Consider the following 143,604-nt stretch of genomic DNA (forward strand, 5'->3'; position numbering starts at 1 on the left):
TTTTACTTGGCCACTGGCTGGGAAGGTATCAGCACTCCAGGTGCTGGACACCCCCTTACTAGTTTTTCACAAACGCATCCAGTATAGTACTTTGAAGAAATGTGCAAACAAGGCCTCTGGCCTTGAGCTTGGCTTCACAGAGTTGTCTACATTTTTAAGATAAGTTACAATTGGGCTCCATGGTAACAGCTGGCAGGGGGAGGAAAGAGAGGGGAGAAGAAGCTCTCCCCCTTTCAGGTGTTGTCCTTGAAGGGTTAACTTGCCCAGAACAGTGAAAGAAAAAGCTGCTTTTATGTGGACTTCTGCAGACTGTAAACTTCTGAGCCCTTCCCCTTACATGCTGGGTATAAAACTCTGAAACTCCCTGAACTGGGGGTACAGGAGATTAATTGATTACAGCAAAAGCTGTGCCCTCTGAACCTGGCTGCAGCCAAATAAAACTGTTTCCTGCTATCTTTGGTGCCTTGCCTCATTTGTCCCTACAACAATATGACTTTTCAAATATGTGGGCCTTTGAGATTTTTACTGTAAGTAATGAAATGGTATTTTGATTTGACACCCTCCTCTTAGGACATGGCAGTAAGAGGTCCTCCAGAGAGCCTTCTCTTCCATATATGTGATTTCTAAGGACAGCGATGTGGTGCTGGCTAGGGAGGTATTATTTGAAAAAAGTTTTAGAGAAGTAAAGACTTGCTTATGGCTGGCTGCACATCAGGATACAGAACTCCGAATCCACTACTCTTCAAGGCAAAAGCTTTGTGGTCTATGAATCTAGAAGGTTGTTACCTCTTGTGTTCTAGGTCCATGTTGAAGGCAACTGGATGTTAATGACACCACACAGAGTAACATGTTTACATGTTTTATTTATGACAGAGTTCCAAAATTATTTGCTGGTGAAAGACACGCCATTCTCATCCTGTCAGTGACAAGAAGGCTGTGCCCTAATAGATCTAGGTCAGAGGCTGGAAGCCACCTCCCTGATGACCCACTGAGTTATCTTCTTTGGATCTGACACAGAGTAAGCCAGGGAGTTGTCTGGTCACATGTACGTTTCGGAGGGAACCAGGCGCGACTGGCAGAGAACTTCAAACCAATCAGTGACCACAGGGAGAGTATATGGTAATGGAGAAAGTAGAGCTCACAAACCATTACTAAGATGGAGGGCAAAACAATTATTTTCTAGAACTGGGGGTAGGGAAAAAGACAGAAGAGAAGAGCATGTTCTCTTCCATAGTCACCTGACCCAAGGAGCTGAGCGGGCCTTTATACGCCATTGAACCAGCGTCTTAGGATATGAGGTCACAGCCAGAATGACACAGTAGAGGTTCATTCTTCACTATTCCTTACCACATATTGGGGTTAGGAGGTTGGACTTTTAAGATTCTCTATGTGGCATAGAAGAGGGGCGCAAATCTAAGGCTCAACAAAGATGAGATGAGAGTACAAGAAGGGAAATAAAGGGCTGAGCTTTAGAAAGGACTCTATAGGTGCATGCGCATATGTGTGGTGTCTTTTCTAGCAAGAGTATTTTGGAAGGAATTTAACATAAGGAAAAAGACTTCAGGTTTGTGACTCTTTTATGATTCCATCCCCTGACCTTTTTATTTTAAGACAGGGTTTCACTAAGTTGCCCAGGTTGGCCTTGAACATGTCATTCTACTGCCTCAGCCTCCCAAGTAGCCGGAACACTACAGGCCTGTGCCGCGAAGCCTGGCTAAATTTATTTTATATTAATTAATAAAATACCAGTCTCTTTCATTTTTTGTAGTTTGGGGAATTGAACTCAGGACCTTGAGCATGCTAGGCAAGCACTCTACCCCCAGCCCTCTGAGCCTCTATTTTTAAGAAACTAAGTGGGTGTAGGTCCATGCCTGTGGCAAGAAAAGTGGGGATAAGATGCAGGGCTGCAGTGTCTTTTCCAATGAAGGCTGGTTCCTCCTTCAGCATCAGCCTGTGAAAAGTCCCAGGGGAGTTGGAGCTATTCTTCAGCTCACACTTTCCATAAAGGAACTTGGGGAGCAGACAAGATCCTTTATTATTTTTTAACCTGTGGTGTTTTAAAAGAGAACAGAACTTATTTGTGCACCTGGATGAGAGCTGCAAGAAGGAGTTATCTGAGATATGAAAACTCAGAAGGTAAATGACCTGCCAGGAAGCTGTTTGGACCTGAAAGTGGGGTCTGATATCAGTCGTGCTGAAGATTCAATGAATGGAACCATAAACAAAACAAAAACCTGTGGGAGAAGAGGTGGGTGGAGGAGAAACTCAGAGGGAAAAGCAGCCAATAAGGAAAATGCCCAAAAGCAGTTCATTAAGACAGAGGGGAAGAGAGGTTGCCAGCTCTGCCTCTTGCTCATCCCTTCTAGAGCTCCGGATTCCCTGCTCCCCATGTGTGGACTCTCACCACTTTTACTCAGTGGGTGGAACAGAGCTTGTGCTCCAAGGTCCTGAGACTGGCAACCAGGGCAGTGAGCCCTCTGGAGGGCAGCAGGCCAGAACAAGACGGGTCTGTGCTTGTTCTGATAGGGTGGTGGTGGCAGTACCCTTCTCAGCTTCACCAGTATCTAGTGGCATGACCCAAAAGTGGAGACACATTGAGGATGGCACAGTTACAAGTGGGCACGGGTTTTTATTCTCAGTGCATGGCAGTATTGGTTTCTGCTCATCAGCAAAAAAGCTTTATTGATTCCAAAAAATTATCCCTTTTAAAACTCCTCTTCTTCCCGTCTCAGTGGAACAACATATTTGAATTTCAGATTTGCCAGTTTATAGCATTTTTTTCCCTAAGAACCATATAAATACATGCAAAACATTGTACATAGAGCTTAAATAATATCAAAATGCAAATACAGGTTGGGTGCACTGTTAAGCTGAACTGTAAGTTATGGCCACACACACTAGGATACACATTACTTTGATATCAACATTCGTTTGTCATGCAGACCACAATAGTCAACCTTTAGTTGTTTTCTTTTTTTGTACAAAAACACCAGTGCTAGTTATACTAGTTACTGAAAAGAAGAAGAAGAAACTCAAAAGTCCTATCTGCGTGCTGATTTGAAAGGAACAACATAGATTTGTTGGCACATATATATGGCATATTTACATATGGCATATATACATCTGGGGAGAAAGCATGAGCCAAAGGCCGATTCAGCCATGGGAGCTCATCTCGCTCCATCTCTCCTAATCAAGAGGAAAGGGGACAGCAGGCCTGACTGCAGAAGTTCTGGCACTGAGCCGAATGTAAGGGAGTCTGGTCTATTCTGAGGAAGAGGCTAGAATGGCTTAAGAACAGCAGGCATTTATAAGCGCCCACCACCCCCAATGCAGTGTGATATGAAAGGTGAGCAGTGTGTACATTGGGGTGGTACCACGGGCGGCTTCAGTTGTAAGGCAAGGGATGTGGGGAAGAAAGGAAAGGGATGCAGGAAGAGGTTTTCTGGCACATTCGAGTTTGCCATGCCCCTCTGGGTTTTTGGCAGTGAGGTAATCACTCAGATTTGTCTGTGCAAACTCTCCCCTTGGAAGTTTGAAGGGAAGAAGAAACCCAACCCCAAAGAATCCACAAGTGCCCAGAGGGACTTCTAGGTGGTCTCTTTCTTAACACCTTTAGGGATAGAAGAGTCATTTCAGAGGACAGAGGACATCTGTGGGAAGGACCTAGACCTGAGACTGTCACCCAGGGTTGGAACCAGTCACTGTGTTTTCCATTTGGAGCTCTGTCTCCCTTCTAATATATTGCACAAAATCTTTATAGAGGAAGAAAGGAGTCACAAATCAGATCCGTGCATGAAAACTCACTAATGGAAAACTCCAGGGGGGAGACAAAGTGGAAGAACCATAAAAAAATGCAAACTCCAAATCAGAATGTTCCCGTAGACCAGGAGAGACCAATGTCTTTGGTGCCACTCTGCCAGCTTATTCTTGGACAAACACAAATCCAACAGAGGGGTCCTGATCCCAAACACTAGTTCCGAACAAGCCTGGTCATACGTCTGCACTGGGGCGGGCGGGCAGGGAGTGGAGTGCTCGCTCATTTCCTGACAGCTGCATCCCTTCTTCCTGGCTGCTTCCCTTACTATCCTCAGTTCACTACCAGTTTTTCTAGGTTTATCAAGAGAGGAATCTAGGATGATCATTTCTCCTTCTCCCCATCAGACCCTTTTCAAATCCAAAGCACCATTTTGGGGAAAAGCATTATTAACTTATGCCATATTTACTCACTGCCAGTTGGATCACTGAAACTGAATAGAAAAAACTTATATATAAAAAACATATGCACATAAACACTTAAACTTACTCAATTCCATATCAACAAAATTTATATTAAAAAAGTCTAGAACCCAACAAGTTTTATTCCCCCCTAAGTATAAAGATGGCTGTTTGGAGAAAGGAAGTACGATGTATTGGTTTTTAAACCAATAACAAATATACTAGTCACCTGTCATGTCGAACAGCTGGTTATGCACTTCCTTCCACAGGGTTACATGACGGCACTTTATTTAAATCCTTTAAACAAAATACATATGGCTGACTCAAAAATATCAGTTTCTGATCTAAAGAAAACTATATATTTTTTTGCATAATATTTCTATATTTCCTCTCTTACTATGGAAACTAGAACACACACCAAAAAAAAAACTGTTGACTTTAAAAAAGTAGACACAAGCCCTCAGGCACCGTGAGTCTTTTGGGAGCAGGAATGGTAACATGGCCTCCAAAGCTTGTAATTGGCTTGCTTTTCAAAATGATCTGAGGTAATAAAAGACTTGACAGAATTAAATCTTCCAATGTACTTAATAAATATATATGTGAACACCTAACACCTTGGGTGAGCTGTTTTCTCCCCATGAGCATTTAAGACAGAGAGAAGATAGCTGAAGCATGTAACCCTTATTTCCTACAAGGATGGATCGTGTAGTAATGGGGAGGTGTAGTGGGTATTGTTTCTCTACTCTTCCTACCTCGGACAGCTCAGGTGAAAGGGGTGAGGGAGGAGGGATCAAGAAGAAAACGCTGGAGTGGACAGGTGCAGATCACCTTCCTCTCCCAAATGGAAATTTGGCAGTTCCCAAGAGGCTAGGGAGCCCTATCCTTACTGCTCTCACTCTAAAGGGTGTGGGGGGGCTTCATTTATCTAAGGGGAGTGGGAATGGGGGATATGAATTAGCTCCACCTGCACAGAAGAGCTTAGGTCAACAGCAGGGATAAAAATGGAGCTCCTGCAAATTCGGCTCCACCTTGTCCCAGTAAGGAACACTTTGAAAAGTCTCCTAGCAAAGTCCCCAACTCCTGAGAGGCAGGTGGGCAGGGGATGCTTTGGGCAGTATTCAGGGCAAAAAGGCACAGGGCTTTCCTGGGCAGCAGCGGGAGTGTGTTGCTGGGGAGGGGCTTGAGGGGGGCATGTGGGAGAGGGGAGGAGAGGAGGCCGGGGTGGGTCTTTTGCTCCTTTAAGTCAGCACAATACATAGGGGCCTCTCCCTTTGGATATGTGTCTGCGAAACTGGAATATGTGCAAAAGGCTGAGGCTGAGCAAGTTGTGGGCACAGCAAGCGCAGAAAGAGGAGACTGAGAGAATGTGGAAGCTGGTCCCCAGGAACCTAAGCTCAAGGTCTTGGATGCCTACAGGGAAGTTTCCTCAGATCCTGCCAGAGTGGCTCTGCAGGCCTCTCAATACTCACTTCCCCAACAACTGGGTCCTGCCCCGGAAGAGTTTTGGCAGATGGCTTTGAAAGCAGTGGTCACCTCGAGGAAGACCCCATAACTGTTTGCTGGGATGGTCTACCTTCTCCTAGGCCTGTATGCTTCTGGTCTTCAAAATCCAAGTCCCTCCAGGAGGCAGGCCCATGCCCACTTCATTCTTTTGCTGCCACTTTAGGAACAGGAGGAAGCTCTGGCCTATGGTAAAACTGTATGTCATACATGCAAGCTTTATGGTCAAGGCTGACCTTCCTGGCACTTAAAAACCACAGCTACCTGACAAGAAGGCAGTTCAGAAGTAGAAGCTAACCTGGCAGAGAGAGGGAAACAGTCTTACCAGATCTTGACCCTTTTAGCAAAGAAATCTGTCTGCCTCTAGAACTTGAGTGTTCAATTGGGGCTTGAAGGGAGAATGGTCAAAGTGGACTCTACTCATCCACATCCTTTCCATTCTCTTAATTTTAACAAACTTGAGAGAGAGAGAGAGAGAGAGAGAGAGAGAGAGAGAGAGAGAGAGAGAGAGAGAAAAGGAAAGAAGATGAGGGTTACAAAAGACCAAAAGAACCTTGGGAGGGCAGAAAGAGCCGGAGGCCTTCAGGTCTAAGTACTCAAAATGGGCAAAATTATTTTAAAAATAATCACTCTCCGGCTGATTTTTTACATTCCATTCCTGCCTCAACACATTTGTGGATCATCACTCTCTCAACTTGACTTATAAATGGCAGACACTCAGGATAAAAAAATCCTGAAGTCAGGAAATGGTGACATGTGTGTGAACACAGGAGAATCTGGGCTGGGGTGATGTCAGGAGGACTGTTGTGACTTCTTTAGATACGGCCAACTGATACACCCAAAGAATAGATTCTACCATTACCTGCCTGGCACTTGACTAAATCCTGCTACCAACCCCAGCTCAAGGTTAAGTTGGAATCCTTGCAGGTCTGTGCTCTTGCTTCTTCATGGTTGGGTGGGGGTTCTCACACACTTGGGAGTGGCTGACATGACAGTGAACAGTCTCATCATCACCTTATAGATGAGATGGATGAAAAAGGAGATAGGGAAAGCAGGGATGGGAGTCAGAGAAAAGAAGTTCAAACTGATGTCTCCAGGCTTTGGAGAGGGCTGTCCGAATGGGAGGCGACAACTTGCACTTGGCTGCTCTCCACCGCGTTGTTGTTCTGGTTGGCGTATGGAGTGACCTCACCATCCAACAGAAGCACCCCAGTCCCAGTCGTAGGAACATGTTCAAGGCTTTTGTCCTCTTGCTCATCCAGGAATGGTGTTTGCGGCAAATCCTCATCTATGGCAAATTCAGGGTGGGTCATGAAGTTGTGGATGGATTCTTGGTTCCCGAGTTTCTGGATGCTTATAGAACTATGGAACGCTCTGACCACTTTGATCTATATCAGGGGAAGGAAAAGGAGGATGAGAAGATAGGTGGTGAGAACTGGCCCACAGAACAAGGAATGAGTGGTTTGAGGAAACAAAACCCAAACTATAAAACATGACTGCTCAACAATCAAAACCAAACATGGAAGAGATCATGGGGCACTAGAAGTGTCATGTGGCTCAAATTTCAAGCACTAGGGTGGGGTGAGTGACGGCAAACAACGATGATGTTTCAAAAGTTGCATTTAAAAAAGTCGAAAATCCAAAGCAAAGTTAGCATTCCCAAACAATCCATTCTTAAAATGAAACAGAAAACAAAAAGATTCATCATTAGTTCTTTTGGCTAGAGGGTAAGGATGTTGAAACTAGGCACAAATTAACAGCCAAACTTAAAAGATGATTCACACTGTGGATTTCTGTGTTGAGGCCAAACAGTTTGTGAACGTGGAATGGAAAAATTACACACTGAAGTTCAGTTATCCGTTTAAAACCCTCAAAGAGCCAACATATACCAATCTGCATATAATACACACTGGGTGACAAGTGATCATGGATATTGTGCAGCCAGGCAGACAAACCAATCTTCATTCAGCAGCATGCAGGAAATTAAAGCTCTCCAACTTAATAATCTGCCTGTCAGTCAGAAGACATGCACATATTTACATTCCACAACCTCCACTGTGTCCCCTCCCCTGAAATCCTTCATTCCCGCTCCTAGAAGATGTGGATAACATACGGGGGCAAAAGACGCCTTCCCTCTGCCTACTGAGAGAAGACCTGGCCCTCACAACTCAAATGCATTTCCAGTCTCTGATCCACAGCAATGGTGCCCGATCATGCTGCTTTCTCCAGCTATTTCCAGATTGCAAAGAGGAGCATGATGTTACATGGGGAAGGGAAAACACGGGTCTAGGAGAGAAACCTGATCCAGGAGGTGAGCCATGAACAAGTGGCCTTTCTGATGGGGGGGATGAAGAGGATGGCGGCAAGGAAATAATTTGCAGTTTTAGGGAAATGAAGGAGCCCACATCAGTCTTTGTTCTACAGCATGTAAAGGAAGGAATGCAGGCAATTCAGATTTAAGGGGGAAAATATTGATCATAACTGGTCCCTGTGAATAGCTTTTCCTTCTCCACAGGTACCCGCTCTTTTGGTGGGTGCTTTTCTGAACTATAGATTTCTCTGAGGTGTGGCTTAGAATCCAGGTTGGTAGAATTGGGATGGGGAAGTGGTCGGATTCCAGAGAGATGGCAGAGGGAGGCCAGGGGAAAGGTAAGAAATTGTAGGACAATTTAAGTTTTGGGGGAGGTGGTCAATCCTAGCCTCATCCAAAAGTTCTTCCCTCAGAAAAGATATGGGAGTAACACAGGAGAAGTCATTAAGATGGGGAGGACAAGAAAGAGTGGCGGATATTGGGGTAGGGCACCTCTTTCATTCCTCTGCTGTTTAAGCAAAAAAACATATTCCTCGAGAAGAGGCAAGAATGCCGGCCGCATAGCATACGATGCGTTAGCCAAATAAACTGGTTGTATTTCCTGTCCTCGTACTTCCTATCATTGAATCGAACCTTCAAAAATACTTCATAAGGAAGCCTCGCCATGGGTCTCTGCTGGTTTCCTCTGCAGCTTGTAGACCCGCTCAGGGCTGAGGGTGCTCAGAGCTTGGAAGGCAAAGGACTCCTTGCCACTCACTGTATCAGCTCAACACCTCAGCCACCAAGAAGAACCAAGGAACCTGGACACACACTCACCATGCGGAACAAGAGCAAGGAACCACTTTTCCATCCTTCTATGATACCTATTGGCCCTCTGATGGTAATCCACCTGTCACATTGCCTATACTCCAGATCTAGGGAGATCAGGTGGAATGGGGGCTCCATATAAGCTTCAGAAGGTCTCAAGTTTTCAGTGAGCTACACAGAGTGAGGCAACTTGGGCTAAGTGAGCCCAAATTCAGTGCTTCTCCTATGGCTCTAGTACAGATTCACTGGCCAATGGATCAGTCAGAAGCATTCCCGCCTCTGTAGGAGGGATAACTCGGTCCACATTTTTGGTCTACTTTTGAGATCTCAAAATTTCTAACAAGTCCTACAGTAGGGCAGGTACCTTTATGCCACAATTTCATTATCTTCTACATCAGGGATTTTTAAAAACTTTCTTCTTCTATTTTTAAAAAGCAATTGAATACTTCACTGAAGTAATTACAAATGAAATCCATTATAAAAGCAGATTTTGAAAGATCAAGTTTGGAGTGTGGGTCTAGAGCCCTGTTTGCTGGCTTTTCTTCCCACTTGTTGGGGTGACCATTAATAACACTGTTATAGGTAAACAAATGAGGGAGATAAAAGTGATTTGGGATGTGTAGGTATAAAAAATAAGGAAACCTCATTCTTTTGGGGGGGGGCAAGGAACAGTCATCCAGCAAGACTGCAGGACTTCTGGGGTCTAAAGGGGAACCATCTACCTGTAAGGGAAGCTCAAGTGAAGAGGAGTAGGGGGGCGCCACCTGGCCCAGTGGGTGAAGAGCTGGGTGGTAGGGCTGCAGCACACTGCTCCTCAGTGCCAACACTGGCTCAGAGAACACATGCTGATGAACCATCACACATATATCACCACCAATCCACCCCAAGGTTGGCATCTTCCCTTCCTGGAGCATGGTGCTTGGTATGGGAGCAGTGGTGGGACAAGGCAGGATGGTGAAATGAGTGTGGTGAAAGCCCTGCACATTCTTCACTCAGCCAATGGACCCTTCCCTCCCTGGACATCATTTCTGAAAAATCTCTCGGAAGCCTCTTTAGGGCTAATTGAAGGACAAGTCCCAGATGACTCAAGAGCTCCAACCAAGCTGGACTTTAGATTGGGTACAAGTGTAAAGATGACTCTGTAGAGCTCAGTGAGCGGTCAGGGGAAGACCCATTTCCTCAGCTGGAATTCTGTGGGTTTCTGCTTCCTCCCTTTTCAGAAACCAGGGGAAGAGAAGGATTGGGGCCTCCCAACAGAGAGAAATCCTATGAGATCTAGCTCACAAAGGTTGGATAAATGGTCAAATTCATTTGGAGATCTGGAATGGGGAAGAGGGTTTTAAAACGTATGACTATAACCTCTAGGACCTCACGTAAGAAGGCACAGCTGGAGAAAGGTGTGGCCTGTCTCTCTTCTGATCTCCTAGCCTTTGAGGGCTTGGTGCATACCTTCTACTAGCTCCTCTGCAAGAGCCTAATGGGCTCTGCCTTCTAATTAGTCTCCTTGCACCATCAAATCACAGGGACATCTGCCATTAACTGTTCCTACCAGTGAGGGATGATTAAAACAAGGACAGAAGATGGTTAGAAGAAAATGGCAAAACTAGAAGAAAAAAGGAATTAAGTAAGAAACATGGAACATGGAAGGAATAGAAGAGAGGTTCTTGGATATTGGTGAGAAAGTTTTTTTTAGTATTTTCTTGCCTACTGTTAGACCTAACAAAATATGGCCTCCCACCCCCATACCTCACCAAGAACATTTATACTTGGCTAAAAAGAAAATACACATATAAATCTCATTAGTCTGCTCAGCTCACAGTCATGTGAACCATGGGCAATACAACTGCTCTGTCTGTTCCTCATGTCCTAAAACTGGGGTTCAGAGTGAGGGAGGAAGGGACAGACCCAGCACTCAGGCAAATCCACAGTATATTTAATGGGGTGGAACTCCTTCCCCACCGGTTTCCTTACTTGCTGCCTCCTTTCTCCTCTCTGCCTTCCATTTGGGAAAGGCATAGCAAAAGTCCTATAATCTACCAACGAGAACCCAGGTCCGAGGCTGAGTGTTGACAGCATTTTAATTGAAAGGTTGATTGAAAAAGGGTTCTCAAAACATTATGTGCAAAATAACATACAGAGGGCTGACTATTGGCAGAACAATTAAACTAAAGAAGAAACAAAAAGGGATGCTGTTCAGAAACTTCTACAAATTTTTCTCTAAGTGAAGAAAAAAATGTCATTTTGAACTTTTCATATATTTCTCTTATTCAAAATCTGTGTGAATCAATTGATTCTTAAATCTGAGTTTGGTTTAAATCCCCTGGAAAATAAGATAACAAAGATGCTCAACTTTCTGCATTTGAATTGAACTACCTTCCTTTCTTCGTATCCTTATAGCTTTTATGCTAATTTTACCAGTTAACAATGCAATGTTAGCCATAAGGACTATTATTATCGATCAAGTTCAATACTGGCTTAATTAAGCATAGGTCCCTGGTAAACCCATGGGCACAGTAGCTATTTGCTTACCTTTCTTTAGGTTTAGTATGAAGCCTTCCTCTAACTAAAGAGAGTTCCTGGGTTTTCATTTAACCTAACCTCACATCTAAGCTTAGAGGGTAGAGTTTAGATCCAAAGGAGCAGGAGGAGAGGACAGGGACAATAACGACATATCCAATCAAAGCAACAAACACACACACACACACACACACACACGGAAAAAAAAAAAAAACCCTAAGAGAAAGCAAATCACAAAAACTCAAGGAAAAAAAGAATAAAGCAATATAGAGAAATGATCAGAAAACAGGAGTATTGTCTTTAAAATAGTTAAGGTTTAACAGTTTTCCAACACTAAAAAAATAATAAAATAAAAGGGCCCACAGCCTAGTTTTAGAGTAGGGTTTTTTTTTTTTTTTTTTTTTGCCTTTTCTTCCCTTTTCTTTAATTGAAAGGTTGATTGAAAAAGGGTTCTCAAAACATTATGTGCAAAATAACATACAGAGGGCTGATAACCATGGTTGGTTAAAGTGGATGCCACGTGCTCTTTTGTGGTCATTTTAGCAAATCATGCATCATAATAGACTATCACTCACTGCCCATAGTAGGAGATGATACAGCAGCAGCAACAGAAGTGGTGGGGGAAGTTTTGATTGGTGCAACTGCTACATAGGTTGAGCTAGGAAGTTTTACATCAAGCGCTTGACCCATGCTCTGCCGCTTTAGGACTCCCTTAAAAGAGGCTCCCGTCTGGAATGTGTTAATTACTTCGATCTGCAAAGAATCAAAGAGTGAGACAGCTTTGTTCCAGTTAGAGAGAGGGGAAGAAAGAGGAAGGTAGGGTCACGAAGGGCAGGGGACAGGGGGATGGAAACAGCTGGGAAAAGGGGATAGGAGATGGAAAGCAGGAGATTTCTTCACCCACAAAGCCATGGCGAGGAAAGGGGGGAAAACATTAATTCCATACCACACTTTGTTTAAGGAACTATTTGCCATTGAGTTCACACACCCAGTCACAATCCAGTTTTCTCTTCCTTTTTAGCCTATGGTGGACATTTTAGATGTACAGATGTCCAAGGTTCTTCTCCTAACCTACCACTCTTATCAGCTGTACAGAGTCTAATAGCTAATTCATGGTTTTGGCCTTTACTCTTAAAAATAAGACATGCAACTTGAGATACTGAAGGCAAAGTGCATACTACTGAATTTCAAGGCTTAGGAACCTCTAAACCTATTAACCAACTACCGATCTTTTTGCAAATTTTCCAGGAGCATTAATTTGTTGTTTAAAGGAAAACAGGGAGTATAGTAACTCATACATAGGTGGCCATGATGGAAAGGCCACTGGGCTGTGAGCTGCTTGGCTCATTCTCTTCTGGGTGCCTATCCTAAGTAAGATACTCCTTCTCGGGCTGATAGGGAGCTTAGGAATCAGTGGCCAGACCCATTAGAGAGAATGCCACTAAGCCAAATCAATGCACTGGAGATCCTGAAACATCTGGCAGAAATGCTGATGAGCTTAGCAGGAGGAGCTGCTGGGTGGGGTGGTGAGGGGCTGCAGCTCCAGGCCTACCCAGGCAGTCTCTGATTTTCACTGCGCTGCTCCTCAGAAACACAGGCAATTAGTGTCATTTATTCTCCAATAATTGCCTTGATCTGGGGCCTCCATCAAATCTACCATCCTTATCCCTGACCTCTAAGTAACAAGGAATGAATTAAAAGGATTCCTTTATCCTTCATAGATCTGATGGAATCTTCTTAGAGATACCCACATGCCTAATTCCAAGGATCAATCCCCCAGGAGAGTAGGAAAGGAGCTGATCTGGTCACTCTGACTTCTTTTCCCCAGAAAATGGGAAAGCAGGTATCTTGTGACTCACGGCTGTTCTTATCTGTTTTATTTTATTTTTGGGTGTGGGATGCCACTGAGCCACATCCCAAGCCCATTTTTCCTTTGAGACAGGTTCTCACTAAGTCCTGAGGGCCCCACTAAATTGCCCAGGTTGGCCTTGAATTTGCGATCCTCCTGTCTCTGCCTCCTGAGTTGCTGGAATTACAGGTGCATGCCACCATGCCCAGCTGGTTGTTCTTACCTGCAAAGCTTCCAAAGAAGCCATGCAATGTTTAGGGTTAGTTTCTAGATTCAGATAAAAGTTTGTGCTAAAACATCACCCCTTCCTCACATTATAGTTTCCAATTCCAGGGGCTTAAATCTATAGGAGGAAAGGGTTTACATTTGAGGGGTAAACTGTAAAGACACCTGCTTCCATGCCAACTTTGCCTTGAAATTGCATTCCAGCTTTATCTTTCCAAATTTCTAGCCCTCAAATCCCTCAAATTTATGCTTTCTACTGCTTTTAACAAACTAAAGGGTAAAGGAGAGGGAAAGAACAGCCTAGAATCGGGAAAAGAGAAAATTCCAATCAGGTCTGAGCAATAGCTCAGCTTTTCCCGCCATCCCAAGGGTCACTATGGGAATGACAATACGGTTCCACAAACGGACATGGCGGGGGGATTTTGTTAGAACTCTGGTGAGGCTGAAGAGTAGCCAGTAGAGGCTGCTACAGAACCAGGATGTACATTAGCTGAGAGCCAGGTGACTCTGGAATGGTACAGTTATCCTGGCATCTTCTATAAGCTGCCTTTGGGCTTAAGTTTAGGTTTTAATGCCATTTTGGTCAACTGCCTCATGATGCACCAGGAACAGGTAGTAAACCTAAAGCTATGTAGGCAGGGAGACCAAACAGAGAGGGGCGTGGCCAAGGGGATGGGAACAGGCAGTGGAGGAAGGAAGACCCATGACTTTCAGTCTCCAGGAGAAAGACTGGCGAGGAGCGAGAAGATACTGGAATGAGGGAATCCTGGCTAGGAAAAAAAAAAATCACATAGTGGAAGAGGAGGCAGGTGATCCTAAAGGGAAGAAAAGCAAAGAGGTTATTTTGAAAAGAGCAGACCCAAAGGAAAGCACTGGGCGTTTCAGAGACGGGAGCCAAGGTGCCAGGTTCTGTGGACACTAGATGGAGTCAGCAGCCCAGAGGGTGGCGTGGGGGCTGTGGGAACGCTGGACACCATGAGGTAGTTTGTGCAGATCCCACTGCAATTTCCCTTCCTGAGAGGAGGAACTCAAGAAAATGGAAAGGAGCCCCAGGATTCTGCTATCTAGTTCTCTTCTACCTTTCCAGCTGTCTTGCCCATGGTGCGGGCAGGCCACTAGCAACGTAGCTGAGTCTGGCTATGGAAAACGAGTTCTTACCAGGTATGTAGTTGAGAATATCCATTTTACCTATCTTGCCTATGTATTAAGGAGATGGGGTTGCTGGGGAGTTTTCTCAGTCATCTGCAAGGCCAACTTTTGAGTTAAACAGGTTGGGGATCTCCAGCCAATCAGAAGAGAAATAGGCCTGTACTCTGGTGAGTACCCTTAAAATTTTGGATTGATAATTTCCTGAGATGGGGAATCTTGGGAATAAAACAAAAAATGATGTGTGAGGTGGGGAGCAGGGCAAGAGAATTATCAATGCTTAAACCAGCCCACTCACCTGGGAGGTAATTATAATTGACTCATGGAGAGAGAAAAAAAGTTACTGTGGGGTATAGGCGGGGCACTATAAGAGCAGTGGGAGCAGCTACTATCCCATTTCAGAAATTACAAGAAGGGAAATGGTTTGAAGAAACAATAGCATCTTCCTTTTTGAGATGCAAGTCTGAATCTTGTAAAAGATACTTGGGCATGGAGAGTATTGTTGTTCATACCCATGCAACCATCAGATTCCCCACCATGGTCTTAAATTTCAAATGGGAAAGATATAAGAGGGTGAGCCTCTTACAAAGACCCCTCTGGAGAACATCTATTACCATGACAGCAACCCAAGGATGTCACATTAAGTGACTGCTGAGCACGGGCACAGGGATGCTCTCCCACTCCTTCCTGGGAGGGCAGGCACAGCTGATTTCCTATTCTGGGGCCAGGGCTAGTGTTTGAAGAGACCTTGTGCAGAAAGCCTGCCTGGGCAACAGAGCCTGCAGCGGGCTTTACAGCCAATCTACAGCTGAAGGACTGTTATTAGGGTCCTCTGGTCGGGGTCCATTGACTACTCTCCTCTCAGAGGAGCCCATGCAGGTACTTCTGCCCCTCTTGGTCCTAAAGCTAGGAAGGTAGGGCTACCCTTTGGTAGTGAGCCTTAGGAAGGGGAGAAATGCTGGCCACAAAGAATTGCTGCCCCCCTCAACGCCTCCCAAGATAGAGAGGTTTCTTCTCCCATGGTGAGGACAGGCCATTAGTAGAGTACCTGAGTCTGGATACGGTTCAAGCCTCGGAACCAGAGGATCTGGCCTCGGCGCAGCTCCATCTCTGCATGGTCAATCTCATCCAGTCCTTCGGCATCCTTGGTGATCTCCTCTTTGGTAGTCCCATGTCCAGCCTCCTTTAGGAACTTCAGAGATTTGGTAGGTATTGCAGAGATGATCTGAGGATGGGCACAGCACAAGGGAGACAGCAGAATCAGGGGGAGAAGAGCTGTCAGTCAACTTACCCAGGTCAGGCCCTTGGGTAGGTTACTCTGCTCTATCACCCTGCTCACCAGGAGAGCAGTGCGGGGAGCACCGATCTGTTCAGGCAAGCGTTCACCATGTGCCCACAGCTGTCAAGCTCTTAGGAAGGTTTTCTGTTTGTGGACATACAAAAGAAAACTTATATTCTGGTAACCAGGTAATATATTCTATAACTTGCTTCGTCATAGACTTTTTCCTGTCTCAGTTCTTCCTTTTTATTTCACCATCTGTCTTTTAAGAAAAATAGAACTATACGGCATGGAACATCATGGGAAGGGCAGAGACCTGGACCTGGGGGAAACAAATCAGGAGAGAAGATGGCATCACTGCATGTGTGTGCGGAGGAGTAGAGAAAGGAATTAGAAGGAAAGAGCCCCTCCCTAGTCACACATAAAAAGTAGCTCCATTGTTATGATAGTGAAAAGGTAGTTGGGATAAGGAAGTGGGTGGGATAGACCACGAAAGAAGGGACACATGGATTGGGCACAATGGGCCATGCCTATATTCCCAGATACCCAGGCTGTTGAGGCAAGAGTATCACAAGTTCAAGGCCAGCTTCAGAAACTTAGCAGCACCTTGTCTCAAAATAAAAAATAAAAAGGTCTGGGGATGTAGCTGAGTGGTAGAGTGCCCCTGGATTTAATCCCTGATACTTGGGGGGTGGAGGAAAGAAAGAAAGAGGAAAGACAGAGACACGTGAGTATTATCAGAAGGCATGAACTTCAGTAGGTTAGACTTGCAATAAAAGATAAATCGCTTAGTGAGCTCAATGCGTGTTAGTCAGTTCTTTACAGACCAGATGAGGGACAGACAGGGCTCAAATGGGACAGAGGGACTGGGCAGTCCAATGGGAGCCAAATGGCTTGAAATGGGAAGAAGGTTGAAGTTCTGCTTTTGGATGCTGGCAGAAGCTGCTATGATACTGAAGGAAGGCTGTTATCTGGCATCAAGGCCATATAGTCACATAAAGGCCAGACTTGAAGGAGTTCCAAATAGCTGGTAACACAACCAAGCTTCACTCAAGAGCAAAACTACTCTGGTAAACAGAGCAAGGTGGAGGGAGGTGGGTTAGGTATTAGGAATCTAGGAGGTGTGAAAGAAACAAGCACCTGGCTCTTTATGGCCAGGTAGGGCACGACCTCTATTATCCAGGTGGCTGAGCACAAAGGGATTATCAGCAGAGTCTTGGGGTCTGTAGAGAAGTACATTCCAGGCCAGAGCTGAAGATGGTATTAGGGATGGAATAAAATTCTTATCAGTCTTGATGATATTATTATAATTAATATTAACATTCACTTAGTACTTGTAAAGGTATCAGACATTGTTCTAAATCTTTTCTGTAATTTGCTTAAGGTGATTAAGCTTGTGAAAAGGGGAGCCTGGGATTCAAACCCTGTCATTCCTAGTGTCCATGCTCTGAACCAAATGCTACACTGCTTCTCTAGAGATCTTAGAAATTTGAACATATGTCAGGCGAGAGTCAGGCATTCAATGCAGATAAAGCCCTGGTGAGAAGAAGCTGGGGAGCCCTGGATTATGTCAGTACAGTGGCCATGAACAGACTGCTGCTTCATTACGATAGAGACATTTGTAAACTCTTCTGAGATCCTTCATTTTTTTTTAAGCAAAGTTCCACTCCTGTCCCAGAGAAGCTAGGGCTTTTTTGGCCTCGAGGCCTGGTTAAAGAAGAGACCTAGAAGCTCTCAGGTGATGGGCAGTGATCTTTCCACCTTAGGATCCTATGAGATGGAATAAACTTAAGTAGGGAGGAGAAAACGAAGGCAAGAACAGAGTCTCCACAGTTGTTTGTTCCACCTCGCGTAGAGGAGAGGAAGTCTGCAGACTGTGTGGATGCACAGGATTGTGTGCCTGTACTCACCTGGCCCCACAGAAGTTCTCCAATCCCGATGAAGAGACACCACAACCACTGGGACAGGCTAAGGCTTGTGCAACTGAAGGGCTTACCCCCAAATTCCACAATGAAAATCTAGAACAGAGAAAGAGGCAGCCCATTATCAGGGAGGTGACTAACAGGTGGACAGCCCTCTACCATGGTCACTGAAACCATGTCACCCCTCTGCCCAGGGTGAAAATCAGATTCTGATTTTCTTGCTGGAGAATAGGAAAGAAGAAATCTAAAAAGGGAGAAAGGGAAATAGATATCAAGTCTTTACAGAGAGGTCTTCTGGAGAGACACAAACATCTCCTATGACTGTGATGATGAGGATCAATATAAGATCTGGCAGAGTGGGGACAGCTGGAGACCTCTTGTGACTATGGCCAGTAGGTGATAAAGAAAAGGCCCAGCAATGGAGAGGAGGAATTGAAGGTGGGGATAATACAGGAGGTATTGGGGTCTACAGAGGGAAGTAGTGTCCAGGCTAGAGCTGAGGTGGTTAGGAAGGGACGAGGCAGGGGGTTCTGGAGCACGGCCTGCTTATAGTCCCTTGTGTTCTCAGATGTTTGAGTGTACCTCTGGCTAGGCAAGAAAGAAGGGGCCTGGTCTTTATTCCACCAGGACAGCCATGCCTTGACTCCTGTTCCTGCAGTGGAGCCCAAGTCAGGCTTTTGATGTCAACTACATACATGCCAGTCACTGCTTCTCTTCCTCTGTATATTGTGCAGCATTTTCACCATGAGCCCCTTCAGAACAAAGGGCAGGGACAGGGAGGGAGCCCGCGCTACACATGCATGCACCCGTGCTGGCAGGAGCATAGAAAGGGGCTAAAGGACAAACTCCATTGACTTGGTCACTTTGTGAAATTTCTGTATATTTAGAAAGGTCATGAAAGAATTCTACAAGTCTTGTTTTATCTCTAATCAACATGCTGCCCTAAATGGAGCACCCGACACACTGGGCTCTGATTCTAGAACTAGGTGCAAATGGAAGCCAGTTGGGAACCCCATGTGTTCACCCACAGCCTCAGTCCCTGCTACCTCTTTTCTTGGAGGCTTAGGGAATTCCGCCCTTCATCTTCCCAGACCTCCTACCCCAACTCCAGAGAGAATCTCACCTGGATGACAAATGTGCCCAAGACTACAGAGCAGAAGATGAGGTTGCGGTAGATGCCTGCAAAGACATTCCTCTCTCCGTGGATTTTTCGGGAATTGATTTCATTGAAGAGCTGCATCAGCACAAAGGTGTTGAAGATGATGGTATAGTGCTGGCTGGGTGGTGAATGTAGAGGTGCCTTCCTCCCACTGTCAATGTCAAAGAATTTCTCTCCTGGTGGGGAGAGAGCAAGAATGTGGGGAGAGCTGTGATCTCAGTGAGAGTTCACACTGAGTCAGAGCATGTTGGTGTGGCCACGCTGGTGGCCCATGGCTACCAGTTACGCCAAGTTACATTAGTTATCAATACTTTATTAATCAGATATCTTAGCCCTGGTCTCAGCATATCTGACCGTATCTCTTGGTTTGCTCCATTGATATTTGCTTTCTTGTACTACAGCATGGTAGAGAGACTCTGCACTGAAGTTATGTAGCAGAAGTACCCAAGAGATAGTAGACCAAGCTATTATGCCTAGACTATACTCCACCTGCTCCAACACTACCATCTCTCCTCAGGCCTGTCTTAGCCCCCATGTCCACCTAGCACCCCAACCACTGCTCCCCGCCACCTGTGGCTCACCAGCAAAGACCAGGATAAAGATGACAGTGAGCTGGTAGACTGCATGGCCCAAGATGTTCTTCATCATAGTACGTGAGATCAGAGGCTTATTTCGGCCATAGGGGCGTCGCCTTAATAGAGAATCCGTAGGAGGCTCTGTTGCCAGGGCCAGTGAAGCAAAAGTGTCCATGATTAGATTAACCCACAACATCTGTACAGCTTTCAGTGGAGAATCCTGGTGGGAAAAGAATCAGTCTTCTTAGATTTCCTTAGAAACCAAACCTCGCTCGCTCACTCTTTCCCTTGAGATGGCCTAGCTTCTGATATCCGTCTAGAATATGAATCTGGCCACCTATTAGTTGAGGGATCTTGAGAAAGTTATTTAACCTCTCTCTCTCTCTTTTTTTGCGGTGCTGGGGATTGAACCAAGGGCCTTGTGCATGAGAGGCAAGCACTCTACCATCTGAGCTACATCCCCAGCCCCAGTTATTTAACCTCTTTAAGCCTCCAGTTCTTCACCTGTAAAATGGGGTGAATACTATTACAAGCTTGCTTTTGAAGAATCGAGATAATATGCATATCACAGTGGCTGACTCAAGGTGCTAAATAATGGAAGGTAGGTCATTATCGTTCCACATACATAGATGGAGACAGTGGACCTAGCTGATTCCTGCCCCGATATCAATTGTCCTTATTTTCTGTAGATACACTGTACCCACTGCCCCATGTTCCTCAGCCCCTGCTTCTATCCCATGCCTATCCCATGCCCCCCACCTGGGTGATACAGGCTCCAGTGAAGGCGACGATCACAGCCACCACGTTGACGGTGAGCTGGAACTGCAGGAACTTGGAGATGCTGTCATAGACGTTTCGTCCCCACATCACTGCCTTCACGATGCTGGTGAAGTTGTCATCTGTCAGGATGATATCTGATGCCTCCTTTGCTACATCTGTGCCTGCAATACCCTGAGGCAAGATGGGAAAGCATCAGTGGAGAAGTGGGTAGAGCAGAGCTCACCTGCTCTTTGCACCCAGAATCTGCTTCCTGACCTTAAAGAAGCCTTGGAACTAGGAATGGACACCAGAGGGCACACTAGACACACACAAGAAAACAAAGCGACAAAGATTCCCTGTCAATATCCAGAAGAGGGCTGGTGTCTGATGCCACTACAGGACTCCTGTATGCAGGTTGGGGATGACAGTCATCTTTGATAAGCCTTCCTCCCCTCTGACTCTCCCTTCCTTGGAAGCTAATTAGAAGGAAAAGAACAAGTCCTATCTATCTGTTTTACCTCTAAGTTCTTAAACATCTCTTTTTTTGGTACTGAAGATTGAACCCAGGGGCACTCAACCACTGAGTCACATCCCATCCCCTTTAAAAAAATATATTTAGAAACAGGGTCTCGCTAAGTTGCTGAGGCTAGCTTTGAACTTGTGATTCTCCTGCCTTAGCCTCCCGAGCTGGGGGATTACAGGTGTGTGCCACCGCTCCTGGCTTAGACTTCTTTTATCACTGCTGGTATCTGATTTAAATCTGTGTTTCCCCCATACCATTACGAAACCTTACATTTTGTTCTAGGACGAGCAGCCTGACAGTACAGTTCAGATGTTCTGTTCTTGTTCAAAATCATCTTACTGGAGAACCATGAAAGGTTTCCCAATACACATGTCAGTGGTTGGAGGCCTGCTTCTCATGGAGCAGTGAACCTCAACAGGCCAGCCCCTAATAAGTGCACCGACCTCATTTAATAACCTGCTTTTATGTAATCTTTCAGCTCAAAACCTATTGATTCATTCACAATCCCCTGAGTCTCTTATTCACTTCTTGAATGTAGACTTCTACTCTCACCATTTCTCTAAGCCTGAAACATCCTCTTTTTCCATCTATTTAAATTCTGTCATCAAGGTGCCATTCATTAAACCTTAACTGCCTTGAGACACAACCCCTAACACCCCAAGACCACAGAGCTATCACACATCTCGCCAGTACCACAGCCTACAGAGGAGCTCATCCTTTACTTTGGTGTGTGAGCAGTACACTATTTGTTCTCATTACCTGGTATTATTATTTCCTATCTAGATGGCAACAAATGATAGACTAAATGACTCAGTTCTCCATCAGAGTTCCCTAGTATCCCCACACAGTAGAGTGCACTATAAGGATAAATCAGTACCAAGAGTAATCCTTAGAATTATGGGATAATCTCCAACTTACACTGTTAATTGCAAAAAGCAAGGTAGAACAGAATATATAGTATGGTCACTTATCTGAGGGGATGGGATGTAAATATAATGTATGTTTGATTATATTCTGAAGAAACAAACAAGAATAAACTAAAAATGTAAGAAAAAAGTTACCTGATGAATTAAGAGGCAATTGACAGGGTAAAGGCAATGGGACAGAAGCCAGATTTATATAAATATACCTTGCTTCACATATTTTACTTTAGAATAGTGAAACTACTTTATACAAATCAAAAACAAAATTAAATTTAAAAAGTAATCTCTAGGGGCTGGGGTTGTGGCTCAGTGGTAAAGCACCTGCCTGGCATGTGTGAGGCACTGAGTTTGATCCTCAGCACTACATAAAAATAAATAAATAAAATAAAGGTATTGTGCAACTAAAAAAAAAGGTAATATCTAAAATGGAAAGCAATGTGATATAAATGAACTGCTGCAGCCTATTGGCATCACAACTGCACAAAAGAAAAACGTTGCAAATGACTTTTAAATAATTTATTTTAAATTCCCAAATAAAAGCCATACTTTTTTATGAATTTGATAGTAGCCTCCTAGTAGGCTATACCTACAGATAAAAAGAACTACAAGAAACATATTTAACTTTTTAAAAAATTAATTGTATTATTGTTAATATCATTGTTTTAAAACTATTATATATATTAAAATAATTATGTTAATACCATTAAGAATAAAAATTTATAGTTTTAGAGCTATAAATATTAAATCAGAGAAGTTAGATAAAATGAGAAAGTTAGGATTCTATAGTTCTAAATTTGGATGAGAAATATCAGTAAAAATTCACAAAGTGTTTTATTTTTAAAACAAACACAAACAAAAATGAGAAATAAAAGCCTATCTCGTAGTTTTGTCTACTGAGAAGACCTAGAAACAATGTACTCAGTAGAAAGAAGCACTCTTGAGTTCTGATTGCGTTCTCTAACTACCATTTCCTACTAAAGTGAGTCAGAACTCCTTAGAGAAATAGGTGATTCCAGATCTAGGATAAGAAATATACACAATGGTGGGGTACGGTGGCCACGCCTGTAATCCCAGAGACTCTGGAGGTCAAGGCAGGAGGATCACAAATTTGAGGCCAGCCTGGGCAACTTAGTGAAATCTTGTCTCAAAATATCAAAACAAAACAAAACAAACAAACAAACAAACAAAACAATTAAAAGGCCTGGGGATGTAGCTCTGTGGTAGAATTCAGTATGATAAATTTTTAGATATGTTTTATTGATACTTATCATTTAGAGATATGTGCTAAAATTTTTATGGATGAAATGAGGCACATCTTGGATTTACTTCAAAATAATTCAGCTGGAGGTGGGGAAAGTTGCTGGTGGCAGTAGTATGGGAGGTGTCAGTGAAACACTGGCTAAATGTCAGTAATTGTTGAAGTTACGTGATAGGCACGTGGGGATTTACTATATGATTCTCCCTACTTTTGCATATTCTTAAAGTTTCCTTGAATTAAAAGTTTGTTTTTTAAAAGACAGACCCCTACAGATATTTCTTGAGTTTCCATCCACTGCTTGGAAAGCATCAACAGAGCTGGGTGCAGGGGCACACACCTGTAGTCCCAGCTACTTGGGAGGTTGAAAGCCTGAGCAATTTAAACTCTGTCTCAACAAACAAACAAAAAACCCCACCCGCCCATCCCACCAACCAACAAAAAAACCCTCTAAGGACTCAATTTATATGGGAGGTTCACAGCCATTAGCGACTTGAGTGTGAGCGTGTATTTTGCTGTCTGGGGAATTCAAAAACTCTCTGGATATCAGAATCAGCAGGTGTGCTTGCTAAAAAACAGACAAACAAAAACCTCCAAAACAAAATACCAAACATTTCTAGTACCCACCCAAGACCCTACTGAACCAAGATGTTCAACTTTGGAATATGTGTCCAACTTGTATAGAACCCACAGCCGCATGTAGTGATAAGACAAGTACTGTATCTCTGAGCTACACCCTCAGCCCTAATTCTGATGCCCCTGGGCTTCAGAGTACCAAAAGCAGAGTACCAAACAATGCTTGCCACATAGTACACATTCCTTACGGAATGTGAGTTTGCTGTAATTCACCTGGCTAGACAACATCATCGTGTTCATGGTCAAGTTTAAGTTGGTCTTGTTTTCCTTGATAAGGTACTTCATGATTTCCTTGCCTGTCATCTATTTTTTATACTTGATGGGTCCCCCATTACACATATTATTACTGGCCAGGTAGATAAGAGAGATGGAGTTAGAGGAAAGAGCACACAGTGGAATGTGAAGGCACAGGAAGCAGGAGGCAACCAGAAGCCTGTCCTGGCTTCCTGATGGCGGAGATGGCTTGCAAATGGGGAGACACTGCTGAACTTACCATGGCAAAACCAACATCTGCTTTCTTTAGAGCTGGTCCATCATTTGTGCCATCACCAGTGACAGCCACCACCTGCCGCTGATCCCCAACAGTGCTATCAATGATACCTGGGAAAAATACATATACTACAGTCAATACATGTGGGTCATCTGGGGTTATTTGACAAGCACTGTTCCCCATGAAAGGTGCTTTATGGGTCACCCTTCCCCTCCTATTCCCTTCTTTCCTTCCCTCTTCCCCATGCTAGAGGTCTGCAGCAACCCCTGAAGGGCATGATTGTTTCAAGGGGAGCACTCTGAGCTAGGAAAGTTAGTCCTCATCTAGTGCCCTAAGGTAGTGAAAAAAAGCACCGGATGAATCCGAATGCAGAGGCCTGGGTGTCACACAACTGGTACCTACCAGCAGGGCCATGGGGTAAGTTACTTGTCTTTTCAGCATCCAACTTCCTTATTGACAAAATAAGAATAGCTTGCTGGGCACAGTGGCGCATACCTGTAATCCCAGCAGCTCAGGAGGCTGAGGTAGGAGGATCGCAATTTCAAAGCCAGCCTCAGCAACTTAGTGAGGCACTAAGCAACTCAGTGAGACCCTGTCTCTAGTAAAATATAAAGAAGGGATGGGATGTGGCTCAGTGGTTAAGCACCCCTGAGTGAAATCTCTAGTACCAAACCCAAAAAACCAAGAATGGCTTTACCCTCCATGACTAGCTCAGTACTACTGGCACACAAGACATGTAATGTTTCAAAAACCCAATTTTATTACATGTCATACCAGGGCTCAGAGGTTTGCCAAACAGAATGTTCTCTCCATTAACCCAAGTGTTTTCCTGGGAGTCCCTATTCAGAACAGGTGGGTTGCTTTGGCTGATGGCTCTTACCTGTCCTGGCCCCAGCCTGTCTTCATCTATCATGGGCACCCACTTAGGAGCCAACCTCACCTTTCACCAGCGTGTGCTTGTCAGTGGGGGAAGACCGCGCCAGCACCCGAAGCTTAGGCCAGATCTTGTCTAGCTTTTCTTGTTCTACCTGCCAACACCAGACACACCCAGATCAGTCATGCGCAGATCAGCCATGCAGGAAAAGCCTACTTTTTCACATAATCTGAGCTTCCAGGGGAGTTGGGATTCCATAGCCCCATCATCCTTATCCTGCCCCATGTGAAGATGAAACCATCAACTCGGTCTCCAAGGGAGGATTCACTGGTGGTAACCACTCAGGCCCCGCTTGTCTTAGTTGCCTCCCATTTCCCACCTGGGAGCCAATCCTTATTTCTTAGACCCTTGACAGGAGGTGCAGGGTCAGCTGCTCAGTCAGGTGGCTCAAGTGGTACTTCCGAGGTCTTAGGTTTGATCTCTGGGTAGACCAGGAAGATTTTTTCTGCTCCACATTCAGACCACATTCTCTTACAAACCTATGTCACCAGTGACCACAGGGCAGTGATGTGGGAGGGGTGAGTAGGGGAAAATCAGTACAAAATCATCCCATGACTGAAAAAAATGGAAAGAAATGAAAAGTCGGTGACACTGACTCCAAAGATAACTTGTGAATGAAGATAATGAGAAGAAGCTCCACACATTACCATCTGAGCAGCTTTGGTGGAAAGAGCTGCTTGGCTGTAAATAGATTTCAGTCTAGAAACAGCCACTTCTCCCATGTGTCCCAGGTGCCTCATGACAACATCAGCCTTTTCCTTGACAAGGGAGGCCCTGGTTCCTGTCACCCAGGACTTACCTCGCCCTTCTCATTGCGAATGAGTCTGTTGAATTCTTTGCCTTCTAAACACAAGAAGTCCTCTCCAGGTGTCAGAATGCCACATTTGGTGGCGATGGCTCGGGCTGTGTTGATATTGTCACCTGTCACCATTCTGACAGTAATGCCAGCTCTTTTGCATTTGGCAATAGCTTGCGGTACCTGTGGAGAGCAAAGAACAAGGAAAGGTGGATGCGGGAATGGAACACCTAGTAAACTGCTTATTCAGCTGTCCCTTCAACAGAGAGGCTGTGTCATGGGGCATGGGCTACATTTGGTTGGCCATTTTTGAATCACTTGGTCCTGCCCCATTTCTGTCCAACTCACAATAGTCATAAGATATTTCATCAACTGTCCCATGAGTTCAAAGGGAAATTTTCCTCTGAAGCCAATGCTTGCTCTCCACCTACAATCCAGACTCCTTGACAGGATATGGACAGTATTTGGAGATGTGGCCACTGCTTTCCTCCCTAGCTGACCACTCTCCACTGGCCTGGCTTTGGCTCCATATCAGTTCTTTGTCATCTTCCAAATGCAGGACACCCTTGCCAGGCTTGGCCTTGACAATCACCAGTCCATCTGTCTGCACTTCTCTGAAGCAGAGATGTTTTCAATCCCCTTTTGTGTTAGAATAGCATTCAGCACCTAGGGACTGTTTGAAAAGAAGGTGCTGGTTGAAACAAGGCTGCTAAAGACAAATTTGGTGTCCCAGTTAATTCTGCCTCCTGACCATTCTCTTTCTCTCTCTTTATTTGGTACTAAGGATTGAACCCAGGGCGCTTAACCACTGAGTCACATCCTCAGCCCTTTTTATATTTTATTTTGAGACAGGGTCTCACTAAGTTGCTGAGGCTGGCTTTGAACTTTAGATCCTCCTACCTTAGCCTCCTGAGCCGCTGGGATTACAGGCATGCGCCACCACGCTAGGCCTGATTAAATAATAAGTACTAAATAATAAGGCCAACAAAACCTTAGCTTTTTTACCACTTGAACAGCACTGAACAGATTATCTTGCGCAAGTGAGCACCTTTCTGCCCTCTTCCCTTCAAGACCCTCCCCCAGGAAGGTCTGGGCAACATGCCAGACCACTTTCTGCTGATTTGCACACTATAGCAGTTGTGGGAAGTAGCAGGCACAGGAACATCTAGGTCTAAAAGTGAGAAGCAATTAGGCAACTTGCCTGAGGTCATAACTAGACAAAGAACTAGTATCTACTTTCTGTGTCTTCTCATTAGGACACACTGGGCCTGTACTTGGGCCCAGAAGCCATTAGGAGACTGTCAGTTATGTTTTCTTGCTCTTTCTCCAACACAAAGTCTTACCTCTGGGCGCACAGGGTCCTCGATGCCCAACACTGCGATACAGGTCAGCTCAGTGACAATTTCATTCTCATTGTCCCATGAGGGCTCTTCACCATCAAAATCCCGGTAAGCTATGCAGATAGTCCGGAGTCCCTCACAGGCCATAGGCTCAATGACATTGCGTATCATATCATCTCGGTCCTTATTCTTGAATGGCATTGCTTCCCCTTTCTTGTCCAGGATCCGATTACACCTAGGGAAGCACATGGTCAGAAAGCAGCCTCTCCCTTCCCACCGGGTCTGCTTCTATAATCTTTTGCAGACATTCTGGCAACTCTGCATTATTCTAAAAGACATCATTCCTCAGTCCAGTATCTCCTTTATCTCTAGCTGGGTAGCTGAGTCCCTCTTCCCAAGGTGGGGTGGCCTGTGGATTGAGTAAGGCATGGGTGAGTGGGAGTGTGATTTTTCCATGCCATTCATTCTTACCCAAGGCTTAGTGACTTGTGGATCACCTGCTCTTTTGAACTTCTTAAAAGCAGAGAAACTTTCTCAATCTAGAATAATGCATGGGGTTGGTGCTAAAGAAGAATGCATTGATTAAAAGAAGGTGGCTAAAGCCGAATTGAAGCACTAGTTATTTCAGCCCTGTTGGCCCTCGACCCAAACTGGGTCAACTTTTACCCATGGGGAGCCTAGCCACTTTTTAATTATGCAACCTCCCTGTAATTAGAATTAAGGATGGAAAAGAAAAGGAAACAGAACCAACATTGCTAGTATTTGCTTTATGTACACTGAATCATTCAACCACAGTAAGATGGGTGGCACTCTGAGGATGAACCGTTTTCAGATCAGGAAACGGAAGTTCAGGTGGTCCAGGTTGCTGGGAGCCATTAGCCAAGTAGGTATGACAATTTCCTTGCCAGCGTACCCCATGTTGCTTAGTGGAAGGACTCGTGGAAATAGGACATTTTGCAGTGACACTGCATCTAAGGTGACCTTGCTCAAGGACCAGGGCGGATCCGGGTTTAGGGTGTTCCAGGTTTAGGATAATCCGGGTTTAGGGCATTCCAGGTTTAAGGTTATTCCTGCTGGGAATAGGGCATATCCTGCTGTCTGAGTTCCCCTTGAGTTCTCACGGGATTCAGACAGTATTTTTTGGGAGACAGAAGCCCAGTGGGGGTGGATTTGGGCAGAGAATGTGGATTTCCCCAGAACGTGATTGTAGACGGCTGGTGTGAGTTTGGGAATAAAGAGTTGCTGTTTGGACCTTTTTATTTCCTCGTGTGGTCGCCGCCCCGCTCCCTTCAGCCTCCGGACCGCCGTTTTTCTTGAGACCAAACACCATGCTTTCAATTAAGTTGCAGAGTTCTGATGGGGAGATATTTGAAGTTGACGTAGAAATTGCCAAACAATCTGTGACAATCAAGACCATGTTGGAAGATTTGGGAATGGATGATGAAGGAGATGATGACCCAGTTCCTCTACCAAATGTTAATGCAGCAATATTAAAAAAGGTCATTCAGTGGTGCACACACCACAAGGATGACCCCCCTCCTCCTGAGGATGATGAGAACAAAGAAAAGCGAACAGACGATATCCCTGTTTGGGACCAAGAATTCCTGAAAGTTGACCAAGGAACACTTTTTGAACTTATTCTGGCTGCAAACTACTTAGACATCAAAGGTTTGCTTGATGTTACGTGCAAGACTGTTGCCAATATGATCAAGGGGAAAACTCCTGAGGAGATTCGGAAAACCTTCAATATCAAAAATGACTTTACTGAAGAGGAGGAAGCCCAGGTACGCAAAGAGAACCAGTGGTGTGAAGAGAAGTGAAATGTACCTGACACTGTAACACTATAAGGATTGTTCCAAATACTAGTTGCACTGCTCTGTTTATAATTGTTAATATTAGACAAACAGTAGACAAATGCAGCAGCAAATCAATTGTATTAGCAAAATATTGTCCTTATTGCATGTGTACTTTGAGTACAGACTCCAAACCTATGGCTGAATTTCTTTTAGTGTGAGAGAAAGTTTCTTTTTTTCTTTACTCTGAATAAAACTGAACTGTGGGTTCTCTGTAGAAAGTGGCATTTTGGGCTTTCCCTCCTTTTGTAAAGCGATTTCTGCCTAGTTTATTGTCCAGTTAACTTTAGTGAGCTTTTAAAAGTTGGCGTTGTAAATAAAACAACTTGCAAAAAATTTTCTGAAATTGAATTAAAAAATATTATCTTTATTCATGAGTTGGAAACTGGAAAAAGGCTACTTGAAGTAAATGTTCTGAGTTGGGGTTGTTAGGATTTCTTCCAGCCTCCTGGAGTCGAGCAGTACCACTGGGATAGATTTGCCTGTATGTAGCAGGGTTCCCTTAATTGGACCGAAGGAATCGGGTTTTTTGTTTGTTTTTTGTTTTTTTAATCAGCTTTGAATATGTTGCCTAGAGACTCGGTTATTACCCAGTTTGTGGATTTGGAGGGGAGATATGTAACTAGACAGTTTGATAGCTTTTCAATTAAAAAAGACACTTCATTCATGTGGTATGTCATCTTTTATAAATCATTGTTCCCATATGGGGAAAACTATTCATACTACTTGCATGTAAAAAGTAACTTTTAACATTGAAATATGTGGCAAAATCCAGAAAACATCGTAAGTGCAAGATACTTTCAATAAAGAGTAAGTTATGTAGTAGGTAGTAAATAGTTTGCTTTTTGTGGACTTATATGTGTCTTTTCACTTACTTTAAATGGGTTAAATTTGGTTATATTTGGTTTAGCTTGAAAAATGTTTTTAGGCAGTTCATGTGCTAGCTCACTGAAGGCTACTGACATAACCAGACAATACTAATGACTTCTGTCTCTTCTAATTGTCATTTACGTGATTAACTGGAGCCAGTGCTTCACTTCTTCACACAAAACCGCATGCCATTCCCTCCACAGTAGAATGAAAATTTTTTGATGGCTTGAGATATTTCGCAGATTTTTTTCCTTTCCTACTATGTTTCCTTTATCTTTACTAGTTATCATTATCTGTATTCATATGTAATTTTACTGTATTTTCTTCACACTTACTGTGAGTTGTTCTGGTGTAGGTTATCATGACAATAGCTTGTTTATTTCTCTTCCCACTTGTTCCAAATTCATCTTGCCTAATAAAATCCCATATGTAGTCTCAAAAAAAAAAAAGAGTTGCTGTTTGAATCTACAAGCTGTGTGGTGGCTCGTGATTTTGTGCCCAGCCAGACTGTGGCACCAGGTCTGAATCCTGGCTGTACCACTATCAGTGGTATCTCCTCGAGCAAGTTGTGTAACTTCCCTGAACTTCTGTGTCCTCATCTGTAAATTAGGGGTGATGTTTGTACCCGCCTCACTGAGTTGTGATTAAATAAAAGGAGTCACCTGAAGTATTTAAAAACAATGCTTGGCCTGAGGAAAAAGCTCAGAACTTCCCTGAACTTCTGTGAACTCATCTGTAAATTAGGGGTGATGTTTGTACCCGCCTCTTGACTGGGGGCTCGCTTACTCAGATGTGTTCAGTGTGGGGCATGTTGCCCAGACCTTCCTGGGGGGAGGGTCTTGAAGGGAAGAGGGCTGAAGGGTGCTCACTTGCGCAAGATGATCTCTGAAGCGCCCTTGCTGAACATGCGGAAGCCACCACCTGGCTTCCTGATGACCGTGCTCATGGACTTGCGCACCGAGTTGAAGGTGTACACCTTGTAGAGCTTCTCCTCGGGCAGCTCACTGCGTACTGCCTGGTAATCCTGCTTCAGATCAGTGACAAAGCCCAGCAGAGCACATTCGGTCTTGTTGCCCACCTGCCGTGCCAGGCCTCCCTCCTTCTCTGGAGGCTGAGGACAAAAGAAAAAAGACATGGGGCTGATGAATAAGATACTTTGACCAGAGAGGGAACTTAGAAAGGTATGAACTCCCTTACAAAAATTTCAGATATCTTCAGAGCCTGTGGCAGAGGCTGACTTTTTTTTTTTTTGCAAGGGTCAGCAGACAGTGGTCAGTAGTGACCTTGATCCCAGAACCATCAAGGTTTTTAGGAATATGACAGTTTGCTCCAGCGGCAGTGCAGGCATCACCCTATATGGGTCTTATTCTAATACCGTCTTTTGGTTTCTGGAAAGTGGGTAATTCACTCCTGATAAGCCCTAGTCTGCTGTGAGTAGGGGTTCCCTCCTTAGAGACACTGCTGTTACGTGGTAAGTGAAGAGCATTTAGTGGCCAGAGATCCCCACAGGTCCTTACACTCAACCCTCCATCTCCTTCTGTGGATTATTCTCTAGACTCACCCCAAACATGTCTAATCAGGAGTGAAAAATGGGATGAAGGATGGCAATACAGGTAAAATAAATAAGAGGGGATTTGTCCCTGGGAAAATTAATGTTCCCTCTAATCACCCATTCTAAATGACCAGGCAAATGGAGAGCTCACCAGAATCTTGGAGGTATAAGCACTGTTGATAGAAATGCCATTGACAATGAGGTCCAGGACCCTGGGCAGGAAGATGTCAGGGCTTGGGATCTGATGGTAATGAGTGCCTCCAATATAGGCTTGCACCACTGTCATGCGGTTCATGGTCAACGTGCCTGTCTTATCAGAGCAAATGGCTGTGGCATTGCCCATTGTCTCACAGGCATCCAAGTGCCGTACCAGGTTATTATCTTTCATCATTTTCTACAAAGAAAAAGAGAAAAGGCTTGTGAGGACCCACTGGGTCAAATTTCATGGCCTAGCTAACTTCTCTCTTCACATTTCACTTTCTAGTTCTACTCTCTTGAGATTCTACTGATTTATTTAAATGCTGATGTAACTCACTGATGTGGCTCTCCCACAGTGCTATGTACTGCGTTTGTGAGGCCACACAAAGTTTGTAGAGGATAGAATGCGCTTTCTAAGCTTTCATCAAAGGTACATGGTAACCTCCCTTCCCATGTCTGTCCCCAAAGAAGACACAGTATTGTTTCAGTCTCACCTTCACAGAGTAGGCCAGTGAGATGGTGACAGCTAGTGGCAGCCCCTCTGGCACAGCTACCACCAGTACAGTGATACCGATGATGAAGAATTTGACAAAGTACTGGATGTAGATAGGGGTACACTCAGGTAGCCATGGTCTTCGATGTATCACAAAGTTGTCAATCACAAAATACAGAATCAGGATGATGACCGTGAGAGCAGACATGAACAGGCCTGTCCGGGGAAACGAGTGCATGAACACAGGCTTGGAGACACTGTAATGGATTAGCATGAACTGTAGCCTTTCTACTAACTTTTAAAACCACGGTCTTCAGGAAGTCATATTAAAATCTTCTCCTCACTCTCTGTTGCTTGAACACTGTGGTGAGAGGGAAAGACAGTGGTTCCAAAGACACATGCTTTCTTCTCAGCATGTCACTAACTAGACTCATGGCTTTAGACTAGTCGTTGACCTCTTGGGCCTTATGTCTTGGCTCAAACTCCTCATTCATAAATAAGGGGGTTGGTCTGCTTTCCAAAACAGCATTCTATGACTCTATCCCACAATTCATAATGTAGTGACTGTGTTTGTCCATTCATTAGCAATTTATAGATTTTGACTTCTCCCCTACTAGCCATGAATATCAGAAAATTCACAACTCCATCAGAGATGCTAGCACATCACTTATGTGGCTAACCCTAGGAAGTGGTCCTCTCAACCCTTCTCCTATCACAGCATACACAGAAGATGATAATAATAGCCAGAATTTACATAGCCCCTACTGTTAGCCAGGCAAGCCCTTTACAACCACCTTACAATAACCCCATAAGACAGGTTACGATTATCACTCTTTTTTAAGATGGGAAAAGTAAGACACCAAGAGGTTTCTGGAATGGCACAATGGAAGGGTGACCCAATCATCCTGGTTTGCCTGAGACCAAACAATTTCCTGGGATATGGGACCTTCAGTGCTAAAATCAAGAAAGACCCAAGCCACCTAGGACATCTTACTTCATTCACCTTGAGGTAAATGGAAAAATCTATTCAAGAGTTAAAAAAATTCACCCCGCCCCCCCAAAAAGAACCCATTGGCTACCCTGAGGGCTGAAAGGATCAATATCTGGGCATGTATGTACCTGTTTGTTGCAGTGTTTAGCACTAAAGCTCTGTCTAAACCATGCTCTGGTTTTGGCCTTGGCTTTGCCTGAGGGACCTCAGTGTGAGCCTAGAGGATGAAGATAGCAACGGAAGCACATTCATTTGTACTTCACTTGATTAGGGCATGCGTAGGGAGAGGAAGCAAGGCGCTTGTAGTAGAAAATTCGAAAGATACTCACATATGGTATAAAATTAAGTTCCTCTCTTGCCCACCCCAGTCCTGGCCCGGCTCAATATGTGAAATACAAAAACAGAGGAAACTAGTGGCCAATTTTCAGGTAGTTCATATCCCAAAAGAAGAATAAGGCAGGGATGGGGAGAACAACAGGGTTAGGCAATGTCTGTTCAGTGTTTCAAACCCATGTATCAGGCTCAATAACTTGCTTCTGCATCTTCAATTCATCTCATCCATGTAGAGTTTATATGCAAGAGATTTCAAGGTAATTAAAATTAGCTGGGTACTAGACTGAATGAATAGGCTGGGCCAACTCACTCCCATAGAGTGCTTAAAAATATTTTAGCAGTGCTTAAAAATGTCCTCAATTTGTGCTGTCTGATAAGGTAAACACTGGCCACCTGGGGCTATTGATCATTTAAAATGTGGCTAATGTGATGGAGGAACTGAATTTCTCACTCTATTTTATTTTAATTAATTTAAATGGAAAGAGCCACACATGATTAGTGGCTGCGGTAGTGGGCGGCAGAGATCTTTGCTACCCAATGAATGCATGCTTCATGGATTAGCAGTGCTGTCCTGCTGGAGGACTTGTTAGAAATGCAAAATCTCAGGCTGCACTGCAGACCTGCTGAACCAAATCTACACTTCAACAAGAACCCCTGGTGAACCATATACACATAGATTAGGATGGGCAAACAGAAGGGTGGGCTCAGAGATTACACAGTGGGATAGATCACACTTGGGGGACATTCCATTTGGGAGCGATCTTCCTTTTGCTCCCTCTTCCCACCCATCCCCTACCTCTGAAAGAAGGTGGTAGAGTGTGCCCAGGTAGTGATGGAGAAGACACAGGCACGCAGGTGGCCCAGGAGCACACTTGGTGGTCCTGCTCTGGAGAAAGAGCCTCTCTAACCAGTGTCTTCTTTGCCCCTCCAGTCTTTACTTTTTATTCACTGCTCTGTGCTGGGCCACGTGCTATCAATATGCATTGGAACTGCCTCTAGCAAACGGCAGCCTCCTCTATCCTGAAGGAATTTATAAACCAAAACCAGAGACAGGCCAGTTATTGGAGCCTTCTTCCTGGCTAAAGTCAATGTCCCTGTTGTGGTAATGTGCTCTGCACTTCCCATTTGTTTGGATGAAAGAGACCTTAGGGCTGTTAACCCTGACACACAGGAAAACATTTCTCTCTGAAAAAGCCTAGGCAGTGGCCAAATTGTGGCAAAGATAGGGACACAGCCAGCTGGACTCCATTAGCCACTCTGAAGTTTCAGCTTCTTTCTGCCAGTCCTGGTTGGGATTCAGGCAGTGAGCGAGCAGAGCGGCCGGAGGGGCACTGGTTAGTTGCGAGAGGCAGGCTCCACCAGACTCACCGGCTTTCCCGATGTGAACAGCCAACCGCGTCAGCTTGCCCTGCAGCACTGACTTTTCCTTCTTGGGCACCTTGACTACCTTCTTCTCCTTCTCCTCATTGTCAGCCCCATCCTGGCTGTTGAGTGGTTGGATTTCCAAGGCCACTCCATCTTGGGTCTTTGCTAGGGTGCACACACAAAGAGTCAAGTGAGAGGGCAAGGTGACAGCACGGAGTGGCAGACAGGTAGAAACGAGAACCCTTCAGTTTTCTTCCAGGAATATACCTTGGGTCCCTGACGTCAATTCTGACCACTCTCACCCCATGCCAGACACGGAATTTGCCTTCAGTGCTCTATTAGGGCCTTTACAATGGTAGCTTAACAACTGGAAATGAAACAGGGGGTGCTTTTAGGGCCTGGATTTCCTCTTCAGTGGCAGCTTCCTGGCATCACCTCAGATCCTCAAGCCAGGTTTATTCTAGCAAGGAGATTAATCATGCCACTAAACGCTATTACCAATAACCATCCTTCCTGGAATGCAGTTCTTAAAATCACTGTTTACTGCAGAAAGGGGCTGAAGGGAAAGGCTAGAGCATGAAGTTCTAACTCGCTCTGTTAAAAGGTTCATTTCTCTCTTTCTCTGTGTGTGTGTGTGTGTGTGTGTATCCCCCCACCCCACCCCTCCCCCGGGAAGAAACACAGACTCAAGACCCAAGGTATTTCCCAGCTCCTTCTTAAATAAGTTGAAGGACAGGAAGAAAATCCCCCTTCTCCCATGCCTGAAAAGGTAGGGAGTGGGAGAAGCAGAGTAGAACCTGGGGTTAAGTCTTTTGGGGGAGAGGGAAGAAGCTGGTATAATGGGGACCCCCTGGAATAAGAGGAAGCAGGGATAAAGACAGACATATAAATCCATTGTGCTTTTAAAAGAAGAGCAGAGACCTAAAATTAAAGAATTAGTTTTGCTCAGCCTTGGTTCTCCAACATGTCGACTTACTTTATAAAGACTACTATGATAATGTTTACAAAGGAAAAAAAATTCTCTAGGAGCTGTCTCAAGAAAGCAGTTCTTGCTGGCTCCTAGCATCCGTCCAGCTTCAGCCCCACAGAGCTCAGTCTTTGGCTTAGGAGGCCTTTCCTGAGATAGTCTCTGCTGTCAGACTCACAAACAAGACAGAGACAAGAGATGTAAACACAGCCACCAAGAGAAACGCACACCAGACCAGGAGGAACAAAACAGACCGTGGAGAGAACAAGAAAGAGGTGGGGAAAGAGGCTGAGAGAAAGGGCTCTCTCCAAGGACCTCTGAGAAGACCAGCAGAGGAGGAATTCAGACCAGAAGAGGACAACGATGACAAAGCCAGAAGAGGAGGGTGCAGGGACTTCCCACCTCAACGCCCCCCACCATTTGAACCCCAGATCCGGGAACTGATGGCATTTAAATCTGGCTGGCCAGGGCAGTGAAGCAGAGTTCAACACCCTGGGAAGAGCAGCTCAATCCCACAACCAAGAGAAACCATGACATGAGGTTCCGCGAGCTAACAGCAGAGGGTGCTGCTGTCCCATCTCAGACTGGGACTGGGGCCTTGGGCCCACCCCATCTCTGCACCTTCCTCAACATCTGGGCCAGAGCAGCAGGTAACAGATGATGAAGAGGAGAGGGGAGAAGGCAGATGGCCTGGAAAAGTCTGATTTGAGCGAGGACAGGTAGAGATGGTATATGAATGGGTAGAGAGGTTACCTTTGTTGCGATTTTCAGGGACTCCTTGTTTTTTACCTGTTTAAACAAGAAAGAAAAAAGTGGGGTGGAGACCCAAAGTGACTATTAAGAGATCAGATATCCAATTTGTCTGTCCTGCTCTGAGCCCAGAAGGGCCACACGAAGGAGCGGGTTGCAGGGAAAGCAAATAAATGTAAAGGGAGCTCACGTCTCTGCTCTCATTCCTCCCAGAGGTCTACTGAATCCTTGGGATGTGAGCAGAGCACTCATGCAGGTGACACACGTTCACACCTGAGCTGCTGTCTCTTGGAGCATGGCTGCCACTGAGAGGGAGGGTGCTCTGGCTGGAGTCAGATCTCTTGGAAAAATGGGGTGGGGGTTAGGGAGTAAGAGGTGGGAACTGTTTCTGCCCAATGGCAAAGGCCCTGCAAGGTGTCTTCATGTCAGTTCAAGCTTCCTCCTTATTCACCCGCAGACGGCTGAGGAAATGAGTAGTCTAGTGCCCAGAGAATGTGTTGCTTCCTGCTCATAAACTGCCCTCTACTAAATAGCCCAAGATGATCCTCCTGTCAAGTAGCAGAAATCCTTCTCTTCCCAAAGGAATGAAGGAATGCTCAGGGAAAGGTCTAGATTTTGTTTTAGTATCTTTTCCTCTTTCTCCTATTATCCCTGATTAGGAGGAGCAAGTAAGGGAATGGCAAAGACTGGGCTGGCGTCACCTCTGTCCCACTCTTCTAGCTGTGTCTCTTCCACCAAGAGCCTGTAGTTTCAGCAGAAATCAATTTTATTCTTCAGGTCAGTTTCCTCTTAGCAGCTTCCCCTTCTTTGAGGAAGAAAGTAGGGGAGGAGGAGTACATGGAGTACAGGTTATCTCACCTGCTGGCTCATTTTGGGCAGGTTTAATTCAACCCTTTACAACCTTCCAAAGACACAGGAATTGAGGCCTCAAAGAAGCCCGATTCGGGAGCCTAGAGCAAGGTCTGGTTTTCATCAGAGCTCCCCAAGAGCCACGGTTCACATTTACATCTTGGCATGGAGTTTGGATATCTGCCCTCTTCATTCCGTCAGGTTCTCCCAACCAGGCTTTCCATCCAGATCTGAGCCCTTGCTTCTAGCTCACTCATGGGGATAAGAAGAAAGAGAATCTCACTGTAAATGCCCAAGTGTCCCTCACCTTTCTTCTTTTTCACCTCCTCTTCATCTTCATGTACCCCTAAGAGGGTAAAAATGATTCCTGTCTGGGAGTTGATCCCCACAGCAGTCACCACCATCCTGCCAGAACCTTCCATCACATGGGTCCCTATATGGGAAAGGAGAAGATGGGAAGGAGTGTTGCTTTTTATTCCTAGCCATGAATTGGTGTGAAACAGAAACTTTAAAAAACAAGTACTTCCCTACCCCCATGGATAAGGATACACTTAGCAGATAGTAAGAAAAAACGAAGAGCTAGGCACATTTAGAACTGACCAAGTGAAGTAAGGGTAAGAAGGAAGGTGTATCTTTTTTAGAGTTAGCCCTCTCTTCATCCCCCTCCCAATGACCAGTGCCCCTCCAAGATCACTCCAGCATCTGTTTCACAGAAAGTCTCTTTCAGCTTGCCTGACATCCTTGTATGCAACCCACCAATATGCTACTGCCCCAGCTGAACCCAAGGGAAGGAGATGGGACAGAGCTGGAAGAGAGAGCAGTCCTGGAACTCATCGCCTGGGCTCTCCTGGGGAGGCAGAATGGAAACTTGGGCAGCTGGAGACTATACCTGCCAGCAACATGGGGTCTTTTTCCAGGGACTTCCTGACATGGTCTGATTCCCCTGTCAGAGAGCTCTCATCAATCTTCAGATCATTTCCCTGGATCAGGATTCCGTCTGCAGGCAGCAGATCACCTGGTGCACAAAGGGGAAAGGGACAGTGAAGGAGAGCAGGTAAGATCCTGGAAGAGCGTGGGGACCTCTAACTCCGCCATGCCCCTCAGGGCTGCTCCCACAGGCCCCACTTATAGGGCAATGGCCCAGGTAGGACCTGGGGAGCCTCTAAAAGACAACTCGAGGGCTGGGGTGTGACTCAGAGGAAGAGCCTGTGCTGAGCACACACAAGGTCCTGGGTTCCATCCCCAGCACCACAAAAAATAAAAAGAAAGATAAGTTCAGCTCTGTAGAGCTTTGGACAAGATTCCTTTCCCTTCCAGGTATTATAATTCAAACAATATACTTTTGATCTTCAGGCACATAGGGTACAAATCTGACAGTCTTTTGGGAGAATATTTTCCATTGCTTTCTTTCAAATTCCTTTCCACGATTTCCTTAAATTCTAATTTAGACATTAATATAATATGGGAGCTTATCTTTTAGGGTTTTTACCATTCCCAGCCCCCTTTTTCCAAAGGACCTACACCTCAAACATTGGGGTGACCCAGGTCTAGAAAACATGGAGCTCTCACCGTATTTGATTTGGGCGATGTCACCCACCACAATCTCGGCCACAGGGAGCTGAATGAGCTGACCATTCCGGATAATGGAGAATTTTTGCTCCTGTTCAATGCGGCTCTGCAGTCCCCGGAACTGTTTCTCTTTGCTCCAATCATTAAAAGCTGTCACTAACACCACGATGATCACCGAGAACAGAATGGCTGCCCCCTCGATCCAGCCAGCTTCTGCCTCCCCTTCGTCATCTGGGCTACTTACGGATTCGCCACACACTAGCCAGGGAAGGGAGAGAAATAGTTACTGAGAGCTTTTGATGAAATGAGGGTAACACTACCAAGGCCTCCACAAAATGAACAGTGAGGAAAAGAGAAAAATAGAAAATAAACCCACTGGGGCTAGGGATGTGGCAGAGCACTTGCCAAGCATACCCAAGGCCCTGGGTTCAATCCCTAGCACCACCAATAAACAAACAAACAAATAAATAAAATAAAACCCAGGCAGAAAAGCTATCTTCCGAGGAAATCAGAAGTTAGCAGGATTGAGTGTTGTCTCACCACCACCATATCTATTTGTGTTAATGCAAAAGAAGCAAATGACCAACAAAATATGTCAAACCAAGTCACATGTCAAGAACTTAAGATTCCCAGTGGGGTCAGGCTCTTCCTGCTAGTTCCCCTGATGCCAGAAAAGAGGTGGGCACACTTGGAGAAGCAGGGCTTTGTTGGTTTGGGTAAGGGCATTGGAACCATGGCATTCTGAATAAGGATTTGAAGGGACGGGAGAAGGAGGGAAACCCTGGAGTCAGAATGGGTTCAAGGAGTAGCTTACTAGCTGCCAGCTGGTTTCCTGTGGAGAGCCCACTGGATGGTGGGGTGTGGGGGCTGATGCTGGACCTTGTCAGTCACTACTAAGCATGCTTTGGTGGTAGTGGAAAGAACCCAGATCCCAGTCATGCTGAGCTGTTTAGACACTCACGTTCATTTTGTTCACCAGGGGGGCGATAAAAGGACAGGACCAGGGAGATAATGGCTGCAATCTCCAGGATGATGAGTGTGACATCTTGAAGGGCTTCCCACACTAATTCTAAGAAGGTTTTGGGCTTTTTTGGGGGGATTAAATTCTGTCCAAACACGATTCTACGTTTCTCCAGATCTGCAGGGTTCCCGGAGAGACCTGAAAAGGAGACAGGGGTGGATCAAGAACGAGAACAAAAGAATGGAAACAAGGCTGTTAAAAGCCTTTTTCTTTCTTTCTTTTTTTTTTTTTGGACTAGGGATTGAACCCAGGGGCACTTAACCACTGAGTAACAGTCCTTTTTTGTATATTTAGAGACAGGGTCTCACTGAGTTACTTAAGGCCTTGCTAAGTTGCTGAGGCTGGCTTTGAACTCGTGATCCTCCTGCCTCAGCCTCCCAAGTGGCTGGGATGACAAGGTGTGCCGCCACACCTGGCTAAAAGCCCTCTTTTAAAAAAGGGCCCCTCGCTTCCCGATCCACCCAAACATAAGACCCAGCTAGGGTGACCAACCATCCCAATTTACCCAGGACTTGGCAGGTATGGAGCTTTTAGTTTAAAAATGGGCAAAGTATGACAAGTTGGCCACAGGACAGGGGCTGCTGGCTTCTCTTAGTAACCAGGGTAAGCTAACCTAGATGCAGAACTTCACCTCCTCTTCATGGAGCATGCTGCAGGCTCCAGCTCTTAGAACATGAACATTAACATGTTCCTTGTGATGCCCACAGAACTTTCTCTCATATTGACATGGGAATGCCGGTGACAACTTGCATAGCATCAGCTTCCACCCATTGGCTCACAATAAAGGCCAACGAGAACTAGTTACCTGCTTAAGGTCACCTCAAGACAGAGGCAGAGCCCACCCATGTGTCCTGATTCCAAGTTCCAGGGACTGCAGATCATCAGAGCAGAGGTTTTGACTGTAACTTACAGTCATACCCTTTAAGCACACATGCCCCTGCTTTTCTGTGTCTCTGTCTCTCTTACACATACCACTAAGAGGTACTACTATTTTACCAAGAGCTAAGTACTTGTAGGTACTAATAGAAGTACTACTGATATTCAGGTTGAATAGAAAGAAAACAAGAAAGGCAAGGCCACAAAGTTTTCAGATACTACAGCATTCCCAGCATCCTCCCTACCAACACACATGTATGCTGACACACCTGCATGCGCACACACCACATACAACAGATACAAACATACTGCAGACACACAATACACATAACCACGTGACAATGCACATACCACACACACACTCTAGGCACACATTCTAGGGAAAAGAGATAGGCAGTTATTTTAAGTGCCTTCTTGAGAATTTAGGCCCCTCTCCTGGACCCCAGAAAGGTTACTCTTTAAGGCAGGGGTGGAATCCCGATGTGGTGGTTAATGCCAGTTGGCATTCATAGAGTTGTTTACACACTGCAGCGGATTAGTCCTGGCTCTGGCACTGGAAGCTGTTGGCTGCAGGTTTGATGGGATCCCCACAGGCAGGGTGGGGCAACCTTTGTCTTGAAAAAATGGTTAACAGCTGTGGGGACCCAGGGGAAGGAGATACTTTGTTGGGAGGAGCTGCAAGAACAAAATGGAGCCAGCAATGCCAGATGATGTCTTTATACTCGGTCAACATGAAAGGCTCTTCTACTGGAAAAGATTGTAAAAATGGGAACTCAGGTACACAAGGGAGCATTGCTTGCAGGGTCTGAGATGCCTCCACTTCCCATCCAGAACAAAACCACCAGCAGTTGCTCTTAAGATACTCATGAGTCCGGGCTGGGGAGCAGGGGCCTGCTGGCGATGAAGTGGGGGTGGGGGACCGCTGTGGTCCATACTTGTGTAGTCAGCACTGAGGATGTGGAAGCCACTTGCCCTTGCTAGTATCAGGAGAGAGAATAGGTTTCTGGCTAGGAACCTGGTGTCCCAAGCTGTGATCCAGGGCTCCTGCTGCCCAGCGCCCAAGTACCTCACCTGGCCTCAAGCTGAGGGGCAAGTTAAGCTGCTTGCCAGATGCTCATGCCTCCTCCACCCTGAGAAATCAGGTTCCTGGTAGGAAAGGAAAGCAAGGGGCCGCAGAAGGTACGTTCTAGTAGACCATCTGGGTGACCAGGCAGGCAGGGCAGAGTGGCCAGTGGGCAGCGCCTCAGTGGTTCTTTCTCCCAGGAACTAGAGATAGCAGGGTTGTGACAACTTGGGACTACTGGGCTGGAGGGCCAAATAAGAGTTCTGATAATTTGGGATATTCCTCAAAGAAGTAGTATTCAAATGCAGAAGGAGAAGATGCCTTCCCTCCTTCAACAAGGGCTAGTAGACCATTATGAGGGTAAAGCAAGACAGCAGATGTTAAATATCATAAGGGGCATTCCAATAGCACTGGTCTGAGCGTGTAGGGGGCAGGGCTATTGCCCCCTCAGCTCTCACATTAATACCTTATGATCATCCTTGACTCCTGCCCTGTCTCTCTCTCATCTTCTATACCCATTTAATTAGGAAATCCTACCAGCTCTGCCTTCAAATTATATCCAAAGCCCAATCCCTTCCCATTTTCAACTGCCATCATGCTGGTCTCCCGCCAGCAACTCTTGCCTGAGGTACTGCAGGTGTCTTCTGTGTCTCCCGGCTCCACCCTGCTCTCCTGTTCTCTACACAGTGGCCAGAAGATCTTTTTCAAGACCCCAAGGCAGTACATGCCATTTATCTGCTCAGAATCCAATGGCTTTTGCTTGGAGTGAAACTGAGCACAAAAACCTTATTATGATGGCCTCTAATGTCCTTTATGAGCCACCACACTCTCTCCCTGCTCTTCCCCATGTTCACCAAATTCGAGCCCAGCCCAGCCAGCCTTCCTTCTGTTCTCTGAGTGTCTCAGACAGGCTTGGACTTCAGACTTCTGCTTTGCCCTCTTCCTGGGGTAGAGCTCACTTCTTCACCTCCTGCAAGTCCCTGAACTGCTATTGCCTCAGGAGACACTGACCTAGCTGACTGCATTTAGAATGGAAACTTCTCTGCCGCAGCACTCCCAACCCCCCTTACCCTGCTAAATTTTTCCCATCCCAGTCTTCTCACCTAATGTGGGTATGATTAATTCACTGAGTGTTTACCTGTCCCCCTGTACAAGGGTAGGATTTTTGCTTTTGATCTTCTGGCCCATAGCCTGCCTGGCACAATGTACACATACAAATTTGTCAGATGAACTGAATGAATGAGTAATGAATAAGATTGCTAACATTTAAATGACTACTATATGCTGGAAGCTTCATTAGGCACATCTGTGTCTTTCCATGAAAATATCACAATCCCAAGAAGCAGCTACTATGAACCCATTTTATATATAAATAAACCAAGGCCTGGAGAGGTTATGGGACTCCTTGAATTACTAAGTGGCACTCTATACCCCCATAGGAGGCAGCTGGATGTTAACCTGTATCCAGAGGGGTAAGATGTCACCAACTAGCCCCACTTTGTTGGGGCTTGCCAGGTTTTAGCACTGAAGTTTCTGCCTCCTGGGAATGCTCTTTGGTCCCAGCGAACAGGCCACCCTACTTCCTACACTGGGGGGAGCAGGCTGACGCGCTACTTTCTTCTCCACCTCTGAGCAAGCTGGCGTGGCTCCCATGGTCTACAGTTGGGATAGTTAGTCCTCCATTTCCTGTCATCAGGGTGATGATATCTGGCCCATCCGAGTCTAACCTATAAACTCTGTGCTCAAAGAAGGCTCCTTAGGGCCTTTTTTGGATCCAGGCAATGAAGAAGGACAATGGAAGCCATACAAGGTCAGGCCTGCTCTTCCCTGGACACCCTCAAAATCACATACTTGCTTCTTTTTTGCCATTTTCCACTCATTTCTCTTTTCCACTTGGAAGTCACCAAGATCTCGTATAACAGCTACTTTAAGAAGTCAAGTGGCTGTCCTAGTTCCCAGCATGCTCTGCAGCAGGGCAGGGCAGGGTAGCTTGGGGCTGTAAGCAGTCATAGCCTTGGGAATCCTCTCTGACATGTGGCGCTGCTCGGGGAAAGCCTTGTGGGGCCGGGAGCTCAGCCAATCCCCAATTTTGGGCTTTCCATTCCAATTCTTTCAGCCCCAGAGAGGCTTTCAGGCCCTGATCTCAGCAGTTTAATTTTGCACAAATACTTGTCCAGCCCAGAAAAAATGTTTTGGGCCCTGCTCTCTGCAGTGGCTTCTCAAATATTCACACAGCCTCCTGGAAAGGGGAAGGAAGACTTGGCAGGGAGTGGATGCTGGAAACACAGGAAAGGGTTTCCCCAAGAAATTCATCAGAAAAATGAGAGGAAACTTTGTTCTTAAGCACATAAGAGAGAAAGCCCCACCCAACTGGGGAGTGCCTTTGGCTCTGAGAACCAGACTGTGCACATGAATTGGGAGAGGCAAAGAGAATGTTAAGCTGTGAAGTCATCACCCCCACCCCAGGCTGGGAGTTGCTAGGCCCCTGCCCAAGCTGGTCAGGATGAGCCAGCAGCAGGGGAACATTTGCATCTGCTGTGAGTCTGTGCAGGGCCCAAGGTCAGGGAAGATACGGGGAGCCCAGCCCAGGGAAGGGTTCGGGTGAGCTTCCCTTAGACACCAAGGATGTTGGAGGTAGAGTACCCTTTATCAGAACCGGCTCAGCCCCAGAAAGGGTGGGGCTAGGTCAGACATCATAAGGGACTTCCCAGCTGTCTGAGTTATGATACCTTGCCAAGGAGGCAGCAGAAGCCTCTCCCACACAGATAGTACAAAGATGTGGTTTGTGTGCAGGCAGTGCTCTTTTAGTACAGATATCAGCATACCTTTTAAGGGCTGGGGAGGTAGCTCATTAGTAGGCAGCTTGCCTGGTATGTGTGAGGCTCTGGGTTTCATCCCCAGCATGAGTGAGAGGGGAACCTTTCAAGTCCTACCTTAAAACCCTGGACTAAGGGGAAGGGAGGCTTGGGATCAGAAGGCCTGCAGGATGGCGCCAGCTCCTGCTGCAAATCCAAACCACTCCTCCAAGGGTTGCGGGGCACTTTCCCTACTGAGCATCTCCAGCTCAACACACCCATGTCGCACATTGGCACATTCTCTATCTGCTGAACTCTCGGCCCTTCAGATAAAGCAGTCGACTCAAGGTCAGAGCAGAGGATGATGGACTAGAAAACAATGCTCTCTCCTTTCCTCATTCTGGTCCCAAAGCCTGGCCTGCCTGGCTGTATAGGAGCTCTTCTTCAGGGCAAGTCTCCCTTCACCCAACCGCTCTAGCCTTTTATGAACAAACAAACAAAACCCTCCAGCTCTGGCACAGGGAAGAGAGAGCTCCCTAAGTGCTGTCGCCAGCCCTCTGCTCTGTCACCTTCTCCTGTACCGCATGCATGTGCTTCCTGCCATCCAGTATCACATTCCCAGTACTCACACCTCGGAGCTAAATAAAAAGAGTGAAAGGCTCATTTTTAAGAGTAGACGTAATATCTGTCTCAGCCAAAGAGGGAATGCCATCTCTCTCCCATCCCAGGGATGGTTCAAGGCAACAAGAAAGTTAAAAAAAAAAAAAAAAAAAAATCAAACCAGGGCTGGGATATATAGCTCACTAGTAAGGTGCTTGCCTAGCAGGTGTAGGCCCTGGATTTGATCCTTGGTACTGCAAAATAGATAAATAAATAAAAATGAAATGAAATCAAGCCAAACTCAAAAAATTTGCAGGAGCTGCCGCTGAGCTGCTGAAGGATGTAGCATCAAGGTTTCCAGGCCTGGTCGGGGGAGAAGGCAGGGCAGAAGACTTGGCCACACTGTCCCAAGTGGATGCCCCTGCCTGGCAGCATTGTGCCAGCTAAGGTGGAGAATTCATGGAGCTCAGGGTTGGGCTGGGGAGAAAAGGCCCAGCAGCTGCCCCGACCTCATTCAGTCCTAGGCACTTAAATCAGACAGGGAATTCCCAGAGTGCACTAGGGAATTCCCTGTGGGGAGGAGGGACAGAAGGAGGGCACTTTGCCCTTTTGTCTTCCCCATTCATCTACCATCTGGCTGATGATGTCACTTCCCCAAGTCATACAAAAATCTTTTTGAGCCAGGTGACACATGTCTATAATCCTAGCACTTGGAAGACTAAGGCAGGAGGATGGCAAGTTCAAGGCCAGCCTAGGTAACTTAGCAAAACCCTGTCTCACATGAAATATAAAAATAAAACAAAAATCTGCACCATGTAGAGCCAGAGGAATGAGAAGTTGTGCTTCATTTTGTACACTGTATCAAAATGCATGCTACCATCACATAAAACTAATTAGAACAATTTTTTTTAGTTTTTTTAGAACAAATTTTAAAAATTAAAAAAAATTAGAATAAAAAATAAAAATCTTTCTGACTCCTTCATCAAGAATTAAGAATTTCTTGATGAAGCTATTGGCCTTGCCTCTACTATTTAACACGACAATGGAGATGGCCCCTTCCGAGCTGTTGGAGCTGGCTGCCCACCTCCACCTCTTACCCGCCCTCCAAGATATTCTCATGGTGAGACTTTCTCACATCTTAAAACTAGTGCTAACATATGTGCCCAAAGTGTAGTGGACAGAGTGGTCCACAGAATGCCATCTCTACAGTCACACCCAGGTGAGTTGCTATTAAGAGGTTTGGCACCTTTAGGACAAGCAGGGAAGAGTTCAAGGAGATGGCTACCATGCAGAGGGCATGAAGGTAGACGACTGCCACACTGCCAACTTCTTAGTGATAAGCTTTAAAGAAAGGGAAGAAAATCAAAGAAGACAGTTATGTTCCTCCTCCCCCATCTCTTCCATTCTACATTCACTTACTTGGCGCTCACTTCCCCCAGCACTAATGGTCCCTTAAAACAGTGGTCTCTGAATGGGGGCACACATGCATCTGTTGGAGTATGGGGGAAATATCAGAGCTTTTCAGAGTCAGAAGTACTACTAGTAATACAGACATATTGTAGGTGAATGTTTATTGGGGGGATGTGTCTGATTTTTTTCCCTGTTATGCTGACAACATTATTAGAAACTTCAGGAGTGGGATGGGATGTAGTTCAGTGGTAGAGCACTTGCCTAACACACAGGAGGTTCTACATTCCACTCCTAGTGCCAGCAAAAGAAGAAAAACAAAGGAAGAAAAAGAAATTTCAGTCTGCCATGCTGAAGAAGAACCCAGTTGAATATGTCCCAGGTAGTGGCAGCACAGACAGTTCTTAGTAAAACATGCCACAGCCCTCAAAAGGCATAGTAATAGGAACACAGTAAAGTCCCAGAGATCTTAAGGTGGAAGGAGATATTTTAGTTATTCTAAACCTGAAGTAAACGAACAAAAATCGTAATTTGGGCTGTCTTAAAACAGATTCTCTCCTCTTCTGCCATCTACTCCCCAAAGAATCTCAGGTCCCCAAAGTATACCAGCAGATACTCAGTAATTATGAAAGGCAACGATGCATCATGAGCCAGGAACATTCAGGAACTGGTACAATTACCATAGAGCATGGCTGGAGTTTCCCTAGGAAACTCCTAGATGATACAGGGGTTTTATCTCTAGCTTCTAAAGCCCTTTCCTCTCTGCAAAGTCCCTTTGGTGTAGGTTTTCATACTGTGTTCCCATAACACCCTATTCTTCCCCAACGTAGCACTATGCTGATATTTCTGGAATTGCTCTCATTTGTGTGCAATTTCTCTAAGCTCTGTGGAAGGAGGGACTATACTTGTCACATTCACCATTGTGCCCCAGCACCAAGTGGGCATTAAATACTTGTTGTACGGTATTGAAAGGGGATCAGAGGACTGTTATCACACTTTAGAGAACAGACGTTAGAAGGGTATGAAGGGAATGCAAAATAGAAAGTCCTACCAATATTCTTTTGTTTCGTCTTATATTTTTTTGGAACTGGGGATCGAACCCTGAGGATATGAGGCAAATGCTTTGCCCTTGAGCTACATCCCACCCCCCTACCAATATTCTACATCCAAATTCAACAGAAATTGAATCGTCTTTAGCCTTATGAAAGAAGCCCCACCATTAGTGATCTACTCTATTTACTACTTATTCAAGACTGCCCTTCTCTGCTCTTTCTGTTCTAGGCCCAGACCCTCCCCATAACTGCTGGTCTTGCTCCTCTTCAGAAAATATCATTCTTCCTCCTAAATCAGGTAGCAAAGCTGAGGACCAACATGGTAAAGTTCAAGGGGAAGAAAGAACATGTCCCTGGGGACCATGCAGAAGATAAGCGCCTATCTTCTGGCCTAAGTCAACTGAACTACTCAGATATTTGGGGCTTGGAGAGGCTGGGGTGGCAAAGGGGCGGGGAAGGATGAAGAGACAATAACAGGAAGGGGATGAACATTTGACTCTGTAAAGAAACGAGCAAACAGGTTTCTTAAAAAAAAAAAAAAAAATATATATATATATATATATATATATATATATATAGAGAGAGAGAGAGAGAGAGAGAGTTATATATGGACACAATATCTTTATTTTGTTTTATTTATTTTTATGTGGTGCTGAGGATTGAACCCAGTGCCTCACATGTAGGAGGCAAGCACTCTGCCACTGAACAGTATTCTATTGGTGCAAAATGCTCAGATATTTCCTTCTGATAAACCAAAGACAGCATAGGTTACTTAGGAGTTGAAGCCTAGGCCTACATCTTAGCTTTTATTTATACATATCCACAAAGACTGAAATCTCAGTTGGGATCAGTCGGGCACACTAGTAATCCCACTCAGGAGGATGAGATAGGAGGCTTGCAAGATCAAGGCCAGCCTTGGCAACTTAGCTATACCCTCCACAACTTAGTGAGACCCTGTCTCAAAATAAAAAATAAAAAAGGCCTGGGGATGTAGCTCAGTGGTAAAGCACCCCTGGGTTTAGGTCCCCAGTACCAACAACAACAACAATAAAAGACTGAAATCTTTAGTCACTTAGATTTAGGCTTATGTCTTCTGTCAAGTCTCCTCTACCTCTTCTTGCTTCCCTAAAATTTCTTCTTTCTGCTCACACTTTCAGCCTTGCTTCTGGTTACTGTTGAAGGCTGAGATGCCTGAGCACCTCCATGTCTTCCTGAGTCTACTCAACTCTAGGCCACTGGGGCAATGCCTACTCCAACTAGCCCATGCATAGTACTAACATGAGCATCTGGTCACCATTGCACACTTTACCAATCATTAAAATGCAAAACAAAATTTAAAATTTTGCATGCTTCTGAGAGTCTCTGTGTTGCTGCTTTAGCATGAGAGGGCAGAACATTAATAGACTATGAGCCAGAGAATGTAAACCGTTCCATCACCTGGCAGTAAGAACTTTAGCCAGGAGAGAGAATATTAAAATTAAGTCCCACGTGCCTTTAGAATTGTGTAAATATAGCCTAATAAAACTATGTTAGTGTCAGAAATGTTAGAAATTTCAAGTTTTATAGGGCCTCTTAGTAGCTATAGTAAAAAAAAAATTTACAAAAAAATAACTGTCAGTCTATATTAAATATGCAATCATTCCAAAAAAAAAAAATAAAAGGGCCATACTCTATGAACCAATCCGCCTCAGCCTCCGGAGCTGCTGGGATTGCAGGTATGTGCCTCGCACTCAGGCTCCCCCGCCTCTTTTTTTTTTTTTTTTTTTGAGATGGGGGTCTCACTATATGTTGCCTAGACTGGATTTGAACTTGTGAATTTGAAATTATCTTCCTGCCCCTGCATTCTGAGTAGCTAGAACCACATGTATTCATCCTAGCCCCCAGCTCCAATCATTCCAGATTTACTTTACATTGGTTTCCAACCAGAATTCAAGCACAGGTAATCTCTTTTTTCCTATTACTAGTCTATAGGATCTCCCACAGGTAACAAAATTATGCTAGGCTGTCAGGCACCTGAGTGTGGTCTTCTGTGAATAAGCTGGCTTTTAATAGCATCAGATGAAGGGGGACGCATACCCAGATACTGATATTCTTTTCTCTGCCTGCTCAACTAAATAGCTCAATATCACTCTTGCCTGGGTAGAGTTTCCTGTGCCTTAGCTGTTCTGTGTCCTTTGTTCCTAATCCTTTGTCTCCCATCCCAGGGGGTCACTGTTGAAATTAGGGGCTAAAAAATTACTAATGGAAAGGTTGTTCCCAATACCCTGCCTTCTTAGCTGTAGAATAAACCCTATGGTAAATCTTACATGAAAACAAATCAGGACACATATTTGTGATCTAAGGAAGCAGGAGCAAGGAAGTGGACAACTGTGTCAGTGGTAGGAGACCTGAGAAGTTGGCACCACTAGAGTCTATAGCAAGAGAGGCACCAGCCACCAGAAGGGGTGGCTTTTAGCTATAGGACTGAAATGGGAACTGGTGAGGACTCCAAAAGCATTAACTATGTTTATAACATTTGATATCCAATGCTGTGAGAAAAGTACAACATATGTTGGCCTTTGGGATGGAAGCTTTCTGAGAACCGCATAGTAAATAGTTGCAGCTCTAGGAAAGTATTTGGAAAAGTGGAAAATTGGAGAAAAGTCTGGTTATTTGCTTATTTGGACCCTAAGTTCCATTTTGTAAGAGAAACAACTGACCAGAACAGCCTACGAAAAGGAAAAAGAAAGATCCTGCTTAAATTCTGATGGGTGTTTGTAAAAACACTGCCTAATCTCAGTGAGAACATAATTAGGTACAGACTTTCATTAAGGTCAATACTGTAGCAAAAGTTACCAAATAAAGAAATTCTGCTGATAAGAGCCTGGCAGTGCCCAAAGGGCAGTCATTAGATACCAGCAAAAAGGCGGAGACTGAGCCACATGAAAGCCAGGTGTCTTTCTGTGATCCTAAAGTGAGTGGAGGAAATAGAAAGAAGTTGCAGTTACACATGTAGTAACCTCATCAGCTATGATAATTGCACTTCAGAGGTACTCATATTCTAGCAAATACCTCCAGACACATGGCTCTGTTTTAATCTGAGACAACTAATTTATTGAACACCTATTATAAATTTGGACTTATACATACATTATATTATTTAATCCCCAAAACTCGGTGGGCTAGGTATTATCTGTTTGATTAAGGGAGGCTAAGTAAACTGTTCTGTGCTATTCAAATGGTAGAACTAATACTTGAACTCAAAGCTTATGAGATAGGAAACGGAATTCTAAAAGTAAGAGAACACGCAGGGAAGCACTCTTAGTTTACAAAGAAAACAAGAGATGGGCAATATGCACATATCTATGTAAAAATCTCTGCCTCTTTTTTATCACAAAGTCTAGAGTCACAATGGGGGTGTAGCTCAGTGGTACAGCACTTGCTTAGTATGCACAAGGAGACTCTGGAGTCCATTCCCAGACTGAGCTTGCATGCGCGCATGCGTGCACCCACCCACCCACCCACTCCCCCACACACAGAGTCTAGAGTCCAAGTGACTAACTTACAATACAATGATGGCTAGGAGTCAAAACCTCTTCTTCGAATTCACCAGAAATACGATGTGACCTCTGAGGAGAGCTCAGAAATAGGAGACCACAAGAGGCTGAAGGCCTCTAAAGGGTAGGATCTTTGCTCAGCTCATGTTCCTCAATCATGGACTGCCTGACACACAGGGCCCACAAAGAATTTGCTACAAAGATGCTGCAACCCAGCCAAAGTGAGAAAGCAAGTTCCCTTTTGTTCTTTACATTTTGATGAGGCAAAATTTCATAACACCATGGTGCACTAGGCACTTGGGCAGAGCTAGGCATGCATGAAGCTACATTTTTTTCATTCTCTTTTAAGAATAAAGAAGAATTATATTATTAGTGTATCAAGCAGGGTTGGAAAAAATCATTTATAATTCCCTGACAGAAAAGAGTGGGTGATTCAAAAATATGGATACCTTTAATATGCCATCCCATTTCTATGTACAACAAAGTGCCCAATGTGTAGATGGACTATTCGCTTTTTTGTGCCCTTTCCCCTTTACACTTGAAGATCAGTGGAGGAAGGATTATCTTGGAACTCTTTCAAAATCAGACTGATATAGAATAAAGGACTAGATAATTATTAGCTGATAAAAGCATTTATACCATAAACATTTATAAGATAAATATCCTCCTTTCTGTATACTGATATAGAAAAATGAGGAAAAAATGTTTTCAGAGAATGCCACAGTCCCTAAATATCATTTTTTGGGAAAAAAATAATGGCTCTTCATGGCTTCACCTCCTTTTAGAGCTTCAGATGCCACACTTTTCCCACAGACAAAAATATACCAATGGGGTCTCCAGAAATGTACCTTCTCTAGAAGCTGGAAAACAATTTTGTGAGACATTAGCTACTTTCTCCAATTCCACCACCCCTGAAATGGCCTTTACCTTCCACAGGGGAGGTTTTCAGTCTATTGCAGATATTCTGTACACCTCCATAGTGGACATTGATCTCGTTCAGTCCATCAGTCGAACGCAGCTCCATGAGCTTCCTCAATTCCATTAATGTGCAGCCAAAGTCCCCTTCATGACTTTCGGCTATTGAGTTGGACGGCAAGTTATGTTCTAATGGGTTCGTCATTTTGCTTGCAGTTACCAGCCCTTCAACCAGAGAAGATGAGGAGTTTCCCTTCTACCAATCAGTGCCTCCTGCCTTCTTGTCCCCACTTCTTCCTGCTTCTTGCTTCTCTGGGGGCCCAGTGAGAATAGAGATTGACTATATCTTGTGCAGTAAGCTTCAGGGTAGCAACCCCAAACCAAGATCCTTTCTTTTGTATGAAGCCTGGCAGTGAAAGGAGGAAGAGGATGGGGGAACTGAGTAGAAGGCGGACCTTGTGTCACGATGATTGGTGTCCCCTGGGTGGTGATGGAAGTGGTTGTCCAGAGTAGGTAGGTTCCTAGTTTAGACTGACTTGCCCAGATGAAGGTGTAAACAGGATATACATGTTACCATGGAGGCAACCTTAGCAACAACCAGCAACTGCGATGGTAGAGTGTCAGCAGGAGGAGGAAGAGGAGGGCTCCCTGGATACCGATGACAGCTGGATCTCTGGAATAGAGGCAAGATAGACAAAAAAGAAACAATTAGAACAGCCAAGAGGATCCAGTATCTGCGAGGGCAGACTGTACCCACTCTAGCACAGGGTTTAGGTGACAGTGAAGGTCTGAGCTGAACTGATAGCTGAGGCCTGAACAGATGGAACTGCTTCAGGGGAGGCCCTGTTTCTTGGAAGGGCCCAGCAGCTTGTAAGCTTGTAGAGAAGTTATGTCAGATACACCCCAGCCTGTAGGTCTCAGTCCCCTAAGCCAAGCCATACAAACCCTACAAGTTTAAAGACTTGGAAATAAAAGGTTATGACCTCTGACTCTAATGCTTTCCCTATTCGAGGGACCCACTACAGTATTCTTTAGAAACTTAAGAGGTGAGAAGAGGTCAGAAAAAGGAGATCAGGCCCAAGTGGTCTGGAGGGTGGCTTGCCTGTCTGCTACCCTCTGCCACACCCCATGCCCTTCCCCACTCCCAAGGCAGACATTTGCCAACCAGGAAGACAACTTGATAGAAGATACCCAAATCCTTTAAGAAATCTTTCAATACTCAGTCTTCAGCTTTATGGAAATTAGGCAGCCAATGGCAGTTATTAATAAGTCAGGCAGCAAATTTGGTTCTTGGGGCTAAGCCTCATCTCTCCTCCAAGAGGCTTTTGTGGGGAAGGAGAGAGTAACACTGGCAGTTTTCAATACAGGGTGGATTTTTTTTTTTTTTTTAATAAAGGGGACAGAAGAACCTCTGAGAAGGAAAGATAGTAAGTTTGAAGGCTGTGAATGTAGGGTTTTTCCAGTGTGGGAGGGATAAGACAGCTATCAGCTCTGCTAGAGCATGGGGCCCCAGCAAGGTCACTGGGAGGGACAAGCTCACCTGCATGTGACAGAGCACCAGAGGGCCTCAAGTCAGCACAGTAAATATATCTGAGGAAGGCGGCATTTCCCCACCAAGAAGACAAGTGTTACCCCTCACCCAACTGATTAAGGTGTGGGGAGAAAGTATGTGCAAGTGAGGGTACTGAAGGCTGAAGGTAGGAAGAAGTTTGACCTGAGCCCTGTGCTCAGCTTCAGGCAGGGGCTGGCTACGTGCCATGCTGAAGCCATTGCCTCACATCAGCCATTCAAACATGGAGGCTCTCAGGGTCTCTTCCTGAATGCAGCACCGGAATATGTGAAGCCTGGTCCTGATTTAAAAGTCTCCACCGACTCGAATTTAGTTGCCAAGAGGTAGTGAGGATTTCTGTTCAGCCTATCTTATAAACAGATGACATCCTCACTACTACAAGTTGAAAGAAGAAGCATAAGAACCATCTGATAAGCATTTGATTCTTTTATAAATTACTTTCTTCAAAATCACATGTGGCAGGGCTGCAGTTGTGGCTCAGTGGTAGAGCATTTGCCTGGCATGTGTGAGGGCCTGGGTTCCCTCCTTAGCATTGCATATAAATAAATAAATGAAATAAAAGATCCATTTACAACTAAAAAATATTTTTTTAAAAAAAATCACATGTGGCCAAAATCCCTGTTGCTTCCAACCAATGCTGTTCCCCACAGGTTCCTCTGGGATGGAGGTTATTGCCCTCACCCCTGCAAGATGCCCCTGTAACCCCTCCTAGCATAGATTTTAAGACTGCTCTGCCTTACAAAGAGTTAAGCAAGCAGTTGTCTGTTTGTTTTAATATCACACTCTCTTTTCTTTTTAAATGTCATCAGGGCATCCTGGGGAACAAGGTCTGAAAAAATCTGAGGCAGCAGGTCATCTACCCTTTATTCAGGCTGAATCAGGCAGACAGTACTCCCTCCTCATCCAAAGCCTAATGGAAAGAAGGGTGAATACAGTATAGTAAGTCACTTTGAGAGAGACTGGGTGGGGAGAGGCCACATTCACATACCTTTAATGCACTATGCTGTTATAATTGTTCTATTTTATTATTGTTGTTAATTTTTTATTGTGTCTAATTTATAAAGATATGTATGTTTATGAAAAAAAAAACATGTTATATATAGGGTCCTGTACTCTCTGAAGTTTCAGGCCTCCATTGAGTATCTGAGAATATAGTCCCTGCCAATAAGTGAGGACGGTTGTACTACAGGGTTTTCTCTTCCTATTTAGCTTCTCCTCCAAGGCTGGAAGGAGTGGGAGGGGCTTGTGCAGCCAGAAACCCATCTTGATCCTTAACCAGAACTCCTTAACCTTTCCAGAGGAAGTCGGGTACAATGCTGATAGAAAAACTGGGAAACAGAAGATTTTTACCTCCACGTGCTACTGCGTTTGCTTCATGAAGACAGACACTTCTACCTGTCTTATTCACTGCATTGTCCCTAGTTCCTGGGAGAGAACCCGCACAGAGTGGGCATTCAGTTCACATTTTGTTGCTGTTGCTGGATGACCAGTAGCAGATTCAGAACTAGATTTACCATCTTCTCCTCAGTCATCCTCTGGGCAAATCACTTAGCCTTCTTAAGACTAGTTCCTCCTATTTTTAATTGAAAGGAGAATCAGTCCTACCTCTTCACATCATCTTAAAAAAGTAATAAATGGGATTACTGATCAAAAATTAGTGCTTCAAAATCTTGGAAAGACGCCCAGTGTCCAGTATAGGGCACTCAAGCGATGGGAGAAAGTTTAATTTGACGCGAATGAACTTCTGTTATATTAGAAAGCAGAAGGGCAATAAGATCCATGTGGCTTGTCATCTGTTCTTGCCAGGAACCCCCCTCCCACACTCAAAAGAATGGAAAATTCCAAGGCAGACTCTTTAACAATAGCCATTAGCTGGGTTATAACCATTAGCACATGTGTCCTGAGTCTCTGGAAAACAAGAAGGGTGAATTCCTTACTTTGAACCTCTCCTCAGGATACCAAAGGGGAGAGATTTTTCTACTCACACAGGCCACCAATGGAAAAGGGCACATAAGTTTAGAATACACCAGGCTAAAGAACACATGTGAGGTAGGTACAGTGGTGCCTGCCTGTAATCCCACGGACTCTGAAGGCTTAGGCAGGAGGACCGTAAGTTGGAGGCCAGCCCAGGCAAGTTAGCAAGACCCTGTCTCAAAATAAAAAATAAAAAGCTCACTGGTAGAGTGCCCCTGAGTTCAAGTCCCAGTATCAAAAACCAAACCAAAACAAAACAAAACTGTGGAAAATAACGAGGTTTGTATGCTCCAGATTGATCTAGAGACACAAACAGTAGATCAAATATCCAGATGTGGGCACAAAGTGTGTGGTTGGGCCCCCAGGTTTGAGGTGGGAGCTCTATAGAAGTTCTGTTGTAATTAGGCAACACGTCAGGGTGGCCATGCTTCTCTGTGAGCTCTCTAGAAAATGAGCTCTTTGCAACTGCTGAGCTTGCCTGGCCCCTAACCTTATTAGGCAACTGCCAAAGAATAATCTGGCAGTGCTCACGCCACTTTAGCCTGGGAGTCACTACCTCTGGTCAGGTCAGGATTAGTCATTTGCCTTGGGGGCATTTTGGGTAAGGTATGTCCTCATTCCCCAATTCTGGCATTTTGCAAACCTAGGGGATGACAGGATACTCTCTCCTATGCGAACTCTCTCAGGCCCTTTAAAATGCAGGCATCTCTAGGGACAGGGAATACTAGTTCCATCTTCAGGAAAGATTCACCTTTTCTTTAACTCTGTCCCTTTCAGAGTTCACTATATCATATCCCAAGGAACAGGGCAAAAAAGGCCCCCTCTGGCCTCCATACCCACAGAGCTTCACAGGACCTCACACTTCCTGACAAGCCAACCTGCAGAGGCTCACTAGCAAGTTCTGGAAACAAGGAGCTGCCAGAGACAACAATCTGCTTCCCTAAAGCCCCCAACCATCCACAACAGTCAGATACTCTAATTTCCTCCAATTTGGTCCAGAGAATCCTTCAGTCTTAGAAGCTTTCCCAGGGTGCTAAAGAAGAGATACATTCCCCGCCTATGAGGGGAAGGAGGTAGCCCTGTGTGGGTTAGAGAGTACACTGTGTGGGAAGATAGAAGGAGCCCACCCCTGAGCCTCCCTCCCAGAAGGGAGGTGAATCTGGTGAGGTGCAGGAAGCTAAGCATGGTGGGAGAGAGAAGCGGTGGGCCAGGCCTTCAGGCTGGTGCAGTGCAGACAGAACTGGCCTCCAATTGACTCTGGCCTCCGGCTGTGAGGGAGGGGCCTGCGCTGCTCAGTGGGGCAGACTGGTGTGCCCGGCCCTGCCCTGCCCGTCCTCTTCTCTGGACCCAGAGCCTCTGCTCAGGGAGAGTTGGTAGCATTTGGAGCACACCTGGCAGAGTGTCAGCATCTGCCAGGCAGGACATGAGGAGTGAAGGAGGGAGGCCCTGAGGGGAGGAAGCAGGCTGGTCCCACCTGAGGACCTCATCCACGGAAGCTGCTCTGGGGCAGCGTCTGCAGTCTTCCTGTCCCAGGGTCTCCCTCATCCCAGGGGAGGTGGGAACAGGGTGGTGGTGGGGAGAGGTGGGAAGGGAGGGGACAAATATTTCTTGAGCACTTACAATGTGCCAGGTGCCACAGGATACATTGTATGTGAAAATCAGTGAGAAGTTAAATGTGTATTAATATAAGCATTTTTAAAAAATTTTTTTTTATTGTAGATGGACATAATATCTTTATTTTTATTTGTGTATTTTTATGTGGTGCTGAGGATTGAACCCAGGGCCTCACGATGCGAGGCAAACGCTCTACCATTAAGCTACAACCCCAGCCCCAATATAAGCATTTTATAGTAATTTTTTATAAGTAACTTATTTTAATTTTTTTTCCTCTTTTAAAAATTGGTACATTACAATTACACATAATGTTGGGAAAAGTGCCTGATATGTAGGGGTTGGTCCATACACAGTAGCTATTATCATTTTACATATACTATGTCACTGAATCCTCACTGATAATCCTATAAAAAGGATGGGCTTTCCTTCATTGCAGGGATATATAGATTCAGAGAGCCAGACTCACCCTGGTCTGAATCCAAAGTGAGCCTGCCTCAAGTATAAGACACATGCTCTAAGAAAATGTTGGAGAAAAAAAAGCTATGCATTTACTTCCTAAACCTTGATGAGACGACCCATATAACCCATCAGTCCCTTGTTCAGGACCACTAAAAGGCTCTGAAATAGATTAGGAAACACCTACCTCTTATGGGCAGGTATACAGATAGACCCGCAGCTTATCAGGGACAGACACACTCCCAGATACTCCTCCCTCATCCTTTGCTCACCAGGACCCTGAACCAGAATGCACTGGGATCTAGACTGGCACAGCTCCAAGGATACATGATTCCGACCTGGGAAGAGCCCAGGGGTGGGGCTGGGGACTTCCTCCATATTATCATGTTACGTTCTTTTTTTTTTTTAATATTTATTTTTTAGTTTTGTTGGACACAATTCCTTTATTTCACTTATTATTTTTATGTGGTTATGAGGATCGAACCAGGGTCCCTCACGTTCTAGGTGAGTGCTCTACCACTGAGCCACAACCCAGCCCTCATGTCACGCTCCTGATCCTGTGATTCCTTATGATCTGGGAGAGGCACAGAGAGATCCAGCTCAGGGATAATTCCTGAGCATCACCTGGAGATTTTTAAACTTTTATCCTTCTCTCAGGCTCTCCTCTGCTTCCAAAAGGGAGGTTCCCTGCCAGGAAAACTGGTGAGATGGCAGCAGCCTAAACACCCCAGGCCAGCCCTTTCCTCTGAAGCTAGGAAGCCCACCCAGAGGCTGTTCCGTGCCCCTCCTCATTACAGGCCCTTTATTTCCATGACTCAGATTCCAGCCCACCCTGGTCAGTGCCTGTCACACAGGTCTGGCTGCCACCCTCACTATGGCCCTCACCTCTTTCTTCCCTGCCTGTGCCCGCCCTGCCCTAATTTCTGCTCTAATGCCTGTTGCTTTGCAGAACTGACCAGACAGAACACATGCCCTCCTTTGGAGGCATGGGAAGAAAGTCAGAAGCAGAGTGTGCTGGCTCATGATCAGGTGGTGGGTGGCACGACTTATCATCAGCATCCAAAAGCCACACCCATGCCAGGAAGCCAAGTGAGGGCTGAGGCCCCAGGACCAGGCCTCTGCACTGACCACAGGATGGCACTCTGTGGCCTGGCCCAGGAACTTGATGTCAACACCCAGCTAGCCCCTAGAACCAAGCCTTCTGGTGGATGCTCCCTTCCCTAGATCACTGCTTCCCGGTTAGGAGGCGTGTGCACTAGGCTGCCCTACACCGTCTTCCTCTCCCCAAGTCTACTCTGAAAGCATCTTCTTCAATTGCTGTAGACATGCAGCCCTAGAATCAAAGTAACTGTTGGGAGAAAATGAGTCAATCTTTGGCCCCCAAGATCTCAGGAATCCAGAATCCATCCCGCCTTCCCAGAGAACCCACATATTTCTTAGTTAAACTCAGTTTATTCATCCGTGGATCCGGTCATCTACTGCTAGGTGCATCTCCCAAAGGAATTCTCCTCTAGGCCGTGAAGGCAGCCTGTGTAAGGATGTTCACTGATTCATTATCTGTGAAGGCAGACTTGGAAGCAACTTGAGATCCATTCTCCCAGTGATGGACAGGTAAGACATACTAGGTAATATGGAGCATTATCCAACAAGTAGGAACACAGATTAGATGTACACATGAAAATACTGCTGATCTTAAAAACACAGTGATTAGTGGAAGGAAAAAGATTTCACAGTTTTACAAAAATTTAAAATACCTGCATCTAAAGCAGTACTATACATTTTAAGGGTCAAATTTAAACAAAAAGAAAGTTTAGCACATTAGAATGCTGCTCTTCATGGGCAGAGAAGAAATAGAAATAGGATATGGGAAAAGAGTGAGCAAGAGAGGGGTCACACCTAGATGGACCTCTGAAAATAGTGGGCCACAACTGACTCAGGCCTTTGCACTTGAGGTCCAAAATTATAAAAATAAAACACACCACGATGCTAAGGCCTCTCAATCTTGGAGTGGCTGCATTGTCTAGGATATGACAACATTGTCTGTGACAATGTTGGCGAAACTTATTAATTCTGGCCAGATGCAAGGAGAAGATAGTTCATAGACATGACAAGGTTTTCCTAAACACTGATACTGAGAGCTGACCCATAGTTGGTGGTCTGATTCTGATCACATGGCCATCTCATCCCCAGCCCTGGTCAGAGACCCCAGGATGCACCCAGATGAAGACAGGAAGCTCCAGAGTGTAGGCAGGGAAACAGTGTATGGGAGGAAGCAGGAATGTGCCTGAGAGGTCAGTGTCACCCCTAGCTCCATTCTAAAACAGCATCAATATTATCAAGATGAGAAAGGGAGCCTTAGGTTGTAGTTCAGTGATAGAGCACTTGCCTAGCACATGTGAGGCCTTGGGTTTGATCCCCAGTACTGAGGAAGAAAGAAAAAGAAAAGAAAGAAAAGAAAAAGAAATGGCAGTCGCTTGGGTCCAGAGCCATGGTGAAGATACTGTCTTTCAAATAATCTGGGTCACATTGGCCCAGGTCACTTCTGTGTCCTCCTGTGGCTTAGTGTGTGTGGGTGTGATCACAGCAAGCTCAAGCTCAAAAAAACGTAGAAGATGAAAGCAATGCTGACCACATCCTTCTGCTGGTTTAAAGAGGACCAAAGTGGGTTTCAAGTGGGGGTGACATTGCCATCCAGAATGTTTAATACAGGGGAGCGGGCAACTGCCCCCACCCCTCCCACTGGATGGTGGGAAATTCCCAGGATCGGCAATTGCCAGAGTATCTGCTTCTCCCCTCTAAGAACGGGGACAGGAAGCCACTAGGCCACAGACAGACACCAGACCCTGGGCAGGGATGCGAGTATTCAGCATGTCTTCTCTCTCGGACAACATCGATTGCCTTTCTTGGGGCTGCTGTGGCTTTTCCACTTTTTGGTTCCAAGGGAACAAAGGGGCTTTTTAGCAGCTGGATTGGATCCGGGGTTATTTTTAGAAACAAATTTCAGCAGAATCATGTCATGCTCATGGAGAGGGAGAGGAGGGTCAATCTCCCTTGGCTCCAGGGAACAGGACCTGGCTGCTCCCAGACCTCAGGCTCTGGGGGAGTCCCCAAGGGCAAAGGGAAAGCTGCTACGCCTCAGACTGAGGAGGACACATCTCTCCTACCCAAAGGGCAAGCTGTGGACAGTTCTTCTGTTCCCAGGGGCTTAACTGAAGAGGAAGCAACACAACTTTCCCACTTTCCCGAGCTCGACCCAGCACTCCTCAGGGTATCACACAGTGGCCCTCATGCCTGGCCAACACTCCCTTTAACCCTCACCACTCCAGGACAGTCTCAACTCACAGGGCCCAGAGAGCTCCCCCCACTCCTTTGATGATTTCAGTGTTTTCTCAGTCCAGCTATTTCCTGAAAGTCACAGGCAAATGAGCAAGTAAAACGACAGCATTTGTTAAGAAAGAGAGCTTGGGCACTCCCTAATAACCTGTTGTCTCTCTGCCCCACTTCACTCTTCCTTGTCACATGTGACGTAGACTGGATCCTCTAAGCCTGGGCTCAGGGCTTTAGAGGGTGGGCTGATCTGATCACCTTGGAGCATGGACTGGGCCCTGTGCTGGCTTGTGCAGGCTTTGGAGAAGGAGTGGTCTGGTAAAAACCTATTGCTGGCCCCTCTGGTTTCTGGTTGAGGAGGGTTGGGCCAGGGCCTGGGGATGCACATTTCTACCTAGTTCCTTACCATGGAGAGCCGATGCCACTGGTCTGGGGCCCACACTTTGAGAACAGAATACTGCAGAGATTCTGAATCATTTCCACCATCTATGAATTTCCAACCTCATAGAATCTCCAAGACCGCCAGGTCACATTGCTCTGAGAATCCAAATTAGGGGTCAGAGCGCTACCCTCACTCCAGCTGACAGGAGAAGGTGTAGGAAGGCCTTGTCACTTCTGTCCTCTTCTCTTCTCCTGCAGTCCTGGGATGGGACTGACCTCTGTTTCCTAAACCCCAGGGCAGCTTAGACTCAGGAGAACCTTGAGCTTCTCAAGGAAAGCCCACCTCCTTTTAGACCTTGAGAAAACCAACTCTAGAGGATGTCACACAACACGCATGAAAGCAGCGAAACCCAGGTTTATTCAGAAACTTAAAACAAGGTCCCCTGTGAGGCGCAGAGGGCTGCCAGTTCCCTCTAGGTTCAGGTGGGAGCTCAGTCCATCCTCCTCCTGTTTCCCGTCTCCACAGGATGGGTGGAAACAACACCCAGGTGCAGGCCCAACAAAGAGCCCTGCTCACTTCCCTCCCCAGTGTCCCTGCCCCTGCCACATCTGGACTCCAGGCTGCCACTTCTCTGCCAACCCCAGGGGCCCAGCAGAAAGGCCAGGCCCACCGCCTCCACAACACCTCCCAGGGAGCCTGCCCACTGCTCCCAGGCCAAGCGGCCGCCCGGGCGGCGGGCAGAGCGCAGCAGCTGCTGTTTTCCAGGCCGGCTGACAGGCTGCTATAAACACTCGTCTTGGGTTGCTATGGCAAAGTGAGTGTGCAGCCTGGCTACGGTGCAGCTATTTATGTGCCTGTGATGGCAGAGAGGTCTGTTTTTATTATTTCACTTTTAAAGTTTTCCTTTCCCAGCCCCCTAAAACAGCTTTTAAAAAGGAGGGAGGGGGAGCCACCAGGACTTTCTCAGGACTGAAAAGAGTAGCCAGGAAACAGAGCTTATGTCTTGAGCCAGGAAGGGGAAGAAGAGGGGCGCAGGGCGAGCTCCTTCAGAGAAGAGAACGGGTGGCCTCAAACATGGCTGGTGGCGTGGGAACTGAAGCCCTGCCTATGCCCCTGGCTTGTCAAGGAGAAAGGCCCCAACCCAGGTTCTTGTCACCTTTCTCCTACTTCTAGGGACCACAGGGATAATGTCCCCTTTGTCTTCTTCCTCCAGCCAGCAGCATACCTGGGGTCCCTCTGTCCCAGCCAGGGCCCCACCTCAGCATGCAGATACTAAAGACCCCTCCAGGGCTGTGAGAAGAAGCTCAGGCTCCACGCCCTCCACTCCCCACTCCCCTGGGCAGCAGCGTTACCAGCAGAGCCAGGTGCACCTCTGGAGGTTTGCAAGGAACAACCTCTAGGTGCCCCTGAAGGGACACATCCCTCCACTTGCACAGAGAATTTCCACCTCATTCTCATTCCTCAGGGAGCTTTGTGGTGAAGGGATATCCCTGATAACACATTTAAGATGGCAGCCAGGATGGTAAGGATCCCTAGCCAGCACCAAGGAGCGCATTTCAAGGTTCAGATGCTGAAAGATGATTCAAAGCAAGGCTGAATCCTCCTTAGACATGCATGTCTCCATGGCACCAGACATGTGGGAATGGCTTTTGGCAGAGGAGTTAGGGAGTGGTCAGAGATCAGTTGATCTCCATCTCTGGATGGGACACTATGGCCCTCGGCCTTGTCCACTCTCCCAACCAAAAACAAAACAACCAGTAAGAAAAACAGTCATAGGCAGCTCAAGAGGGGCAAGGGAATGGAAGTCACTAACATAGGTGTAACATACTCATAACCAAGCTGAAAGTGTATCCTGACTTCGACAAATATGCTGTAGGTTGCTAAGGGCTTCATGGGGTATAAGAGTCACCTTTCCAGAAATAGCTGTTTAAAATTCAAAAGATGCTGCAGAATTTAATCATCCCTCTTTCCCTGCATTATTCTAGCTCCTTCCTGATTGGTATATATATTTTTTAGGAGAAAGAAACATCCCACTTCTGATGGGCATATTAACCAGATCAAAATAAAGTTAGGGTAGTGTTCAAAAAGAGCAGATCCCACAGAGTGTTCCAATTCCTCCATCTCATAACTGAAGTCCTCCAAGATGCCACCATGGCTTAGAAAGGATACAGAGAACAACCCCGGGGAGGAGAGAGGGCAGAAGAAGGGGAAGGATGCCAATGATTCCAGATGATTCCATGGGGGAAACACCCTTGTGCTGCCCCAGGAGAGGTCAGAGCCCTAACTGACAGCCCCAGTTAGCTGATAAAGTCTTGTTGGAAAAATCAGAACGTGAGGACAGATATCAGTCTTGGCAGCATCTTGAGGTCAAAAGAGCAGAGCAGGCATCATTTCGAAGCCTGTCAAACCAACTGTCATCAGCACCCCAGTTCCTGTAGGGCAGGGGAGGAGAAGGGAGGAGGCAAGTAAAGGATGCAGAGGGGACAGAGGGGAGATTGTCTTGGGCACTCGGGAGAAGGCTGGTAGAAAGACACCAACTACAAACTAATGTTCCAGATAATCAGTGCGTCTCTCCTAGGTCTAAGGGCTTCAACTCCAGCTGAGTTGAGGCTAATACTTGGAAATACATAAAAAAGCCAACAGAGATACAGACACATCTCAGAATCCCAAGGCAGACCAAGCTTCCCAAAATCATGAGCGATGAAGAACATCTATTCAAAAAGAACTCAGATCCATGGTGACGGACACCAAGTCCATTGTTGCAGGAGACAAAAGGCAGGCCCAGGAGGTGACTCAGCCCCAGCTGGTCACTGTTGATGGAAGTCTCTCAGGGGAGAGAGAGTGGAGGGTACTGTGTATTTTTCTTCTGAATGAGCAGACAGGCTGTATCTCCTATGAAACCCAACCTCTGCCCAGGGCCTGGCTTACCATGTGGAATTAATGAATGAACCATCCTCCTCGCTCCAAGGAAAGGAGAAGCATGGAAGTCCCAGAGAGGGACCCAGTCACCAGAGACAATCAGTTATAGTAAGTCCCAGGCACTGCGCCTTCAGCATTTCTCCTCCAAGCCCACCCTGAGCGAAAGAACTGGATGCCCCTCTGTCTTGTTCTCCAGCACAGAGTCCCAAGGTTTTGGTGTGGGTATGTGGGGGCAGTGGGTGGGGGTGTGAACCGTCACTGCTGGGATCCTTCACTCTCCCAGAGTGAAAGGGAGGGGAAAACAGAACCCATTCCATTCCAAACTCCCCCACAACGATTTTTTTTTCTTTGTACCAGGGTTTGAACATGGGGGCACTTAACCACTGAGCCACATCCCCAGCCCTTTTTATGTTTTATTTAGAGACAGGGTCTTGCTGAGTTGCTTAGGGTCTTGCTAAATTGCTGAGGCTGGCTTTGAACTTGCAATTCTCCTGCCTCAGCCTCCTGAGCTGCTGGGATTACAGGTATGCACTACCACACTGGGCCCCAAACAGCATTTTAAACAGCATCCTGAAACCTCCAAGGAAAACCTAGAGAACGGTGGGGTAGTGGTGGTGGGGAGGTCTGTAGGAAGTGGCAAAAAAAGGAGGTTTTCCAGATTACTTTATTTCTGAAGCACGAAGTTGTTGGGAATCATGGGAAAAATACCACCCGTTCTACCTCCTCATTTTTCTCTCTCTATACCTCATTCTCAAGCCTCTCTTTATTCTTTCATACCTAGGTACACCCACAATCTATTATAACATTTAATTCATTCTCATTCTCTCTTTCCACATGTCCGGGGACAGTCTAATTGGGTGGAGCCCCCCCCCCTTACCTGGATAAGTTATAATTTCAATCATCCCTGTCTGAGTCCACCTTGGCTCAAATGGTGGAAGAAGCAGGATGTGCTTAGAAGCAAGTCAGGGACTTGTGAGATCACCAGAGCCAGCACCAACACAGGGCCAACTGTGTCACTAGAGGCATGGATGATGGTCCAGAGACACATAGGGCAGGACCCTGTGACCACACTGCATTCTCTGAAATCTCTCTGGAGCCTGATGGGCTAAGTCAAATATTTATGCAGCACCTAACTATGCTTGAAGCTGAATTAAAAAACAAACAAACAAACAAAAAAAGAAACCAACGAACCAAGGATTTAGAAGAACTTTTAAGAGAGGGAAAGGGGGGGGGATATAAAAATATTCCTATGAATTAAAAACAAAAGTCAGGTTTCAGAATGCTCATCCAAGCTCCCAGTCTAGCAAAATCAGAGGAGCAGTCTGATGGAGGAAGGGGCTGGGAGACTGACAGGTGGAAAAGGCACTCCTTTTTGAATCTCCCAAGGAAGCTGAAAGTTCAAGCTTTGGAGAGGATAAACTGATCGGATCCAACTACAAACTTCAAATGGCTCCACTGTCCCATCTGTGTTCCACCCAAGCCTCCAGAACTCGGGTAGGGAGCTGGGCGTGGTGCACACCTGTAATCCTAGTAATTTGGGAGGCTGAGGCAGGAGGATCGCAAGCTCAAGGGCAGCCTCAGCAACTTAGCGAGACTCTGTCTCAAAATTTTAAAAATTTTAAAAGGCAGCAGAGCTGGGGTTGTGGCTCAGTGGTTAAGCACCCCTGGGTTCAATCCCTGGGACCAAAAAAAAAAAGAAGTTGGGTAGGGAATAGACACATGGATCAAATCCAACTCTCTGGTGACAAGGTGTCTCTTCTAGTTCTCCCCACCCTACAGAGGGATTCTCAGAGGGGCAAGAAGAGGAGTATCAACAGACATCCTAAGCGAGCAATTTCCGAAGGCATCTCACACTATTCAAGTTAGCTTGAGGGAGCTTTCTGTTTTCCCAGCCTCGCACACCCTGGCCAGCTGTTCTAAATTAGCAAGATCTCCATCACCAGAGAACAACCCTTTACCGCGTAGGGAGGGGACCCTGCCTGCCCTTAGGGATTCAGTTGCTGAATGTCTCTCTCTCTGAGCTGCTGGGTCCAAAGAGAAGCTGAGGACAGCAGCCTGCTCTCCCCTCCTTCCTCCAGGCCCTGGCAGGCAGGCAGAAACTTTGCCGTCTAAGGCTGTGGAATTCTTCCACTGGGCTCCTGCAGTTAATCATCTCAGCGCCCTGCATTCCCCAAGTTGGGCCTTTAAAAGGTAGCACCAGAGCAAGAAGGACAAACACGTTGGGAGAAGAAAGAAAAAAAGAGTTGACGGTAGCCACTCCCAGCCCAGGTCCTCTGCATAACGGTGAGAAGGGGAAGAGGAAAGGAGCCCCCAAATCAGCAGAGACTACACTCCAGAGCCTCTTCCAAGTTCCCAGCAAACGCTGCGTGCGCCGCGCCCTGACCCTTCAAAGAAGTTGCTCCCATTGCCAACCTATTCATAAAAGGACTAGCAGATCTGAAAAATCAGAGGCTCCTGTGCCCCTTGCCTGGGGGTGTGTGGGGGGGGAGTGCTGGAGAGTCACAAGATTGAATCCAAGGCTCTGGAACACTAACTTCTAAGATGGTACAAGTGGCTTCTTAGGCCAGGTTGCCATGGTTTCCAAGAGGACAAACAGAGGTTTTGCCCTAAAGGAGGTAGATGGGAACCGTGTTTTCCTTCCTATGGGAATAGTTTCCAGAGCCAGGAAAGGAGGGGGGATATGGCAAAATGAGGAGAAGGTTGCAGAGCAGGGGAAAGAACGTGGACAGCTTTGACAGTCGCCATTCTTCCTGGGAGCACTGGGTGAGGAGGCCCCTTGGTGAGAGAATAAGGCCCCATTCATGGACGAGATTCCTCCAGGAAGTTCACAGGAAGAGGAGCACACTCTTCTGCATCGACTGTCCACCAACAACCCAGAGGCAAGGAAAGAGGCCAAAACTGAGCTGCTTTGCTCAAATCTCAGAGTTCTATCTGCAAGAAGTCAGGTGAATCAATGTGCCCAGCGATGATGGGTAGAGGTACTGTTCCCAGAACGGGGGTCTGCCCCACTGCCCACCCCTACATCGGCATCAGTACTGTCTTCCCAGGTCCCCTGGTTGGTCAGGACATTTAACAACTCTTGTTCCCAAGGATCCAGGTAGGCAGAATGGGGTACCAACATGCTACCATGTCCTCCCAGCAACTGTCACTTGAATGTGGCCCCCTGGCCAAGGAATTCCCTTTTAGACTCATGGGCTCTCTCCACAGTTTATGAGAAACCCCTTGGACACTTCCTCCTCAGCAGGAGCCAGTTTGGGTCCCCCTAGAGAAGTGGCAAGGAGACAGTCACTCAAGATGCTGCTACCCCCCAAAGCAACAATTAGGGCACCACTGTGGGCTGCACATTTCAAGGCACAGAAAACCTGGGTCTGCTGACCACAAGCCAGGAGGTAGGTCAGACTTCACCACAATTCACCACTAAGTGTACTAATAAGTTCCTGGCCTTTTCAGAGAGCAAATCCCTGCTTTCCTCACCAACTATATCAAACAACTCACAGAATCCACGATCCAGACTCTCAGGTGTCAAATGAAGGATAGAAACAGCTCCCTTACCCATTCATGTGTATGTATATCCAATGCCTCTGGTGTCTACACTGCAGGTCAGCTTGTGGCCATCAAGTTACTGCAGCAGAGTTCACTCACAGAATGTACCTCCACAAAGTGGGCTCAGCCCTATAGCTTGAGCAAAGGAGACTTTCTAGGTCTTTCCAGAGCCGCTATATATAGTTGTGTAGGCTATGCCCTGAACATGGGTACCAGGTAAGGAAATGGTTGGGAGGTGAAATTTATCCTGAGTTTTACTGCTGGGACATGCCTGTACTCCCAGTGACTCAGGAGAAAGAGGCAGAAAGATCACAAGTTTGAAGCCAGCCTCAGCAACTTAGCAAGACCCATCTCAAAATAACGTAAAAAAGACAGAAAATATAGCTCAGTGGTAGAGCATCCCTGGGTTCAATCCCCAGTACCAAAAAAAAAAAAAAAATTATAAATAGAATCTTTATAAACATGCCTTATGGGATAGAAGCTGCATCTATCAACCCAGTACATTTCCTGGGATCACCAGACCTAAGAAACATAAGGAATAAAATCAGAAGTGGATCAGTTTGACCAGAGATAAAACAGAAGTGGGGCTAAAAATGTCAAAGAAGCCAGCCACCCGTGCTTGGTGGAGCTCTGGGCCCTCATAGCTCACAGGCTCTCCCATGACAGTCCTTCCCCATCTATTCTTCTTAAGCCTTAGTTTCTTCATCTGAAAAATGGCAATCAACAGGTAATCTACTGCACCCAGAGGCTGAGAATTAAGACTTCCTTCCTGTGCAAAGGAAGTTATTGGATGAAGATGAGCTGCAATTGGAAGTTTTTGGGTGATGGAAGGAAATTGCTTTGGCCCCTCCCAGTGCCTTTGGCCACCTGGCTTCTATGCTTCCCAGTCCGGGGTCTGGTCCTGGGCTCTGGAATTAGGAAGGCATTGGCACTCCCCAATCACAGACCACTCTAGATCTCAAGCTTGCAGCTGTAGCTGCACAATCTGTCTGCCTGAGGTTCCTTGTTAAGTGGCGTAAACAAGACTGCGCAGATAGGTGGACAACAATCTGGAAGAGTAAAGAAGGTTGTGGCAAGAACTCATATTGGGATACTGCTTCCCAGTTTTCAAAGGATTAGGACATTTTGACTTTGTGATAATCCCTTTAGATAGTTGAGACTGATGATATTATTCCTTTTACAAGTTTTATAACACATACTCTTAAAGGTGAAGTGACTCACCCAGTTTGTGCCATGAAACCACAGGAAAACACAGGTCTCCTACAAGCTCCAGGTCCAATAAGAAAATGGAGCAGGGCAGGTGGTGCATACCTGTAATCTCAGAGGCTTGGGAGGCTGAGGAAAGAGGATTGTAAGTTCAAGGCCAGCCTCAGCAATTTAGTGAGACCCTGTCTCAGACAAACAAAAAAGGAGACAAACTGTACTAAGAGAAAAAACAGGCAGACTTCTTGGACATTCAGGCCCAAACCAGGACACCGCAGCTGGGGATTCCTGTCCTGATGACCTCAGAGGATTAATATAGGTTTCTTCTATTTCCTCCCAGAGGTGACTGTGAGACACGCTGAATGTGTGTGTGATGTCTGTGTGTGTCATCCTTATTGGCCCTGGACACCTTGAGGGTACAGACTGTGGTCTAGGTAGAGGTTGTATAGTTCCTGGGGCACTGAGGGGGTGTAAAAGGGAGAGACCAGAGAAAGGAGGATCATAAAAGGTGGAGGAAGAGTCAGAGAAAGGAACGGGAATTCCCAGCCCAGGAGAGTCTAAATAAAGAACAGAAGACACACCCATATTAAGAAATGGTGCTGAAGCCCAGCAGGAGACCTGAAATGGCAAAGACTGATAAGGAGAAGAAATGTAAATAAATAAAAACAAACAAAATTCCAAAAACATTAAAAGGAGGAAAAAATAAAAAGCTGCTCTAGAGCCTCTAGACTCCTTTAGAAAACAGGATCCTGGGGTGTCACAATAGGTTCTTTCCCAGGGAAGACGGGAAAAGTCAAGGATGTGTCCCCACATAATCCCTTCTCTCCAAGTAGTGCTTCTGGGTTAAGGTCGGAGTCTTGCACAGTAAGTACCTGCTGAGAAGAAACTTCCTGAAGGTGACACCTGGAAGAGGTGTGGGAGCAGGGTTTACAAACAGCACCCCCATGTCTGCCCCCCACCATCTGGGTGTGTGGTCCCATCTGTGTCCACTTCAAGGAAAGAATAGGCTGTTCTCCCCATGTGACAGTCAAGATATGCTCCAAAAAAGCCCGATTCAAGAGAGAAGAACCTCCATCAGCAGAGCAATGGGTAAAGGAAGTGCCCTGTACCTCCATACAGTGGAAAAACCACTCAGGGAAGGAAACTTTGACACATGCTACACACAGATGAACCTTTAAGACATAATGCTGAGTGAAATAAGGCAGACCGAAGGACATGTGCTGCAGACTCCATGTACATGCAGTACCTAGAATAGACAAATGCACAGAAACAGGGCGTAGACAGGAGGTTACCAGGGTCTAGACAGCTGTACCTATCAACCTGGATTATTCCCTTGAGCCACAAGACCCTAAGAAATATGAGGAAGAAAACCAGAATTGAATCCAGTTTGACAAGGGGTACCACCAAAAGCAGGACTGGAAATGTGGAAGCAGCCAGCTCTGGGAGCCCCCGACTCAAGCCCAACTGGACAGAGGAGAATGGGGGGAGGGGATATTGGCAATGGGTACAGAGTTTTTGTTTGGGTTGCACACAGTGTAAATGTACATTAATGTCACTGAACAGTACATTTTACAATAGTAACAAGTTACTCAGGAGGTAGAGTGAGATAAAAAGTAAAAAAAGGGCTGGGGATGTAGCTCAGTGGTAAAGCATCCCTGGGTTCAATCACCAGTAACACATTAAGAAAGGGGGGGTGGGATTAAAAGAATAAACTTTATATTTTATATATTTTATCACAATAAAACATTTTGAGGACAGCAAATGCAAGAGAAATGTTGGCACATACAGGTGAGAAGGGTGGAGAGGGAAGAGCAGAACTAAGCTCAGGGCTGTCCCCTCAGTCCCCTAGAGCTCAGGACTGTTGTGGTAATGGAGGCAGAGGCCAGGGGAACAGAGGTCAGTTACAACAGGCAGTGGCCTCTGACATGCCCAGGGGTGGGAGCCCAGCAGGGCCCTGGTACAGCATTAAACAACTCAACAGGATGACCTGGGAGATGAGTGGTGTGGCCATAGGGAGGGGAAACAGACCCAGCTTTGTGAACAGCATGCAAGATGTGTGTGTGTGTGTGTGTGTGTGTGAGCCCGTGTGTGCAGGAGTACGTACAGTGGAGGATACAAAGGTGTTGAGGGTGACTGGCAGAGGGTGACAAATCACCTCTCTAGGGAGCTTGAGAAAAAAAGTTAGCTTTCACATACTCCCCTCCAAAAGTCACCCCAACTTCACTGAGAGGTCAGACACCTGATGAGAACAGGTACAGCTAAGGCCTTCCTGACCCAAGATGGAGAGGCAAAGTTTCCAGGTTTTCTGAATACCTTCAACCTTATCTCGCTGGACACCACCCAACACACACACCAACAACCTGCAGGAAGGGGTACTACTGTACCCATTTTACAAAGGAGAAGAAAACTGGTTACATACTTTGTCTAGGGTCACAGAGAAAGAAGCAGAGCCAGAACCTAAGTCTGGCAAAGGCTGTACTTTCCATAATTATTGCTTTTAAGGTGTTTTCCAGGCAGGAGTCCTCTCTTCCTTGAGATTGGTCACCCCCATACAGTATATAGCACAGTGGTCAAGAGCACAGACCCTGTGGATGGCTTGGCCCCCACCCGAGATCCTTGGGAAAGTGAATGTCTCTGCTCCTCAATTTTGGTACTGATGAAATGGGGGTAATAATAGTACATAGCTCACAAGGATTTTGAGATAATTAAATAACCCATGTAAAAGCATACCATGCTGGCACATGATGAGCAACCAAATATAACTACTGTGGTTGTCACGGGATTCAATCAATTAGCCGATTACACCTAGAGCCACTGAGGGCCTGCTAAGGGACAGAGCGTCATACTGTACTCTGCTCACAACCACAGAGTTCCTGGCCAGAAGAGGAGAGTTTTACATTTATCCTGCCGCTCTTCTTTCTACCATGCCCTTGCTCAGAGACCCAGTTTGCAAAGTTTAGATTGGAATCAGTATTCATGCCCATTTCATTCATTCCTAAATAAATATAAGTGCTCATTTAAGTCTGAGACTTTGTTTTAGGTAGATTTCCAGTAATAATAGAAGCTATCCTTTTTAATGCCTGTGTGGCACCGGGCACTCTTAAATAGATTATGTGAAATTACAGAGATTAATGATTCAGAGTGACTAACACAGCAGCTATTCAAGAAATGGAAGTAGGTTTTTTGGTTTTTTTTTTTACTGCCACATATTATATTGTCTTCATTTTCTTTCTTTCCTCTTCTTCCTCTCTACTAGCTTGGAAGTTACATTACAACTATTTTTTTTTTAATCTAGAAATCTTAACATGTATATTTACTTAAACTTCTGATAATACTTTCAACTTCCTCCCCAAACCATGCAAGAACCTCAGATACTTAAACTCTAAAATTCACCTTACCAAGGAATTTGATTATAGCTTCATTTTTATTCCTATATATCAGATATTGTTATGTTAATTTTCTTAACAATATTTAGATTTAGTTCTGTTTGCCACTTTATTTGCTCATCACTCCTTGAATTTTAGACCTTTTTCTTCAGCACTGAACTATTGAGCTATTTCCTTTAGGACTTTCTTTAATTGAGGCAGGGGGTCTATTTTGCTCTAAAGGGTTTTATTTTGCCCACATTCACTGATGCTAGAATTCTGTATTAGCAGTTATTTTATCAGCACTTTAAAGACATTTTTCACTATCTTCTGGCTTTTTATTGTTGATATTAAGAAAATGACTTATCAATCTAATTGTCCTCTCTTGAAGGCAACCTACCTTTTGGATTTACTTATTTATCTTTGGTGTTTTGCAGTTTCATTATGGGTGAATTTTATTTATTACTTGGGATAAATTAGATCTTGCAGATAGAATGATTGTATTTCATCAATTCTTGAATATTGCTTCTTCAGATATTGTCATATTCCTATTCTATTATCTCCTTCCAGAGCATTAGTCAAATGTCTGTTTGGATTTTTTCACTCAATTCCAGAATCCAGGAATTGGCAAATTATAACACATGGGCCAATCCCAGTCTGCTGCCTGTCTTTGTAAATGAAGTTTTATTGACATAGCCTCACTCATCATTTACATGTCTTTTATGGCTGCTTTCACACTACAATAGCACAGCTGAGCAGTTATGACAGAGATCATATGGCCACAAACCCTAGAATATTTATTCTTGGCCCTTGACAGAAAAAGTTTGCTGCTAGTGCGTGGTGGTGCATGCCTGTTATCCACACTACTCAGAAGGCTTGGGCAGGAGGATCACAAGTTAGCCAGCCTCAGCAACTTAGTAAGACCCAGTCTCAAAAAATAAAAAGAATTGCAGGTGTGGGTCAGTGGTAAAGCACCCCTGGGTTCAATCCTTATGATAAAAATATATATAATAAAGTAAAACATGTAAAACATAACTAAACAATATTTCTTTAAGCATACATATGGGAATGGTGCATTAAAAATTTAGGATAGTGGTTGGGATGCGTGATGGGGAGATCAGGGATAAGAAGGGTGCATGGTGAAGGAAAGTTAAAGGTAATGATCTCACTTTTATCTTGGGTGGTGGGTTCAAGCATATCCATCAGGTTACTGAAAAACAGTAAAAACCTATACAAATAATTTGCAAAAGAGGAACATAAGCCAATAAGGAAAATGCATTATGAACCACAAATTTTGATTCACCCAGTTTTGTGCACCTGAGGGATAGGTATAAAGCTAGAAAAACAGAGAAAAGATAAAAATAGAAGAATTAGAATGGAAAAGTAGATTCCACTATTTCCACCTGCAAAAAAAGTTTAACTTACATGACCCAAACCACCAAAAGCTAGCAAGACTCTTAAAAAATATGAACCTCTGTTGTCAATTCCACCATCTGAAATTGCTGTTGAGCAAATCGTCAGTACACTGCATTTGAACATTAGCCAAATAAGAAAATACCAATGAACTTAGAAATTCTGACTTGGGCGTGGCGTGGGAGAGAGGAGCGAGTAAAGGCAGGCAGGGCTGAGGGCTGATCTGCTGCAGTCCTCTAGGGACCCGAGCCACGCGGGAGCACAGAAGAGGGCGGGGAGGTTGGGGTTGGCCTGATCTCGCGCTCTGGGTGGGGCTGGACAGCGGACACTCATTGCATTTCACAACGGATGGAGGCTACAAGTTAGCAACAGGGGTTACAAGCCTAACCGCTCATCTCCTGGGATCCTAAATAAAACAGCCTGGGGCAAAAACCAGATTCCTTCCTTCCGAGACTTTCTGGGTGCTAAAAGGAGACCACCCCACCCAGGCAGGCCCGGCGGCTTCGGGCTCGGGAGGCCAGGGACAGCGGCAGGAGACTGGGAGTTGCCCTGCGCGGGGATGTTGCCTGCCGGCCCCGGGGCAGCTGCGTTGTGCTGCAGCCTCGCCTTCCGCTAGCCTGGCCGCCCTCGCCCGGGGCGGGCTGGGTCCAGACCTGCTGCTCCCTGCCCTCGCCCTGGGCCGACTCATGCCCCGCGCTCACTGCAGCCGGCTCCCGGCCCCAGCCTGGGAGCTGCAGGGGAACAAATACCTAAGCCCCTGAGGCCTGGCTCAGCCCTGATGCCCAAAATAAGGCGGCTGGCTCCACCCTAGCAGCAACGATCGCTCACCAAGAGGACCAGTGACTCACTGGGGCCCTGCCAGCTTAGCCGTCCCCTCTCCCCGCGACCCTCGTTCTCCCGCATCCCACTGCACCACGCCCTGAGGAGGGCACCCGGGAACCCTTCCACTTCCTGCCCCGCCCTTCACCTGGCCCCCGGGATTGCAGTGGCTCAGCGACTTCTCAGCAGTTTCCTCGGGAGAGTCCCTGGCTGCCAGGACCCCTGGGACAGGGCCTGGCGCCATACTTCGCGCAGCATGCATGCTTACTAAGCGTTGATTAATCAAGGGGTGCATGATGTCAGAGGACAGGGGCAAATAACTGGAGTAACGCCGGGCACGGTGGCACGCGCGCCTGTAATCCCAGCTACTCCGGAGACTGAGGCAAGAGGACTGCGAGTTCAAGGCCAGCCTGAACAGTATACAAAGACCCTGTGTCGAAATAAGTAAAAGTATAAATGGAGTGATTCTGGGATATGAGCCTCGAAGACTGCATCCGGTGGAAGGGCGATGAAGGTGACACCTTCAAAACAGGACCTCACAGTGTGTGCGAGGGAGTGGGCTCTGGAGTCCTCACTCAGGAGGAGGGGAGGCAAACTGGAGAGCATCCCCCTGAGTATATGGGGAACCTGAGCCCCAGGGCAGAGTGTGATCTACCTGGTGAAGGGACCACCAATTTCCTTGGCCTGTTTTTCTAATCTATACACAAAATTTTCTGGTCTGTAAAATACAGCCCTTTCAATTTAACAGAGAATTTCTGTTTGGATTCCGAGTGGTCCCCTGGAATACCATTAACAATTCTTTGTGATTAGAAGCAGATGACAAATGAGGCTCAAAAGTTAAGTGACTTGCTCAAGGTCACATTGCTAGCTAGTAGCATTGTTAAGAGTGTAACTCAATTAAGGTACTCTTTTTAGTGCTCTGAGATTCCCAGATTTCTCACCCAAGGTGAGACTTGCTAGGACTTACCCATCTCCAGTGTAGAGAGAACCCCCTCTATTCAAGAAAGAGGGGAGAAACTGTATAAGACCTGGAGAAACAGCATTTTAAACCTCAGGGGAACAGGCAAGGCCAGGAGAGGCTTCTCCACTCAACAAGCTTCATAAATGGTATTTGCAGGCACTCTATGGTGTACAAAGCATTTTCACACACATTATCTCATGTGATTCTTGTGATAATTCTGTAAGGTATTCAGAATTATTTGTATTTTAAGGCTAGTGAAAAGGCTGAAACTTAGCAGTTAAGAGATTTAGCAGTTAAATCCAATAACACCCCATTCCTGTTGCAGGACATTCTGGGTTAACCATGTAATAATGAAAAATTCTCTATGTTCATGATGGAAACAGAAAGCATCTCCCTCCATTTTCAACTATCTCCCTAAAATGCTCAGGAAAGTTGGGCAGGATGGCACATATCTATAATCTCATTGGCTTGAGAGGCTGAGACAGGAGGATGGTGAGTTGAAAGTCAGCCTCAGCAACTTAGCAAAGCCCTAAGCAACTCAGTGAGACCCTGTCTCCAAACAAACAAACAAACAGGGCTGGGGATGTGGCTCAGTGGTTAAGCACCCCTGGGTTCAATCCCTGGTACTCCTTCCTCTGCAACCCCTCCCCCCAATGCTCTGGAAGGAGGGAAGTGGAGGAGTAAACCTCTTTATGGGCCAGGGAGCAGATAGCAAGGTGGTGCCAGTTTATGGATGGACCCAAGAATTCATGTCCCAACCCTTGCTCCTGTATTGAACATGTACCAACATCGCTAGAACAAGCCTGTATCACTCTTAGAGGACACCAGGACTCTTTGCCACTCTTGAATTTATAGCAGCCAGTTGGCACAATCTCCCTCCAAGAGTTGGCACCCCAGTTTGTTATTCTGAAGCATGCTAACTGCTGGGGTATAAAGTAGGTACTGCAAGCACAGGTCTCTCTGTCTGACTGTCCACCCTCAGGCCTACATTTGCTAGTCATTAAGGCTGCTGTCAGCCTCCCAATCTCCCTAACTCTTTTCTCTCTGTTCCTCCCTGCTGTATTGTTGAATATTTTTTTAAGTTTCTTTTCTTTAAACTTTGCTGCAGATGAACTACACTTAGCCTGTCTTTATACATTTACATGTAAAGGTTAAAGAGGAAAGCCTCACTGTTCTCTCCAAGGCCAGTGTGAGACTCCAAACCCATCAGGAGGAGCTGACCTCTCTATCAGTAATGAACAATGCCACTTGCAGGTTTATGGGGAGCTTTATTTAGGGTTTGCCACATCTTCTTCCAAAAAGCCTGGCCTTGAGCTGGGCCTATGGAAAAGCCACTTTGGGCTTTTAATTTGCACTTCAAACACAAGCTGGCCTACTCACGTTCTCACACCTTCATGTGGGATCCTGAAATAAGGAGGGTGGAAAAAACTTCCCCAAGGCAACCCAAGAGTTCTAAGCCTTCCTGCCTCTCTGATCTGCCATCCCAGGCCCACACCTCTGTACCCGCCCAGGCTGGCTCCAGACGCCAGCTTTCAAGCATAAGCTGCAGGCATTCGCATCATTATTTCCCTTCTTAAGCCACACTGACCTTTTTGCCTCTAGTTTCTTCTATTGTTGGATCCACTGGATCATGCTCGTGACCGATTCCTTATAATATTGGCAAATGCTCATAACAAAGCATTGGGTAGGGAAAAGATGAAATCAATAGCTGCATATTCAATGTGTTCCCACTTTTGTTCCAAAAACGCACATACTGCAGGGGACAGTGATGTACTCTTATAAGCTCAGTTACTTGGGAGGCTGAGGCAGGAGGATCACAGGTTTGAGGCCAGCCCAGGCAACTTTGCCAGACTGGGCAATTTGGCCAGACTCTACCTCAAAACAAAAAATTAAAAGTGCTGTGATGTAGCTCAGTGGTAGAGTGTTGGCATGACGTAGGATGTGCAAAGTCATGGGTTTGAGCTCTAGTACCAAACACACACACACACACTAAGCAGGCATGGTGGCATGTGCCTGTAGTCCCAGTTTGTTGGGAGACTGAGGCAGGAGGACTGGTTGAGCCCAGGAGTTCATGGCCAGCCTGTGCAACACAGCTAGACCCTGTTTCTTAACACACACACACACACACACACACACACACATACCCCACACATATTTTCTCACACATCTAAAAGAATAAATGAAAATACACTCAAATAGTAACAGTTTTATCTCTGGGCTGATAGAATTTTATTTTTCTCTACGCATTTCTGAATTTCTCAGACTCTCTAGGATGATCTCGGGTCGGAGCAGTACAAAGCTCAGACTCCAGAGTCTGAAAGGCATGGTTTGAATTCCACATTCCCTCTTACTAGCCGTGGGAACTTGGGTGAAGTATTTTATCTCTCTGAGTCTCGGTTTCTTTTTTTGAAAGGGAGGACGGGAATGACACCTTCCATATAGGGTTGTCGGGAGGAGGAAATGAGGTCGTGTGATTTTAGCATCTGGCGGCTGATATATAGTAAGTGCTCAGTAAATGTTGGATATTTTTATGTATTACTTTTATACTCAGGGGAAAAGTAATATCCTTAAAAAAACAAAGAACCACTTTGCTAAAAATTCACCATTTGCATTAAAGGATACTTAGAAAATAACAAAAACCCTCCTGGAAATGTAGTGTCTCTGAAAGTAACTGGAACAAATATAACTATCAAGGGAAGTGGGGTTTAGATGTGTCCGTGTTCAGATGAAAAGGGAGAACTACTAGAGGGGCAGGATGTCAAATAAGGTGCAATGATCACAAGAAATGAGAAATGCACAGTTGATGAAAGAAAACACAGATGGTGGTTTTTTGGTTTGATTTTGTTTCATTCTTTCAGTGCTGGGGACTGAACCTGCGGCCCTGTGCATGCTAAATGCTCACTCTACCATTGAGCTAGATCCCCAGCTCTGGATGATCTGTTAAGAAACAAACCAACCCCACAAAACTCGTTGGATCAGACCACAGAACAAGTGATCACACTCCACAGCAACAAGTGCAAGAAAAGCTCACAGTCCAGAAAATAGGAAGAGAAGACTCTTTGGGTGGGGTCGGCAGGGGATATTCTGGCTGCTTAGGGTATCAGGAGCCTTGGTGCAGAGGGTGCAGATGGGTGCAGACGGGATGATAAGGAGCTCAGTGAGAAACAGCCCTGGTTTAAACCGGGCCAGCGCAGGAAGCTCTGAAAAGCAACTGTTTACAGAAACAGGTGCAGAGGAGAAGCCAAGCAAATTAACAGGGGAATGTGCGCTTCACTGATCCCAGGGTAGCTGAGATCCTGGATCTCATCACGTTGATTGGAAGCAGTTTGACCTTTCAGCAGCCTGGCCTGTTTTGTGCCAAAGACCTATGAGGAGGTTAGATACCAGAAAGAAAGAGATTACTGCCACAGCCAGGGTTCTCCAATGGAGCCCAAGCCCTCCTCTCCATTCTGGAGAACCAACCACAAAAAGTTACACAGAGAAGCCACAGGGGACCTCCCAAGTGCCTATCATGGGTCTGAGGAAGGGGAGAGCTGAAGGCAGAGTTTCCTCAGACAAGAGTTCAATAATTCTGGGAGGCCAAGTCCCAAAGCAAAGTCTCCCAGGTCACTCACTGACTGCCATTTCTTGCCCTAGCCCACCAGCTTCCCAGGAAGACTCTCCCTGTTAAGCAAGAGAACTGGCTCCTGGGCTGTGAACTGCTCCCAGGTACTCTAAACTCTGCCCTTCAAAATTTTATTTTCCCCATTCTAGATCTGCACAATCAAATGCCACAGTGACCAGGCAAACACCAAAAATAAATGAAGTGGACTGCGCACTAAGCCACAGTAGAGGGGACTGTGGCACAGGAGAAATTCCATGCCTATTTGAATGGGACAGCAGTTACTTAGCTCCTGCTGACCGTTGCCATGGAAAAAAGGTAGGCTGATATCGTCAGGGCTTCTGATTTTGGGAAAGAAGCAAGAAATCTGGATTTCAATGTGAAACCTTCTTACTTTTAAATTTTGGTAACCAACTATAATTAACCTGCACGGTTGTTTGGGTAGGAGGAAGCAGAGAATTTTAGAGTTGAAATGTCCTTGAAGTGCATTTAACCCAAACTATTCATTTTATACATGAATAAACTGAAATGCAAAGAAGTTCAGTGAGTTCCCAAAGATGATAGAGCAATTTAAATAGCTCATATTCCAGGTCTTCCAACTCTCAGTCTAGAACTTGTTTCTATAGACCACCCTGCCTGTCATTTGCAAATATTCAGGCTCATGAGTTGATGAGGTATTGAATAGGGATGGGGACCCTGGGAAGAAAGTGGCTAAACTTTACTCAATTTAAAAGAAAATATTCTACTTTTTAATCATCCATCCATCTATCCATCCATCCATCTACCCATCCATCCATCCTTAGCTGATCATCATGCTATAAGCTGAAGATAGTGTTAAACACGGGGTACACAGATATGACTAAGGCACTGCTCCTACTTTCAAGTAACTCACAGGCTGCTGAGTGGGCTTGGGGGAAATGCTGCATCTCAGCAACCATGCTGCTATAGCCTGTTCACATGAACTCTCAACTAATATTCACATCTTTGTACGTCACTTCCTGTGAAAGCATCTCCCAATGCTGGATGCTGTGCCTGAAAAACTGGGCAAGGACTGTAGAATGTCCCCCACTCCAAGAAGTCTGGAGTGTGTGATCCACAGGAAATAAGAGCAAGATAGAGCCCAACACCAAAGCCCCTTCCAGCACAGCAAAGGCAAAAAGAGATTCCTGTATTGTCTTGGCCAAGCTGCAACTTCATGGAGCTAGTGTCTGTGGATGTACCAGAGGAAGCAAGGGAGGTTCCAGTGTGGTACTTTCCTTCCCATTTATCCAGTAGTAAGCTCAACTCCAGCGGTAGCTGGAAGCACACAGTGATGGCTCCCTTGGGCCATCATGGCTTCTTCGAAAGTAAAGAGTGTATTGTCACCTTGTTCGACTCCCTCCATCAACAAGAAATTTCCCAGCAACAGCTCTTACAGCACCCACTCCTGGGAGAGAAACGAAGGGCAGGAGCAAACAATGTGAGATGGTGGTATTTCTCCACTGCACCTGATTTTGCCAGGTCTCTACTTGCTTGAATATCAAGCAAAACCCTAAAGGTGGCACCAAGTGGGTAACCTGTCACATGGGAATAATGGAGTCTCCAGTGCGAATTGCAGGAGGCTGGGGCCCCTCAGCCTTTCAGTTACTGGGGAACAATGGGTTATGGCCATTTTATAAATGCACTGAGCCGAGACATGAAGCAGGAAGCAGGTGGGCAGGCTGATGCCAAGATTGATGGAGAAGGGAGACACTGTGGGACAGGCGAGGAAAAACCAGAATTTGATGAGGCTATGATACTCTCAGGACAGGTATCACTCTTTAATTTGCCCATGGTCACATAGCTTGAACCCTTGCCCCTGACTCCCTGTACTTGTGCTCTTATGTAACTCTAGCTGCTGCGATTGAGAAGGCCAGCTGGGCGATTTGGGACACAGGGAATTGCTGTAGAGAAAGGCACTGAAGAGGATTCAGGATCTGGTAAACTCTGACCCTTGGGTCTGAAAAGCCAGTGGAAATTAGCATTCTTTTTTCTATCAATATAGGACCTCCCTAAGCTATTTCCTAGCCCCAGTAAATTTTCCAGTGTTAGGGAAATCTCCCTTCACCTGCTTCCCTTACAAGGCCAAGTGTTCTGGGTCGATGTACAAAACAGGAAACAGGGATGGAGGGTCATACTTTCCTTTAGACTTTTCCACTTTGAGGGATGGTTCCTACCATTCTCCATTTAAGTAGCCTTTGGGGTTTAGAGACCAGAAGCACAGCCAGAGGGTTACCCCACTGATTTCAATGGGCCATTTTCCAAGGCCTAGTGAACAATCCTTTTCTCTTTGACTTTGGGGAGCTCTAAGTGCAGAAGTCACTAAAGCAAAATCCACTCAACAATTTTTTTTTTTGTGTGTGTGTGTGTGTGTGTGGTATTGGGGATTGAACCCATGGTCTCACATATGTATGCAAGCACTCTACCACTGAGCTACCTCTGTACCTCTTTTTCATTTAATTTTAAGACAGGGTCTTATTAATTGCCCAGATCATAATTGAATTTGTGATCTTATTACTTTAGCCTCTCAAGTAGCAGGATTAAAGGCTCACACCATAGTGCCTGGTTTAACTCGATAGGTTTTTGTTGTTGTTTCATTTTTTGCAATATTAGTGATGAAACCCAGGTATACTCTGCCACTGAGAAGCATCCCCAGCCCTTTTTATTTTTTGAGACAGTGCCTTGCTAAATTGTTGAGACTGGCCTCAAACTTGTGATCCTCCTACCTCAGCCTCCAGAGATGCTGGAATTACAGGTGGGTACCATGATGGCCAGTGAGTACTAGTTTTTGTGTCTGTAAAATGGGGACCATTACATAGTATCGTGTTAACAGCAGTATATCAGGATTAAAGACAAAATGAACATAAAATGCCTAGCACAGAGCAGGGTTTGAAAATTTCTGATATTAGTTTCTAAACCTACTAGAACCCACAGATTCTGGAACAACTCATGTGTCCTCTTATTTAGCAGCTTCAACTAGGGTAACCTTTGTCCTAGAGAGAGATTGGTGTGCTGATGAGCAAAGATGAATTTGAATCCATCTAAGGTCAAGGCATTTACCATCTAGAAATACCTGCCCACCATGGCCCCTGGGGAACAGAGAGGTCTGGGTGGCCATGTCTGACTGGGCTCTACCCAGATAACAGGAGCTGGGTGGATGGCAATTCTAAGCTGGAATCAGCATCTCTTGATATTCGGACTGAGAGACGGAGTTTATTTACTTTGGAGAATTAGGCAGAAAGGCCACACAGATGGCAGAAGCTTGTGGCTTGGGTTCTGTGAATGTAGGCACAAGGGCCCCGTCTTTGAAAGGGGTGTGCTGAGCCCCTGGGAGAAGGCATAGCTCACGGAGGGCTATATTCCTCATTGCCTAAGTGCTACAAAATTTCCTTGCAGCCTTTTGTTTGTTTGTTTGTTTTTGGTGCTAGGGATTGAACCCAGAAGAGCTTTCTGACTGAGCTACACCCTCTGTCCTTTCAAATTTTTTGAGACAGCTTCTCAGTAAATTGCTGAGGCTGGCCGGATTTGCGATCCTTCTGCCTCAGCCTCCCCAGTTGCTGGGATTATAGGTGTGTACCTCGGCACCCAGTGTCCCTATAGCCTTCTTATAAAGCCCTCTCATACTTGTGACTCCTGCTATTTTGAGTAAGCTTCTATTCTTACCAGCTGGTTCCTAAGACAAATCCTGTACCTGTCTCAGAAGGAGGTTGTTGTGACATAATTTGAAAGCAGTTGGCATTAAGTCGACATTCAATAAAAGCTGTCGAATCTCTTCATATTCTTGTCACTAGTCACCGAGCAATGGAAAGAGGAAATCCACAAATAGGCTCGACCAGGGTTGCTTCTTGGCCTCTTGTTTCTATGAAAATCTTGATTATTCTATAAAATGAAGACTACTAGTACTGGCCCCTTTGCTGGCTAGAAATATTAAATAAGATCATCCAAATTTAACACCAAGCATATAACTAACGAACACTGGCCTCGGATTATCACCTCTACTGTTATGATCACCAAGTGAGATGCAACAAATGTTTTAGGTCTTGATCTAGGCAGGGAAGGAGGACAGGGCCAGAGCAGGATCTAGAGTGAACAGTCAACAGAGAAGGGTGCTCTGTAGAGTGGTCGAGGGGTTGGGCAGAGGAGACAGGGGATAGAAACAGTGGGGACAAGCTGCACACATATCTAGCACTTCAGTGTTGATGCTTTCACCTACAGCGTCTCATCTGTCTGTCACAACACGACAGGGCACATAAGGAAAGATGGCGTTATACACAATTTACGGAAGGAAAAACAGACCCAGTATCACACTGCCTCTGGGAGGGGCTGAAGTGGGAAGCAAGGGTTGGAAGAGAAACTGAGGGTTTCCCTGCAAGTTCATGTTTTTTTTTCCTGGGTACCATCTGGATCCCAGCGATGTGATGTCTCTGCCCCATTAGAGTCAGAGGCTCCAGATGTGCATGTGCGGGGCTTGTAGAGTCAGGTAGCGCTGGGTGCCAACCAGAGGACTGCATCTACCAGGCAGATAAACATCCGCCTCAACACCACGCCCTGGCCCACTCATCGGCAACTCAGGGCTGCATAGCAATGGGGTCGGACGCCCCTTCCCAGCTCAGACGTGCCTTACCTTCCTGAAGTCAGGGGTCAAAAGTGCTCTCCAGGGAAACAGGGAAATTTCTTGCAACACTGCCATAGTCAGGTGTGGGTCCCCAGCTCAGGAAAAGCTTCTCCGAGGTGAAGGTCAGGGATTCTTAACTCCTCCCTGTCTCCTGGATACGGCTTCTCCTCACCCCCTAACATAGTGGCTGCCATATGGTCTGTACTCACTTCATGTTGGTTGAATGAATAAATGAATAGATGAACAAGCAAATGAATGACAGATTGTCGTTGGCAATAAAATCGACCTGTGTTGTCACCATAGAGCGGCTCTGCCTTGTTGACTCAGACCCCAAATCAGAGCACAGCGGCCAACCTGGTGTAATCCATGCCAAGGAATAAACGGAGATTGGAGTGCTTCCCTCCCCCACGGCACTTCCTCTGACCTTCCCTTCAGAGGAGCCACACCCTGAGGAAGGGGCAGGGCCAGGGAGTCCCAGGCAAGGGGAAGGCTCTGCCTACCCATTCCCAGGACTTCAGCTTCCCCTTGCAATTACCCTGCATTTCCCAGCTCCAGGCCCATGTGTGTGTGCGTGTGGGTGCGTATGGTGCGCATAGGTCCGGAGGAGCTGTGGAAAGGAGAAACCCAGCTCCATTAGGAGCTACCCTGGGACAAGGGCGGTGCCAAGAGTGCTTCTCCTTTGCATTTTCTTTAGTGCTAATGACCTTGATTGTAACATCAGCAACCACAGCACAGTAGCTCCATGGGCTCTAGCATCCTTCTTCCCAAGCCCTCCTAGCCACCCAACCTCACTGCGTCTGGAACATCATCTCTAGGGTCAGGAATGGTTCTCCCTGTTGCATGGGGAAGGATGATGCTCTGATGGGGCGGAACACCCTGTCAGATATGGAGTGAGGGAACTGGGCTGTAGCCTCAGCTTTGCCTCAAACTAGGGCAAGTGTCCTGGGCAAGTCTCTAGGTTTCTGTTTTCTCACTCGTGAAAGAAGGAAATTGGAACAGTTCATCAACTCTGTCCACCTCACATGCTGTGTGGCTCAATCAGACAAAGCCTGGTGACCCGCCTCCCCATACAAGGTCAGCAAGCTCCCAGAAGTTGGGATGCCAGCTGAGCCTGTCCTCGCATCCCAACAGATGTCCTACCCGTGCTCCCCACGAGGAAGGCTGTCGTGCAGACGGCAGGGAGGAAACATCAAAAATCATCCTAATGGTCCATGGGCGCCAGGAAAGCAGGCAGGCAGCAAACCACTGCTGCGGCCAGATGCCATCCCGCCCGCGACACCAGCGCTGGCTCAGACAAGGCTGGAGGCGGTCCAGCGGGTGGGAGCAGACAGCCTCCTCACCTGCCAGGGCAGCTGATTCCCTACCCTGTCTTCAGGCAGTCAGGCTGCAGCAGCACACCCCTTCCTCCCCGTCTCCCCCCACTCCACTATCTCAGCCATCCTTTCTCCTTCAAATCCTGTTTTGTATTTGATCACCTCCTCCAAGAATCATTTCCAGTTAAAACCTGCCAAATTCTGATACCCCCCCTCCCCCGCCCCGCTCCAGGAACACCTCTTCCACTCCCAGCCATTCATTCCTTCAGGAGCTCCCCACCATCACTTGGTCATGTGTCCCTGTGCCAAGCATGCGTTCCTATTCTTGTCTAACACTAGACAGGAGGAAGAATGGGTTGGGTGTTTCCTGTTTCCTTAAAATTTCCTCCATCCTCAGCTGCCGAGATGTGAAACTAGGCATTCAGGACAGGAACAGTTCCGAATAGATGGATGGTGCATTCAGGACAGGAACAGTCCTCTCTACCCAGGGGCAGCCACCCTGGCCAGCTTCAGGAAGGCTTACATGAGAATGTCAATGGGAGTCTGGACAGGGCTTCCCAATATCCAACCCACCGTTCAGATAAAAACCTAGCCTCCCCAGCTCACAGAGTTGACTGCAGTCCCTGATTCTCAATGTCTAATACCATTAACATCAGGTTGAACCATATGAAATTGCCTTTTGTAGGTCAAAAGTGGTTGCACTCTGGCAATTTCATATGGCTCAATCTAATAACTCCTTGAAGGGTCATGTTCCCTAGAAGACAGTAAACTCCCTAAAAGTTCTGGACTTCAACCTCTAGCCATTTTTTTTTTTTAAGTTTCTGGCTTAGGATATAGCAGAACCATAGCCCTGGAAGGTACTGAGTAAGTACTTCTTAAGGGAAGTTCCACGCAGGGGAAGGTAAGGGAACCTAAAACCTCTGTCCAAAGACAGATCCATTTTGGTCTCTTTTGGTCATATCGGATAGAAGACTGAACTTTGCTGGGTTGTTACATGGTACTAGACTCTATGATGAAAGATTTGGGCATCTTACACTTTTGTTTTCAATAGAAAGAGGGTCTTGATCAGAGAGAAATGGTTATATGCCAAAAACTTGGTTTCATGGTACAGTGAGAGAGATGAAGGCCCAGAGATATCACCTGCCTCAATCAGGGTCATTTGTCAGGCAAAAGCCACAAAATCTCCTCCTAGACCTTCACTCTCCCTGTCCACTCTTTTTCCAACTTCATGGATCCTGATCTATTAGGTTCCCTGACAACTGACTGAAGGATCAATAGCCCTCTCCTGTGTGAAGAGTCCTGAGTCATGCCAGGCCCAGCCCAAGGTTTCCAGAGAGAGAGGAGAAGGGTCGGGGGGTGAGGGGGGATGAGAGGAGAGAAAGAGGTAGAGCAGCCCTGGGAAACCTGAGCTCTCTCCAGAGCCAGGACCTCTGGGTCACTGACAGTGCAGCTAGGTATGCCAAAGGGGGACCTCAGAGGCCTTGCTTAACCCAGGCAGGAAGGGTCCAGGCAGGCACCACCAGGTTTCTTTAGACTCAAAGAATTCCAGAGGGACACAAAAGACTGGTCATTAACTACTTCTGGGCTGCTGGTGCATTTCTCTTGTTACTCCTCAAAAGGTAGGTGGATGATTCTGGAAGGCCTCAGTCCCTAGGCTTCCTCATCCATAGCACAGTGGGTAAATGCCCGTCATGCACTGTCCCAGCCCAGCTGGCCCACTCTTCCTGCATGGGGCAGGAAGAAGGAAGGGAAGACACCCTATGGGCCACCACCATCTCAGAAAGATTCCTCTGTGTGCTCTGAGAGGACTCTTAGCAGCTCAGAGCTTATGACAGATGTTCCTGCTGGTTGAGGGTCTGGAGATAGGTGAGAGGAGCCAGAAATCTAGGCCTTCTCTCCCTATCTTAGTATGTGACAAATGTCAAACCCGAAATGTTGGGAAAAAAAAGGTAAAATAAACAACTACAGACTCTTCACTTAGATTCACCATTGGCTACCACTGCCCTCTCTCTTGGTAAACATGTATTTATACATATACCTTTTTTATTTATTTGTTTTTTTTACAGTACCAGGGATTGAATCCAGGGGTGCTCTACCACCGAGCTACAAACCAAAACCTTTTTATTTTTATTTTGAGACAGGGTCTTGCTGAGTTTCCCAGGCTGTCCTAGAACTTGGAATTAGTTACTGGGATTAAGGGCATGCACCATTACGCCCAGCTACTAACATTTTTTCTGGACCATTTTTAAAATAACTTGCAGATACTTTGTTCCTAAATGATCTCTAGAAATAAGGATATTCCCCTACAAAACCATGTTCCTGTTGTCATACCTAAAAAACTAAATAATTACATACCATTTAGTTACTATATTAAAAATTTTCTGGGCTGGGGATATAGCTAAGTCATACAGCACTTGCCTGGCATGCATGAAGCCCTGAGTTCCATCTCCCAGTAACACACACACACACACACACACACACACAGGCTATGGTGGTGCATACATACTCACTCAGAAAATCCTGACTGTCCCAGGATGCCTTTTGCAATATCCCCCCCCCCCCAACCCCAGGATCTAATTAAAGTTTATGCATTACTTTTGGCTAGAATGTCTCTTTGGGTTTTGTTTTGTTTGGAACTGGGGATTGAACCCAGGGGCTTTCAATCACTGAGCTACATCCCCAACCCTTTTTATTTTTAGTCAGGTCCTTGCTAAATTTCTGAGTCTGGCCTTAAACTTGGCGATCCTCCCGCCTCAATCTCCTGAGTCACTGGGATTATAGTCCTGCACCACTATGCCCAGTTCTTTAGTTTCTTTTAATCTAGATTAGTTTCCACCTCTCACCCTGCCCCTGTAGCACACAATTTTTATGTTTTTTTATGACATTCCTTTTTTTTTTTTTTGAAGAATTGCTGATATTTAGAATGGCTCATATTCTAGATTTCTCTTTTGTCTCTTCATAATTAACTTCAGGATAAACATTTCAGACAAGAACATAGACAGTATGGTTGAGCTTCTTACTATAAGATTTAAGGAGGCTCTACTGTCAGGTGGTTCCACCTGGTTAAGGTAGAAAATACTGGGTCTCTTTGTTGTAATATAGAATTTTCCCCTTTTGTAAAAAGCAACCCCCCCAAAAAAAAAACCAAAAAAATCTAGGATGCTGGCTGTGGTGATGCATACCTGTAATCCCAGTGATTCGGGAGGCTGAGGCAAGAGGATTACAAATTTAAGGCCAGCCTCAGCAACTTAGGTCCTCAACAATTTAGAGAAACCCTGTCTCTGAATAAAAACAAAAAAGGGCTAGGGATGTAGCTCAGTGGTAAAGTGCCCTGGGTTCAATCTTCAGTACCTGCCTCCAAAAATGACCAACCTCTACCCAGTACTTTTATCATGCATTAGTGAGCCTACGCTGAATCAGTTATTATACCGGAGGCTGAAAACTAGTCAATTTAGCCGGGTGCAGTGGCGCACTCCTGTAATCTCAGCAGCTCAGGAGACTGAGACAGGAGAATCATGAGTTCAAAGCCAGCCTCAGCAACAGTGAGGCGCTAAGCAACTCAGTGAGACCCTGCCTCTAAATAAAATGAAAATAGGGCTGAGGATGTGGCTCGGTGGTGAGGGCCCCAGTACCAAAAAAAAAAGAGAGAGAGAGAGAGAAAGAAAACTGGTCAATTTTAAAGTTCTGACAGGGGCAGGAGAAATAGGGAGAAGATGGCCATAAAGTTTCAGTTAGAAGGAATAGTTCTTGAGATCTATTACACAGCATGGTAACAAGAGCTAATAATAACGTAAGACATATTTCAAAATGGCAACAGCAGATTTTAAATGTTCCTGCACCACATACAAATGACAAATATGTGAGGTGATGGACATGTTAATTATCTTGATTTAATCATTCTATAATGTATACATATATCAAAATATCACATCGCATACTCCATAAATATGTGCAATTGTTTGCCAATTAAAAATCAATTTTTTTAGAAATATTTTTAGCTGTAGTTGGACACAATGTCTTTATTTTATTAATTTTTATGTGCGGCGAGAATCAAACCTAGTGTCTCACGTGTGCTAGGCAAGCAAGCGCTCAACCACTGAGCCACAACTCCAGCCCAAAAAATTAGATTAAACTTTTAAAAGCTCTGTCATTACTTCTACATTTGATTAGCTGGCATTTCTGTTAAGTTTTCCCTCCCTGCTCCCCCTGCCCCGTGAAGCTCTGGTGTGTGTGTGTGTGTGTGTGTGTGTGTGGTGTGGTGTGGTACTGGGGTTTGAACCCAGGGGCCCTCTACCACTGAGCCACATCTCCAGCCCTTTTTATTTTATTTTGAGACAGGGTCTCAGTAAGTTGCCCAAGTTGGCCTTGAACTGGTGATACTCCTACCTCAGCCTCCTGAGTCCCTGGGATTACAGGCGTGTGGGCCACCATGCCCGTGTCCTCCCTGCCCTGTGTTAATTCTCAGACCAAACTCATGTTATCTTTTTTATTCAATGTGTTACAAGCTACATCCTTATCTTTTCTGATGCTCAGTGAGTCCCACATTTGCCTGGAGGGAGCCCCATTAAGCTGTCTCCTGTGTCCTCGGACACGGGTAGGCTCTAGCTTTCTAGCACAACATGGTTCCCTGTGCTATTGCAATCTTGGACTTGGAATCAGGCATTTTTCCAAGAAGCAGTGGTAGGAAGGCGCTCTACCACTGAGCTACATCCCCAGCCCAGCACTGGTTTCTTTTAGGGGGAAGGGGTACTTAGAAATAAAAACCCAGGTACTAGGTATACCATTGCTTCTAGATCATTTTGGTAGATGGACACATGAAGGCAAAGAACCTTGGAGTTTTTCCTCTCCTTTCCCCATTCCACACACACACCTCTCTTCTTCCACAGTAAGACCCTGATTTCCAGAAGCCTAACTTTCAACGTAGTTACTTATTTGATCTATTCTACAATAAACAAAAAAGTTTCCACCTGGGCATGTTGGCTCACGCCTACAGGATGTCAGCGCTTGGGAGGCTGAGGCAGGAGGATCACTTGAGCTCAGGAGTTCAAGGTCAGCCTGGGCAAGAGAGTGAGACCCTGCCTTAACAAACAAATAAAAACCGACAACAAGGGCTGCAACAGTAGCTCAATGGTAGAGCGCTTGCCTAGCATATGAGAGGCACTGGGTTCAATCCTTAGCACCACAATAAAATAAAGACATCTACAACTAAAAAAGTTTTTTTTTTAAATAAAAATAAAGAAAAAACACCGATACCAACAAAACCCTCATAAGTTTCCAATTTATGACACCAATACCATGACCAATAACATACCTACAAAGTAAAGTTCTTTGCAGTTTTTCTAATCCTTAGAATAATATATATTCCACTAAGAACATAACCAGAACATTAAGATTAAAAATTACTTAAATTCATTCTGTCCTTCAAAATTTGTTTTTTGGATAGTCATTCTTTATGATTTATTTTTTTTCTTTTGGATCTAATTTATTTTTTGAACCATGTAAATATTTTAATCGAAACTGTTTGACCAAGTATAATAGAAGGATGTGAGGGCCATCTGGCTGCGACATCTGTCACCCCATTGATCGCCAGGGTTGATTCGGCTGATCTGGCTGGCTAGGCGGGTGTCCCCTTCCTCCCTCACCGCTCCATGTGCGTCCCTCCCGAAGCTGCGCGCTCGGTCGAAGAGGACGACCTTCCCCGATAGAGGAGGACCGTTCTTCGGTCAAGGGTATACGAGTAGCTGCGCTCCCCTGCTAGAACCTCCAAACAAGCTCTCAAGTATAATAGAAAACTCCCACTCCATCCCTGTCTCCTCTACTCCGTTCCCATTCACCCCCATCGGAAACCATTTTAATTGATTTCCAGTTTATCTTTCTTCTGTGTGTCTCATTGCTCTAGCTTTCACACCCCAAAAGAGGCTTACTATATACACTCTTCTGCACTTTGCTCTTTTTGTTTAATTACATATCCTAGAAATTATGTCACATCAGTTCACAGGGATCCTCCTCACTTTGTTGGCTGCACCACTGTTCATTCAACCAATTCCTCAAAAATGGGCATTTGGATAGCGTCCCATGATTTCTTATTGCAAATACGTCTTAAACCTGGGTATGGAAGTGCATGCCTGTAATCCCAGTGGCTCAGGAGGCTGAGGCAGTGAGTTCAAAGCCAGCCTCAGCAAATAAGTGAGGCCCTAAGCAACTCAGTGAGACCCTGTCTCTAAATATTTAAAAAGTGCTGGGGATGTGGCTCAGTGGTTAAGCGCCCTTGGGTTCGATCACTGGTGGGGAGGGGGGATGTCACCACATGCATTCATCTTTTTCTATCTGTGACTGTGTATCTTTGGGGTAAATTCCTAGAAGTAGGACTGTTGGGTAAATGTGTATATCGTTTTGTTAGATACTGCTATCTTTTTGTCTACAGAGCTTACACTGGTTTGCACTCCTAGCACTTGATTTTGCATTAGACTGCGGTATGAGGTGTCCTGGGTTGAGTTTCCTTGAACCTAGTGAAAGTCCTTAATCTACCAATAAAAACAACACAGCAAACCCCCTTTGCCCACCTTATATGATGGCAAGAAGGCAAGAAGAAGGTGTTCTCACTGATCTCATATCCATTCATCTTCCCCAAAGCATCTCAGAGATATGTGCATAAAACTTGGGAAACTAGTATGCAGAAGTAATGAGGCTGAAAACTTGAGCCAGGGAGGAACTAGAGCAGGAAGAGGAGGAGACACAACAGAGGAGGGGACCCCATCCCTCAATGCGAGAGGTACTCAGACTCTTTTCCCAGCACCATCACACACACACCCACTGCCTACCAACAGCCCCTTCCCTGGCCCCCTCAGCCCTTGGCTCCCGCTCTAGCCAGGTCCTGGTGGCTTCCCTCCTCCAAGTTCATGTGGATTGAACCAGGACTGGCTTAAGGTGGAGGCAGAAGTAGAGCCTGTCCTTTCTGTTTTAACATATGCAGAGGAAATAAGTCAGTGGAACAAGAATGGCTTGCACAAGGGAAAGAGGAAAGAGGAGACAAAGAGAGAGAGGTGTTGGGAGAGGAAGCAAAATACAGAACATTCCACAGGGCCTGCTCCATTCCTGTGACCTATAGAAAAGGGGAAATGATAAAACCATTATGGAAAAATGATACGGAGGTTCCTCAAAAACTTAAAAATAGGGCTGGGCTGTAGTTCAGCGGTAGAAAGCTTGCCTGGTATGAGTAAGATCTCAGGTTCAATGCCAAGTACCCATGCACAAACTTAAAAATAGAGCATATACCAGTGGGTATACATCCAAAGGAAATGAAGTCAGTATGTCAAAGAAACATCTGCACTCACATGTCTATTGTAGCACTATTCACAATAGCCAAGATGTGGCAACAATCGCAGAGTTCATCAGCTGATGAGTGGATAATACTGGTATGCATACACAGTGGAATACTATCCAGCCTTTAAAAAGAATGAAATTCTGTCATTTGCAACAATCAGGAAGGAACTGGAAGTCATTTTGTCAAGTGAAATAAGCCAACACAGTAAAATAAGTACCATATGATCTCACTCATATCTGGAACCTGAAAAAGTTCGTCTTATAGTTACCAAAGGGTGGAAAGAGTAGGGCGTGAGATGAGGATAAATGGACCAACAGGTGTGAATTTACAGTGAAAGAGGAGAAATGAGATTCAATGTTTTCACTACAAAGAAATGAAAATAAATGAGTTATGTTCATCCTGGTTTGAACATTATGATGTGTACATGTATTAAATTTCACATGGTACCTATAAATATAATTTTTATATGTCAATCATATATATGTATATATTTTCATTTAAAAAAAAAAAGGTAAATGAGTGGAGAAAGCCCACTTAGACTGGACCCAGAGATTTTACCTTTCTTGAACTGCCTCCTCCCCCACAATAGCAACTGGGGATGATAGGAATTAAAGCCCTTCAAGGACCAGGGCACTGGGGTGGATGGGGAGGCTGGTCTGAGGGAACCCTAGGGGGAAAAGAATGCAGATGGCCAGAAGAATTCCTCTGGGGAAAGTCCAGGCCAGGATGAGGAATTTTGCTGCATGATTCTTAAGTCCTAAGGACTAAGGATGAACATATTCCTCATTTCCCTCCAGAGCTTAATGGATCTGGAATGTTCTACTCTAGATAGGTAGTACTAACCCTTAATATGGGTTCTGGATCCAAAGCCAAGAGCATTGGAGAAAGAGAAAAGGGAGATTGTGGCAGCAGGAGGATGGCAAGTTCAAGGCCATCCTGGGCAGCTTATCGAGTTGCTAGGCAATTTATCAAGTTCTTGTCTCAAAAGAAGAAAAAAATAATAAAGAAAAAGAAAAGGAAATGTAAAAAGGCCAGAGACAGAGCTCAGAGGTAAAGCCCTTGCCTTAGCATTGTGGGAGGCCCTGGGTTTGATCCCTACACTACAAAAAAATAAAAATTAAAAAAAATGGAAGCCTGTGGGAGTGTGTTGGGGAAGGTTTGAATTGCTGACAGGTGGCAGAGCTGGGGAGCTGGGGCAGTGCTGGGTTGAGCAGTCCCAGTTCCCCTTACTCTCAGGACCAGAAAAATGAGAATAGGGAAGAATATTAGGCGACCTTCACTCCCCACACACCATTTCCAGTACTCACACCTTGGGAAAATCCTAAGTGCTCTACTTCTGCCCCTTAACTTGCACCTCCCATTTTAGTTCTCTTCTGACATCAAAGACCACAGCAATCTGACGAATTTCACTGTGCCACTCACTCCCACCGTAACTGTGGGGAGCGGGCTTCCCTGGTGCAGAGGGGTAATTGAAAGCCAGAGGGCATCCCACCCTCTCCTGCCTCGCCCCCAGCGACTGATTCCCAGGCTCCTCCAAACTGCCCCTTCAAGCTTTAACCAAGTGCCTTAGGCACTGTGCTAGGTACTGGGAGTCCGATGGGCAAGCAAGTTGTGTTCCTTCAACTTGACCTTGAATCCAGGGGCAGAGAGGTGGTAAATAAAGGGGGAAGGGACTGAGGCTCCGCAGCACCCTGGAGGCAGGAAGCTTCTGCTCCTCAGCTCTAAATGCAAATTCTGCACCCAGTACACAGACTAGGGCAGAGCCGGGAGGGTGGAGCCGAGCTGCGGGAGAGGCGGACAATCGGGCGGGGCCGCGGAAGCAGCTGAGAAGGGAGGGAGCCTCGGATTTGCTGCAGTACCCATCCTGCCCCGTAGCCCCCTGGAGGGAGGCCGGAGCTGCGGGAGCACATTTCCACGCTGCCGGTGACCGAGGGCTCAGGACCCCGGGAGCCGGAGCCCCTGGTGCGCGCTAAATGGGGACGTGCTTCTCATGGCGAAGCCCTCCCCAAATCTACCAGAATCTACCCACTAGGCAGGGAACTGAAAATAGGAAGAGCCCTGCAGGAATGGTGGGATTATGGGCTCCCAGGATGGGAAGGGCGCGATTTCAGAGTCGCACCTCAGCAAGATGGTGGCAGGCAGGATTGGGGCTCCCCAGGAGAAGCAAAAAAAAGGTTTCCTCCCTACACCCTTCCTACAAAACAAGGGCCCTGGTTCTGTCTTGGGGCCCCTGCCCACTGGGGAAGGCCACATTCTCTCTGGATCAGAATATAGGTAGAGTAGAACTGTCTTGTCTTGGGGTGCAGTCAGATCAATCACCAAACACCTCAAAACGAAAACTGATTCCTGTTGCTTCCCTGGACCCTTTGTAGGTTTCCCTCCAAATCTTCTGCTTGCTTCTTCCCCAGTTCTCCCTGGGGCAGCTGCAGATCTAGGACGCACTTCCCAGGGCACTCTTTCCCAGCTGCCACCATACCTCTCATTCCAGAGCCTGCTCCTCAGCCACCCTCTCATCCCACCCCCCACCCCCGCCAAGGAGGGTAACCCAGTTCACCAACAGCCTGGCCAAGAAACAGCTGCATCCTGCAGTCCTCCTCCTTAGCCCTCCCCACCCAATCCCTCCTTACCCCTAGGCCCTGCTGCATCTCCCTTCCCAGCCTAGAATGACCCTGGTCTCCTCCCTTCTTTCCAAGTAATGAAGACCCAGAGCTGAGGGGGCTGCAAGAGGCCTCCAAATGGGAAAAGTCAGAAACAGGGGCAGCTGGGGGGCAGGAGGGTGTTCTCAAGGATGGATAGGGAGGATCTGAAGACTCTTGGTCAGACATATCACCCCAAAGAGGCAGCAGCTGCACTGCAAAATGGGATTTCATTTTCCCTCCCTCTCCACTGTCCTTTCCCCTGCCCACAGCGACAGTTGAGTGCCCGCCTATTTCTTCATCTGACATTCCCCCTACCAGGCCAGCAGGCGCCAGCATCGTGTCTGCAAGTTATTGTAAGTCGGGCAGGAATGCCCAAGAGGGAGGTGCCTCTGGCCCTGGAGTGCCCACTCCTCTCCCAGGATGTGCTGGCCCTCTCCCGTGCCCTCCGCACCCAGCTGGAAGAGAGCAATGGGCACACTCATACAGATAGAAGAGTGTGAGGCTGGTCTTGCCCTGGGGAAGGATGCCAGCCGGCCTCCTCCACCAACAGTGAAGCCAAGTATGTGAGTGTGTGTGAGAGGAGAGGGAGCAAAAGGACAATCCCAGCCTTAATTTCTAGCTCTTCAGCAAGCTGCTCAGGGACCCTCTTGTGCATACTGATTGCCCACTGTCAACCAGCTCCCCAGTCTCCAGCCTTGAAACTGAAAACTTTTCAACTCGCCCCCTTTCTCCTTCCTCCCCTTTGAGAACAGAGATGTGTGGGGCGGTGCCCTCAGAGACACTCATACAGTTGGTTCTGGACGCTTACACACACTCAAACAACAGCGGTGCGAGGGAACTCCCAGCTTTTTCCACAGCTAATTATAGACGTGAAAGTCTGAGGATGTTTTGCAAGCGGCAGAGAGAAACTGCTGAGGTTTCTCTGCAAAGCCAAGAAAACTGAATGTGTGCACTCCCAGGTCTCCCCCTCCCCAAAACCTCTCCAAGCCTACCTCCACCCATCCCCCCAGTGTGCCCCCTCCCAGGTCCCCTAGCAGCCCCTCCTTCCGGTTGAAGATATCTTACTCGGCTCTCTCTCTCTCTCTCTCTCTCTCTCTCTCTCTCTCTCTCTCTCTCTTTGGGGCTTTCGAGAAAGGGAACAGACGCGGAAAATATTTTTGCAATAGTTTTCCATTCTGCGTCTCATTCCCAAGCCAAGGGGGAGGGGGAGGACAGGAACGGATGGGGAGGAACAAATGCTTTATCCAAGAGCTCAATTTGGGTGTGAAAAAGACAGTATCTCATTTTTCTGTAGCTCTCCCCACCACACACACCGCCCCAGGAAAGATAAGAACTAGGAAAAGAAAAAGAAATCACTTGTTTGCTTATATGGTTCTTAAGAACTGAGAATAAGAAAGGAATACAGTATTTGACAAATCTGTGCACACGCGCGCGCACACACACACAAACACACACATAAAAACCTCCAAACCCAGCCGCGTGAAATATACTAGGAAGAAGAAGAAATCCAGGGAGTTTTAGAAGCCATCGGGAGGAAAGAAACAAAGTTTGCAAATCGCGAGTCGATTCATTCTCCGCAAGCCTACCTCTCTTTCTAGCAAAGACCCAGGTTTCTCCAAGCGGGACTCTCTCTCCGGGTTTCCATGGACGGGTTGGGCGGGGTGACCACCCACCGGCCTTCCCAAAGTGGCAACCAAGCTCCAGATGCTGGCCTCGCGCTCTTGCCTTTCCAGCTACGGCCGAGGAGTGGGCTGGGTCTCCTCCCCAAGCCCTTCCAATGAGAGGGACCTTCTTGGAAGAAAATGGGTGCAGGGAGCTGGGCGGGCGTCTCTGATCTTGCCGTCTTCGGAGGGATGGTTCCCCAGGAAGTTCCTGCCCCCTCCCCACCCCCAGCTTTGGATGGTCTCAACAGCGGAGCTTTCTTAAGAAAATGCTTGTCATGGCAACAGCTCCAGCCACCTCGGGCCAGTCTCGGGCTCCCGGGCTCTCTCGGAGCAGTGCAGGAGGAGAAAGGGGAGGAGCGGGAGCGGAGCGGAGGTGGGGCTTGGCGCCCGGCCAGACCATTACTCGCCTGTTAAGGTGGCCTGGTGGTTCCGCGCTGCGGCTGCTTCCTGGGTTGTGTTAAGGGGGAATGGGAAGGGGACGGGGAGGAATCCTCTTCTCTCTTGGGGTTTCCTCCTGCGCTTGCTCTCACTTGTTGAAAGGAGCGCAGAGTAGGGTGGGGTGGGGTGAAGAGGTGGGGAGTGGATGTGGGTGGCGGTATTCAACCGTTGCTACGTGGAGGGGAAATAAAGGAAGCGTTTGCAGGCCCTTGGCTTCCTGCAGCTCTTACCGGCCTCTCAACCTCTTACTCATTTATACCCAGGACCAAGAAACCCAAGGTATCTGTGATCGCTTATACCATCCCCGCCCAGCCTTCCACCCCTGCCAGACTAGGGAGCTCTTTGACGTAGGCGAAGGAATTGCTTTGGATGCTCACACACTTACCCGCCTCCTCGCCCACATTTCGCACACAGGTCACATTTTGCTCGCTCTTGCCCCTGTTGCCACCAAGGCACCCTAGTGCATAGAATGGCTGGCCTGCTTTTGAGTTCTCCTGTATGGGGGCTATGCACCCAAACCTTTGTAGCTACAGTATCATTTCCAATCCTCACGGCAATCTTGAAAGGTACTTATTATTATCCTAATTTCATAGGAAATTGAGGATTGAGTGACTCGCCCAAGGTTACACCTGTGGTTAAGGACAAGAACCAGATTCAAGGTCGAGTTAGACAGATTCCAAAGCCCATATATTTTGCTGTCCTCATATCACATGGTGTGGCACACATTTCTAATTTAATTTGCACACACGCAGACATCCATGCACACTTATACATGGCCTATAAACTGTTAATCACACCCCCCCACACCTACGCAGCCACCAGCATTGTGCAACAGTGCCACCCATAGATTTTGCATAGAATCTTATGGCTTTCAAGTACAAACATGTACCATCAGCTGGCTCGCACAACATTTCTTCATTGACTGATACATTCCCACACCTACTTCAGCAAGCACACTCACTCATATTTATATGCTTATGGAAGGTGGGTTAACATCATCTCAGAGGTTGTAGTTATAAACTGTGCTATGAAGAAGGTGACCTGCCACAACTTCCCAACCTTTTTAACAGGGCTTTGAAAAAGGCCTCTTTGATCTTACCATCCTAACTCAACATCTCACACCACACCTGTCCTCCCAGCCTGCTTCCTTCCCTGTCCCAGGATGCAGAGCCAAGTGGCCACATGGAGAAGCAACTGTGAATAGGACACAGCATCCTTCCCAGTTTCCTATGGTTTAGGTCTTTTCTTTCCTCTTTATTTTCTTACCTACTGTGTCTCAACAACTCACCCACATCCTATTTCTGAGTGAGGGAAAGTTAAACAGACAACAGTGAAGAAACTATTTTGGGGGGCTGGGGATGTGGCTCAAGCGGTAGTGTGCTCGCCTGGCATGCGCGGGGCACTGGGTTCGATCCTCAGCACCACATAAAAATAAAATAAAGATGTTGTGTCCACCGAAAACTAAAAAATAAATATTAAAAAAAGAAACTATTTTAGTTGTGCTGGATTCAGAACTCAGAGTTCTTCAATGTGGTGTGGAGATTGCCTGTCACATCTATCTTGGGAATCAAATCCAAAATAAGCCCCTGCCTGTGCCTGTGCCTCTGGTCCCCAACACAGTCCAGTTGAAGGCACTTTTCATGGGTGAGGGGAGATTTCAGGGTCACCCTCTATGGAAAACATCTGTGGATTGTTCTCAAGCAGTCCCTTCTTTCTGGAATTGAAGATCTTGCCCTCAAGGCACTTAGAGGATATCAGAGGTGACATTTGTTCTGTTTTGCTTTCTACCCCCAACACTCCTCTGGTCCCTTTCACCTCCCCAGGGCATTTTTTTTTTTTTTTTGGAAGATGGAGAAGGTACCTTGTTAGATTTTGGAAGGTCCTACCAAAATGTCAACTTTTGCAGCCCAAAGCAATTGTTGGGGAAGATGTGGATCAGAAAGGAGAGGAACAGCTGAACAGAGCTTCAGATTTAATGGCTTGTCAGGCTCCCTGCTGGATGGCAACAGCTTGACATTTTAGCACCCAATGAGTGTCAGTTGCATCTTTATCATGAGAAAGCCAGTCTCTGAGATGGCTTTTTAAATATATTAAAGTATATTTTAAGCTTGTCTGCAGTGGCGGTGTGTGGAGGCACTGCCTAACCGATCAGTAAACTTGTCCTGAGGGAATAACAATTTAGGCCAGATGTGTGGTCCCATTAAAGGAAAAAAGTCTACTTTGGCTGTCTAGCCTGTGGGGGCTGGGAAATGATGCCCGTCCATAGCTGATTATTATTTGAAAAACAAAATCCTCTCCTCAAACTCCCCAGGTTCAAGGGAAACAGGAGCTCCCCAAGAGGTGCTGTGGAAAGAGGCTCTGTGGCTGTCCCACCCTTGACTGGCTGGGATTCATGAGAAAGCCAGGGCTGAGTCCTCCCTTCTTTCAGAGCAGTGCTCCCCGTTGCCTGGTTGGATGCTTGATGGCTGGGACCCACAACCCTAGCTCCCTGTAGAAAGGAGGGAGGTGCCGCAGTCTGGCTGGGCACACAATCATGAGCCACCACACAGCTTGTAGATTCAAACAGCAACTCTTTATTCCCGAATTCACACCGGCCGTCTACAATCACGTTCTGGGGAAATCCACGTTCTCTGCCCAAATCCACGTTCTCTGGGCTTCTATCTCCAAAATATACTGTCTGAATCCCGTGAGAACTCAAGGGGAACTCAGGCAGCAGGATACGCCCTATTCCCAGCAGGAATAATCTTAAACCTTAAACCTGGAACCTAAACCGGGAACGCCCTAATCTGACTTGGTCCTTGAGCAAGGTCACCTGCATTCAATGTCACTGCAACATGGGGTACGCTGGCAAGGAAATTGTCATACCTACTTGGCTAATGGCTCCCAGCAGGGAGGGTTGCAAGAAGTGGGCCATCATGACCCCATAGGGGACAACAGCCTCATCTCTGTAGGTGAATGAGACACTGCAACCTGTGTTTTCTGGAAACCTAGAAGCCCTCAGTGCCTTGTTTTCTTCCAGCAGCATGTTTGAGGTCTAGAATGGGTAAAAATAAATCTATCCATAAAAATAACCACTAGATCTGGGAAAGTTGACTTGCCCCTCTGGGGCAAGAGGGAGGGCACTGCCCCTGGAAGTTCATGGTGAGGATGTGCTCAGCTCTCCGTTGAAGAGAATGCAGTGTGCACTGCTCTCTTCAGGTGTTTTTTGTTTGTTTGTTTTTTGGTATGGGGAAGTGAACCCAGGGGCACTCAACCACTGAGCCACATCCCCAGCCCCTTTTTTGTGTTTTTATTTAGAGACAGCAACTCACTAAGTGGCTGAGGCTGGCTTTGAACTTCCAATCTTCCTGCATCAGCCTCCGGAGCCTCCGGAATTACAGGTGTGCGCCACCATGCCTGGCCCTCAGGTGTTCCTTTGCTTCCTGAGAGCTCCACCTTGGGTGCTCCTCACCCCCTCACCATATTTCTCCATCTCCTTTGAATGGGGACTGCACACTCCCTATTTGGATAGCCACTGTTTCGCCTTGTCCAGGACAGCAAACGTCTTTCTCACGCCCCGAGTCTCACAGCTAATATAAAATGTTCTCCCTCCCCAAGGTAAAGAAGGGGATGGCCATTTTTATTAAAGGTCCCACCCCCAACTGACCCGAGCTGAGCCAATGGCACCCTTTCCTGGGATTTTTTGAAACCAAGATCAAGGAAAGAGGCTCAGTTCCAGCAGGGAAGGCAGCTAAGTTGTGAGGTTCTGGAAGTGTCAGGGCTGTTTCCTACCACGTGGAAGAAGCTGCCAGTAGAAAAGTGAAGGTCACATGAAGAGAGAGGCAGAGAAGAAAGCTGAAGAGTGAGCGTTGGCAGCCTTTGAGTCAACCGTACCTCATATCCTCGCCTTTCCTGCAGATGAGTTACGTGACTCAACGCGCATGTGTACGCTAGATGAAACTGGGTCTTTTGGTCATTTGTACCAAGTAAGGTAGAATTCTTTTTTTTTTTTTTTTTTTAGTAAGGTAGAATTCTAATGTGGAAAGTAATATAGAAACCCTTTGAACGGGTACCTCCAGTTAGATATACTCATTTCTGTGCATTTATTCATTTAGTAAGTATTACTGAATACCTGCTACTCAATTCAGTATTCATTGAATGTTCACTGTTCCAACATCCACCAGGCCCAGATGAGGTGTAGAGATAATAAACGCATAGTTTAATGGAGGTAAGGAAGTTCATATCATGAACTCACACAGAATATAGAGTTAGAATATAGCATAGAATATAGTTACTCTTTCTGGGCCTGGTGGTACACGCCTGTAATCCCAGCAGTTTGGGAAGCTGAGGCAGGAGGATTGCAAGTTCAAAGCCAGCCTCAGCAACAGCGAGGCGCTAAGCCACTCAGTGAGACCCTGTCTCTAAGTAAAATACAAAATAGGGCTGGGGAGGTGGCTCAGTTGTTGAGTGCCCCTGAGTTCAATCTCTGGTACCTCCACACACCCCCAAAATAATAATAATATACTTTTTTTTTCTTCTTAGGGCTGGGGATTGAACCTAGGGGCACTTTACCACTGAGCTACATCTGCAATTCCTCCTTCTTTTTTCTCCCCAGTACTGGAGATTAAACCCAGAAATGCTCTACCACTGAGCTACATCCCTGGCCATCTTAAATTTTTATTTTATTTTTTAAAAATTTTATATTAAGTTGATGAGGCTGGCCTTGAGCTTGCAGTTCTCCTGCCTCAGCCTCCCCAGTGTCTGGGTTTACAGGTGTGAGCCACTGCACCTAGCGGTGGCAGCGGCAGCGGCTGCTTCTTCTTCTTCTTCTTCTTCTTTTTCTTTTTAAATTTTGAGACAAAGTCTCTCTAAATCACCCCGCTGGGCTCAAACTTTCAATCCTCTTGCTTTAACATCCGACATTGCTGGGATTATAGGTGTGTGCCTCCTATCTGAATTCCTGATTTACAAGGAAAGTAGCTTCGGAATGACCAAGTGCTTTTTTTTTTTTTTCCTTCAATTCAGTTTTTTCAGCCTTTCTCTGCATATAAAATCAAACTCCTAGCTGGGTAAGGTGGCACATGCCTATAATCCCAGTGACTGGGGAGGCCGAGGCAGGAGGATTGTAAATTCAAGTCTAGCCTCAATAATTTAGTGAACTCTGTCTCAAAATAAAAAAAAAATACAAAGGGCTGGGTATGTAGCTTTGCGAAATAGCACCCTTGACATTAATCCCTAGTACCACAAAAAACAAACAAAAAACCTACAAACTCTTTCACATGGTTTATTGAAATGCTTATTCTATTTTATAGATTGAAATGATGTTGCCTGATTCTAGAATTGTAAGATAAAGCCAAGCAAGATCTTTAAATTAAATTTGTTTTTATTTTTGACATATATAACATAGTTCCTGCCTTCCAGAAGCCTCTGATCTAGTGGTGGAGACACATGGAAAACAGATAACAGGGATGGGGGTGCAGCTCATGGTACAGCACTTGCCTAACATGCTCAACTTTGATCCCCAATATCACAAAAACAAAAACTAGGTAACAAAAGACCAAAGCGTGATAAAGTCTAAAACTTGGATCCAGATAAAAAACTCAGAGAAAGTTTGAAGAAGGCTTCTGAGAGTTGGTGGGACTCCAGCTAAACTTTAAAAATTCTTCCCAGTGTTTTTCTTTCTATCTTCCTGCAGAACATGGGGTGATAGCTGAAGGCAGAATAGACAGAGGCATTTAATCAAGTAATCTCTACTCCCATGCTCTGTGTCCTTATCATACACAGCCAGGGCAAGGGTTCTGATGGGAAAGAAACAGGTCTGAAGAAGACAGAGTTTAGGAAGTTTAAATGAAGCTTTAGGTTTAGGAAGCCCTGCCTAAGCGACAACAGTGAGCTCTAACTCAAGGACCATGGACAAGAATGTTAGGCAGTGGTACCAGGCCTGGGCTCTGATACCAGGAGATAAGGAAAGCCTGTAATGGGAACACAGCCAGAAAACCCCTCCAAGACATCCTCCAAGACAATCAAAACAACAAATTCTGGGCTCAGTGGCGCATGCCTATAATCCCAGTGACTCAAGAGACTTAGGCAGGAGAATTACGAGTTTGAGGCCAGTCTCATCAATTTAGTGAGGCCCTCAGCAACTTAGTGAGAACTTTAAAAATAAAGGGCTGGGATGTAGCTCTGTGCTAAAGTGTATTTGTGTTCAATCTACAGTTCAAAAAAAAGCTAATTGTGAAGTCCCTTGAGGAAGACTGATTGATTTAGGAGGAACCAGGGGCCAGGGAGGGAGCACTCTTCTCATGGAAGACCCTTCAGCAGCAAGGGTCCAAGAAGGATGAGGATGGATAGTTCTAGCTGTCCTCATGAGAGGAGCAAATCCAGCAGCTGCATCAGCGGCCATGGCCGCAGCAAGCTGGGCCACTTCTCCCATGCAGGAACCTTGCTGGGCCCTCCACAGGAGGCCTGGCTTCCAGCTCACCCCTTGTGGAGTGTGGGTGGTCATCTACACTACAGGCAATGATTTCATTTTTTCCACTTCCTGGGGTTCCTGTGGAGAGGAATGGAGGGGACAAGCTTTATGGAGATCATTAGAAAGTATGTCCGAATGTGCGAGAGCGGGCTGAGGAATTAATCAAAGGATACTTTCTCTGCTGGCTTGAGGAGCTGCTCTCAGAGGACCACCTAGTCACTGTCACCACAGAGATCTTTGTGGCTCAATTTTGTTGGATTTTTTTCTTTGTTCCATGGTTGGTTTCATGCTCTGATTCTAGCAATAACGAGGTTTACTGGGGGTGCCAAGAGTTCCATTTGCTCTTGGATCTCAGGCCCACGTCCTGATGGAGGAGGGTTGGAAGAGTCTCAAGCTGGGGAGTGGGAGAAGGTTTTCACAGAAGAAACCTGCGCATGGAGCTGTGCACTCCTGGAGGGAAGGGACGGTCTCTTCCCTGTCTTCGCATCTGTGACATGCACGTCCAAGACAGCTGGTGCATCCTGTCAAAGGAGGAGTGCAGAATTTCATATGGGAAAATCAGAAGTATCTTTTGGTTCAGGGCTTTTGATGATACGCAGAAGCAGGTCGATTTCCTTGGGAGCATATTTTACTGTTGAAATTTCATTCTGCTTCAGTTGTTTTGGAAGCTGCGGTGGTTTGGTTTTAATTTCACTTTGAACTCATTAACTAGGTTATTGTTTTGTTTTTTTAACTCAAGTTTGGTTCATGATTTGTTTTTCTAACAAAATATTTGTCTCTCATTTGTTTCAGGGTACAGCAAATTAGTGCCGTTTAAAAATAGTTTTTTGGTTAATGGTTGTGCTCAGTAGAGCTGAGGAAGGGAGTGTGGAGGGAAGGGAATAAGTGATGATTTTCAAATTTAATTTTTTAATCCTAATTGGAGTGTCAGCAATGCCCTAAGTGCTCATTAAGTTTCAAATGAAGATCAAAGGAAACCTAGTGGAAGAATCTTCACGGCTCCCATGCCTGTCCCATCTCACTTGCCCCTGTTCCGGAGAGTTTGAAAACCCTCGTGTGTTGCAGGGCACGATGAGGTAAGCCTGGAATCCCAGCCACTCAGCAGGCTGAAAAGGGAAGATCTCAAGTTCAAGGCCAGCCTGGGGCAATTTAGCATGACCCTGTCTTTAAAAAAAAAAAAAAGGTGCCGAAGACGTAGTTCAGAGGCAGAATGTTCCTGGATGTAATCCCCACTACTGAAATGAAAAGAAAAAAAGAAAGAGAGAGAGAGAGAGGCAGAAATATAATCAAAGTCCTCTGGCTGCTGGTCCAGCACTCTTCCTGCCCGGCCCGCTACACTTCTTAGGCTGACAAGCTTTCTTGCCCTCCACACGCATGTCAAGTCTTCAGGCATCAGGATCCATGGACCTAAGTGGTATCAGGGAAACCAAAGGATTTCTGGGAAGAGTAGCCCTGGTTGGGAGGGGTAGCAGGTGGGCGTGGGGGTCAGGGTTAATAGTGTCTTCATTCCAGAAACAGAGCTCCTGCCCCTCTGGTTCTGTTCTGTTTGGTTCTGTTCTCTTTCTCTGTAGTACCAGGGAGTGAATGCAGGGCTTCAGATTTGCTGGGCAAGCACTCTGCTACTGAGCTGCATCTCCAACCCATTTTATTGTTTTACTTTGAGACAGGGCCTTGCTCCATTGCCCCTGCTGGCCTGGAACTTGATATCTTCCTGCCTTTGCTGGGATTGATTACAGGCATGCGCCAGGGCAACCAGCTCCCTCTGTGTTATTTGAATGAAAGAACGGGCATGGGAAAACGGGCATCCTAAACCAGAGGGGAAGGAGAGAGGCCGAAAGGTGAACATTAAGATGTCTGTCTAAGCTGTCCACTCATCTCAGTGACACAGTTCCCAGAAGGCAGAAACTGAGGAGAGAGGGAAATGTATGTGCCTACTGCAAAGGCTCCCAGCCAATAGAGAAGGAGGAGGGAAGAAGATAACCATGCTCCACATTTAACCTGGAAAGTGGGAGGGATGGGAGCGGGAGGGCTGGCTAATGGAGCTCCGCCTAAAAAGTGAATGGGGCCAGATGTGATGGTGCATGTCCATAATACCAGCTACTGGGGAGGCTGAGGCAGGAAGATGGCAAGTTCAAAGTCAGCATCAGAAACTTAGTGAAGCCCCTAAGCACTGTAGCAAAATCCTTTCTCAAAAGGTTGTGACTGTTAAGCACCCCTGGATTCAATCCCCAATGCCAAAAAAAAAAAAGTGAATGGAAGAGTGATGTCTTCATCCACTTGAGTTGCTATAACAAAACCGAGCTTGGGTAATTTACACACAGAAATTTCTTTCTTACAATTCTGGAGCCTGGGAAGTCTACAATCAAGGTGCAGCTGATTTGGTGTCTGAGGAAAGCTGTGCCTATCACAGGGAATTCCAGGGTCTTGCACATGCTAGACAAGCACTCTACCACTGAGTACACCCTCCGCTGGAGTTCCTTTTTGTATCAGGACACTAAAATCCCCACCTCTTGATATTATTACATTAGGGATTGGGTTTCAACATATGAGTTTTGAGAAGAGCCACAGCAAGCCGTTATATATATATATATATATATATATATATATATATATATATATATATATATATATATATATATAATCTCACTACCCAACAACTATCTGCCCCACCCTGCTCCCTCCTTCTCTAGGTCTCCCTTAACCGCTGCGGAAGGAAGCACCCTGTGCTCTTGGGAAGTCACCCAATCCATACCCTTGCCTCCAAGCACAACTGCAAGTTGCTCATTGAATGGGGATCCCTCTGAGAGGGAGACACCTGGGCTCCTATTAGAAGAGGCAAATTCTTCTGAGGGTCTGCTCTCTGTCCTTTACTGCGAATTCCCCACCAGAAACAAACCAAAAAGGACAAGAACTGAGGTATGTGACATTACGAGAGTTTTACTGGATCTCCCCTGGCATCCATTCCACACTGACATCTGTGGCCTAGATTTCTACCTCAGAAGCACCTTCACCTACTGGAACTAAAGGTGGAGGTGAGAGAGAGCCAGAGTGTAGAGGTGAGCAGGGTTGCTCTGAGAGGTCCCTCCAGCATCACTTCATCCGCCTTCTTGGTTTCTTCTGAAGTCTGGTGGTTGAGAATGAGGAGAGAGTTTGTTGTAGGCAAGAAAAGCCAACCCTACATGTGTCCTGTGGAGAAAGGCGGCTTATCGGAGGAACCGTAAATGGCCACAGGCAATGTTCTATTTCTGGTTTGCTGAGTGACTTTTTGCAAACTACTCAGCTTCTCTAGGTCTCTGTGGGTCTGGAGCATGGGGCAGGGGTGGGATGCGGGGGGCCACCCCTCCTATGGTGTGTGAAACCTGGCTAATTCATTTGAGGGAAAGGCCAAGGACGGCACCTTGAGCCAAGAGTGTTAGGGTAAGTTAGAAACACAGAGCAAGATTCTGCAACTTTGGGCTCCTCTGACAAGAGGGGACCTCCAAGTCATCTGTTTTTTCCCCTCCCAGGCAGGAATGTCCTTGCCATTACTTGAGAGGTACCTGATTCTGGAACAAGAAAGATTTCTGGAAAAGGTGACTCGATCGGCTTGTGTGGACACACTCTTTTCCAGTGGGTCCTCCAGGCTTCTACTCCTGCACTTTGTGTCGAACACAGAGGTTGCAACAACCCCTATAGTCCATCCTGACTGGACCACCTGCTTCAGGAACCATTCACCACAAGAGGTCATAGTAGCAAGCTATAATCCCAGGCACTAGAGCTGAATTTTTTTTTTTTTTTTGCACTGGGGATTGAACCCAGAAGCACACCACCACTGAGCTACATCTCCCGTTTTTGTTGTTGTTGTTGTTGTTGTTTGTTTGTTTTGAGACAGGGTCTCGACAAAGAGACAGGCTGGCTTTGAACTTGTGATCCTCTCGCCTCAGCCCCCTGAGTTGCTGCGATTATAAGTGTGCACCATCAAAATTTTTAAATTTTGAGACAGAATATCTCTGAGCAGCCTTGAATTTTTGATCCTCCTGCCTCAGCCTCCCAAATTGCTGGGCTTACAAGTGTCCCCCACTGTAACTGAATATGTAACTTCTGCTTGGTAATTACTCCAGGGCAGTTAATGTGATAACCCTCTCCCTGGGATAATCAAACCAACCAAAAGCTTCTTGCACAATAAAGGATAAGGAGTAGTAGACACAAAATAACTGTGGCTCAGATCTTCTTGTTCAGCAATCCCATAAGACCCAACTCAAGTGCTACCTCCCCTGAGAAGACGTCCCTGTCCCAAACCCAGATTAGGTGTTCCTCGGGGTTTCCTGAGAGTTCAGAACCCCCTCTGTCAAGGCGCTCACTGTGTACTATGATGAGCCTCTGTTGATCTGCTTCACTCCCACAATACTCCAGGCTCCTTGAGGGCAAAGACATTTTACTCATTTCGGTAACTTCAGTAGCTGGAATTTTACCTGGCATAACAGGTGCCCAATAATTATTTCAGCAACTATGAAAGAATAAACAATGATGCATGAATGAATATAAATTGCTATAGATGTCAGAAGGTTAGGGTTTAGTTATAAGAAAAAACATCTTGACTGGGGGACCTGTAATCCCAGCTACTCAGAAGGCTGATGCAAGAGGATCAGAAGTTCAAGGCCAGCCCCAGGAACTTAGCCAGACCCTGTTGTAAATTCTCCTGTAAATTCACCCCTGGGTTCAATTCTCAATAGGGGGGGGGGAAAGAAAGGAAAAAAAGAAAGAGAAAAGAAAAGGCATTCTAATTATGTTAAGGAATTCTAGAGGCAAGCAGGCCAAGAGATCTGTTTCCTAGAGGTCTTTAAGAAGGAGCAACATGTTGATGGGAGCAGTGGCGCATGCCTATAATCCTAACAACTTGGGAGGCTGAGACAGGAGGACTGCAAGTTTAAAGCCAGCCTCAGCAAAAGTGAGGTGCTAAGCAACTCAGTGAGACCCTTTCTCTAAATAAAATGTTAGAAAAAGGGGGATGTGGCTCAATGGTTAAGTGCCCCTGGGTTCAATCCCTAGAACCCCCCCAAAAAGAAAGAGCAACATGGGCAACCCCTGTCGGGTCCCCACTTATCTCCCAGGAGTTCTGCCTCTTCTCACTTTAATATATCCTATTATTTTATGCTCAATAAACAAATAAATAAATAAATGGCTGAGGATGTAACTTAGTGGCAGACAACTTATCTAGCATGCACCAAGCCCTGGCTTCCATCCAGAGTATTGCAAAAGAAAGGAAGGAAGGAAGGAAGGAAGGAAGGAAGGAAGGAAGGAAGGAAGGGAGGGAGGGATTGATTTAAAAAATGAAGAACATGCCATCTGCCAAAGTTTAGGCTGACTTTGGGTTCTGCCAGGTCTGGGGACAGGGCTGTGGATTCCTGACTCTATTGGAAGCCACAGACACCAAGCAAAGAAGTGGTTCAAATAGGTTCAACAACTCTATCTAGGAACTGACCCTCTTTCTCCTTCACTTCACTCAAAAGTCTGCCCGTGGCAAAGCAAACATTAAAATGCTCATAAACCTTTGAGATGGGAAGTCTTGCGTGTATTCCACCATTGATCATATACTTCCAAAATGCTGGGTGTGATGCTAAAGGTTTTAGTTGTGCTATTGTATTTGAATCCCATGTCAAGGGTACCACTATCTTCATTTTACAGATGAGGAGATTGAAGGTCATGGAGGCGAGATAACTTATTCAAGGTCATTCAGCAGGTATGTAATACTACTCGGTTTCAAACCTAGTTTCCTTGCTTTAAAACCCATGTGTCCTCTTCTAAATACTCTGTTCCCAGGCTCCATAGATGTCTGACCCCTGACTTTCCTCCATTCCTACCTTCCATTCTTTTTTTTTTTAATTTATTTTTTTTATTGGTTGTTCAAAACATTATAAAGCTCTTGACATATCATATTTCATACATTAGATTCAAGTTGGTTATGAACTCCCAATTTTACCCCAAATACAGATTGCAGAATCACATCGGTTACACATCCACATTTTTACATAATGCCCTATTAGTAACTGTTGTATTCTGCTACCTTTCCTATCCTCTACCATCCCCCCTCCCTCCCCTCCCATCTTCTCTCACTACCCCATCCACTGTAATTCATTTCTCTCCTTGTTTATTTTCCCATTCCCCTCACAACCTCTTATATGTAATTTTGTATAACAATGAGGGTCTCCCTCCATTACCATGCAATTTCCCTTTCTCTCCCTTTCCATCCCACCTCATGTATCTGTTTAATGTTAATCTTTTCTTCCTGCTCTTCCTCCCTGCTCTGTTCTTAGTTGCTCTCATTATATCAAAGAAGACATTTGGTATTTGTTTTTTAGGGATTGGCTAGCTTCACTAAGCATAATCTGCTCTAGTGCCATCCATTTCCCTGCAAATTCTATGATTTTGTCATTTTCTAGTGCTGCGTAATACTCCATGGTGTATAAATGCCGCATTTTTTTTATCCATTCATCTATTGAAGGGCATCTGTGTTGGTTCCACAGTCTAGCAATTGTGAATTGTGCTGCTATGAACATCGATGTAGCAGTATCCCTGTAGTACGCTCTTTTAAGGTCTTCAGGGAATAGTCCAAGAAGGGCAATAGCTGGGTCAAATGGTGGTTCCATTCCCAGCTTTCCCAGGAATCTCCATACTGCTTTCCAGATTGGCCATACCTACCTTCCATTCTTGCCTCCACTTGTCCTGTCTTGTACTTAATGTCTTGTCTGCTGTTTAAGGTTTATTTTTTGTTGGGGTTTTGTTTTGTACTGGTGATGTGCCGCAGTCTGGCTGGGCACAAATGCACACAATCACGAGCCACCACACAGCTTGTAGATTCAAACAGCAACTCTTTATTCCCGAACTCACACCAGCCTTCTACAAACACGTTCTGGGGAAATCCACGTTCTCTGCCCAAATCCACCTCCACTGGGCTTCTCTCTCCAAAATATACTGTCTAAATCCCGTGAGAACTCAAGGGGAACTCAGGCAGCAGGATACGCCCTATTCCCAGCAGGAATAATCTTAAACCTTAAACCTGGAACCTAAACTGGGAACGCCCTAAACACGATTATCTTAAACTGGGAACACCCTAATCCGCCTTGGTCCTTGAGCAAGGTCACCTACATTCAATGTCACTGCAACATGTCAGCAACATGGGGTACGCTGGCAAGGAAATTGTCATACCTACTTGGCTAATGGCTCCCAGCAGTGATGGATCCCAGAGGCACTTTACCACTGAGTTACATCTCCAGTCGTTTTTATTTTATATTTTAAGACAGGGTCTCTCAAAGTTGTTTAGGGTCTTGCTAAGTTGCTGAGGCTGGCTTTGAACTTGCCATCCTCCTGCCTCAGCCTCCTGAGTCACTGGGATCACAGCTGTGTACCAATGTTAGTGACAGCTGTTTAAACTTCACAAAATAATTTATTGCTAGATCTGGCCTCTTGATGTGTACTCAGTCCCCACGAACTGAGAGGTCTGGCATCTCTGGCATCTGTGATGGGTAGGCAGGGGCTTCTGTACACACCAGCTTCTGCAGCCACCTCTCCAATCCCCTTTTCTGATTTCCCATTCCTTCCATCCCAGTCTGGGTGACTTCATCTTCTTTTGTCACACTGGAAGCAAAATGTCCTCCATCTGAGCACCAAAATTATTTCTACTTTCATTACAAGTATCTTAATCCCAAGTCATCAGATCTCCTGAATTATGAAAACTAGGATTTTATGAGTAGTATTCTTTTGGACACCCAGGAGAGAGGAAGTTTGTTTTTCTAAACACTCTTCATTTTTCTTGAACTCACACATTTCCTAAATGTCTTGGGAAAGTCTAGTGTACTGACCGTGTGCCTTCTTTTAAGGTCGGGAGCAGAGGGGCAAAAAACTGAGCCCTGGTTCTTGGAGATCCAGGTGTTTGTCAGAAGTTCCTCAAGTCATCTATCTGTTTATCATTTGTTTATTTATTTATTTGCAGTACTGGGAATGGAACCCAGGGCCTTGTGCATGTTAGGAAAGAGCTCTATCCCTGAGCTACATCCTAGTCTTTAAAAAATTTTATTTTTGAGATAGGGTCTCCCCATGTTGCCCAGGCTGCTCTTGAACTTGTTATCCTCCTGCCTCAGCCTCCAGAGTAGCTGGGATTGCAGGCATGCACCACCAAGCTAATCTCATCCATCTTTTGAAATGATTCACCTAACCCTGATACATACTTTAGTGGTTGACTGGATGCTGCTGATTCAAGATAGGATCCATAGTGATCATTGGTCATCTTGTCTGATTCTGGAAACATCCCTCTGATTTTGTTTTTGTTTTTTGAGAAACCACTGCTCCCTCTTGCTAAAAATTTACACCTTTGAAGCAGTTGACTCCTCCTCTGCTCCAGGAATGGGTGTGTAACCCAAACCAGGCAAAGGGACTCAACTCCTACTGGCAAGATTGAAGCTAGCAGGGTATACAACTGGAGTTTCTGGGGCCATCTCACCATTTCCTGCCTGAGAGTGGAATCAACATAGAGGAAAGTCCAGCTATGAATTGGAGAGAGACCAATCTTGGTCATATCCTATGAGTTCTTTTTGTTTGTTTGTTTTATTGTACTAGCAGTATGGATTCCATACTGCTGGGCCCCATGGATGGCCCTGGCTGTGCCCCGTTCTCAGGGATGCTTAACCCCTGAGCCACATCCTCAGACCATTTTTTTTATACCTTATTTTGGGGCAGGGTTCCTCTAAGTTGTTCAGGGTTTTGCTAAGTTGCTGAGCTTGCTTTGAACTTTGATCTTCCTGCTTCAGACTCCTGAGCCACTGGAATTATAGGCATGCACCACCTCGACTGTCATCCAGTGAGTTCTTTATGCAGCCAGACATAATATACACATAGATTTTGCTCAAACCAGTTAAAGTTAGGTTTATTTTCATTTGTAGTTAAAAAAAATACAGACTAATATTGGATCCAAGGCTCATATTTATTACACAAACAACAATGCCACCACCCCTTCTCACTAGCCCCAGGGAACAGGTAGCTTTCTCTTTCTCTGCACAGCTGTCACATCTTGACCTTTTTTTTTTTTTTTAACTTCTCTGGTACAACCTGAATTCATAAGGACAAGCATGTGAGGGTGTGTGAACAATGGAGCACACCTGCAGATTTTATTGTCCTGATATAGTGCAGGTGACGCCTTGGGGGAGCCCAGAAGCAAAGGAAGATGCTTTAGGAGCCTGGTTTGGGTGGCCCCAGGCTGCATTTCACCCCAGGAGCAGCTCTAAGTTTGTTAGGTGATTAAGATTGGGCCAGGGAAGTAGCAGGTGGTCAATGGCATGGGCCCACAGGCAACAGTATGTATATCTTCCTCAAGAGCTGGCCAGCCCTGCCTTCTGATTCTTGAGATTGAAGTAACTTTTTTTTTTTTTTTTTTGCCTCAAAACTCCAAGATACTGAGCTTTTTTCCATTGAGAGAAGCAGGACTTGTGTGAATTACCTCCACTGTGTTTGTTCACCTCTGGTCATCTTTTCTTCATCTACAGATTCTTTTTTCCCCCCAAAAAAATTGTGGCATATTTTATTTTTAAATTTTTTATGTAAATTTTTTATTTATATATGACAGCAGAATACATTACAATTCTTATTACACATATAGAGCACAATTTTTCATATCTCTGGTTGTATATAAAGTATATTCACACCAATTTGTGTCTTCATACATGTACTTTGGATAGTAATGATCATCACATTCCACCATCATTAATTACTCCATGCCCCCTCCCTTCCCCTCCAACCCATTCATCTAGAGATTCTGAACTTAAATGTGATGAGGAACATTCTAACCAGCAAAAATACTTGAAGGAAAGAAGCTGAAGAATGTCCCAACCCAGGAACAGCAAGGCAGCCATCCTGCCAGGCTCCATCCTCCTCTTTGGGAGACCTAACTTGGTTGTGGCCAAGGTCACAGGTGCCTTTCAAGGCTGAGCTCTTCTGCATTTGAACTGCTCTCCCAATGACCACTCCCTACCCCCATGGACTCCATACTGCTGGGCCCCGTGGATGGCCCGGCTGTGCCCCATTCTCTGATTCTCTGATACCCAGCACCTCCACCCTTCACATTAGCATGAAGGCATTGTATTCTCTTGGCCTCTATTCCCAGCCCACCTGATGTTTGCCTGCCCCAGCCCCAATAGGGCAACTGTTGTCTCTGATCCCACCTTTCCTCAAGACAGACACCAACCACCTTGAACTAAATCAGTGTCATGGAAGTATTCCTATAGGTGGAGGAAGAAGGGGCAACTGGCCCCCTAACCCTCATTCTGGCTGTGCTGGCAGGAGACTCCCTCACAATGCTCCTCTCATGCCACGGGCACAAAACAGCACAGGTGGCCTGTACCCTGAGAGCCATCTACAGCCTGGACTCATAAGGCCTGATCTCATTAGCCTAATGCTCTAGGCTAAGTTCCTTCATTCACTGAAAATATAAATTGCCCTAGCTTCAAGTATGTGTCTTACTTTGTAGTAGCTGTAGGAAGAGTTATGAAAAGGCTGTACTGTAATTGAGTACAAAATTACGCCCCAAATAATTAACCAACAACATAATAAAATAAGACGTGAATGACACAAGAACATCCCAGAATGGTCTGTGATTTGTTGTTGAGGGGATCAGAAAGGAAGTGCCGATGAGATGGTGCTGGTGAGATGACGGAGCACTGGGTTTGTCAAGAAAATTGGGAGTTGACTTAGGCCCTGAGGGTTTCAAGGATCTGGACAGGTTGGTCTGGCCTCCCAAGGAATGACTGGAATCCCGACAGGGAGGCCTGAGCTTCCGGTGATGAATCCCCCAAGAACATCAAAACTGAAGGTGAACAGGCCTGTAATCTCAGTGACTTCGGGAGGCCAAAGCAGAGGATTGCAAGTTCAAGGCTGACCTCAGTAATTTAGTGAGAGTGTGTGTCAAAATAAAAAAATAAAAAGTGCTAAAGGATGCAGCTCAGGGGTAGAGCATCCCTGGGTTCAACCCCAGTACCATGGAAACAAAAACAAACAAAAAATTAAACGATGTAGCTTAGTGGTAGAGTACCCTGGGTTGGTTCAATCCCCAGTATCCTCCTCCCCCCCAAAAATGAATCTAAAATTTCCTATCAGGGGCAGCAGAAGATGAGGAGAGAGAAGGACACTTATTTATCTATCTTGGGGAAAAAATAAAAAACTTGGTTGTCAAAATAGTAAGTAACATTTATTGCTGAAGTCCTTTATGCAGATTAACTCATTTAACCCTTAAAATGACTCTGTGGGTTTGGGGGTGTGACTCAGTGGAAAAGAGAGCCCTTGACTACATGCATGGGGAGCCCAGCACTGAAAAAACCAAAGATAACAGCAACAACAAACAAAAAGGGAAAAAAAGAAACTTATGAAGCAAACATTCTTATTATTCTCTGTTTTTTCCCCCCCAAGTTGTAGATGGATACAATACCTTTATTTATTTATTTATTTATGTGGTGCTGAGGATTGAACTTGGTGCGGCCCATGTGCTAGGCAAGCACTCTCCCACTGGGCCACAACCCCAGCCCTATTCCCTGTTTTTAAAGATAGGAAACAGAGAGCTGAAGACCCCAGAGCTATGTCTGCGTTGTCACGTACTTGCTCTTCTCCTGGGGCCGTGCTGCCCACCCCATCCCACCCACCCGCCCCATCGGCCCCTCTTTCCTGTGCGTCCTGGTGACTCACACTCTTTCTTGGCAGAAGTTGTGGTTTGCAGACATTGTGGGTTTTGATATCTCAGTAAATGAAGTCATCTTGTTGTTGTTGTCCTGGCTGCTGCGATCTCCTGCCACACCCCACACCCGCTGCCCCTGTGTCCTCAGGCTGCCTCTGGCTCCTGGCAGCGGGAGCAGGGACCCAAGAGTGAATTTATAGTATCTTTGAAAGAAGGTGGGTTCCCCAGAGGCTGAGCCAAGGTCATTTAAGTGATCTGCTCTGTTATCCAAAAAGCCTTTCTTATGCAGGAGGAATCAGGGTTCTCCTCACAGGGCCACAGGGCGAGCTGTCTGTCTTTCCAGGGCTCTCACTCTTCTGTGCTGGGGCAGACTTCATCTTTCCTTTTGGTTTGAGCCTTTAAGCCTGATGTGTCAGGAGCCTGATCCTCCATCCCAAATCCACCCTCCCTGTTTTTTGTTTTTAACCTTTTTCTCAGTGCCTTCCTGGCCCTTATCAATGTGATGTTATTGGTTGCCAGCATTGATCCCACAGTGATCTACAATTAAGCTCACACAGTGCCCCTAGGTGAGGGAGATGGTGGAGGGGAAGTAATGTCAAGGGAAAGAGAAAGAGCTGAGACATACTGAAGAACTCCTCTGAGCTAGGCACAGTACCTTACCTGTATTTTAAAGTTGAATCACAGTAATACAATATCAGTACTTTGGGCCTTATTTTGCAGTGAAGAAAACGGTTGTTCAGAGAGGTTGAAGCAACGTGTCCATCAAGGGCAAAGCTGGGATTCACATCGGATCAGCTTGGTTCCAAAGTTGCTGTTTTGAACTGTATCTTTGGGGCAACAGGAACTCAGTGAAAGTGTGAGTGTTTTAGGAAGCTCAATCTCATAGCAGGGAGTGGAGTGAGTGGAAGAAAAGGGAGGCCCAAGCTTTGGGTACCTGTCAGGAGATTACTGCAACAATGTCAGCTGCAGACTCTCCACTCCACTGCAGGAGCAAGAAGGAGAGACAGTGGCAAGAAGCTTTGGGAAGCAGAAATCAGCAGCTCTTGGCCACGGAATGGACCCAGACATGCCAAGGAAGCCCTTTCTGGTCCTCTATGGTCTTCCGAGTGTTGGTGGCCTATGTCAGGAATGAGGTCCAGCTGTCATTTCTACAGACAAGAGCAGAGTGGTCGAGGTGTGGTGAGAGAGCGCTTTGCTCTTCTCCCTAGCAGGGCTGGGATAGGTTGTCTGCTTTTGTTGGGGGCAAGGCCTAGGCCTTTGGAAGTTCTGATTAACCCAGCCCAGGATACCGCATCATCGAGTGTCCTCAATAAACAGTAATTGGCAGTGGTGAGTTCAGAAGCGTCTCTGAAAGAGAATGAGCAATCCAGGTTTATGAGCAGCTTCTCTCCTTGGCTGGTGCAGGTGGCCAGGTATAATGACAACCCCTTTCCTGATGAGAAAACCAAGGCTCAGAGTTTACATGGCTTCTTTCCCACGGTTGCCTGGAGAGCCAGAGGGCAGAGTTGGGATTCAGTGCATGAGTCCCCAACTTTGACCTGGAGTCCCACTGATTTCCCCGGCTCATCTCTCTTTGGTGTCAGAGAAACACGGGGAATTAATGATAAGCTTTACATGAGAAGGGCAGTTTACAGTTTACAAAACTGCTTCCCATCCATTATTATCATTTGTTGCTCACAGCAACTGGTTATTTTCTATTCATTTTACAGAAGAAGAAACTGAGGCCCAGAAAATTTGAAGCTATGGTCATTCAACTGAGTAATAGGACTAGAATTCAAAAGGAGGTTTTCTGACTCCAAGCTCTTTCCAGGAGGCTTTGAGAATAAGAAAGCAAATGGAAAATAGAACAACAATGGGAAGAAACAGAAGGGCTCAGGGGAGAGCCCAGATGAACGAATAGATGGTGCTGGGGGGCTTCCACCTAAACATACTCAAAGCTTCTGGGCAGCGAAGGATGTTCACAGCAGGCATAGCTGTGGGGGGAGTTGGTTTATCTCCTGGGGAAGTTAGCATGGTTTTTCCTAGAGGCAGATGGGTGGGAGAAGTGAACTGTAGAACAAATCTCCTCATTTCTTACCTGTGAGTCTTGTAAAGAAAAAGAAGCAAGAGAAATAAAACTTGAGCATCAGCATTTATCTTTTAGATGCCCAGTCAATTAGATAGGATAGAATGGTGGGTGGGTGGATGAGTGAGTGGATGATTGAATGGGTGGATGGGGGGTGGGTGGATGGATGAATGCATGCATGGATGGATGGATGGATGGATAGATAGACAGGTGGGTGGGTGAGTGAGTGGGTGGATGGGATAAAATTCAGAAAAATTACCACCTACTCAGGCAACACCCTCCCCACTCCATGGTCCTATTTGCAACTTCTGAAGTTACCCTCTCTGTTCCTCCCATCCTGTAACCCATTCACATTGCCTCATGCTGTAGATGATGTTCCCATCTCAGGACGAAGATTATCAGTGTAGCGTTGAAAGAGAAACTGGGAAGTAACTTCCTTTGTCCTAAGTTATTGAAGGGAGGTGAATGGAAGGGAAAGTCTCTTCCCATCTGTCCCTTAGCTCAATTAATATCTCCGGAGTCCTGCAGTTGACTTGGATTCTAGGTCCCAGGAAACCTCAAGTTGTTCTTGCTGGAGGCTTCTTCCATTGCAGTGGTAGATATGGTTTTGTGGTTGGGCCCTAGAAAGGTAAAGGCCTAGAAGGGCCCCCAGGGCCAAGAACAGTGCTTGTTCAAGGTCTCTTTACTTTGCCCACCTTTCAGAGAAATATCCAAATATGGCTCTCTCAAGCCACTGGGAGGGGTGAGATAAGGCCAAAAGATGGGAAATGGTCCATATGGGGCTATGTCCTCATTCCTTGCCCAGGTTCAGTTCCCACTTGTCACCCATTCTGGCCCTAAGGTTGCACTGTGGTCTGTATGTTGAACTCCAGTTCTCACTTCATTACTGAGTATGTACAGTGCAAAACAGCATCAGTATGTACTATCACTAACTATTTGGTAAAGGGGTAAATTAAGGAATGAATGAAGTAATTAGCTATGACCTTGGGCAGATTACTTCCCCATTATAAATCTTGGTTTCCATCTCTATAAAATGGAGATTGTGTAGATTCCCCCACTCCTAACCAGTCTCAAACCCTCAGCAGTAATCGAGTGGACAGGTGCACATGGTGTATATACAACCTAAGGTTCTGGGCTCCCAGAACCACACAGTAGCTGATATTTGAGGCCCCACCTCCCACTGCCCCATGTAACCAGGATATGCTAGCCAGCTCTGTTGCCCATTCCACCCACACTCTGCCCCACACTTCTCTAGACCCTTGTTACACTCTCCTTTGAAATTTTTCCCATGTCCCCATATCTTTAGGGACCTGGGGTCTATGTGAGCATTCCAGTGGTACTATTTCCCTTTAATGAGCACCTAGTATTGAGCATGTAGATTCTTGTGCCCTTTGCCTCACAACAGTCCTCCGTGGGACTGGGAGTGAAGTGTCTTATCCAAGGTAATGTGGCACCAAGTAAAAGAACCAGGATTCCAGTCAGGTCTCCTGACCTTCCCCTGCGGTTCCTCAGGACTGATGGCCTACCAGAATGGCCAGTTTCCTTCACTGCAGTGAAGAGAGCACAACAGAGATGAAACCTCCACGTTCAAGTTCAAGATTTACGGCTACTAATTAGGATATCCTCAGCATTGTTGTTCTGATTCTCTGTCGTGACATCATAGCCATGGACCAAAAGCAATGATGTATCCAAACTATTTACTTAACTGTAAAGTGTCCCTCAAATATTGGATGTGATTTTTAGTGGCTGTCTTGTCAAGGCATTGGTTTAATATAAAGAAATGTCTATGAAGCCAGGTGCAGTGGTGCACACCGGGAATCCCAGCGATTCTGGAGGTTGAGGCAGAAGGATCACAAGTTCCAGGCCAGCCTGGGTAACTTAACAAGACCCTGTCATTAAAAAAAAGGAGGGGGTGTAGCTCATCAGCACAATGGTAGAGGGCTTGCTTGTTCAGTCCCCAGTAGTTGGGGGGGAAGCAGCAATAGTGGTAGAGATCACAGAGACCACAGCAGGCTAGTGAGATACTTGAAGGAAAGGGGTTTTTCATAGTTTTCCCAGGTCACATTAAGAATCATGAGAACAGGCAGAGTGCAGTGGTCTACACCTTAATCCCATCTACCGGGGAAGATGAGGCAGGAGGATCACAGGTTTGTGGCGAGCCTGAGCAACTTAGCAAGACCCTATCTCAAAATAAAAAATAAAAAGGGCTAGGAATGTGGCTCAGTGGCAAAGCACTGCTGAGTTCATCCCCAATACAAAAAACAAAAACAAAAACAAAAAACAAACAAACAAACAAAAAAACAAAGCCAGGAATGGTAGCTCAGACCTGTAATCCTAGCAACTCAGGAGGCTGAGGCAGGAGGATGGCAAATTTTAGGCCAGTCTCAGTAATTTAGCAAGATCCTCATCAATTTAGCAAATAAAAAGATGTAGCTCAGTGGCGGGCTTAATCCCCAGTACTACTAAAAAAAAAAAAAAGAATTATGAGAACAACCACTTGCTAGGGAGGTCGGTCCACAGGCTCCTGAAGATCCTAACCCATGGCAGGTCCTAACCTGCTGTGCCCTCCTGGTCACCAGGCCCTGATCTACCCTTAGAATTAACCTGCAGTTCCTTTTCCCCTTGAAGAGCTTGCTCACTTCTGGGGGAGAACTCTCCATTGTACTTGGAGGTCCCTTTTCTTCCTGCACTCAGTGCAGGGCTTGGTGCCTGCAGGGAGAGAAAACAGCTCCGCTATAAACTCACTGCAGAGGAGCCTCTTATGGAAGCGCTCACAGACCCTTCAAGACCAGACGCCAGCTCCAGCGGCGGGCGCCTTTCTAAAACCCCAGCTCTGTGCTAAATATAGTGGCAGGAGGGAAGGTGGTGTGGATGGGGGGGGGGGGACAAAGCCGAGGGAGGAAGCCTGGAGGAGAATTGGAAAGAGGGGGACAGGGAGGAAGGAGAAAATGATGATGTGAAGAGGAGAGAGAAAAAAAGGCAGAGCCAGAAAAGAAGTTGAAATGGGGAGAAAATACGAGATGCAGAAAAGAATTGCAGGGGAAGGGAGGAGGGTGGAGAGAGCACTCAGGGGTGGCTGGGAATAGAAGTGACGCTCAGCAGCCTGCTGCAGCAGGTGCTAGCTTGGTGGGGGAAGTGGAGAGTGACAGAAGTAGCCCCAGGCTAGACCCCATCTGGCCTGGCCAGTTGAAAGCCCTCGGTAATGGTTTATCTGCCGCAAAGCATTATTAGAACAGAGACAGCATGACCCCTGCCTGCCTCCCACATCTCCATTAGGGGCTCAGGCCTGGCATTAGCCAACCTGTGCAGCCCAGGGTCCCAGCCAGTTTGCCTACAGCCCAGGGGCAGGGGGAGCTTTCCATACAGGGTGGTGGTGGTAACAAAGGTGGTGTTGGTGGTGGTGGAGTCAGGGAGCTGAGACTGAGAAAGCTCTGGCCAGAGAAAGGGACTGTGTACAACTAGTGACAGGCCTCAGAGGTACTTGACAGAAATTTGCTCCCAGAGCTCCCAAACACCTCCCTCCCAAGGCCCTGGAGTGACAGGGCAGGTTAGAGCACTGAGGTGGAACCTTCCAGAGGGTCAGACTCGGCTGGGTTGAACTGGACTTGGCTGGCACCCTGAGCCCACTGAATGGGAGGGGAGGGGGTGCTCTGAAGTCCCAGCTCAGGGGAGGAGAAACAGGAGCTCAGGGACTGTGGGAGAGATGGGGGGAATTCACTGCATTTTCAGTCTAAAAACTAAAGGCAAGCAATCCTCACATGTGGCTAGATTTCTTTTCAGGGCGCCAATGTTGAGGCTACCTTTCCGGCCCCTCTGGGAGGTAGAGTAAGGCTGTGATCAGGGCTCCTGGCTGTGTGGGGTGAAGGGTGGGTTTGAGGAAGAGAGAAAGGGCTGGTGAGCTGGCAGCTGTCCTGAGTGGCAGCCCAGGAAACATGTGTAGGCGGAGGCACAGGGCAGGCCTGTTGAGACCCGGGAAAGGATGGGAAGCAGGAGGCTAGAACCCTCTCTCCTCTCCCTGCAAACCCATAGACTCTGGGAGGGAGAAATGTCAAGGAAAGAAGAAAAGGGAGCCACCAGTGAGAACAGGAGGAGATAAATGAGCCTTGTCACCTTCTCCCAGGCTACACAAGAGCAGAACAACTCCTGTCCCCCGTGGGAAGAGCAGCCATTCTGTAGGAGCTCCTGGGAGGGGGCCAGCTTGCTGGGGAGGGGTAGGGAAGAGCTGGTGGTGCCTGAAGGCTCAGGGCTGTCTGAAAGGCACAGGAGGATCTGCAGGAGAACTGGAGGGGCCCTCCCCTCCCCCATGCCACCCCTGTGCCAAAGTAAAGAAAGAGGTCCATCTCAGACCCATGGTGCTGGGGTGTGGAAATCAGGAATCCTGGAAGAAAAGAAGGAAGGGGCCTGGGGATTTTCTACATCTGAGTCCTCATCCGGGCTCTGACAGTGTGGCCCCAGTCAGACCCGCAGGATAGATGGAGAGTCCCCTGAGCAATTGGCATATTTCAAAGATTAAAGCCTAGGACTTTGGGGGAATGAGTACAAGAGGAGGATGGAAATAAAAATGTCCATCTCCCAGGTTTGAGGGGTTGGGAAACACCCTATGGCTAGCCCAGCCTCTGTGCTGGTTGGAGAAGGAGTAAGAGTCCAAGATTACAAGAAAAAGAACACAAGCAGAACAAGGAGAGAGTGAGGTGGGAAGAGGAGTTGGAAGGGAAGGACGGGGGCAGGGAGGATGGGGGGGGCAGTGGCTAAGTGGCAGAGACTGAAGATAAAGAGCAAGGCAAGGCCAAGCCAGAGGGGAGGTGGACAGCAGGAAAAGCCGGAAGTGAGGGCTTCAGAGCTCCTGCAAGGCAGGCAGGGAGACACTGAGGGACAGAGGGACCGAGGGAGGCAGGGACACAGCATGGGGAGAAGAAAAGAGTGGGCAGGTGAGAAGGGAGGAATGGAGAAGGGGAGATGGGAGAGAAAGACTTCCCCAGCCAAGAGGGGGAGATCTAGGCCTGGGGGCTGCCGGAGGGAGGGGTGTGGGAGGCAGGGCCCGGAGGGGGTGGTCCAGCCAGTAGAGGAGAGAGCCCGCTTTCTTCTTCTCTTTCATTTCAATTGTTATCAATAATACATTCCCAAGGAGCTGCCTTTGACAGCAATTAAAAAAGCATTTATGCTCCCAGAGAGAAATCAAAATGATTTCCTCCCACCTCCCTCCGCTCTCTGGGCAACGGTCCCTAGGGATGATCTCCTGGTGGTATGTGGTCCAAACCGGGGACACGCGAGGGAGGGGAATGGAGAGGGGCCAGGGAATATTCTCCACCCCCTCCCTCCCCAGAGGTGGAATATCTGAATGTTTTATACCAGGCGCCGGGTGTGTGGGTGGCTGTGGGGAGATGAGGGTATGCAGAAGCTGGGGCTTTAAATATGGCACAGGCAAAAACCTTTCCTGATTACCAAACCTCGGGGAGGAAGAGAGGGAGGCTGGCTGTCCCTTCAGCCTGCTGGCTGAGGTGACCTTTTTCTCTCCAAGAATCTGGGAGGATGAGCTGGGAGAGATACTTTCCAGAGCTCATTTCGATTCAGACCTTTACCTGGGAACTAATGTGTGCCAGGACCTAGGGTGCGTGGGGGTGAGGGTGCTCCGGAAATGCAGGAAACAGGCTCTTCTGGAGTTAGTATCTGGTGGGCAAGACACAGACACACAGACACACAGCTGGTTTATTGGCAGATGGCTAAAGAGGCATTAGTTGGGCAGTATAGCAATAGAAGAAAACTACCATCCCAGCTACTCAGGTGGCTGATCGCAAGTCGCAAGTTTGAGTCCAGCCCCAGCAATTTAGCAAGACCCAGTCTTAAAAGATGAAAAGGACTGGGATGTAGCTCAGTGGCAGAGCACTTGCTTAGCATGTGCGCGAAGTCCTGAGTTCAATCTCTAGCATTACATAGAGGAAAGTGGGGCGGGGGAGAAAAGTGGGGCTGCAGATACAGCTCAGTGACAGAGTACATGCTTAGCATTCTCAAGGTTCAGTCTCCAGCAAGCCCCAAACACACACGCACAAAGAGAGATTGGCAATGACCCCAAATGTCCATCTTGGGCTCTGTTTAACTGAATTGATAGCAATGGCATTCTTGCTAGTCATCAGGAAGATTGAAGAATACCTTATGTCTGGTTGTGGAATAATCCTCAGAACACGTTGTTTAGTAAAAAATGTAAGCATAGAGTGATGTGTTTAATATACTGTGTAAAAAGGGTAGAGGAATATTTATACATAATTACTATCTTGAAGGACGTTATGTATGGAAGGATGTAAAGGAAACTGAAAACATTGGTTTCTTCTGGAAGGACGACTACAGTTATGGGGCATCAAGAGTGGGAGGAAGACTTCATGGGATACTCTTTTTTGTGGGGGTGCTGGGGACTGAACTCAGGGGCACTCGGCCACTGACCCACATTCCCAGCCCTATTTTCTATTTATTTAGAGACAGGGTCTCACTGAGTTGCTTAGCGCCTTGCTAAAATTGCTGAGACTGGCTTTGAACTCATGATCCTCCTGCCTCAGCCTCCAGAGCTGCTGGGATTGCAGATGTGCACTACTTCGTCCAGCTCATGGATATTCTTTTAAAACTTACAAGTTTCAATTATTTAAATATGTGACCTATTATAAATACAGATGTTAAATTAACAAGAAATTTCCTGGGGCTGGGGCTATAGCTCAGTGGTAGAGTGCTTTGCCTAGTGTGTACAAGGCCCTCGGTTGGATCCCTAGCATGACAAAAAATAAGAATAAAAGATGAAATAAAAAATTTCCTGACCTAGATGAGGTACAATCTTAAAGAGTAGGAAGGTGGATGGGCTGGGGTTGTGGCTCAGCGGTAGAGCGCTCGCCTAGCACGTGCGAGGTCTGGGTTCGATCCTCAGCACCATGTAAAAATAAATAAAAATAAAATAAAGGTATGTGTCCAACTACAACTGAAAAAAAAATAAGGAGGTGGAGGTAACAGTTCACGGGAAGCAGTGTCGTGGAGAGGTTATCAGGATTGGCTTTAGAAAGAGCTGGGTTTGGAGCTGCGTGCTACATGCCCACTCAGTACAAATCTTTGGATAAGTTACTTAACCATTTTGGGTCCCAGTCATTACTCATCTGTAAACAGAAATTCCTCTTCCTCATGGAAGAGGAATGACTTGCTGACCTTCTCTGAGTCTGAGTCCTTTTAGTGAGAAAGACATGTGACGACATGTGCTTAGCAGAGCGTCCTGGAATGTGGCATCTGTAACCATTGTGAACCCTGGAAAAAACAAGAACAAAACAAATGAATACATAAATAGAGATTGGAAATAACCAAGGGAAGGAGAACCTGGGCACTGGTGAAGAGTAAAAAAAAAGCTTGACCTATTCCCAAAGGCCTCAGGACCTCTGTGAGCAGATCTGTGATACTCAACAATCTGTGGTCTTAGGTCTGAGTTGCTACAGGTGCTGGCAGGAAGATACACGGAGCTTATCAGGCAGGAAGGTCTGGCTTGGGGCAGCAGCTCTCGTACCTGGGTGAGGTTGGCTTTCATCAGAAATTACCATGAAACCTCACGGGCACCCCCATCCCTGCATGCCTGCATGGACTTGAAACCTTCCTTCCTTCCTTCCTTCCTTCCTTCCTTCCTTCCTTCCTTCCTTCCTTCCTTCCTTCCTTCCTTCCTTCCTTCCTCCCTCCCTCCCTCCCTCCCTCCCTCCCTCCCTTCCTTCCTTCCTTCCTTCCTGTACCAGGGATTGAACTCAGGGGCCCTTGAACGCTGAACCACATCCCCGGCCCTATTTTATATATATATTTTTAGAGACAGGGCCTCATTGAGTTGTTTTTTGCTGAGGCTGGCTTTGAACTCTCGGTCCTCCTGCCTCAGCCTCCCAAGCTGCTGGGATTATGGGCGTGCACCACCATGCCCAGCTTTTTCCTCTGTTACATAAACCTTCCAGTTGTCTTCAAAGACCTTCATACTCGACACAAAGGCAGAGAGATCTTTCCTGGAGATTGTGGTTTGTGATCTCTCTCCACATCAGGGGGAGAGCGGCCAGAGCGATGGCAGGGTGTTGTGTAGAAGAGAGTCTGAAGACGCATATCTGAACTGGTAGCCCCAGGTCCATTACTCCAGTTCTGTAAGCCTCATCTGCAGAGTGGAGCTCCACCAGGCAAGATCAGCTCTACGGCTAAAGGCCTGTGTAGCGTGGAATCAGGAAAGCTGCATAAAGCTTGGTTTTTTTTTGTTTTTTTTTCATCTTAGGATTTCTTATTTATTTATTTCTCTTTGTGGTGCTGGGTAATGAACCCAGGACCACATGCATGCTAGGCAAGTGCTCTGTCACGGAGCTACAACCCCTGCTCCAATTAGGACAGATACAAACATTGTGGAGATTGATAATGGGTAAATAAACCCTCCGACCAGTTCCTTCAAATCAAAACAAAATCTGCCAGGAGTTTCACAAAAATGTGGTGAGAGTATGGTGGGTGCTGCTTCTGCTATTTGGGGGCCCTAGAAGTGGGAGATGGGCAGTGGGTGGAGAAGGGGAGACTGAGTGGGCAGCTGCAGAAGTTTTTACAGGGGATGTGGGTTTTTCCACTCACTCAAGAATTAAGGAATGGGTATCCCTTTATTGGTTCTGTTGGGAGAATCCAAGAAAAGATAAGACCCCATCCTTGAGAAACTCTCAGGCAGAGAGCAGAGATCATTTAGTCATTCAACAGACTCATGGAGCCACTTGTGAACATGGCTGACAAAGAGGGCCAGGATGGATTAGCCACAGTTCCTGCTCTACAGAAGCTGTAGTATGGCAGGAAGATAATTCATAGCACACGAGGCTGTATTGTCACAAATTACCATTGGGCCAGGTGGTTTGTGCTAAGTGAGGGAACAAGGGGGGCCGGTAGTCAGAGCCAGGGAGGCTTCCCATAAGGATGAAGCCAGGCCAGCAGGACCAGAACCAGGAGGCCATCCTGTGGTGGGGCAAGCCCTGTGGAATGCTGGAGAGCAGAGTGTCCGTCCAAGAGAGCGACGCATGAAGAGCTGGACAGGAGGGGACGGACGGGAGCATGGAGGGTAAGCGGGTCTCTCCCTGAAACTCCCTCAGCCAGGCAGCTCTGTAGCTGCGTTGCCCCTCGGGGGGGGGGTGAATAAACCGCTTACTCTTCTCTCCTTGCTTCACCCTCGGATTTTGCCTGGCCAAACCCCAGGGTAAATGGGAGCTGTAAACCTTGGGCAGGGACAATAGGACCTGCCACAGTAAGTCAAGGCTCACACCAGTCATGACAGGCATGAGGGCCTGGCCACTCCAGTCTCAGCATGTGGCCTGCTCCTGGCTCTTGTTGACCTTGGCCTGGCCCAAGATGCCAGGAATCTGGGCCTGGCTTATCTCTTCATGGGCTTTGTGTCTGCATTAAACCTGTCCCAGTGGGAATGGTGACTGGCTGCCTTTAAGCACTGGGCCTCCTGGGGAGCCAGGCCGGTGCATTCACATAAATATTGATTGTCTGCTCAGCCATCCGGGCAGAGAGTGGGTGAAGCTGGGCCGGAGGGGGAGCCCTGTCAGGCAGCCCTGCACGAACAGAGGGCTGATGGGAGGGAGCTTGGGGGTGTCAAAGACTGGCAGGAAGAGGGTCAGGAATCCTAGATGGAGAGCACCCAGAGCTGTGGTCTGCTGGGGGAGAAGAGGAACATGCCATGAGGGAGAGCCAGCAGTCTCCAGGGGTTTAGAGGTGGTGTCCTTGAGCTAAGGGGGCTACACAGGCTGTCACTGGGGTATTCTTAGTTATTTCCTTGTATGGCCGAATAGTTCATGATACAGTTTTATCTAGTGACCTTGAGAGGTCACAGGAACCTTCTCCCAGCCTCTGGGCCAGATTTCAGAATCTGATGGAAGCTGGAGCTGCTGGAGTCAGTGTCTGAAGCTCTACAGAGGGATCTCCAAGGCCCCAGCAGGCCAATCCCCATCCTGCTGTCCACCCTTCCTCCAACTTGGTCAGGAGAAAGGTATTTTTTTTCTTAGTTCAGCTGAAATGTCCTGACAGAGTGAGGAGGGACAATGTCTGGCCTCGGTTCTGGGAAGCAGCCCTTGTAGCATTCTTTAAGACTCCCTCGGTGCCCCTGCTCCCCTCCAGTAATTCCTGTGCCTCTGCCCTCTTCACTCTACTTTATGACCTCCCCGGGTGAGAAGCAGGTGAAAGAAGAGATGAGGGGAAACGTGGGTCTTTGGAAGAGAAGCCAACTCTGGACAACCTTGCCACTATCCTCATTTTCTTCTTTATCCCTAAACATCCTTATGAAGGACTTGAGACTTAGAGCAGACTAAGAATTTTTATAAGAAAATGTTCCTCGTTGGATGGATGCATTCATATTCGGTGATCAAGGAAGAGACTGAGTTTCCAGGTGCTGTGGTGGACCCTTGCAATCCAAGTTACTCAGGAGGCTGAGGTAGGAGGATAGACTGAGTCCAGCTGAGGTAACATAGCAAGACCCTGAGGAAGGGAGGGAGGGAGAGAGGGAGGAAGATCAAGATTGAAACTCCCAGCTGCCTTCATTAACTTAGACTGACCTTGGAGCAAGGAAGGGTATTTCCGGGCTGGGGATATAGCTCAGTTGGTAGAGAGCTTGTCTTGCAAGCACAAGGCCCTCAATCTCCAGCACCATTTAAAAAAAAAAAAAAAGGGGGGGAATCAAGGGATGGGTATTTCCATTGTAGGCCCAGAGACTCAAGAAGAAGTCATCAAACATCAGAGGAACACCAGCCAGCCCAGCCACCTGTAAACACTGTGGGGACAGAGGCTTCCCTGTGGTGGTGCTAGGCACATAGCAAGTACTTAATTAATACTTGCTGAAATGCTGGGGTAAAATCAGTCCAGGAGAGAGCATTATTTGCATTTGGAGAACATGTGAAGAAGCATGATCAAAGAGCACCAGCTTTGCCACGTATTAGCTGTGTCACCAGGGAGATGTCACTCACCTCTCTAGAGTTCCCTGATCCAGAAAAAGACATTCACAATAAAAGCTCCTGGTGGATACAGAAACGGAGGAGTTTTTTTTTTTTTTTTTTTTTTTGTTTGTTTGTTTTTTATAGATGGATACAATATCTTTATTTTATTTATTTTTTTAATGTGGTGCTGAGGATCAAACCCAGTGCCTCAGGCATGCGAGGCAAGTGCTCAACCACTGAGCTACAACCTCAGCCAGAGATGGAGGAATTTTATTCTTAGTCCATCACCTGGTTTCCAGGTTTCTGATTCTGTCATATTTTCTTTCTTGTCTTTTAATTTTCTTTTCCATTTCTTTTCTTTCTTTCTTTCTTCCATTTTTTTGGAGGGGGGAATCAATTTTTTTCCCTTGATACTGGGGATTAAACCCAGGGGTGCTTTACCATTGAGCTATATCCCCAACCCTATGTAATTTTTCTCTTTTTTGTGTATGTGTAATTTTTCTCTTAAAACAAGGTCTCACTAAGTTGCCCAGACTGGCCTCAAACCCATGATCCTCCTGCCTCAGCCTCCTCAGTCACTGGGATTAGAGGTATACGCCACTATGCTTGGCTTTTAATGGGACCTAGGGCCTCACACTTGCTAAGCAAGTGCTCTGCCACTGAATTACACCTTTTGGGGTCAGTGTTTCCCCTCACAGACACACTTTCCATCAGCACCCATTCCATCCCTTCCCTTCTTTCCCTCTTTTCCTCTCCTTTCAGACACCTGGCCTCTAAGGGCTCCATTGGAGTGTGCTTTGCACCTTTGGGCTCTGTCACCAGCACAGGATGACTCCTTTAGAGAGTTCGTGAGAATGAGTGAGAGCATCTCCCACCTTTGAAGGCAGATGGGGAGCTGATCTCTACTCAGACCCTGCTACTAATTAGACAGTCAATTCTGGGAAAGTCTCTTAACTCCCAGAATCCAAATGGCTCCAGCCCCTTGTCATGAATCCTCCTTCCTGAGGTTCCTGGTCTCCATCAGGGTCCTTACCAGCCAACAGCCTTGAAATCTGGGAAATTTTGTCATACCAGGGGACTGCATCCCCTGAGTCCTCAAGGAGGACAAGGTCTGCAAGACACCAGAGAGAGGGGAATTGTTTGGAGGATTAGGAAGCTTACTTCTCATAAGGGAGGCCGTACTTGCATGAGTCAGACCTGACATTACACAGACAACCTGCAATAAATGGAAAACAATTTTCTTACTGAGTGCTGAGGAGCTATACCATTCATTATTTATTTTTTTGCAGTACTGGTGATTGGATCCAGCGCTGTGCACAGGCCAGGCAAGTGCTCTACCTCTGACCTACATTCCCACTCCTTTTACATTTTTTTTTTTTTTTTAGATGTAGTCGCACTAGGTCATCCAGATTACTGCACACTTGGATCCTCTTGCCTCAGTCTCCTGAGTAACTGGGATCATAGGCGTGCATGACTGAGCCTGGCAAGTCAAACCATTTAGAACAAAGCAGATTGAATCAGAGAAGACTTCTTACATGAAGTGTGTATGGGGTAAGGGCTAGAAAAAGAGGTGCTGGGAAGGTACCCAGAGAGAGAAGAGTTCGCTGGCTCCTCTCAGGGTAGGAGGGTGGATTGTGTTGTCTTCAGGAACCAAAGATTTAGTTCCTGAGACAGACTGGAGACAAAAGCCATCAGAATGAAGCAAGATTGGCTGGAGGGGAAGAGGGAGACCTGCCTCTCAGAGCCACTGGGCTGAATCCAGGGGTATTAGACTATCAGTGGGATGGGCAGAGGCCTGGGCTGCTGTGCCACTTCTTTCCTGGGAAAGATGCAAATGGTGGCAGCTATTCCCTAGCCCTGGATCCAGGCTGGACTGTTTTCTGAGAAAAGCCCACCCTGCCAGAGAGGAGGGCAAGGTCAGGTGTGGGTCTTCATATGACTTTCTGTAATAGTTCTCCCTTTGTATCCACTGCTCCTGAATCCTTGAACTCAACCAACAGAGGATGGAAAATACTTACTCTGTACTGAACACTCACAGACTTTTTTCCTTATCATCATTCCTTAAATAATAAAGTATAACAACTATTTACATAGCACTATCATTGTATTAGGTATTATAAATAATCCAGACTTGATTTAAAGTATACAAGAGGAAATACTTCATCATTTTTTATAGGGGATTGAGCACCCATGGACTTTGTTTTGCTTTTGTTTTTGAGTCGGAAACTCATTGTGTTGCCTAGGTTGGTCTCAAACTTGTGGGCTCAAAAGAGTCTCTGGCCTCAGCCTCCCTAGTAGCTAGGATTACAGTCATGTGCCACCACCTCCCCACCCCCAGCATTTGTGAGACTTTTTTTTTTTTTTTTTTAACATGCTAGGGATCAAACCCAGGGCCCAGGACCTCACTCTTGCTAGGCAAACGCTCTACAAGTGATCCACACCCCCAGACTGAAATTGGTTTGCTATTGTTTGTTTATTTTTATTTTTGTGATGCTGGGGATCAAATCCAGGGCCTATGCTAGACAAGCACTCTACCTCTAAACTACACCCTCAGCATATCCACGGATTTTAGTGTGAAGAGGGGTCCTGGAACCAGTTCCCCATGAATACTGAGTATGTGTGAGGTGGTGCGGGGTACATCGATTCTTAAAGTGTGCATTTCTATGAGTGTGTATCTGAAATACATGTTTTTGTAAATCTGTGTAAATGGAAGAGTGTGTGTGTGTGTGTGTGTGTGTAAGTGAGAGAGACAGAGACAGAGACAGAGAGACAGAGAGAGACAAAAGTCTCTGGGCCGCTCCCCTAGTGTTTTTATTAACAGCCTATTTTGGTCATTCTCAGACTTTCTCTTTGATGGCTGAGCCCCATCAGCCCTCCTGCTGAGCTGGGGCTGGAACCTGAGCTGGGCCCCACTGCCTCCTTTTGCTCTGTAATGTTGTGAATTGGCTGCAGAGAGCTCCAGGCCCAGAGCCCATCTGGAGAAAGGCCCCTTTCCTTGCTGACTAGGTTGATGACAGCTGGGACTGCAGGAAAGGAAGAAAAGAGAGACGAGATGCATGGTTATTTAGGGATGGATTCACCCATGATTGTGCAACATGCTTTTTTTGGGGGGAGGGTACTGGGGATTGAATCTAGGGGTGCTCTACCACCTAGCTACCTCCCCAGCCCTTTGTATTTTGAGATTGGGTCTTGCTAAATTGCCCAGGCTGGCCTTGAACTTGGGATCCTCCTGCCAGCCTTCTGAATCACGGAGTAACAGGCATGCACCACCATGCCTGGCTGCAACATACATTTTTAAAGAGCTCCTTTTGTGCCGGGTGTGTAGATAGAGTTATGACACAGCAGGGAATTCCTTATAGCCAAAGTTTCCTCAACTTTCTCCTGAAATTTTCCTTTTCCAGAGAAGCTTAGTGGCTAACTAAAATGGGAAATGCTAGGTTTGTACCTTCCTACCTTCCCTCCTGAGGCTGGTAGACCAGGATGGAGCTTAAGCACTGTAGAATGGGGTGGCTGGTCAGCCCCTCGAGCAAGCTGGGCAAACATGTAGCACCCCAGGCCGTAGTGGCTGCTTCATTCCCTGTCTCTCCAGGAAGGATTGATGTAACCCGATGGGAAGGCAGCTACCTGGTCTTCCTGGTAGCCCTCAGTTCTGCATGCATGTGGCCCAAGACCAGAGACTTGAAGCTGCCGTCCGTCATGGGATTTTCCTTCTGTTTCCTTGGGGGAGGAGGACTGTGGCCCAGGGAACTCTGTGGATTCTTAGCTATTACACCAGACAGGGTGGGAGCTGGTGGCCCAGGAGCAGTGTCAGCCAGCGCAGCAGGGCTGGGCACTCCCCTCTGTCACTCTCCTGTGCATCCTCCATGGAAGAAGATGTACATTTGCTATTTCTGGGAACTTGGGTTATTACTGTTTTGTGACTGTGCCCTTCTCAGTACCCATCTGCCCTTTTACATTGGAAATTTTCTGACAGCAGATGAGGCATCTCTCTAGCACGGACCACCCCACAACTCAAGGGACCCTGTGTCTGTCTCACATTCAGAAAACGGGCTGTATGTGTTTTCAGCTGATTAGGAAACCACCTTCTTTTTTTCAGGGGGGGGGTACCCAGGATTGAACTCAGGGGCCCTCAACCATTGAGCCACATCATCCCAGCCCTATTTTGTATTTTATTAGAGACAGGGTCTCACTGAGTTGTTTAGCGTCTCACTAAATTGCTGAGGCTGGCTTTGAACTCAGCCTCCGGAGCCACTGGGAGCCACTGGGATTATGGTCGCACGCCACCGCGCCCCGTTTAGGAAACCACCTTCTTGCTGTGAGTCCCTGGGCTAACATAACAGGAAGGTGAGAAACGAACGTAGAACAAAATCTTCACACAACTTCTTCCTCCATAATCCTCCAAAGACACCCCCAAGGCACTCTATGAAGATGTATCTATCTGCAGAAGTCAGAGAAACCAGAGGACAGAATCTCCATGTTTTCCCTCTATCAGAATAGGGAACCCCTGGTAAATCAAGCATGTAGCTAGACCCTGAAATCTGGGAGTGGCAAGGTCATGATTCAAATGCACAGCCCTTTTATCTCTGATCCCCAGCTTGCCCACATCCCTGCCCCCATCCTGTTTGGTGAGATCTTAGTAAATTGGAAAAATCGCTCAAGGCCTCCATAAGGGATACCGAAACAGCTCAACAGACCCTTGCTGGTGGTTTTATGCAGTTCTCTGGCTCCTGCTAATGAATAATTCAGCCTGGCTGGGTAGTGAGACAGGTCAGACAACAGGCTATGTGCATGCAGGAGAGAAAGCCTCGGCCCTGACTGAAGCCCATTTCCAAACGCCCTGAAGGAGATGAAGAAATAGACTGAGAGGAGAGGTGGGAGCCAGGCCGGGTGGCAGGCAGGGAGAGCTGGGGGCTGCAGGGTGATGGGCTTCTGTGGAGCCTTAGGAGGACAGGTCACATCCTGTGGAGACCCAGTGAGATCATACCGCAAGGCAGCTGTCTGGAGCAGCAGGCTGGCAGGGCGAACAGATGCCAGATGGGAGGGCCTGGTGTGGAGAGGAACGGGGACTCGCAAAGCAGAAAGAAATGAAAAGACCTTGGGGAGCAGGACAAAGAGGGTTGGCAGGACTGGTGGCCAGGCTGCAGCTCCTGAGAGGGATAGTCCTCAGGCTTTAGAGAAGGGGGCCCAGAAAGGGGACAGGTCAATTGTGCTGAGGAGAATGGGGGATGGTGCAGGGAAGGGGACAGGGACAGGCAGGGGCCTGGAAGGTGCATCGGGCCATGTGGGGGGAGGTTCTGCAACCAGGTCTTCTGTACCAAGCCAGTCCCTGGGTGATGCTGGCACTGTCAGGTGTGTGTCCTTTTCACTTCTTGTCCTGTGTCCACCCTCCCACCCGGCCCACTGGGGGCAGCGCTGGTGGTTTTTAAGAATGGAAAGAACGCATTTACTATACAAGGTGACATTTTGGCCAACAAGAGGCCCCATGTATGACAATAGCTCATAATGGAGCTGAAAGATTCTGATTGCCTTGTGACATCATGGCACAACGCAGGGCTCGCATTGGTAACAATGCTGGCGTGGTCACACCTGCAGCACTTCCAGGCATGTAAAAGTACAGCACATACAATTATGTACAGTGAATAATACGTAATAGTTGATAATGACAAGTGACGATGTTCTTTTATGTAGTTACTATGCAGTACTTTTTATTGTTATTTTAGAGTGTACTCTTTCTACTTATAAAAAAATATTTTTTCCCCCTGTAAAACAACAGTATGCTGCCTTATGCTGGTAGCAGCTTCATACATCTGTGTTTACTGCACACCGCCCCCCTCTCTTTTTTTTGGTGGTACCTGGGAATGAACCCAGGCAAGTGCTCTACCACTGACTCACCACACTAGCCTTTTTAAACATTTGAGTCTTGCTAAGTTGCAGAGGGTGGCCTCAAACTTGCGATCCAATCCTCCTGCCTCAGCCTCCCAACTAGCTGGGATTATATGCATATCACCACATTTGGCCTTGATCTCTTGATTGTATCAAAAGAGGCCATGTCAAGTGATGGACCTGTACCATTTAGCTTTGTGTAAATACACTCTGTCATAGACCTACAATGAGGACATCACCCAAAGATGCATTTATCAGAACCTATCCTCATTGTTAAGTGATGTATGTCTCAGGTCTCTAATTCAAAATGCTTTTGCAGTTCTGGGGATGGAACCCAGGACCTCGCACATGCTAGGCAAGAACTCTACCACTGAGCTACATCCTCAGCCCTAAATTTCAAAATGTTGAACTCTTTTCTGCCACTCATTCATGTAAGAACAATTCCCTCCCCACCATCTTTTTTACATACTCCCTCATTAAAAAAAAAAAATATATATATATATAATGGATTTTCTTACTTTTCCTGGGATCAGGGCAACTGTTTCCTGCACAGAAAGGAGCTTGGTGGTAAGTGCTCACAATTCCTTCAGTAAGCAGAGGTGTTTTGCAAGTTGTAACTATTGTTACATCACATTAGAGTTTAAATTTACTGTTGTCAGTATCTTTAAATTGATGGCAATACATAAAGGCTTAATCTAAATAAATGCATGTATCTGTGGGTGTGACGAATTCATGGGGGAGAGAACCATTAGCAGCAAATGAAGAGTAGAAAAGGGGGAGAGAGGGAGGCAGCCGAGTCCAGGGCCTGAGAGCAACCCCAGGACCCAGGACCAGCTCAGGGAGAGGTCCTTGGCATCTTGTCGGAAGTCAAGTGGGGCTCTTAGAACTGCAGCCAGAAGAAAGTGAGAATTAGGGAGCCAGGCATGACCACCTTGCTCATCTCTGATCTCAGCCATGTTCCCAGCAGACAAGACACGAGATGCCTGCACTTCCCAAGGACACCAAAGCAGTGGGATGATCTGAAATAAAAAGGCTAAATGGGAGTGAGAAAATTCCAAGGGATGTTGCCTCCCCTTTCCCAGTGGAAACACAGTAGCTCTTTGAATGGAAGCCAGATGAGCAGAGCAAAGCTCCTACCATCTGAATTTTTATGAATCTTATTACTATCAGCAATGCTATAAATGATTAATAAGGCGTTTGAATTGGTGGTATTGTCCAGTGGAGACAAGGAAGGAAGGAAGGAAGATTAATATTTATGGAGTACGACATATATCAGACTTTCTGCTCCAAGCTTTCATATACATTATCTTGCGCAATTTAACCTAGTTTGAGGTTAACTCCTTGCCTCCCACAGCGTCTCCCTGTTTACCGCTCCTCCATCTATACCACGTCGAACTCAGTGCCTCCATCTGAGTCTTTGAAACACAGGGTGGTATTCCCTATGAGTTTCTGTCCCCAAGAAACTGCTCTCTGGGAGCCCCAGTATCAAGGGAATGGGTCATCAGGTCTCCTGTCCCAGCATTGACTCATACACTAAATCAGGAGTGAGCAGAGTCAGTTAGTTAGTTGGAGACCTGGGGAACAGGCTTGGAGGAGGAGGAGCAGGAGGAATTCCTTTATTTTATTTACTTATTTTTATGTGGTGTCGAGGTTCGAACTCAGTGCCTCACATGTGCTAGGCAAGTGCTCCAGCACCGAGTCACAACCCCAGCCCCCTCACTCACTTTTTCCCTGGAGCTCAGGAGCTGTTTCTCAAACCTTGGCCAGTTCTGATCTAGGCCTGTTTTGTACACAGCTGTGCCTACCACATAGTAGGCATTCTGATATTTGTTGAATGAGTCTCCTCCTTTCTTTCTCTGGAGAGACATCCTTTCCTAGGAAGTTTGAATCCCTCTGCCCTTGCCCTTGCTCCGTGGTAGCCGTAGCCGTGTGGGAATTCGATGGGGAGGTGAGGGTCCTGGCTTTTGTCACTTAGCTTCTTTGGGGTTCTGGCCTCCCTGCAGGCTCAGCCGGCTAAAGTGGAAAACCTGGTGCAGCCGGGAAGGATTGAGAGAGGGTTCTTTTTAGCAAATTCCAAACATGGTCATCATAGGCTGTCATCTCAGAGTACACAGATGCAGTCCCAAGAAGGGGGAAGTAGGGGTCGTGGCAGGGGCTGAAAGGCTTGTGACAGGCGAGGTGAGAGAGGAGGTAGAAGGCACCGAGGAATGTCTGACACTCAATGGGGGTTGTCACAAAACTTTCCCCTCCACTCCACAAAATTTGTAGAGATGCCTGGGCTGGGGTGTAGTGAAACCTCCCTCCTACAGGTTCTGTCCCTATTAGAAACATTGGCCATAGTTCCTGAATCCGCTCTGCCCAGGTCATGATTTGGGAAGCACATTGAACCTCTGCAGTCCAAGATCCTGGGCAGGAAAATTCCTGCAGAATCTTCCTCCTGGTCTGGGGCACTCCCTGTTAGTAAGCTGCTCGGTCTTCTCCAGGGTCAGTCTTCCTGCTGCCCTTTCCAGCAAGGTCAGTACTTGAACAAGGTTAAGTCCATTCTGCTGTAGCATTGGGAGCACACTCCTGGGCTTCTGGTAGCCATGGCCCTTGGCTTTGGCAGGGAATAACTCTTGGGGCCCAGTGCCAGCACCTTGGGCAGAGGCCAGAGACTGGACAGGCAGCTCTCCCTTTGGCCAGTAGCAGGTGGGCTCCCCTTCATGGATCTGTAGGATCAACTCTTCTATAGACAAGAAGAACACATGGCTGTTGACATGGTGTCCCAGGATTGTCCCCCAGAAGGAACACAGGTTAGAAGCTACATGTTGATTCTTTTTAATTTTGTACCCAAAATTCAAGGAATTACTTCTGAGTCCCACAGTTTTCCTAGTCAATATCAATCCTGCCGCAGAGTCTCCAGGTCACCCAGCTAGTCCAGCTTACAGGGACCCAAGTTGGGAAGCTCTCCCTCGGGGCTGGATCGGGCTTCTATCACATGCGCTCTCCATGTTATCCAGAGGAGCCCCCAACGGGGCGGTAAGCTGGGAGCTGCTCTCAGTCTGTTTAGGATTTTTGCTAGGGCTCAAGGAGGACAGTTGGGTCATTGTCATTTGCTTTGGCCCATGGCGGCCCATTGCCCTGCTTCTTCTTGGGGGGCTCCCTCTGTCTCCTTCCTGCACCTCCCTTCTTGGTAATTAACAGGGCCTGGGAGGGCGTCCTGCCAACAGACGGCCAGAAGGCAGAGCGGCAGCCGTGGCAGTGCGGTGCCAGCAAAAGGACGGGCGATTAAAACAAAATGATTCATCTTGGGAATGAGTGCGAAGCGCTTTCCATTTACAGGAGTAGGGGCTGGGCTCCAGACAGCCTGCAGGGGCTCTTTGGGGGGACAGAGTCTGGGCCCTTGACCATTAAGTAATGAGCTCCTCTGAGTGCTCCCTGCTGACTCGGGCGGATGGGGGATCTGGCTGGCGATGTGGGCGGAAAACCAGGGAAGGGGCAGGAGACCCAGGCTGCTCAACTCTGTTAGGACACAGGGAAAAGCAGGGCAGGGCTCCTGTAGGCAGCGACCCTGGAGATCTGGAGTGGTCCTGGGCACCCTTGTTAACGGAGACCTCTAGAAAACCACTGGGCTGAGGTCACTTAACACTTTGCTCTGCCACCAGGGATTCTAGAAGCCACAAGGTGATTTAAAGAGCATTTGTGGAGTGTACCAGCCACGGCGCTGGACACTGGGGAGCTGGTAAAGAATAAGGCCTGGATCTTGTCCTCAAGGGACTGACATGCAGGGTTGGGTGGTTGGCAGATCAACAGAGGAGACACAAGAGGTCCGTGATAGAGATGGGTAGGGGCCACAACGGGTGCCCCAAGATGGGGAGAGGCCAACCTTGCTTGGGGAGGGAGGTGCGGGTCAGGAAGGCATCCAACTGACTCTTGCCTGGGGTCCTAAAGATGACTGAGTCTTTTCCAGGTGCAATGGTGGTGGGCAGAAGCGTGGAGTGGGGGGATTAATCCAGCTGAGAGATGATCTCTAGGAAAGGATGTGAAAAGGCTGGAATCTGAATGGCCTGGCGAAGTAGGAGGGAAAACGAGAGGGGACAGGCCAGGTCCAGGGAACCTGGGAATGCCATGCTAAAGATCTTGTAGTGACTCAGGAGGCAAAAGGAGCGCCTGAAAGGGTTAAAGAAAGGATGTGGTGCTGTTGGTTTGCATTTTTAAGAAACTTGGAGCCACTGTGGGGCTTTTTAATATGTCATACAAGGCAGTAGGGGGCTGGGGACATAGCTCAGTTGGTAGAGTGCTTGCCTAGCATGGCACAAGGCCCTGGGTTCAATCCCCAGCACCACCAAAAAAATAAGTAAAGAAAGGCAATGCACCGAGGTCTAAAAAAGAATATGAAACATGTATGTCAAATTGTTAGCTTTTATTTTAAAAGAGAAATGGATAAATGGCTATATGCTATTTTATTCTCTGTGCTTTAAATTTTTAAACTTCATAATTAACAATTAGTTCTCTTGTATCCATATGATACAGTATCAGGCAATGTTGAAAAATGAAGGTGAAATAAATATTGTCATGACAAAATGCCTGTGATTTATTTTTAAGTTGCAGAACAGCATGTAAGTGTGTGGTGTGGTGTGTGTGTGTGTGTGTGTGTGTGTGAGAGAGAGAGAGAGAGAGAGAGAGAGAGAGAGAGAGATACACTGGGGATTGAATTCAGCAGAGCTTTACCACTGAGCTACATCCCCAGTCCTTCTTTTATTTTTTATTTTGAGGCAAAGTCATGTTGCTCAGGCTGGTCTCAAACTTGCAATCCTCCTGCCTCAGCCTCTCAAATAGCTAGGATTACAGGTGTGTATCACTGCATCTGGCATAATTCTGTTTATATTAACAACAACAAAAATAAGTAAAAATGAATCTGAAAGAAAACAAACGAGACCACTAAAATGGTACAGGTATTGTTGAGAGGTGGACTTTGGAAATGGATAGAAAGAAGGGGGCATTTTCATTTTCTAGTGTATGCCTGTTAGAATTGTAGAGCTATATAAAGACATGCGAACCCCTGCCTTCCAGGGCACACAGAGGGGCAGACATACACAAAAAACTGAGAAGGTAGAAATTATTTGGCAGATGTATAAATATACATAAGAAAAATAATGCAATGAGAACACAATACAGGGGCCCCTCTCCTAGCCTGGAGGAGGCACCTACTTAGTGAATATTAACAACTCATATTATTAAGGAAAAAAAAAACAACAACACAGTTCCATACAGTGGTGCACGCGAAGCAAGTGCTCTACCACTGAACTACGGCTCCAGCCTTTATTAAATTTTTATTTTGAGACAGGGTTTCACTAAATTGCCCAGGCCAGCCTTGAACTTGTGATCCTCCTGCTTCAGCCTCTGGAGTCGCTGGGATTACTGGTTGTGCCACAGACTTGGCTAGTGCCCTGCTTTTCAGCACCCCCGAAGCCCTGGAGTTCCCCGGAGTTCCAGCCCGGGGCCACTGCTTGGTTTTGTACTCTTTCTTCTGGGGCGGGCTCGTCCACTTTCCTTTACTGAAACTATGATCCAAATGTTGATGAAGCCCAGATCCGCGACTTCAGCTGTCAGTCTCTTCCCTTAGTGTCAGATGCCTGGATTCCAATGCCTGCGAGACACGTGCCCTCAAGTAGTCTACATTCTGCACTCGAAGGATGTCAAACATGTCATCAACTTTCCTCCCTCGTGCTGACTGTTGTCTTCTTTCTGGGTCCTGCATCTCGGGTAATGACACACATCTTTCACTTTGACAATGACAATCCACTCCTAATTGGTCTCCCTGACGACAGCCTTCCTCCACATACATTTATCTCTCACACAATAGTCAACGTGACAATCCTCAAATGTGAATCTTATCACATCATTCCCCGAGAACCAGTCAATGACTCCCCGTCACTTGGCCATTGAAGTCCAGACTTCTTAGTTTGGGACAGGTGGCTCCCTGCCTCTCCAGCTCACCTCATGTCCATGTCTGCCTGTGTCCCATTCCACAATTAATTCCAGGTGCAATGGTGGTGGGCAGAAGCATGGAGTGGGGGATTCATCCAGCTGGAGAGATGATCCCGAGGAAAGGAGGTGAAAAGGTCCAGGCCTCTACGTGTTGGCGCATGCTGTTTGCTCGGCTAGGACCCCTTTCCTCTTTCTTCCCAAAGCCAACCCCTCCTTCAACCCAGTGGACACTTCCTCCAGACTAGGAGAGGGGCCCCTTCATTATGTTCTCATTGCATTGTTTTTCTTATGTTTATTTATACATCTACTAAACAATTTCTACCTGCTCAGTTTTTTGTGTATGTCTGCCCCTCCATATGCCCGAGAAGGCAGGGGTTTACATGTCTTTATATCGTCATATACTTTTATGTCCGTGTGCCTTTGCACAGTGCCTGGCATATAGTAGGTGTATAATAAATGTTTGATGAGTCACATCTGTTCATCTGCCCCTGCCTGCCTTCATCCTCTGGTGGCAGCAAGCTTCGTCTCACACTTTCTACTTCTCCATCAGGATTTCCGTTCCAGCCCTTGGCTCCTTGGGTCCAGCCCCTGCTCCACCTTCCTCCGCTCTGTCCCCGTCGCCAGCTTGGCCCCCTGTTTTCCCCTTAATTCTTCTGCTTCTTCCCTTTTATTTTAAGCAGCCCTTACCCTCCTCCCGTTCCCTTCCAGATGCTTCTCTCCCACTCTTCTCCCCTGGAGAGTGGGGGGCACTCAGGGCAGTTCCAGCCCACTCCTGGCCCAGGTGTCTGCAGCAGGACTTTGCATAATTACCTTCACAATGGGGCCTAATGACTGTAAAGCGTTTTCATCTCAACCCACACGATTTCAGATTTACAGCTACTCAGGCCTCACAGTGCTAGCGGGGTACACACCCCACTCGCCTCTCTGGAGAGTCTTTTGGAAGATGTACCTTCCCAGCCCTTTACAGAAGGGGGTCACTTAGGCTAACAGCTTTTCTTTCTACTACTTGTAAACATCAGAACCCACTAAGTGTCACTTTTTAATTCTCAGTACCCCTTCCCCGTAGAAAGGACACCCCGCAGTACACCGAGCCCACATTTGACATTTTATAGCTGAGCTTATATCATACAAGGAATCTCGGGTATAGACATAGTCACTCCATCATTCACTCACACTCTTCTGAATCTCCTCCTGATGTCACTCACTGGAGTGGGGACTGAGGATCCAGACAAGGGGTCACAGATGAGTGTACTCACTCTAAGACCCAGGGAATCTCACGGTGTAGTGAGGAAGACAAATCTGAAAGCAGTTTTAATAAAATAAGTCCTTGGCAGAGGCCAAAACATATCAATTGCCGCAGGAACACAGCATAACTAGGTAGGGAGAAGGTTTTACAGAGGTGACATTTGAGGAATGAATGGAAATTGATGAAGCAGATGAGAGGACATCTGTCATGATTTTTATGGTGCTGGGGATTGAACCCAGGGCCTCACATGTGCTAGGAAAGAGTTCTATCACTGAGCTACATTCCTAGCCTTTTAAATTTTATTTTGAGACAGGATCTTGCAAAGTTGTCCAGGCTGGCCTCAAACTTGTGATCCTCCTGCCTTGGTTTCCCAAGCCGCTTGGATTACAGGTATGCGCCACCATGCCCAGCCATCTGTCATGTTTTTGATTGCCCAGTATAGAATCAGCCTTCCTATCTCGGGGTGCACCTGATCCCAGGAGTCCTGGTGGAGGGAGGATCCTACCTTCTACATTTGCTGCACACACAAGGCCAGGGTCTTTGTCTCCCTGCTCTCTGTACCCAAGGCACCATGCACAGAGTGAGGGTAGGTCCTGGAACGTGAGCTCAGCCAGTCTGATGTCTCCATAAGGTCATTGGGGCTTGGAAGCTCCAGAGGCTAACAGAAAAGGAAGAGACAGTAGGTGATCATTCATGGCAATGTGGCCTGGTCTAGAGTCCTTGAGCACCAAGTGTCTGCTCTGGGGGGCCAGGGTGGGTGGGTATTGTGGATATGACTGGGGGAGTTCTCTGCCATGTGACTGGGGGAGTTCCCTGTATCCAGCTTCCCTTGTCCCTGACTGGGAGAGCTACTGCCCATCAACTCTTCATTTCAACCAGAAATTGGCCTTCTCGACAGGATCCCTCTCATGTTGGTTGTCCGCTTCCATCCAGACATCTTCCCTTGGGTGCTTCCTGAGACATGTACTCTTCAACGTCCTTAAGGGTTGCGTGGCTGAACAGTGGAAGGGTTGGCTGCATGGATGATGTCAGTGTATGGAAAGAAGGAGTGGCCTCTGTCCCAAGCCTAGGCCACCATGTGCTCAGGACTCATTGGATACAAGACTGTGGACCACAGACTCTGGAATCTTCTTGCCAGTGGAACCACAAGGTTGTTTGGCCTAAGCTCCCACTCAGAGATGGAGTCTCCTTTACAAGAGCCCCCTCCGATGGGCACCAGCGTCTGCTTGAACTCACTACGCCACGGAGCAGCTTGCTCTTGGTGACACTGAGCAGGGTATTTGGTGACCTGCTCAAGGTCTCATACACCCTGTGACTCCGCCACGGAGCTTCTGATCATTGCTCCACATTCTCTCTTGATGTTCTCCTCCGGCTCCCTAGGACTCACCCCAGGACAGCCTGCCTTGTTAGTGCTCCCTTCTCTGAGATACAGGGCGTGGTGGCACCTGTGGGCTCCCCAGCCAGGCAGGCAGGGCTCAGAGGACAGGGCGGTGTGGTGTGGATGTGTTGGGGGGAAGGGTGGATTTTCCCCTTATTTGTTTTTCATTTTCTCTCCTCCTGCTTGGCTGGGCTGGGTAATTGGCTCCGTGGGTGTGTGGGGGGTGGTAAGAGCTTGCGTGTGTGCACACACGTGTGCGTGTACAGCTGTGTGGGAAGGCGTCCATGCAGGAGGCTTCAAGACTGAGTGGCCTCTCCTTGCCCGCTGACTTGGGCTCTGACAGCGCTCCCACTGATTTGGCCTTCCGAAGTTTTCTGGTGTTGACAGGAACAGAAACAGAAGATGCAGATAGGCTGTGCCGTTTCCTTGGCAACCTCAAAACACTGGTGGGGGAGGGAAGGGTGGGAACCAGAGAGAGGGAGTGATTGGTCTCCACCACCCAGCTCCATCCGTCCCCTTCTTTACCCCTCAAAATAGCTCTGGATACAATGTCGATCCAGTCCTAGCGCTCTCTTCCCTGGCCCACCGGGAAGGACGTGGGA

At 46.6% G+C, this 143,604-nt stretch overlaps 2 protein-coding genes across 4 annotated transcripts; one reads left to right on the top strand and one right to left on the bottom strand.

Annotated features, from left to right (window-relative positions):
• Nucleotides 1–2,609: 2,609 nt before the first annotated feature.
• On the bottom strand, nt 2,610–97,290 carry Atp2b4 (ATPase plasma membrane Ca2+ transporting 4). 3 transcript variants are annotated; one of them, XM_046463544.2, is made up of 22 exons: nt 96,859–97,290; nt 52,229–52,889; nt 39,913–40,110; nt 38,952–39,209; nt 38,272–38,397; nt 37,690–37,815; nt 36,537–36,572; nt 34,820–34,981; nt 32,129–32,343; nt 31,588–31,830; nt 30,754–30,995; nt 27,165–27,396; nt 25,825–26,004; nt 25,032–25,119; nt 24,095–24,201; nt 20,265–20,456; nt 19,512–19,725; nt 18,895–19,106; nt 17,760–17,867; nt 15,619–15,795; nt 11,999–12,103; nt 2,610–7,103 (listed from the first exon to the last, which is right to left on the bottom strand). In XM_046463544.2, the coding sequence occupies exons 2-22, from the start codon at nt 52,419–52,421 to the stop codon at nt 6,795–6,797; spliced, it is 3,723 nt and encodes a 1,240-aa protein (XP_046319500.1). In that variant the 5' UTR covers nt 52,422–52,889; nt 96,859–97,290; the 3' UTR covers nt 2,610–6,794. The 3 variants fall into 3 exon arrangements, with proteins under 3 accessions (XP_046319500.1, XP_046319490.1, XP_058441725.1); XM_058585742.1 differs by having other exon boundaries at nt 6,936–7,103; nt 11,926–12,103; nt 96,859–97,289; XM_046463534.2 differs by lacking the exon at nt 11,999–12,103 and having other exon boundaries at nt 96,859–97,286.
• On the top strand, nt 28,410–29,681 carry LOC124106032 (S-phase kinase-associated protein 1-like). Its single transcript, XM_046463560.2, has one exon. The coding sequence runs from the start codon at nt 28,490–28,492 to the stop codon at nt 28,979–28,981; it is 492 nt and encodes a 163-aa protein (XP_046319516.1). The 5' UTR covers nt 28,410–28,489; the 3' UTR covers nt 28,982–29,681.
• Nucleotides 97,291–143,604: the final 46,314 nt, after the last annotated feature.

The sequence above is a fragment of the Marmota monax genome, unplaced genomic scaffold, assembly GCF_021218885.2.
Source record: "Marmota monax isolate L192 unplaced genomic scaffold, Marmota_monax_Labrador192_F-V1.1 WCK01_AAM20220418_F8-fsc00099, whole genome shotgun sequence".
Classification (NCBI taxonomy): domain Eukaryota; kingdom Metazoa; phylum Chordata; class Mammalia; order Rodentia; family Sciuridae; genus Marmota; species Marmota monax.

Coding starts and splice junctions, on each gene's coding strand:
- LOC124106032 (XM_046463560.2), top strand. CDS start 28,490: ATGCTTTCAATTAAGTTGCAGAGTTCTGATGGGGAGATATTTGAAGTT.
- Atp2b4 (XM_046463544.2), bottom strand. CDS start 52,421: ATGACGAACCCATTAGAACATAACTTGCCGTCCAACTCAATAGCCGAA. Junction 40,111..52,228: donor GAAAACCTCCCCTGTGGAAG/GTAAAGGCCATT, acceptor TCTCCTTTTCAG/GTCTCTCCGGGAACCCTGCA. Junction 17,868..18,894: donor TGGGCACATTTGTCATCCAG/GTGAGATTCTCT, acceptor TCTCTGTTCTAG/ATTTTCATTGTGGAATTTGG.